This window comes from Anomalospiza imberbis, chromosome 2, assembly GCF_031753505.1.
Source record: "Anomalospiza imberbis isolate Cuckoo-Finch-1a 21T00152 chromosome 2, ASM3175350v1, whole genome shotgun sequence".
Classification (NCBI taxonomy): Eukaryota; Metazoa; Chordata; class Aves; order Passeriformes; family Viduidae; genus Anomalospiza; species Anomalospiza imberbis.
Window position 1 is genome coordinate 55,359,015 of NC_089682.1, and position 102,407 is coordinate 55,461,421.

At 44.7% G+C, this 102,407-nt stretch overlaps 3 protein-coding genes across 7 annotated transcripts; 2 read left to right on the top strand and 1 right to left on the bottom strand.

The window, feature by feature from the left end:
- The first annotated feature begins 24,327 nt into the window (after positions 1–24,327).
- On the top strand, positions 24,328–52,573 carry LOC137468912 (galactosylgalactosylxylosylprotein 3-beta-glucuronosyltransferase 1-like). Of its 3 annotated transcripts, none has more exons than XM_068181134.1 (6): positions 24,328–24,693; positions 43,124–43,272; positions 43,565–44,100; positions 45,315–45,611; positions 46,112–46,219; positions 49,235–52,573. In XM_068181134.1, the coding sequence occupies exons 2-5, from the start codon at positions 43,161–43,163 to the stop codon at positions 46,196–46,198; spliced, it is 1,032 nt and encodes a 343-aa protein (XP_068037235.1). In that variant the 5' UTR covers positions 24,328–24,693; positions 43,124–43,160; the 3' UTR covers positions 46,199–46,219; positions 49,235–52,573. The 3 variants fall into 3 exon arrangements, with proteins under 3 accessions (XP_068037235.1, XP_068037234.1, XP_068037233.1); XM_068181133.1 differs by having other exon boundaries at positions 24,333–24,693; positions 43,128–43,272; positions 43,562–44,100; XM_068181132.1 differs by having other exon boundaries at positions 24,334–24,693; positions 43,562–44,100.
- A 4,383-nt stretch (positions 52,574–56,956) lies between these two features.
- Positions 56,957–71,880, top strand: LOC137468917 (beta-1,4-galactosyltransferase 3-like). 2 transcript variants are annotated; one of them, XM_068181141.1, is made up of 6 exons: positions 56,957–57,534; positions 64,755–64,990; positions 66,589–66,779; positions 67,396–67,518; positions 70,208–70,312; positions 71,235–71,826. In XM_068181141.1, exons 1-6 carry the CDS (start codon positions 57,297–57,299, stop codon positions 71,374–71,376), a joined length of 1,035 nt encoding a protein of 344 aa, XP_068037242.1. In that variant the 5' UTR covers positions 56,957–57,296; the 3' UTR covers positions 71,377–71,826. The 2 variants fall into 2 exon arrangements, with proteins under 2 accessions (XP_068037242.1, XP_068037243.1); XM_068181142.1 differs by lacking the exon at positions 67,396–67,518 and having other exon boundaries at positions 71,235–71,880.
- Positions 71,881–72,789: 909 nt separating this feature from the next.
- B4GALT4 (beta-1,4-galactosyltransferase 4) lies at positions 72,790–99,831 on the bottom strand. 2 transcript variants are annotated; one of them, XM_068181157.1, is made up of 7 exons: positions 99,727–99,831; positions 85,863–86,343; positions 84,037–84,269; positions 81,073–81,260; positions 76,285–76,407; positions 73,860–73,964; positions 72,790–73,422 (listed from the first exon to the last, which is right to left on the bottom strand). In XM_068181157.1, the coding sequence occupies exons 2-7, from the start codon at positions 86,128–86,130 to the stop codon at positions 73,281–73,283; spliced, it is 1,059 nt and encodes a 352-aa protein (XP_068037258.1). In that variant the 5' UTR covers positions 86,131–86,343; positions 99,727–99,831; the 3' UTR covers positions 72,790–73,280. The 2 variants fall into 2 exon arrangements, with proteins under 2 accessions (XP_068037258.1, XP_068037257.1); XM_068181156.1 differs by lacking the exon at positions 99,727–99,831 and having other exon boundaries at positions 85,863–86,348.
- Between the last annotated feature and the right edge of the window lie 2,576 nt (positions 99,832–102,407).

Consider the following 102,407-nt stretch of genomic DNA (forward strand, 5'->3'; position numbering starts at 1 on the left):
CATATTCTGAATTTCAGGAATTCAGTTTGGCTATATATTTTTATGCTATCATATTTATAACTGTTATTAATGACCCATATATTTTATATTAAAAGAAGACTACTTTGTTAAAACAGTTACAGATGCCTACTGCTAAAATCCACTTACAGAAATGGTTACTGGCAAAGAATAGTCCTTTATCATTCCCCTCTTTAACATATCCCAGCCCAACAAAAGCTATTCACATTTTCAGCTAACGGAATCCCAGTTCTCAGGTACTTTGCAAATGGGCAGTAACACAATAAATACCAACTTTCTTGTAAGTCACACTGAAAGTCAAAAGTTCACCTCTCTGAAAATCCAAGATGGATATGCACTTTCTGCAACACAAAGGGTGTCAGATGTGTTATTTTTCAGGGGGAGGAAGAGATTATACTTGAGATTTTCCATTTTAGTGCATTTGAGAGACATTTTTTATCCATTTACTCCTCTAGCATCAGTAGCAAGAAAGTGTGTGTGAAAGAGATTACTGAAAATATAAAGGCATTCAATAAATCAATAGTGTGCTTTCATGTGGAATATTGTGTTCATTCCTAGTCACCAGCCTTCAAGTGGTAGCAGTAGAAATGGAAGTAGCTCAGAGATGGGAGACATGAATGATTATCTGTTAAAGAAAGATTGAGAAGGATGTGATCTCTTAGTTTAAAGAAGATATACATAAGAAGAATAAGGTTAGGGAAATATATAACAGCAAATGGAAGACCAAAAGTAGGGTTAGAATTTCTTGAGACTCTTCCCAATAACAAAAACACTGCAAAAATTCTGGGCCTGGAGCATTTTTGCATGTGTATACTATTATAATAACTAGCGTTTAATACAGCATCTTTTAAAACTGAGAGCTTTATAGACAGACTGAAAGACACAAAGCACCCACTCAGCATTCAGCCTCACCATCCTGTGGAACAGCTGTAACCACTCTTAGTCAGCACAAGCCACCACAGAATGAAAATTCTGCATTTACAAACATAAGTTTCAATAAATATTTCTACCAACACATATAGGAGTGCTGTACTGTTCTTCCTTTTCCTCCATCTGTTTGGTTTGGATTAACATTGGAATGAAGCACAAGTTTTCAATAACCTGATTGTTAGGGACAGCTAATTTGGGTTCTGTAACATTTAGGGCTCAGTTAGGTGATTTCCTTGAATGTATCAATGTTCAGCAGCTGAACTTTCTCTGCCACTATGGCAAGTATCTTCTCTTTGTTTATATGCTTCAAAGTCTTTCACAGCCCTTGGTCTTATGTGGGGTCCAAGGGAGTGAGGGGTCAAGCCATATGGGGCTACTCTTGATCAGTTTATAAGCCTTGTGGTACAGTTGCTTTTGTCAGCAGGGACTGGACTGTATCACCTTAGAAAACTCTTGCATTCAAATGTTCCCAAATCACTGCACATTGTAGCAGCAGCATAGTAGTGTGTCCCTTATAAAAGCCTGTAGGATTTTCCGTCCATTGCAAGTTAAACTTCTGGTCATACTCCTGGTTCTTCCCACTGCAGGCTCAATAAATGACCCATAGGACAGTTTGCACACATAAGTGTTATCTGCTATTTCTTTTATTTACCATGAATTTCTTATTCCTGCTAAAAGAAAGAGAGCTGCTAGTGATGGAACAAAGTAGAGCTACATGCTGGGGGAAGTGGTGAAATTTGTGAGATCTAGTTGAAGATGTAAATTTGTCATATTATCTCAGAGTCTGGTAGAATAAATCCTGACACTTCAGACTTGAAGGCATGGAGCACATTTGCACAGGAAGGCTTGGGGTGTAAATCATGCTTTGCGCAGAGCTTAGGCACTAGGAATTGTGGTGCCCATGCCTTAAGCTGGCTCCCTCCAAGAGCGCTTGTTAGGCACCATCAAGGCACGTTGCAATGCAGTGTTGTGATTTTTTTTTGTCTCTAGTCTTCACTGGGATGTTAGGGTTCCAGGAAAGGTAACAACCACCTGACACCCCTTATCATCCCAGGGTTTCAATCCAGACCCCCCTGCCAGCACAGAGAAGCCCTAAGCTGCTGTGACAAATATGCTTCTCTTCACCCACACTACTGCTAAACCTTTTCGCCTGTAGCACCGGTGACAATCCAGCCACGATTAATACAGTTCAGATGGAGCTGAGCTCCTCTCCCATTTTATCATTCAGACACAGATGAAAGGCTGAGGGAACAGCTGATTTTCCCCTTCCTGTGATGTATTCTCATCTAAACACTTGAGTCAGCAGAGAGGTGACCAAGCATCTCCTGAATTATTAGCATAGCAGCAGGCACCTGGGTTTTTCCTTAGCCCAGAGTGACACAAGTGCTGGCACTTGGTGACTTGACACTAGCAATGTATTGAATGTGGCAGGGTAAGAGATGAAGGCAGACAGAAAAAATGTTTTCTAGCTGGGTAAAAGGCATAGGATACCCATCCTGACCCATGTCCAATAGCAATGGACGCTATGGTTTGCAGAAATCTCGACAACAATACAACAATACAACTGTACAAACCCAGGTGGTTTTGTACAGAAGCTGTGTTGTGAACACACACCAGAAGCAGTCTTCAGCGTAATTGCCATTTTACATACTTCATTTTCCAGATAAGCCTCTCATTGCCCTCATGGTGTTTACTGTTTGTTTATGCTAAACAAGAGCAAGCTGAGGCATATGAGCAAATAGCATCTTTGTCTGGTGTTGCAATAAGTGATAAAACATTGTGGCTGAGAGTCTAATGATAAGTATGGACCACTAGCAAATTTCTGATAAAGGTATGTGTTTTGCTAGGGAGAGTTGTTTTTCCTTGCTTGGGTTGGTTCCCTATTAGCCATTGTTGGAGTGTAACCCAAGAGTCTTTCCCTTACACAAGAGGATGCTGGTTGAGTAGATGCTTATCTTGCTTCAGGAAGAACCAATGCTGACTCTCTCCCTTTGGCCTGCTCCTGGAGAACTCAACAAGCCTGCTATGGACTGGAAAACCACTTGTCAATTGGGTCAACTTCTCTTTCCTGGTGACCCTAAGGATTGAAACTGATGAGTGAGATCACAACACTTGTGGGATTCACCCAGAAACAAGAAAACAAGAATTTTTTCAAGGGCTTATAATGAAATTTTAATCTGTATTATCACTCTATCTATATATGTATGACTATCAGTACTTCCAGATCTCCAGTCTCACATTTATTACTGATGTTTGATGTCCTCTGCTGCAAAGACTTTCTCCCATCTGTCTGTCCCCTGTTCAGCAAACAGTCCCTGTAACCCAGGCTGCAGATGAGACATCCTGTTATGATGGAAAGTTGCTCATCTGCCTTGGAAGCTCCTGCATGCACCACTTAAAACACTGCCCTCTGAAAACCCTTGAGAAGATGGAGAGATGCCACTGATTCCCAGTCTATTGCCAAACAACTGAGCATGTGACATGGCCAGCACCACTGGCCCCATCTCAACAAATTCTGTGATAATTAGCTAGAGGGAAAGCAATGAGACGAGAAAAACATTTAGGTGAAAAGCAGAAAGAGAAATATTCTGTCTTGTCTTATGGCTACTATCTAAGGGACTTCCTCAGTTGCACAGATCCAGCTGTGTCCTGGACTCTATCTCATCTTTGGACCAAAGCACAAGAACTCCCACAAAACTCTGCTGCTGTAAACATGACAAACAAAGACATCTTTTCCTCCCTTCATTTAGTATGTCTTGGCATTAAATATGTTATCGTGAGCTTACTGAAGACAGACAGACTTGACAGGTGCCAAGTTCCAATGCAGTAATTTTTATGGTTCTTACAGGAAAAAGAGCAAGCCATCTTAAAAGTTAGCCTCTAGCACTGTTATAAAACATGAATGTTGATAAAATCCTGACACCACATCACACACTCCACGCCCTGTGAGGCAAGCCACGAGTGCAGGAGTGAAAAAGTGACATTGAACTCAGCTCATCACAGACAAACTGCTCTGAGATGGCAGCATACAGGGAAAGAAATGTTTCAGCTGGTCGTGTTGCAGTGCAAAGAGACTCTGTAACAAGCAGAAGAATTAGAAATTCTCATTGATATAATTGGCATTGCTGAAACCTGGTGGGATAATTCACACGTCTGGAATGTTAAAATCCATGGGTTTAATTGGTTTAGGAATAAGTGAGAAGAAAAAAGAAGTGGAGGTGGCAGTCTGCATTAAAGATGTCATTACTTGATTTAGAGTTATTGATAATCCAGAACCAAAGGATGTTGAATGCATATGTTACCTAATAAAACTCAGGAGGCATGCAGGTACAGGGATGTTCCAGAGTGCTAAATCAAAGCAGAAAATAAGGTGAGTTATTCTTTAAGCACCTGTCTCTTCTTCATGCCTAATGCAGAAGGAGAAAAAAATGAAAGCACTGTTTTAATGAGCTTTGATTATAAGGATATATGCTGGGGCTGACAGAGTTTAAAGGTTTCTAAAATTACAGACGATAATGACTGTGAGATGATTACATTAAATGTGGGCAAACAGAGGGCAGTTGCAAAGAGCTAATTTCTCAACAGCAGAAGAAAAATACAAGTGAAATCGATGGGGAAAAATTAGGCATGAAAGATGAATGAAAATTGGCAGGCCTTACAGAAAAGTTTGCTAGGAAAAAAGTACATCTTTTCAATCAACAAAAGGGATGCTTTGCCTTGAGAGCTCATCATCGTCATTCAGCTACAAAGTCAGAACAGCAATCAGAAACTGGGAAGACATGTATGATAAATGAGTTATACTGTATCAGAAAAGAGATGACAGTCAGTACAAATTAGAAGTCATGAATATAGTAAATTGGTAAGGGAAACTAAACATAAGTTGAAAACAAGTATGTGGTAAAGTTAAGGGCAGTAAGAAATTTAAGCGTCTAAGGGATGAAATGCATTCTATCAAGGTTCATGAATAGTGGAGATAATATTTTTCCATACACTGGAAAAAAGGAGACTGACTTAAGTACTTCTGGTCTGTATTTAAAAAAAAAAAAAAAAAAAAAAAAAAGCAACATTTTAAGAGGATGAAGAAGTTCTTTCCAGTCCACTAGTGTCTTAAGCTAATAAACATCACCAACTAAGGTTAGATATTTTTATGTTTCCAGATCTGAATTACTTTTACCCAAGAGTCCAAAGGAGTTCACTGTGTCACCTATTGATTAGAGTGAGTAATCTACAGTAAACAAATCTTGGCATGGAGGCAAAATCTCAGAAGACCAAGAGAACTCTAATGCTGTGTTAATGTAGCAAGAAAAATGCAAGCAGCTTGTTCCAATGGTAGGTCAAATGGCCAGATGTCCACTGCTGACAAAGTAACGGGCACAAATATAATTAATGACAATCAACATGTCAAACTTATTATTTTCTTGGACTTGCAAGTTTAGTTGAAGAAATTAACCACACAGATTTCTTTTCACTTAGTAGTGCATGATATTCTGATTAAAAAGCAGACCTGTGATGATTTTACAACATCCATAAAGCACATCATAAATGGGTTAAGAATAAACAGCTGTAAGGCCTTTAAAAAGAGTTGTCGGGAAGAACAACCCTTCAAATGGGGATGGTGTCTCGCACAGCTCCACAATCAGAAATGGGCCTGATGCCTAATGATCTGGAAGTAAATAAAAAATCACAGCCAGTAAAGTTTATAGAGAGATAAAGCTTGGCAGAGTAGTAAATATAAGAAAAAAGCCATCATGGACCCTGAACTATATTCAATAGCAAGTGGATGCTTACAGACAAAATGCATTTTGACGTGGTTCAATGAAAAACTAAGAAGAAAGAGCACAAGCTATTCCTACCACAAGTGTCTTGTGACACATCAGCTCTGAAGAGATCTGGTGGCAAAGCCAGACAAGCAATGACCATCTTGTACCACCATTTGACAGAGAGAGATAATAACAGCTTTCAATGCAGAAGAAAGAAGTTTTTCTTACTTCTCTGTTGTTGTAGAAGGGTTATTTTATGTTTGCATGAGAGTATTACAGAATCACAGGATATGCTAAGTTGGAAGGGACCCACAAGGCTCAGGGAGTCCAGCTCCTGGCCTTGTGAACGACCATCCCCAAGAGCCACACCATGTGCCTGAGAGCATTGTCCAAACGCTTCTTAAACTCTGTCAGGCTGGGTGCTGTGACTGCTTCCCTGGGGAGCCTGTTCCAGTGCCCAACCACCCTTCTGGGCGAAGAACCTTTTTCTAGTAACCAAACTAAACCTCCCCTGACACAGCTTCAGGCCATTACCTCAGGTCCTGGTCGCCAGTGAGAAAAGATCAGTACCTGTCCTTCTACTTCCCCTCACACAGAAGCTGTATACTGCAATGGGGTCTCCCCTCACTAATCAGGCTAAGTGGAGAATACTCTCCACTTCAGCTCTGGTGTCCATCCTTTAAAGGATGCTGAATAATCAAAGAGAAAAACAAACAGCAACTAAAATCTTTAGAGATCTGGAGAAAATGCTTTTCTATGAGAATCTCAGGATTGAGTTTGTTTAGTTTATCAAAACCAGGAAAGAGAAGTGATTTGGCTGCAACTTACAAGTACCTTCATGGGGAGAAAATGCCAGCTACTAAAGGGGTCTCTCTAATCTAGCAGAAAAGAAATAGTGCAGGAGTCACTGACTGAAAGCTGGACAAATTTGGGCTGGAGGAAAAGAATGAATTTCAACAAAGAGGAAACAGCACTGGCATAAAATGTGGACGTCATATCCCCTGCTCTCCTTGAATCAAGACTAAACGCTCATCTAAAAAAAAAAAAGATGCTTTCCTGAAACACAAGTTCTTCCTGCCATTATAGTGGCAATGGAATAAGAATATGAAAGACCCGCAGTGCACAAAAGGTCAGACTGTTTAATCAAACTGTGATTCCTTTTAGCCTGAAACGTGGCAGGCCCAGGAATTGCATTTTCGTTCAATTGGTCAAATGAGCCCCACTCAAAAATCAAATCTCCAGAAAAATGAAAAGAGGGTATTTTTCTGCCACCTGCAAATGTGTTATTCCCCTCAACTGACCACTGTGGAAGCAGATGGGGACCTTAAAGAAGGAAACCTAACATTGTGCTTCTTCTTCATCTGTCTTCTTTATTGTTGCCTTTGAGGTTTGGGTAGCAATCCCTAAAAATCAGCAAAACACAAGCACAAGATCACCTGTGGCATAGCATTGTGGAGAGTGTTGAATTCAATTCTCTCATTTGGAAGTCTGTCTTTTGCTAAAACCCTCTGCATTACTTGCTGGTATTGCATTGTGCCCGTAGTGTAGCAGGGAAAGAATTTCTACAAAGCAGGACCAACTACAGGCAGCCGCAGAGCCAGGAAAGACCTTTAATTCACAGGAGGACAAAACAGCACTGATAATACTTCCAAAGCAGTTGGGGGCTGGTTTAGGCTGGCTGCACAGCCCAGATGACAGGAGGGCAGGAATTACCCCCATTTATGAGGTATCCCCAGCAGTGATACACCATGTGCCAGTGCCTACTTGCCAGAGGCCACCACAGCACCTCACCTCCTGTTTGAGGTATGAAGGCCCAGGTATTGTTTTTCTGCTGCCAGATCAGGGGCTGGTTCCTGAGGGTCAATCTGGTGAACTTCTCCTTGCAGTCTGAGTAAAAGCAAAAGAATGGGAAAAGACAAAAGAAAAATAATTCAACTCCATCTTGCAGCTAATTATTAATCATATATGGTTTCCCAGAATTTCTGGAGTAGTTCCTTGACCCCCTCAGGACCATGTGTTAGCCTTGTGAATCAGAAACAAGCTTTTCTCTTTCATTTGCCATATAATTGCCACTTTTTTTTTCCATTCTTTTGCCTCTTTTTTCCTCCCCCTCATCAGTACACCTTCATTCCTTTCTTTGATCCTTCTTCCCCCAGCTGATACTTTCCATTTTCTGTTCCCTGTATCTCTTCTTCCATCATTTCTTTTGCTCCATACTGTTTTCTCTCATATTCCCTCTCTCGTAGCTCTATCACAGCAGTGCCCTGACACAGGAAAAGTGATCTGTTTCTATAAGAACAATACAGCTGCAGCCTCAGCCTATTTAATGAAAGCCTTGAGTTTATGGCAAGAACAGCTTCTGAGTCCTTGAGGTAGAGGCAATATTTTGTATTAATATTTGATATCTTATTTAGGATGTTAAATCAGATACATGAAATCTCCCTGGAAGATAGGAAGGGAGAGTTCTGTTAAAATTATATAGTGCTAAGCCAGGCTGATAGACCGCCCCTTCTTGTCTTCCTGCCAGACCTCTCTGAGCTGCCCTGGTTTGAGATGGAGCACAACCTGCTGTCAGTCAGAGAACGAGAGGAACAGTATTTATGAAAGCCCTATACAGCTCACATTAAGATTCCCTGCACCTGTGTCATCTTCCAACTTTTGCCTTGAGCTGCTTCTCTCTCTGGTGGAGTGCCTAACCCCAAATGCTGAGTCAGATGCCTTCCCACATACCTTAGACCAAGCAAAGAAGATGACTGTGCATTTTTTACTCCCTCATTCTCACAGATACACCCACACACATATGCAGAGGGACATTCCTCCACTGTCTGCATCCACATATGTGACTGGGGGAATTAAAAAAGACCTTACACTCATTGTTTCAAGATGGATAAAGCCAAAGTGATTTGGACCCTGTTGAAGATGAAGATTTCCCAGGTTTCCCCTTTAAGCTTCGTTCAGTTGATGCTTGTACTTTCTTTCATGTTACCCCCAAAACATGTGAATGCACCCTGGTCTTTTCTGCAGATGTTTTGGAGACCCTCCTCTCCAGAGGAACCTCATTCTTCCAGATCTGCTCTTGCAGCTCCTGGCTGAGCTCTTCTCTCTCCTTTCTGAAACTCTACATCTCCAGGTGGCATTAGCAGCAGCCTATTTCCCTTCCCAAGCCTAAAAGAGCTTGATAAAGGTAACTCAGGGCACAATTTGCTCTCATTGCATCTTTTTGTCCTTGAAGCAGGGGGTGGGAGGAAAGGTAGATGCATTCCCTATTTGTCTCTCATCTTCTTCCTGAGAGAAGATGATGGGATGCAAGGAAGTAAGAAAAGAGGGACAGAGGAAGAATATGCCTCTTTTAAGCCCTCACTGCGTTTTCTACTCCAGATGGGGAAGGTGAGACTGGGGAAGATCAGTCCTTCATGCCACAGGCCTGGCTTGTGTTCAGACAGGCATCAATGCTGCAGGACCTGTAGTCAGACAGAAATCATGAGGCTTGGAAAAAAACGATTTCTCCAGCCTGGACTTTTGGTCTGAAGAGGTCAGAGCTATAAAAAGCTGTGATCTTTGTGTACTGCTTCTTGAAGATAACATTTCCATCTACTCTGCCCCGGGGAAGCCCTGGCACAATGGCTCTTCACTGCATGTCTGCTATTCTTCACAGAAGCCCTTTTCAAAGCCTGGCTTCCTTTATTCGGGATGCAGTATCTCAGCACAAGAGACACCTCAGCAAATAGGTCAGTGGGAGAAGGCAGGTTACCTGCCCCACAAACACCCAGAAGGGCAGGAACAGGAGCAGCAAGGAGAAAAAGAAAGCCAGCTTTTTTTCCTCCCTTCTGGGCTTGGGCAGACTGACAGGCACAATAAAATGTGTGGGTGTCACTTGGCAGGTGTGAATCGTTCAGACAAGCTACAGTACACATCTCTAGTTGTTTTAAACTGTCTTCATGCATCAGACCTCACCACCCTTTACACAGATTTATTGCCACAATTGAAAGGATTAATGTCACCAAGACCTGGCTTTGAACATTTGCATCAAGGTTGCCAGCCTGGTAGTCAACATTTCCTCCATGGCAATATCTTTCCCAAGTCATTTAGGAAAGGGAAAGGGAAATTCTGGCATCCTTCAGGTGAAGCAGTGTCCTGTCAGCAAAATGACTGACCCTCTGCAGCTCCTCTCTGCTAATGCACAGTGCATTGCCTCACTGAACAGAGAAATCCCACCCAGGGCCTGGGGGCAGGTTTGGGGAGGAAGTACAGCCAGAGGTCTGGGCAAGCATATGGAAAGTCACACATTCTCTGGTTAAACTCTGAGGCTGACTCACTGCCTGACCCCCAGGCAAACCACTCCCTTTGCTGAGCTTGTTTTCCTGTGTGAGTTAGGGCTGACGGTAGGGACATAGCCCAGGGAAAGATGGGAGGGGTCTAAACTTATTAATGTGAGCAAAAAATCATTATTGGTGTTGAGCAATTAGGTGTGTGTTTGTGTGTAGTGTTTGGCAGATTCTGGTGTTAGCTCTGGCTTCATGCAATCAGAGGATTTTTTTTTTCCTGAGGAATGGTGATCAGCTTTATCTCAATAATAACAGCTTTCCAATTTTTTTTTAAATTTCCTCATGAAAGCAACACAAACATTTTCCCACCCCAGAGCTAGCACTTCCCCCTCTCTCTCACTCACTGCTGGCTACACAGGAGCCCGTGAGCAATTAAATTTCTTTTATCAGGCTGCCTGCCAGCACTATTAACCCACCAGCTCCTCAGCAGAACCATTACACTTCTGGGGAAGCAAAAGCCCATTGCCAATATGGACTGACAGTCCTGCTTCCCTTACTTTGTGCAGATGCTCCCCGTATGCAAGGGGAGGATTCCATCCTCCCCAAGACTAAGCATTTATTTCATGGCTCTTTAAGGCTTTTTTCACCTCAGGACTGTGAAACCAAGTGGCACCTCACTCTGTGTGTACCCGTGTCTCTCTGTGTATTTAAGGAAGCCGGAGGATACTGGCCTCTCACTGCAACAAGCACAGACCTGAAAGCTCTGCAGAACTGTGTTGGTTCCAGGCAGCCTCTCTACAGTACTGTACCGTGGCTCCCAAGGGCAAATTTTCTTCCTTATATAAAATACACAGTTCTTCATGTCCTTCTCTTTGCTACTGCGGCCAGTCCTATTTTGGTCATATACATTTGTGCTATAAATGGCATCCTGAAGTCAGAGCTTATCAACATTGGCTCTGGTCTCAGGGCTTCTTTTCAAAGGTGCATTGACATTCGTCCATCTAATTTACTTCTCTTATTTTTGGCTGCTTTTTTTTCAGCAAATTGGTCAGGGAACGTGGTAATAAGCAAAAATTCAAAAATAGACATCTGATAATGATCTTCTACCCCTAAAATTGTCTTGCTTTTTGAAGCTAGTAATTCAGCACTTCCCCTACAACTCTAGCTTTAGAAACTACTTCGTTTTGATTTTCCCAGCATCCTTAAGGTACTTTAAGTATTGAGTCTCTGAACCAGTCAGTGTATGTTTAGCAGTGAAGGTAGAAAAGAAAGCTGCTGATAGTTATCCCCACTTTGACTGTTTAGTTTTCAGACTAATTTCACTGAGGTTGAACATTGCTGCAGTCAGTTCTGTAAGAGATCATGTCCTTTAGGCTGCCATATCCTCCCCTTGGAGCTGCAGAAATAAATCCTTGAGATGCTGGAAGGCCACCTGTGGCCCCAAGAGCCCAGACATCAGTGTAATCTTGCAGAGGTGGCAAAGGAGATTTCCATTTACATCCCAGCTCCAGGGCAATCAGCCATACGCACTGGCAAGGTCTCATATGGCCATGTACCTGCTTCTGTTTGGCTCTTCTAGCAGACCACCTCAGTGAAGCAGAGGGTAGTGGTGCTTCAAAGGGAAGCACCAGGGAAGAACCGAGTGCTGTGAAGAGACAGCAAAGGCAGTGATTCTGTTTGCTGCAGACACCAAGAGCTGTGCTGCTTCCTTCCTTCACCCCACACTCGGAGGATTGTTTTGTGGGAAGAAGCATTTCTTTTGGATATCATGCATTGCCCTGCATTGCTGCCTTTCCTATGTACAAATGTGTTAACAAACTTGCTATAGATGTTAGCTTTTCCTGCTAGCTGTCCCTTTGGCTATATATCCCCTGTTCTCTCCACAACTGTGCATTTCTACCTACAAAAGAAATAAAAAAAAGAAGGATCTTATATTTTTCTCACATCTGAAGTGCAGTTCAGAGCTTTCTGGGATTTCTTTCAGGCCAGAGACATAGTAAATCAACTTCAAAGATTCTCCTCAGAGTGCTCCATCCCATAATCTTCACTAGCTCCTTCCCTGCTCAGCCCAAATGGCTCTTGCCATTTTGCCTGTAGTTTATCTTTAGTTGCAGGTAGTAACAATAAAGCTCTTCCTCATTGCCAGCCTGATTAGTTTTATCAGCCAGCCTGCCTTGTTTTTTTTTTTTTGTCTGGGATTTTTCCTTACGCTTCTCTCTCTTATCTCTAAACTCTGATGGAAGTGTTTGGGGTTTAGCTTTGGACTGAAGTCCAGAAGGCTTTAGGCTGTCTGCCATTCAATACATCAAACAGAGAAGGTCCTGCTGAATCATGTGCAACCTCCCACTGGGTACACAAAATGTAGGACAAAAATCACCTGAGCTCCATTCACTTGCTTACATTTCTTCTTAGGGCCTCATTCATCCTCTTGACTAATTTTTCCATCCAGTAATGACCAAAAGACCTTCAAATGGCTTTTCTTGGGGGGAGGAAAGATTGGAAGTAGTCCTCTACTCCATTAGAGTTTCTCAGCCTACTCAGAAAAGTTTAACCAAGCCTTGCACAGCTCTTTCTGCTGTAGTGCTGTGTAGTGGAACTCCCTCTGGCCATCAGGTCAGATTATCAAAGATAATCAGAGCGTATCAGTTCCACACAAAGCTCAGCCAGACAAGCAAGACAAGCCAGTCTCCAATGTGCCATGAATCTCTCACTCACATCACATATCATTTTGCTTTTAGCAAGACCACCCTGTCACAGCATATGATGTACAGTATCCATGTCCTTAGAGGACAGCAGCGAAAAACAGGTTAAAGCTGCAAAACATTTTATTCTTAAGGCCTATTTATTATTTCTATCCTCATTCTGAATCTGAACATCTCAGTATCTACCTTTCTGTGTTTGTTTTAGCTTTGTTTTGCTGTCATGCCTCAGAAAACACTTCCTTCTGCTCAGTAACACCAGGCAACAGAGTTTTCCAGGCTGCAGCAGGGGAAGAACCAGTGTGCCACAGTACTGATGACTACAGGGTAAGGGAACACAGCTGGGAAGCAGCACAGTGCAAGAGGTTTCTTACCCAGAGGGAAGTCACATGAAGGGACTGTGTGTACCTTCACCCAGCTTCCTCTCCATCTTCCAGATTGCAGTGAGCAAGGAAGGATCATGTGGGATCACAGAGGCATGGTAGGATGTTACTCATAACTGGAAGTCTTGGATGTTCTTTAGGAAAGACAGGCAGGAGCAAAGAAAGAAACATGAGGAGGTTGCATTGGGGTTCCATCACAAACCCCTTGCCCAAGAGGAGGAAGTAAATGAGGCTTTTTAAAAACAGTTAACAGAAATCTCCTTAGTGCAGGCCCTGATCCTCACAGGGAATATCAACCATCCAGACATCTGCTGGGAAGGCAAGAGGAAACCCAGGTATGTCCTAGGAATCTCAAAACACTGCAGGGATAAAGCAATGCTCTTCCTGCTCACAGACAGGGGTAATGGTGGTGAATGATGTCACAGAAAGTAGTTTGGACCACAGTGACCATACAATCTCTGAGCTTAAGATCTAGAGAATGTTTGGGAAGGTAAACAGCAGTTAATACTCTGGATTTTCCCAGAGCAAATCTGGGTTTTTTTTAGAGACTTTCCAGGAAGACTCACATGAAAAAAAAAAGCTGCTGTGAGGGGCTAAGGTACCGAGGGGGGCTGACTGATTCTTAAAACAAAATTATTGAGAGAGTTTAGGAACAAGAAATCTTGTTCAGCAGGAAGACTGGGTATTTCAGCATAGGGCCCATTTGGATAAGCAAGAAACTTCTCAACGAATTAAAATGCAAAAGGAAAGTATACAGACAGTGAGACAAGGATAGACATCAAAGGAGGACTATAGATACCTTTTGTGGTTCCTTGGGGATGAAATAATGAAGACCAAAGCAAACCAGGAACAGAGCAAGAGAGATTGGAAACCTCAGCAAGAAACATCCAGATGGGATTCATTTTAAAAAGTCAAGGCTAAAATACTGCTAGCACATACTCAGCAAATGGAAGATATGTGAAATGTTTCTAGTAACAGCATAGGTCCTAGGGAGAGGAAGCACCAACTAAACAGAAGGTTTTAATATAAAAATGTGCTGAAAATGGTCCTTGTTGCTTTGGGCATCTAAGAAAGAGGGGGGGAAATCTGACTGGCAAGAGTTTACATCAGCTGTGTACTTGTGGCACTTCTGGCAATTTCTGGAACTGGAGGTCAGAGAAAAATGATGAGACCAGTCAGTGAGCTTGAAGGTCAAATTTACAGCAAGTATTACAGAAGTTAAATCTATATTTGTGGGATAATAGATGACCAAAAGCAAACACAGCTATTCATCAATAGCTAAAGGGCAAGGTTGCTAGGGAGGCAGGAGAGAAGCTAGGAGCAAAAGAGAATATTTCCAACTCAGTATCAGGTAAGTTTTATGGCCAAAGTTGCAATGGGTTGTGGAAGAATTTCCTGATGGCAGAGATGGAAGCTTTCTCTACTCTATTTCACTTGTATAGAAGCCTCTGTCCTGAGCAGCAGAGAGCGATCTGTGCCAGCAGTGGGTGGGAGGTTTTGGAGTCAGGATGTGAGAGGGACAAGGAGAAAATGGTGTCAAGTCCTAAGAAGGGAATGGCATTACTATGTTTCATTGTCCTGGGTTTTTGCCTGCCATATGCTCTTCCACCTTCACCTGAACCAAAACACCCACCAGTGATTGCTGAAGGGAATCAGGGTTGGGCTCAGAATAAAAACCTGATTTCTTGGAACCATTATTTTTGGGTCTCACTGCTACAGAACTGACTTATCTCCACCTAGGCTGACATAGCAAGAGCTTTGAGCATATCCCACGGACTCATTCCCTCTCTCTACACAAGATTGACAGTGAAGTCTCTCAGTTCCTTTGCAGTAAAGTCCAATTCAGTCAGACAAAAGGGATACAAACAGGATTTGGATTAAGAAGGTGTTGGAAAGGAGTGGGTAAGAGTGCTGGATATATGGGAGAAGTTAATTCTTCCTTACTGGGGCCATTTGGGGAGGACAAATCAGAGACCTTATAGACATAGACCCCAGGAGCTGAGACCTGCACACCAGGTGAACTGAGTGCTGGGTAGGGTAGGGAGAGGATGCATCATGATTCCCCAATCCTGTCCCCTCTCCCCACGACATACACACTGACCACAGACTTTTTGCATCCTGTTTCCTGGCTCTTCCACACTGGGTATGCGACCACAGATTTAACTCTCAACACGCACTTCAGAGAGAAATGGCAGCTTTGGACATTTGCAGTCTGTTTAGCTGCAAAGCTGTTCTGTCCGTGCAGATGGCAAAAGGGAGGCCATTTCCCCCCTTCCCGAACCAGCTCACACCTTGCAGTGCCCCGACCGAGTGCTGAGCTGCCAAGAGAGGAATCCTTCCCTCGCCCCTGACAGCTGCTGAGCCGCTGGAGGGAAGAGCGCTCGGTAATGACATGTTACGCTTTGCTCTGTCAACACGAAGATTTGTCCCCCTGCCACCCTCCCCAGCCTCACCCTGCAGCTGGATTCCAGCCAGTGGAAGCCCTTTAGAAAATGGAAATGGATGCGTCTTTCACAGTCATTAGTGTGGATTGTGCTAATGGGACGTCACGGTAAATACTGACAGTAAGCTGAGGGCAGCGGCGCTCGCCGGGACCCCAAAGGCGAGGGCAGCAGATGCTACAGCAAGCTCCAAGTGCGGCCGTGGAGGGGGAGGATGCGCTGGGCAGGCAAAGGCAAGCGGGGCAGGCAAAGGCAAGCTGGGCAGGCAAAGCAAGCTGGGCAGGCAGGCTGCTGAGGAGATAACAGAGCTTGCTGCTTCAAGGTCACCAGCCCGAGAGCAGCCCGGGGTAGTGCTGCAAACACAGAGCACGGGGCCAAGGGATGCAGTGGCTGGGGATTTTGCTTCTTTGGAAGGTGAAGGTCTGAGGGAGCCTCGGGGGAATCCCAGCTGTTAGCATATGTGTGGGGAGCCCGGGAAGGGCAGCTCAGGGGGCTGCATGGCAGGACCAGGTCAGCGCTGCTGGGCACCACTAGCAAGGGTAGTTTCAGGGAAGAGATGAGATGCCCATGTTCAGGGGAGAGGATTACTCGACTTGCATTATCATTTGAGCTTGCACACACACGAAGAAATGAGCTTAGAGCTTCAGTACCTCAGGGAACTGACCAGCATAACTATAGTTAGATAATTATACCATTAAATCTATGCTAATACTACTAAGGCTGGTCATGAATTTTTTAACAAACCAGTGTTTCGTTGGAAAATACCAACTGATTTTATCAAAGATGAAACTTTTCTCAAGGACAAGGACAATTCAAATTAAAAAAAAAAAAAAAAAAAAAAAAAAGAAGACAATAAGAGTCAGAACACACAGTTATTACAGTGAACTTATTACAGTGAAGTGTTTTCAGGACATTTCTCTCTAAGCAGTATTTCCAAGTAAATGTCCATCCATGAATCAGAGAGTCAAAGGACCTCAAACTGTGGATCGTCCACCCACAGCAGATACTGATCAGTAGGCTGCTAAGGAGCTCTTCCTGATCTCGCTGATTTATTTTCACTGATAAAAATCTCAAAATAATCTGGTTTTTATTCTGGTGCAGATCAGAAAATAATTTTTGCATCCTAGAGTCTGGTAAGGCAGGAAAAACTAGTTCACACTCTGCTCTCAGTATAATTCACCCTCAGGGAGATGCTGTTCTAGAATAAAAGCATTTTCTTACTTTGGAGTAATTACTCTTATTCCAGAACAGATTATGTACATGAGGGAATTAAAATAACACAGCTAGAGCAATAACTGCTATTCTATTGCCACATGACTCAACTTCCCAGAGTATTCAAGTCTTAAAGGATACAAAAGTACATATGTAGTCTTTTTTCTCATTGAGAGTATCAGCTCTTCTTAGGACAATGTTTCTATAGATGCCCTATTGACAAAATCAGTCTTTTCTGATGAAATTAGACCTTCAAAGACAGGTGACAGGTGACAGGTGACTTACTCGAGGAGACATCATTGACTTTATTCCTTGTGCAGCACAGGTACAAACAGACATGCATGCACACATACATGGAGCATGTGCACATTTGTGTTCATTTCATATCCCTGACCTGATCTTTTGCTGCTTCTGAGATGGAAAGCAAAGAAAGAGCAAGGAGGCCTTTCATCACAAATGAGACTGAAATAAAGAGTGGGATACAAGGTGCATGTGGTGTCAGCACATTACATTACATCCACCCATCACTCTTCTCCCAATATTTCTCACTGGAAGTAGCTCTGAAGACATCACAATAATGACTATTGGCAGGATTTGTGTGGGCGAGGTGCTGAGAGCCAAGCAAGCCCAAAGTCTGAATTAACGTTTAAATCTCCCACACAGAGTGTCCTCTGCAGTGCTGAGATGAGGTCAACAGATGGAGGAGGATGGAGAGGAAGGGACTTCCATAGCACTGCTCATGAGCTCATCCCATTTCTTTGCTCATAGAGTCTTTCCACCTGTTTCAGGTTGGGTGGCACTGTCTCTTGTTCTTAAAGAGAGCCCATCAGCAGAAGTATAATCCATTGTCCAGAGGTCTGAAAGCTTTTTGAGCCTTCTTAATGTCATTGTCATGTCACACTGGTCTAGCACACTTTGCAATACTCTATTTCAGGACTGAAATAGAGTTTCATGTTGCAAAAATGATTTACTGGCCAAGCACTATGAGCACTCAAAACTGACAGCTTAGAGGTTGAGATGCATTTAACAAAGAGCCCAGCACAGTGGTCTTTATATTGCTGGTGTAGCACGATACAGCAATCACCAAGAGTCCTTAGTTCTTCTACAGACACATTTGCAACCTCTTGTCCTGTTCATGTCCTGGTTTTGCCTATGGACACAGACTTCTTCATTGCTGATTGACACAGAGACAGCCTGTCTTGGCATTCAGCTCCGGCTTGGGCTTTTTTTGCTGTTCCACTCAGCACAGCCGTAATCGCCTTGGTCTGAAGAGTGCTCAGGAGATTTCCAGAAAGCAAAGAATGTTAAATGGACTGAATTTGTAATGTCCGAGCTATCTCCCAAGCAGAAACCTAAGCACGATTACACTGGAGTAGCAGAGACTGTTCTTGTTGAGGGAGAGCTCACAAGCTTAGAGGAAAAGACATTGCAAAGAAAACTGGACACCATGTACTTCTCTGCCTTGACAAATTCTGCTTTCTCATCGACAGATTCAGCCCTCCTAAGAGGGAGGGCTCTGCCCAGACTTGGCTACCCAGCCTCAGAAGGCTGGCATCAATAGCTGACATAGTCAGAAGGCCCCATATGCACCAGAAGACCAGATGAACAAACATCTAAGTGTTCACCAGCAAAGACCAGCATGCATCTTTCTGTGATGCATAACTTACAGCAGGAGGCAGATTCTGTTCTAGCAGACAATGATCAAAAGTTTATGTCGCATTTATGAGATGACTTTGCATGCTCGTGTTAGAAGAGGCATGTGGCTCACTCGGAGAATCCATAGGGATTTGTGGCTGCCTCTCATTTAAAGACCAAAAATTGCGACTAGAGCCGTTACCCAGATCAGAACATCACCACATCAAGAGAAATTTCCTATCTGACCTCCACATGTAGGTTTTTCATACAGGACTTCACAGCTGTGACTATGTGGAACTGCTGGCATGCTCAGACTTGCATTCAAGCACCCAGCAAGCGGGAGACACCAAGTGCAGAAAAGCCCTCCCCAGCCACTAGATGTTGTATGGATCAGCACTGGATGTTGCAGTACTACCCTGACATTCGCCTCCTTCTGCAGCTGGATGGATGCATGGACTCTGCCCCCCCGTGTCCAGTGCCAGGAGAGAAGGCCAGCCTTGGGGGCACATACAACTGACGGTGATTGTGCGTCCCCAGGACAAGCCCATACTGTGTGAGGCAGGTCCCTGCCTGGGCAGGCAGTGCTATCTGACCCTTGCGCGGACCATTCATTCCCCTGGGACAAAAGAAAGTCTTGTTCAATTCGATGTGGATGAAAGATGTGGAGCAGAGAGAAGCTCGGAAACAGAAGCCACTTTCTCATATAGCCGAGGAGCTGGGTGACAACTGCCCTCTGTTCTCCACCCCCAGCCTCCCTCCGCCTCCCACAAGGAGCAGACAAAGGACGTGTCACGATCGGCTTTTGGAAAAAGGATTTGACATCACTGTCAGTAGAGCAGTTATGGAAAGCAGGGCCTTTCTCATCCTTCTGGATGCAAGATTAATACTGGCTGTTAGGAATGGCAGTGCAGAGAGATCTGCTGTGCTTGGGGTGTGTTGAGTGGCAACATCTCCTTGTCAAGGTCAGGGTCTCTATGACAGTGCTTTCAAAACTGCTCATGCATCGATTCACTGTAATGGGATAGAGGATCCATCCATGCTTTCAACAGATAGCTCACTTAAGATTTAGTTTCTTACAAAAGCAGTTACTTACCTTTAAGGAAAAGCCTTATGGAATTTAATGGAGACGAGACTGACAGAATGGCACAGAAATAATTCTTAAAGCTGACAGTTTAACAGAGAGCATCTTCCTTTTTTAAGCCATTCTATAGAGATCAACCCTTAGGATAAAACTCTTTGCTTGACACTAAAGAATGGGTCATAAATCTATCAAAAGGTAAATCATATCTTCCCTTTCCAAAACTTTTCCAGAGGGGTAGAATGCTGAAGTGCCATCTTTGAGCTACACACGGAGCCCCTGTCAAAACAGCTCAATGGTTCAGGGTTTCTTTAAACTTCTCCATCAGTACAACCCTCCTTCTCACCTCTCTGCTCCCATCTTGTTCTCTCCCTATCACATGGGAACACTTTAGTTCTGCATTTCTTTAGCTGGTGGGCAGGAGGATCTGAGGGAAGGCAGTCAGCCAGGCTCTCTCCAGCCTTTCATGGACAGACCCCATCCTTAGGGTGCAAGGTACACGCAGAAGCAGGCAATTGCTCCCCCCATACAGAAGGTGTGTGAGGGCTCTGGCCTGCATGCAGCAACTCTTACACATCCTGTGCAACTGGAAGCTGATTCCTGGGGGGTTGCAGGCTCTAAGCCCCTCTACACCACCTGCTGCCTTGCAGGTGGCCAAGGAAGGAGCAGAGAGCACTGGAAGCACCAAGCCAAAGCCTTGTCAGAGGCTGTGAGCAGAGCCCTCACAGCGGCTCCTTGCTGCACCTTTGGAGTGGCGCTGTCGAAAGAGCTGCCTCCCAATTGCAGAATAGCAGATGTGTTTACCACACATCAATCTGTCTCTGTCTGGGTCCTTACTCGGCCCCCATCATCATCCTATTCAAGAGTCTGCAAAGTATTTAAAAATAGCATTAACACTAACAATCTCTCTTTCTTTCCTCCCAAGCTTGTAGCAGAAATAGCTTGATTAGTGTACAGCTCTGGTGCTTCAAGGAGGAGAGAAATGAAACTGCAGAGCTTTGCAGAGTGGCTTTTCAGCCTTCTTCAGGCAGCAACTGCTGGCTGCTTTGCTGAAGCACAGGTTCTTCAAAGGATGGCAGATTTTAGATCAAGGACTGCTTGTTCTGCCACACATATTCTTAGGCAGATTTACAATGAGGAGAGAGAAAAGCCCTGCTGCAGCTTTGGACCTTGGAAGAGATGCACTTGACACCCCTCCTCATCCCCTGCCGTTACTCTTTAACCACATCCAGAAGGTTGGGAAGGAAAAGAGTTGGGAAGGGAGCCTGTCCTAGGGCAGAGGTGTGGACTAGGCAGAAGATAGCACAGCAATCTCTCTGAAAATATCATCGGGCTGTATGTAGCCTGACCAGGGAGGGGCTTGGCAAGCAAAACCTTTGGTGTCTCATTGCATCCCTCAGATATGGATTTCAGGGGTGACTTTGAGGGAATAACTTGTCTTCTCCATGCCTTATCCTCCCACTCAGCAGAAAGGGTGCCACCTTCCCAGCTCACAGGGAAGGTTTTACTCACTTTAGTATGTGTCTGCAATGTTTTGAGATTTGAGACATTTTGATGCCATTTTGAAGCATTTGCAATGCTTCACAGGCCATGTCAGGTGCGGGCATGATTCTTGACTGACCTTTTCAGTAGGTTTCCCTCCCAAATCCACATCCCCTGTTGCATCCTCCAGGGCTGCTGCCAGCTCTTCCTCACCTTTTGTTTGTGAAATACACCACGCCAGCAGGGAATCAGCAATGGCTCTCTTTGCTTCTCCCCTGCCTTGAGGACGCTGAAGAAGCAAGTTCTCAGCACAGCTGCGAACAGATGGTCCCAACAGCACAGCACCACACACATTCCCACAGCAGAGGACACCAGCAAGGTCCCTGCTGCCCTGTAGCCAAATCCCCTATCAAAAGGAACGGTGGGAAGTGTGAACAACTTGCTCCCCCAATCCTGTAAGGTGCCTCAGACATACACTGTACCATGCATTGCTTCTAAGAGCTGCAACAGGAGAGGTGAATCGGGAGAGTGGGGAGCAGCTGCAGCCACTCAGCCCAGATGAAGTAAGACCTCAGGAGGCTCACAGCGCTGCGGCACAGCTTCCTCCTTTGCAGCACGAGTCAGTGAACGTTTCCCTCAGTGTTTCCTCTCCTGTGACTTACTGCTGCAAGAGTCAGGGATGTGGTCTGTGGGTCTGCCTCAAGGCTGACACAGCATAAGGCCCCTTAGAGCATGGCAGTGAAAAAAGTAAGAAAAGCAAATTGCAGGAATAAATTGCACACATTGCACCTGTAAGCCACCTCTCCAACAGCATCCCTCCCAGGATCTCGAAGCACTTATCACTTGGGTAGGAGCTTAGTTTAGTGGCAGCTTCAGGATGGAGGTTTTGTGGAGTTTCATGTTGTACTTCCAGTGGAGGAAGTGTGGGCAGAGACAGGGGCAGATGGCCTAGGAAAGTACAGCATGCCAGGTAAGAGCTGCTGCCCAGAGCACTGCAGTGTGGATTGCTGCATGTCTGTGCTGGACAGAGCTGTGATGGCAGTGGAAGGAGGAAAGTCTTACCAGGGCGGCAACTCCACTGCCATGTGGCTAGGAACACAGGCTGCCCCAGCCACTGCCTTCAAGAGGGATAAAGAGGGCTGTAGCACACTGGATACTCCACTGTCCCCTCCAATAAATCTACTACAGATGCTTTATCCAAGAAAAATATCTCTGCACAGATCCACTTGTCCCAGAACTGAGTCTCATCGCAGAAGTGTGCAGCTTTTGCCAGAAGCCAGATCTGACTGTGGCATGAGGGGAAGCATCTTCCTGCACTGCCCACTCTCAGCACCCCCTGTCCAACCATAGGACAGACTGACTAAACTGTGGCTCTGTGTGTAGCAGTGAAACAGCCACGTCAAAGGTTGTGGACATAAAAAGGGAGAGCCTAGAGCATGAGTAAGCAAAGCCTGAGTGGTTTGGGTTTCCAGCAGCCTTGGACCTGATCTCTTACTCATGCTTTTCCACTCCAGAGAGAACCCCAGAAGTCAAAGTCCTTAACCAACTCCTAGAGAGGTCCCAGGGTTAGGGTGTTCACCCAAGGATTGCCTGCAGCTCACTAACCACCTCGTTAGTGGTTAATTATCAGTCAATTAACTCCTCCTCAAGTTCTTCCCCCAGCCACAGGAGGATAAAGTCTCTGCCTTATCCCAGGGAATTCTGAAGAATTCAACGCCTTGCAGGTGTAGGCAATCAATTTCTTTGGTGCAGATTTTCCTAAAATCAAGGTGCTGCAGAGCTGGAACAACCCAGCTAACTCGTTCTGGGAGCAGGGTAATGCTTCTGCCAGTAGTGCAAGAGGAATTCAGGCTTCTGCTGAGCCATCTGTGGGGAAGCATGTCACCATTTCCTGACACCCACACGCTGGCTTTCATCCACAAGCACACAGAACCCTTCTGGGCTGACCATGCAACCTGGGGACTTCATGCCTCCAACACTGAGGGTGGATGGATGGATGGATGGGTGGATGGGTGGATGGGTGGATGGATGGAAGGATGGCTTCCTACCATTAAGGGCAGCCTAGGATGCCAGGGCAGAATAAGAGCAGCCCTCAATACACTTGGTGAAGAGCAGCACTTCATGCCCTGCTCTGGCTGGGGGAGAGGTGCACAAGGACATAGCCAGTGGTCTGAACAGCCATAAGCACAGTAGTGGTGAGCATGGCCATAGTCCTTCTGGGCACTGAACTCAACTGCTTGGAATGTCCCCTTGGCAAAGGGAGAAGCAGGTGAGCAAAGGCACTGGCACTGGCCTGCTGCTTTGCCTGTGTTGAGTTCACCTCTGTGTTGCACTTTGTAAATGTCATTTGGGCTGTAAAATGTCACTTGATGTCTTTCTTTCCATGATGTTTTCAGAAATGCCTGCTCTAGAAAGAAACGTGGCCAAGACATGCCAGCTACCCTGAGAAGACAGATTTCTCTTGTTCTCCAAGAGCACTTGCCAGCCAAGGATCTCAAAACATTTTGCCCTGCTTACTGCGTCCCATGGCAGGAGCTTTGCTGCCTGACCAAACAAGTCCCCACCTGAGCCTGGGACTATGCTACTTTGTGTGCCTCATGGTCTGCTGAGAACTGAAACCTCTTCAGGAGAAACTCCTGGAATATGACAGTCACAACCGTGGGAAGGGTAAGGGAGGAACAGATGTGTGCTGTGCAGCCCAGTGCAAGGAGAAGTCTCCTACAGCAGGACTGAGGTGTGACAGCCCTCACTTCTGCCCTCTGTGCATCCAGCCCCAGCTGGGAGGCTGAAGGAAGAGCTGCTTGTCACACTCCCCTTCAAGTAGCATGGTGACTTTATTATGGCCGACAGACAGCTCCTAAGGGAGGTAGGTAGAGGAAAACTGAAGAGGGCTGGTCTGCTCCCACTCAACCTGCTCCGAGGCAGAGGCCACCAGACAACGCATTGGCTGTGGCTGTTCAAGTGGCCAGAGCAAGGAATGGCCCAGCGGCTGCCGCAGTGGGAAGTGGTTGCACCGACATCACCATCATCCCACATCAGGGAAACTGAGGCACGCAGTGGCGATGCGCGCACCAAGTAGCAACTGGGGGACCAAATTTCAGAAGCACTGTGGCCGCTGGGTTCGGGCTGTGACTCCCAGGTTGCCTAATAGATAGCCAGCCCGCACAGGTTGTAGCCATGGCAGGTGGCTCTTTCATGAAGCAGCCGGAGCGGGAAATCACCCCAGCACCGGTCAGCGGCAAAGAGAGATCCTCGGCACGGGCAAAAAAATCCCGCCCCTCGCCTTCGGCGGGAAGAGCAGCGGCCGGACCGGGGCAGGGAACCCTCCCTCTTCGAGGGCGCCCGGCCCCGCTGCGGGCGGCGGGGGCAGCGCTGCGGCCGTGCCCGGCCCCGCTCGCCTTTCCCCCTTCTCCCGGCCCGGGTCGCCTCCTGGCCGCTCCTTCCCCCGTCGCTGGCTCCGCGCTCGCCCCTTCCCCGCTTAAGGTGGCCCCGCGGGATGCGTGGCGCGCAGGAGCCGCTGCGGGCGGCCCTCGGCGCTCCCCCCACCCCCGGCACGGGGTGGCCTTAAATCGGCTCCGCGCCGCGCGTAGCCGCATCGCCGGCGCCGTCTGAAGGCGGGCGCCGCCATCCGCCGGCAGCGCCGACGGGCCGGTCCCGGTGCCGGTCCCAGGGCGCAGGGAGGACACGCCTCCACCCGGCGGCGGGCGATGCTCCCCCGGCAGCCCCCGGCCCGGTGCCGCCCCGCGCCCGGCGCCCCGGCGTCTCCGCCGTGACCGGCCCATCTCGCCAGGTAAGCGGGAGACCCCGCGCTCGGGCACCGGGGCTCTGGGGGTGGGAGCAGCGCCGGGGATACAGCGGTGACCTTGCGGTCCCCCGGAGCTTGGCGCTGGAGGGGTGCCCTGCCCCGCGACCGGCAGCTGTATTCCCGAACTTCATCCCCGGTTCCGCGCTTGAAGAGGACCCCGACCTTGTATCCCCCCACACCTTGGTCCGGACACCTCCCAGGGGAGCGACATCCCAATCCCAGGCTGGAATTTTCCACCTGTGGGGAGATGCCCTCATTCCTGGTGTGTGTCTACCCGGGAATCTCGCCGCCGGGATCTCGGAGCAAGGATACCCAAACGCCGGTCCCGGGCACGCCGCTGCTCCCGGAGAGGTTTTATTGCGCCTCTTGGTGACAAATAACGGAGAAGCCAAACTACAGAAGGGCGACAAGGGGGTTTGTGTGCCGGCGCAGGTAGCCTCGCTGGGAACCGACCCCAGGTGGGCGTCCCAATGAGGGGCCCTGGAGAGGTGGATTGGGAGAGGGCAAGAGTAGGAGGTCTGGGGAAGGGTTCTGCCCGGTTCTACCCCTGCCTCGCACACGGGCGTCTACCGAAGGATGCAGTTGCTGATTTTCTGGAGCAGTTTGGGGTAAATCTTGCTAGGCGAGTTGGAAAGTACTTTTTTTGGCCTCCCGCTCCAGCCACTGAGCCATCCAGCCTCGGGCTAGGGGGCAAGAGGGAGAGGCTCAGCAGCTAATGCGTGACGGAGAGAAACCCCTCAAGGTGCTGCAAATCTGGAGAGAAGCAGCAAGTTCCTCAGTAACTCCTTAGGGAAAGCTGCCAAGGGGCAATTTCTTTGCAGCTGGAGAGAAGGGGCGTTGGAATCAGCACGGCAGCACAAAGCATCACCATAGCAGAGCAATAATGACAAGCTATAAATACCTGTCCGATAACTTGAAGTCCACACAGCTCAGCAAGTGAGTGGGGGAGAGTGAGCAATGCAGCCACTGCAGGTGCTTTCAGCTCATTTTTTGGACACAGAGGAGGCTTCCTTGTGCAAAGCACATATGCAGAGAGTGTAGCAAGGTACAGCAGCTTCACACATGAGTCTGATCACCCACTTCTGCTTGGGCTTAAATCTGATCAGGTGCAAAAAGGGAGAAATGGGTGGGGAGGTTCACACCTTGTACCTCTGGACAGCCAGAAGTGCAAGGCATTGACCTCACTAGCCTCAGACAGACTAGGAACAGGGGCCATATAGCACTTCCACAGCTGGGAGATAGGTGCACAGAGACAGCAGGATAGGAACCTCACAGAAGGGAGGCCATCATTATTCCAAAATGTAATTCCTCAGTAGGAGATTATGGGGACCTCAGTCTCAGGCAATAGAGAGGGTTACAGGGCAGGAGGAGGCCACTGGCAGAGCTGTATGTGACAGCCTGTGTCACATCTGTTTGCAGCCATGCATGCTGCCAATGCCCTTTTCTCCATGCCCTGGAACAGGATGTGGGGGCTCCATCACCTTTGCTTGGTGCCTGCTCCATGGTTTCCTGGAATCTCTCTGTTGGCAGGCACACCAGGGATACAGTGCCAGTAGCTGAGCCCACGCTGTGCCTGCCCAGTGTGAGGCCAGGAGCTCCATGACTGTGATTCCAGCCCTCCCTCCCCGTGTCCCTCCCAGGAGTGACTTTGGTGTTGCTTTCAGGGCACTTCAGTCTGCATTGAATTAAGGCTCTGCAGAGCAGTTAACATACAGAGGTAGATGTGCAGCTAACACATCATATCGAATGTTTCAGGAATCTGGTGAGATCAAGTTAAAGCTCTTCTTTGGCATTTTGAGTGCAGTAACAATAATAGTAGTAATAATAATAATACTAATAATAATGATAATAATAGCGAAATCATCTAGGCAACCTTGCAATCCCAAAGCAATTCAACCAGCTGACACAGAGCGCAGCTGAGATGCAGCCACCTTTACAACAAAGGGCTTCAGCCTGGCTTGCCAGACACTTGAACAGCCACGGGATAGAAAACAAAGCAGTTGGGCTGAGGACACTTGCTCCCACGACAAGGGTTTTAATGAGGGAAGCTCCCGCACCTTTGGGCTTTGTTACAGTGTCATCTGGGAAGACTGTTGCCTAGGGAGCTGTACAGAGCTATACAGCAGCTAAATGTATGCAAGAGAGAAAACACTTCCACAATGTACAGCCCTTAAATTCATATTCTTTCCATGGTTTGGGAGTATTTTGGTGCCTAGTGCCTGTGTTCTCTAGTGACATCTTCCCTGCAGTGTCCAAGGTTGTACTGGACAGCTCAAGGCTGTGTTTCCTGTGTACCCAGCATCCTTTCTTGTTGCCTGTGAAGCACTGGTAAAGGTGCTTTTTGGCAGGGAACTTTCCTCTGCTTCAGCAGCAGGCCAGGAGATGTCTTTAGTGTCCGAGACCAAAGTTGTACCTAGCAGGCAGCTTGCTGGCAGGAGCCTGCATTGGATTGTTTCCAGCTGTACCCCAGATGGCTTTCCTCCCCTCTTCACCACAGTAATGACCTGCCACTGACAGTGCTCTACACATCCCTGTGTTTCTCAGTGCCTTCATAACTCCAGCCTCGGCTGCCCCTCTCTCCCAGGGTGCTGGTGCTGCAGGCACAGTCACCTCCTGCTTTCCTCCAGTGTCTCAGGAGGCAATGTTGCTGTTCCAATCATAAGAAGCCACCCCATAACTCCATCCACTTCCTGGAACTACTTCCAAGGCCTCTTCTTCCTCGCCTTGAGCACTTTTGATGGTCTTTCCTGTTCACAATACTTGGGAGCAATAAAGACATGTGCTGCAAGCCTTCATATGTATGCCTACAAGGGATGAGATATTTGATAGGCTTCAAAGATGCCCTTTACTGAGCATGCAAAATTGCTCTGAGAAAGCTCTGCAATTATTCTGCAGGATGTACACAGGAAAGATGATATCTGTCCCCTTCCTCCTTGTCTCTAATTGTTCCTAATAAAAGAAGAAGCCTAAAAAGGAGGTAATAAGCCAGACTGGAATCTGGGTCCCACACACCTCCAGGGCCCTGGGAGAGTCTAAAATCACTCTGCCATTTTTGCTCCTGGCCTTTCTACCTAATAATAAGCATTACGCTTCCCATCCCAAGATCTTCAAGCACTCTGCATGTGTGATTAAGAGCACTCCCTGCCCACATACAGAGCTGTTTGTCAGGATGACTACCCCCTCTTTACAAGGGAGACACGGCAGCTCATCGCGTCAGAGCTGAGACAGCCCCAGATCATTTGTCTCACAGGCAAGAGGCCCCTGCATCTCTGGGAAGCACTTGCTGGGAAGCAGCTCAGCCTAACAGGACTGTGATTTAAAACCTACCAGTACCACAAAAGGCTAACAAATACAAGGCATGGATGAGACCTGGGGCTGTCAGCACCCTCATCTCGGGTGCACACATGACTGCCTAAGACCAGTTCTTCGAAAGGGACACTGGTCAGACCCCACTGATTCCTCCAGGTTGGGGTATGTCTCCAAAACGCACCTCAACCTGTGGTTAGCACACTTATAAAAACTTGGTCCTTTAATCCTTCCTGCTGTTTTAGGCTGTGCAGGCTTATAATTAAGAGCTTGAAGTCTCTTCTACCTTGCTCTCATGTGACATTAGTGCTCCCAAAGGCCTTTCCTTAAAACTTGATTTTATCTACTTTGCTAATGTTCCCAAGTGTTCAGTCAGCTACCTTGTTGCCTTCCTCCACCACACAGTGTGGGGGACTGTCTGACATCTTTCTGCCTGAGATGAAAACATTGCACTCTGCAAATTCCTGGGATTTATAAAACGCGTTCTAAGTTTCCTCATGAGACATAGCTTCCCAAGTCTGAGACACAGAAATGGGATCCACAGCTCCAGCAAAGGGACCTTCAGATTTTGTTTGCTGTTCATCCCTACTCTGATCAGGCAATCCCACTAATGCCTGGCACACGTAGAGAGATTCCTTAAGATGGGGTTAGTTAGCTCGGGAAGACACATGAGGAGGGACATTGGGGTGAAAAACAAAGCAATCGACAACACAGAAGAGGGAGAATGAATGCTTCTCTACAGGGCTTTTCTCAGTAGAGGAGTTGGACTGCATTCAGAAAAACATGAAAGATAGCAATTTGATGATAAAAGTAAGTATTTTCCCATGCTGTGCATTGTGACATAAGAGCTCTGTGCTACAAGATGCTGCTGGTGCTGAGTGTAGGATTCAGGAACAGGAGAAATTGTGATGGATAGTAGGTTGTTCATCACTGGACAGCAGAGTCCACGTGAAAGATATCTAAATCTTCAGGGTTGTACCTTTCACATCCTCTAGCAAAGGATTTTTTATACCTTCCAAAAACTCCTAACACTGATTAATGTAAGACGAAGGACAAAAGGACATAGACATGTTTAAGTGAAGATCACTAGGGCATATTTTAATTTCCAGGCAAAAGCAAAAAAATGTATTTTCCAGCCTGTGTGCTGACACTTAGCTCTTGTAGGCTTGGGTTTTGTCAGCTGGAGCAGGTTCAGGTTAACTTCTGCTGAGATTTGAGCTGGTCCGGTGGTGCTTACGCTGCCACTTCCCCTGCCCGTGTTGTGGATTTTAGCACACTGCCAGCGTCCTGGCAACTTTACGTGGTGCTGGTCTATGAATAATGCTGCATTGCAAAAGAGGATGGTTTTCTTTGGATGTTACCTCTTGTCAATGAGAGCAAGGGCATTTATTCCCAGTATGCCAACCTCTAGCCAAGCAAAGTGCTGGGATTACTTGGAGCTGAACAGGGTTAGCAGTCGGGCAATCTCAGCTCTGGATAAAAGATTTTAGAGCAGCAGTGTTGTCTCATTCTGTAAGTTCACGGTGGGTCTGTGTGTGGGAGTACAGGGCACATGGGAACTGTGATTTGCTAAGCAAAGCAGGATTGCTCCTCAGCAATCCTTGTGTGGGAGAACTTGGAGGAAAAGCCAAGGGCCAGGCAGGCAGCAGTAACTTGCAGACCCTGCCTCCCCTGAGGTGATGCTCCCCTGGGGTGTTGCAGGGCAGTCTGGCTTCTAAAACACTGCCCTTAAAGGCAGGGTTTTAGCAAGGTCCTCTGCTCCCAATAAAAATCTCCCAGTGCCTCTTGATAGAAACAGCACAGTTGATCCTTGCCTGGCAGGAGTAAAGGTTGCAGGCTCCTCTCCCCCTTCATGCCCTGGCTGTTAAAATAGGATAGTTAACATTCATCTTGCCCTGACCCTCCCTCATTCTGAAAGCTAAAAACATCTGTAAAGGGGTGTTTTTCCTATGACTGGCAGGTTTCATTTATTTTTATGGTTATGTCCATAGCTGTGAGTTAGGCAACAGTGCTAGGCTTCATGAAAGCCCTGACTGTGACCACAGCAATGGGACTGACATTCATTGGGGTAATACTGCACAAAGTGCCACTTCGGAGATCAGTGCTGGGTTAGCCTGGGTGTCAGCAAGGGATCTTGTCCTCTCTGCTATGCTGGGCTACCTTCCTCACTGGTCCAGCCATTGTGTTCTTTGTGTCTCCCCTCCACTTTCTCCAGCACAAATGCCAGGGTGATCTTAACTTTCTCCCTGCTGATACTTCATCCCCTGGATCCTTCTATTCCGAGGCCCTTCCCCCAGCCCAGATCCACACAAAGGTGAAAAGGAAGGAGGAGACGATGACTTTCCTCTATCTGCCAGCTTCTCTCTCCACCTCTGACGTGAATGAGGCCCTTCATGGTTTTCTCTTGAGCAAACACAGATGCTTTTGTTTTATGGGCTTGTGGGACGGGATGGAATTAATAAATCAGAGCGCCAGTGCTGTGCCGCCACATTCCTGCAATTTTAAGGCAAGATCACACACAAAAAAAGGGCAGAAACAAAATAGGCAATCTCTTCAGAGAGCACTCAGATGATTTGACTGTGCCTCCTGCTTGCTGTCTCACTTGGTCTCCTGCTTCCTCACCCTTGTTCATTCCTCCTCCTCCTTTCTCCAACTTTCGCATTCCCATTACCCTCATTTCTTCTGTTCCCTTTCCCTTCCTCAGGAATCACTTTCAGTCACTCCTAAGTTTCTCACCTAAACCTATTTTTCTTCTCTTGTCTTCCTTTCATTTATGTTTCTTTTACCCTTACCCCACACTAAGGTGTGACCACAGCTTGTGCATCCAGGTATGAAGTTCAATGTCCTGCATGTAAGCCGAAGAATCAGGAATGCCTCAGGTTTTCACTGTGGACTGAAATGTCTGCTCTTACACCTGCTTCCTCCACCCCACTTCTGTTTTTCCTTCTAAGAATGTTGCTGCTTGAGAGATTCAGTGAATGACTCTGGGAATAAAACACAAAGTATTACTGTTCTCCTCTCAGACCTGGTATTTAACAGTGTTCCTTCGAGCAAAATTAGATCCTGCCCCAGAACTGGCAGACCCTTTCCTTCCTCAAAGGACAACCAGAAATGCTTTGCCTAAAATTAATTCATTTGAACCAAATGACGAGTTTTAACATCTGTGCTTGGCTACCACCAGGTGGTAAGGAGCTAGGAGAAGATCTTTTTTCTCCCCTGTAATTAGCTAACTGTATGTGGGGCTTCAGGAGGACAAAGTGAACTGTGTGGTTAGTACAAACCACCAGCAAGGGGCTGAGACAGTTTTTTTCACTGTGCTGGTTGTTTTTTCTCTAATGAGCTTAGGCACTTGAAAGTCATTTCCCCAGAGTGCTTATACATTGTTGTGCTTATCTCACCTGTGGGGGAACTGAGGCACTGAAGCAGGTGAAATGATTTGCCCAGATTCACATACTGACGCATAGTTGAAGCCAGAAAAAGAACCAAGAAATCTTGTTTCACAGTTGACTGCTTTATCCTCTGGCCTCAGAGGAGGCCAGCAAAGACCTTTATCTTGTTTAGATGAGTGGATAGTCATTCCAAGAGGGCGCTGGGGCAAGGATATCTTTCTGTACTAATACACGTCTTAATGAGTCCTGTTGCTAAGCGGCTTCTATGATAGATCATGCATCTTCTTCACTAGGCATTGAAACAATTTTTTAATCATTAAAGCTAATACAGAATCCTCAGAAACATCCAAATCTCACAGCAGGGGCTGAAATTAGCAAGCAAACAGAAACCAAATCCTGATTATCCCTGTGCACCTCTACAAAGCCCACAAGCAGCGTCTGCTGAAGTCAAACACAAGCCCAGCTGAGCTGTATCTCAGGGCTGGGCTGGGTAGTCAGAGGCAAGCTGGCAAATCCTGCTGCTCCACGGTCCACAGCAAGTTTTTTCCTCCCTCAGACATGTGTGCCAGCTCCTCGTCTCCATGGAGCAATAGAAAAGGAGGTAGGAGTGTTAATCATTGACCCCAGATAGCTGAGGCATCCCCTGGCAGATCTTTAGGAAGGAGAAATTATGTGCATTTTGTCAAGTGTTATTAAATGGCAGATCTCAGCCTGGCCAACATTATTCCCCCAGCCTATTTTTGTTTTCTTTTTGCCCTTGGAACCACCTCCTCCATCCTACTCCCACCAACCTCTTACATTTTCTGTTTTGTGAACAATTAGTTATTTCAGGTGTTCTCTCCAGTCAAGTCCCCTGCTCTGCCTTAATTCAAATGTCTGCCCTCTAACGTGGAATACCAGCACCTCTTGAACTGTAGAAGCCCACAGGCTTCTCCATAACTCCTCCAGTAACCCCAGTGTGTTTCCCATTCTGGTTAGCAACTGTCACACTGTTTCCTGTTTTCCTCAAACCTACAGTGCTCAGCAGCATGTCATCCAATTATAACAGGAGGTTTTTTTACAGCCAAAGTGAGGTTTCTAACTTCTGTGCTAGAATAGGACTCTTGGAGCATTAGAGAAAATACAATAAATCTCTTATTATTCGATATGCATCAGCAGCTCCATTACAAGGGAACCGGACCATTACAAAGTCACAGGACACCCGTAAGCATTTTTCTGAGATCATCACTGCTGGCCTCTGTGCGGACTTTTAGGGGTGAATATAGTTTACCCCAAAGGATTCTTTGGGAAAGGATAATTTAAAATGGCTCTGAGCACCTCAAAGAGCCTCTCTTGTCACTCTCTTGAGAATAAATCCAAGACTGTTCCTGTATCATGGTCAGTCTCACCACTTGTGCTCCTAGGCCTGTCAGTCTGCTAGACAAAGCCTGTACACGTCTTCCCACCTAGCAGCCTCTTCAGGAGGTGCTGCAGAGGATGCTTGTGGCTCTTTTGTCAACACCAGCTCCTGTTCAGTGGTAGATAAGCTGCCATCTCAGCAAGTTTTATTCATAGTCCATCAAGCCATGCCAAGCCAAGCCACACTTGGATTGTAGCTCTCTTGAAGTCAAACCAAGTCCTGAAAGGGGTGCAAAGTAGTCAGTAGACAAGATTTCTGCTCTTGTATACTTCCTTCTGCACTGCACTTACCAGACTGATAAAATCTGATACCGAGTATTTCTTTCCTAACCCAAACATGGGTCCTAACCTGAGCGCCAGACCAAATACATATGGCCTAGAAATTAGTTACAGCAGCAGAAGCAAGATCCGGTTTCTTTCTTCTTCCTTCCCAAGCAATTTTTGGATGTTTCCTCTGCCTAGAAGCTGTTGCTGACCCTTCAGGGATATTTTTTTGCAGAACTGGTAATGGATGGAGGTAGTTCACATGTGCCTGTGTGAAGCTAGAAATACCTAACCTGGCTTGTTGACTTCCACAAACATTCTCATAACCAGAGAGAACTTTCCTTTCCTGAGCACAAGGAGGGAGCCAGATTCATCCCCAGAATCAGGAGAGATTCATATCTGCCTCTCAGATTTACAGCAGCAGCCTATTTCTGGTTTTAACAAGAAACCATTCTTTATCTGACCCGATCTTCCAGGCCAACTTGGTCTGCCCTGGAAGCTCCAAGGGCTCTCAAACTGCAGAGAAGGGTTCAAAAAAAAGCCTAGTTCATCTTTCCTCTCCAGCCAGAGGTATCTATTCATCAGTTATTCAGTCCAAGGCCAACTGGCAGCCCAAGAATGTGGAAGTAAGGTAGGAAGCCCATGAATGTGGAAGGTAGGAAGGACAGCACTGCCCAGCACACCCTGAGTGCAGAGGTGTAAGAGCTGGGGAGACACGTCTCCCAGGGTTTTCATGGTTGTATTTGTGCAAAGATGATACTCTAATCTCAGGAAACAGATCGAGCAGCCAACTCCCCAGCTGGGGGAGTACCAACCCCCTTTTGCGTCCAGGCCTAGGGCAGCCTGAAGCACACAATTTCACAGATAGGCCCACAAGTACAATACTGCACAGGCTGACCTCCCTCCCAAGAGGGAGCTTTATCCAAGCTTTATAAACACTACATGCAAAGACACTTTCAGACCAGGCTGCTTTCACATGCAATTAAAGAGCATGGCAGAGAGCAATCCCCATACAAGCAAGCCCCATGGCAAGCCCCATGCACTCTAAGAGAGAGAGCAGTTTGTTTCTCATGCTGTGAGCTCGTCTGCCCTCAATTCCCTCACAGCCTTCCTTGCCTTCCCAAGAGACTCTTCCATTTTAACTGTGCAAGACACGGAAAAACAGAAACCAAAACCCACATACTTTTTTTCTGGTAGGCTTGGATTGTTGTTAGAAAAGGGCATGTGACTTTTGCTACTCCTCAGCTCCATCTGTTCACCCAAATGCATCCACCGCTTACTTTTTCTACAAAATAAAACTTACTCTGATCATGATGCAGGGATATGTGCTAGCAGCTGCTGCCAGTGCCCAAGTTAGATATTGCTCCCCTGGCATTTCCAGAAGGTGGGAATTGCATATGGGTCTCTTGATCTCAAACACTTTGGCACATTATTTGAATGTGGCCTACCTGTAGTCCAGAGTCAACAGCTTCCCTGTTAGAACAGGGAAGGACAGCAGGACAGTCCTAGCAGGACACTGACCATCAGCTTCCTACCCCTTCTTTCTTTTGCTCTCCCCTTTTTATTTCACATGCAGAAGGCAGAAAAATAAACACTGTCTGCTGACTCTAATTTTCATTCTAGTGCTTCTTTTAATCAAGCCCAAGCTATACAGATCAGCTGTGGCATTTAAGGTACAAATCAAGCAGCGGACCATAATGTATATCAATTGCAAAAGACAATTCTCTAGGTGCCAATTTATCCATTCTGCATTTGTTTCTAAAAGTGTCTGCATGACACTTGGATGCTGCACAGCAAGTGGCAAATATAATGAGTGCTGATGATTTATTTGGAGGAAGAAATCAGAATTACCATTTTGGACCATCTCAGTCAGTTACAAAGCAAGCGTATTTCACACAGCTCAGAGAGCTGCAACAGCAGAAATGTATATCAAAATACCAAAGTGGTGTTTCTCCTCTCTGTCATCTCACACAACTAACACCTGCATGATGTGGTATCAGTGCTGTCCAGTGTCCTCTCTGTCTTAATCTATACGGAGCAGCCAACCACCAGAACATTCCACACAAAGTTGCTGTTTGCACTATGCTTTTATTGATCACATAATTCAGCCAGCATTCCCAAATAAAAACTCAGGGGGATTCTTGCCTTTACACTGCATTCATTCTCTGCCCACAGTTCTTTTCATACAATAACAGATCAGGGCTCTGATTCTTCAGGGGGCCAACACACAAATGTAACCCTTAAAATGCCAGTGTTTTCACAGATTTGTGGAAGACAGTAAACATATTTAACTACACTGGTGTTTTAAATGACATAACTGCTGCCCCACTCATTTGCACTGTGATTTCAGCCAGAGCAGTTTCTCCTTTGCTTTCTTTTGCCCTCCCTAGGAGTAATGGGGCAGTCCAGCAGGGAAGAGCATTTCAACATCGCCTTTGAAAGCAGAAGGAAAACAAGCTGTCTAAATCAATCAAGAGTCTGCATTAGTGATAGCTTGTTCCTCTGGAGGTCTGCATTTGATGTCATATTGACACACAGCTGAGATCAAAGCCTGTCTCTGTATCCTGGCTGCTATCAGAGAAGCAGCATTGGCCTTTGGGCCCCATATCTTTATAAGGAGCTCGTGATCAATGTGATTTTTCCCCCCATAACAAGCACCTGTGAAATGTAGTTATCCATCAAATAATGCCTAATGTCTTTTTCTCTGAAAAAGTAATTCCTCTCCATCTTTGAAAATGTTCTGGAAGGCAATACTATGGGTTTTTCCTTTCTGCTTTTGTAAAAAAGCTGTAAAATGACAGCTCCCACTCCTGCTGAACAGGCATCAGCTGTTAACTCAGTAGGGAAAGCTCTGAATGAGATATACAGAAACTTTGGAACAATCCACAATTGTTTTTGCTTCCTTAGAATTATTTTGCCTCCTTGGAAAAGAAAAAAAGCTTCTTTTTTTTTTTTTGGCTAATGAAGATATTGGGCTGATTCATGCTGATACGTTTGGAATTATTATTCTGTAAAATTATTATTCTGTAATAGTCATCAGCATCTAAAAAGGACCTCAGTTCTGCCAGAGCTCAGCAGCAGGGAAGAGAATCTGATGTCTGAATAAGCCCCTGAGTTCCCTTTCAAGACAGGACAACTCCAAGCTTAGAGGTCTTTGAGGAGAGAGCAAGCTTTCTCAGGAGACATCTGGTACCCCCTGCTTCTCTTCGGGCCTGAGCTGCTAATCTTTCTCTGGGTATTTCTGGCACCCCTGGATTATGGCTCTGCAGTGCAGGGAAATTGTGATGGGGCAGAGGGCTGTGTCCCTCTGAGTCACAGCCCACCCTTGCCTATGCTCAGGTGGCAGGAATGTGGTGAAAAGTTGTATGGATCAATCGTGAAGGACATTTGGGTCTGGGCTGATTAAAAATAGCCTGGCTTAGACCTCCTTTTTCAGGCTCCGGAAAGCTCCCTGCAAGGACGGGCTTTGCAGCCAAGTTCAAGGTCCAGTCTGCATTCAAACTGGGTTATCTCCATTCCTGCTGATAGCCCAGATAGGGCCTGAATACCCTTGATCTACCTGGGGATAGCAGGCTGTCTCTAAAGTATTGGCTCCTGTGGGACCTAGCCAGCAGATTTAATTAGCTCCATCAAAGTTTCTTTTTTGTTTTCTGTTGGGGTTTGTTTTTTGGGGTTTTTTTTGGCTTGGAAGAAATCCCTGTATGAAGCATCACCCTCCTTCAGTCCATGCTCCCACACACAAGCCACATGTTTAGGACAAGGATGCTCTTCAGAAAGGTTCCATGTCAAGCTGTTCACAGACCAAGCTTTGAGGAATGCTCAAGTTGGCTTCATGTGGGCAGTGGAGGGATGGGGGTTGTTCACGGTGTATTCCCGAGGGACAAGCCTGGTTTCTGGGCTGAAGTAACTCTGCTCTCATATGGTGAAGGGATCAGAGCTGGCAGGAGAGGATGAAGCCTTTCTTTGCATCTGAGGAAAAGGTGCAGGGGCTTGGGAAGGGTAGCTGTTTCATTGGGAGTGACTCACTTCCTGGGGAAGTTGTCCCCACAGGAGCCTGCGCACCAAGGGACAGTGTTGATGGGGCTGAGCCTTGAAACTACACAGCTGCTGGTAGTTCTGCTCTTCCTGCTATGGGGAAGGACCTGGCCATCCTTCCCTGTATTGTTTTATTATTTGTAGTTCCCTGGGTTTTGTCTCTCCAGGGGACTCAGTTAATTTTCCTTTGCCCTCTCTCCCCATGAGCAGTAGGGGAGTGCTCACCTCATTCAGATTGCAGGTGTCACTTGCCTGCAGCCCTTCACCAGGTCTGCAGCAGAGGGATGATTAAAACCCCCAGCAGAAGAGCATTCTTACACCTTGGGACAGAACTGCAGTCTCCTACTGTTGCCTAGCTACTGGGAGGTCAAGATCCCAGTTGTGGGATCAGAGCCTTTCTCTTCCCTGTTCCATCCACCTCTCCTATGAAGACAGGCTGAAAGAGCTGGGGCTGTTCAGCCTGGAGAAGAGAACATTCTGGGGAGATCTCAGAGCACCTTCAAATACCTAAAAGGGGCTACAATAGAGATGGAGAGGCACTCTTTACAAAGGCATGTAGTGAAAGGATAAGGGGGAATGGGTTCAGTCTGAAAAAGGGTAGGCTTAGGTTAAATATTAGGAAGATGTTCTTTACTTTGAGGGTGGAGGGGTGCTGGCCCAGGTTGCCTAGAGTTGTTGTGGATAGGCCATCCCTGGAAGTGTTCAAGGCCAGGTTGGATGGGGCTTTGAGAAACCTGATCTAGTGGAAGGTGTCCCTGCCCACGGCAGAGGTGTTGGAACTAGATGGATCTTTAAGGTCTCCCACTTCAAAACAATCCATGATTGTATGATCAATATTTAACTTCCTAGAAAAACTGCTTCTTTTCTTTTTTCCCCCATTTGTTTTTCAGCCACCCAGTTTCAGCAGAGTTTAGGGGAGAAATTGCTACTTTCTGAGCAGAAAACCAAATCTGCCTTTTCCCTTCACTTTCCACCCCCACAAGAAATACAATTGAATGTGAACCCTGAGGCACTGTCCTTTAGATCTAGCCTACCTTTTCTGTCCTACAACGATGCTATTGCTGAAGAGCTGTCTGGGGGTCAGAGGAGTCTCGCTACTGAGAAATGCCCTGTTTTGTCTGTGTTTACACAGTAATTACCCGTGCTTACCCCAAAGCAATAACCCATTCCACCCACTTCTGTGCTTCCTTGAATCCGTCCTCCCACTTTATCGCGCACATCTCGAACAGGGAGGCAGCTGCCTGGTGAGGGGAAGCACTGCAGCATCTCGGCCTGTCTCAATTTTTAGCACTATTGTAGTTTTGACTGAAGGCTCTGATGGGCCCAAGGGAATGGGAGGAGAGGGGATAGCAGCTTCCTGTGCATTTCAGCAAGGCAGGGACTGAGCCGGTGCTGCTCACCACAAATACCGGCGCTGCCATGAATTATGCATTCCTTGTTTAAAGAGAGGTCGCTCTCATCAATAATTGAAAGCTCCCTGCTCTGCCTTCAGCATCACATCTCCCACACCGGGAGTTAGGGAACTCATGAAATCTGCATGGACTTCCTCAAGGTGGCTAGGGGCTGGTGGAGAAAGGCAGCAAAACGCAGGCAAAACAAACCAAAAACCTTGCTGACAGCTTTGGTGTGTGAAATTAAGAGTCATCTGCAGCTACCTGCAGCTCTGCTCCAGCCCTGCCTCTCACACCCCTGACTCCTCCCCTCTCCACACCTGTCTCCTCCCAGAGTACACACAGAACGGTAGGCTTGCAAACATGGCTTAAACCAAGACTAGGGAATGTGTCTTGAAACGTTTGGCTCCATTACCTGAGAGTTGTTTGATTTGGGCGCTTGCCTAGAAAATCGTTACATTGGATGGCGGGATGTTCCCAAGGGACAGTTTGAACTGTGAAATATGTTCCTCTGGGAAGGTAAGGATCTTTAGAGCCTGTGTCTCTAACTAGAGCTGTACAGTCCTGGGCCTGGGGTTGATCCAGCATTGAGAGTCTTGTAAGTCTGGCTCAAACAGGCTGGCTGGCCTGAACCACAGGCTGGAAAATCAGCTCTTGCAGAGCAAACTTCTCGAAAAGTGTGGTTCTCATTCTGGATCAGGCAGGCAGAGGGCAAAACCAAAACCTCAGAGAGCTACCAGAGCCCATGTGATCCTAACCATTTCTGAGTTATCAAAAAGGATGTAAATTGAGCAGCTTCTCAACAGGGCTGTAGGAAAATCAGAGGCACTGAAACGTGTCAGCCTTATAATCCCCAGTCAGCTGCATCTCTCCTTAACTTTCACCCTTCTCCCATTCACCCAGCATGTCCTTCCAAACACTCTGCAGCTCAGGGAGAAAGTCACTCCCTGGGTCATTTTGCAGCCTGGAATCCTTATCCCTCTCTCAATTTCTGTGTTGTCCTGCCTGTAACAAATTGTACCCTGTTGGTAATTAGTCAATAACAGATGAAGAGATTGGTCACATGTGATGGTCTGTGCCTCAGCCAGATCTGTTTCTCTTCAGCATCATTCCAGGGAATCCAGCTCTTCCCCCTGTGTGCTTCTCTCATTGTCTTCTCCTGAATCCTTTCATAATAATGCCCCCTGTGTCAGAACAGGAGCTTAAATGGAGACTGAATGGTGTTGCATCCCAGGAGCTGAGAAGTCTGACAAAGCACATGAAGCCAGAGTAGTACGAGAAACATTTTGTCCCTATCATACTCAGCTTTGTGCTCTGTGTGTTTGTTTATTTTTTAATGGAGAACAAAAGATTGATGGATGAAATTAAGAAGAGGGATGTGTAATTGGAAAACAGCTCAGGAAGGCTACAGGCAGCATATTGAAGGCATCCATCAAACATTCAGCTAATGTTGTTAAGGGTGTGTAACACAAACAAGGGCTGCAGGAGACACTAGGGAAAAAAAAAAAGAAAAGTAAAGAGAACGTGGAATAGGCAGGACAGGAGAAATAGCAAGAGAGGAGAAGAGCCAGCAAGAGAGTGCAATCAATAATATTTGTATTGCAATCACATCCAAAGGCTCCCGTTGGGATCAGTGCTGGACTGTACAAACACATAAAGAGATGGTCCCTGCCCTCTACAGCTTAAACCCAGGAATTACCAGATGAACGCAGGAGATGGGTTTAGATGATCACAAAATTTTCTTCTGATCTTGAATCTCATTTAACAGGATCTATTCTGAGAGGGGTTAAAGGCAGAAGGAAGGTAGCTGGTTGTGCCAAGAATACACACTGCAATGTTTGCCAGCAGGCATGCAATTAATCCGAGCCACTTAGGAGACTTTGGTTTTAATTATAAAAAGTAGGTAAAAATATGTGCAGTAAACCTCTGTAAGCCCCACTGGGGCCATCAGCAAGCTACCCAGAGGCATCGATATGTGACTGGATTTTGATGCTGTGTTTTCAAAAGGATGGACTGATGCTTTAATGGACCACTTTGTGGGAAATATTCCATGAGGGGTGGACATTAAGAGAATGCAAAGGGCCTTTGTGTGGGTAAGGACAGAAGACAAAGGCTAAAATTATTAGTAAGCCAGGGGATTTCTGTAGTCCTGGAAACAGGGAAGAAAAGAGACTCTGAAGGACTGAGAAAAGGCAGGTGAAAGATATAAAGCAACAGAGAAGAGTACACATGATGGATGCAGGGGGAGACAGTGGGGGAGACAAAGTAACATTTTAAAGAGAAAGTAAAATATTCCAATAGAGATTTTTTTAAATGGGGTTGAAGTCAGCTCCTCTGTGAGGTTCACAAGTTACCTGGGCCTTTATGCAGGGTTTAACTTGTTCAGCCTTGCTTGCTTTGGGAAAGCAATAGAGAGAAGCTGCATGCAGAAATAAATGAGAACAGAGCACCAGGGAAGTTGCACACACAGGCAGCATCTCCACTTGTTTGCAGTGCTCGGGAAACATGAAAAGGGCTGGCTGGAAGAGGGAGGAGGAGAAAGAACTAGAAAAGGAATTAATTAAAAATTCTTCCAACTCTGATCTACTCTCCTCTGTGCTCTATTGGTAACACAGCTGCCATGGCTGCCTCCTCCTGTCTTTCCCTCCAGAAGCAACCTGAGTTTGCAGCAGTAGCAGGGATGCTGCACAGAAACTTAATTGCAGGGACGTTTGTAATTGCAAGCATACTAGAGGAAGTGAGGAGCTGTGATGACCCTGAGCGAGGACCTGGATGGGCCTAGGTATCTGCAGTTTTTAATAGCAATCCTTGGATTTCTTTTGTGGCTCTCTGTTCTCACAGCCATGAGTGATGGGAAGCTTTACTCTGCGCTGCTACGCTGGTAAGAGAAAAGATTTCCTCTAGAGAAAGCAGTCTCTGGTGTGACTAACCTCATCCTGCCCTGTGTCTGGCCTGGATCTGTAGCTTACCAAATACCTATGCCTTTGGCACTGAAGCTTGAAGGACACTCTTGTACCTGCCCCAGACCCAGTCATCAAAAAGCAATGAAGTTAAGCAGAGCCAGCATGTTTGCTGCACAAGGCTTCTGCTCACATCACCAAAATGGTCCTGTGTGCCCCTGGACATGCAGCTTCCTTAGTCCACTTCTTCATCAGCTTTTTGTAGCTTGAAAGTAGTGGAATGGGCACCGTGGTGTTTCCTGAGTGAGGAGGTAAGAAACATTAGATATTTACATCACTAATGGTTGGCTTGGTGAGCAGTCAATGGGAATATGTTTCCCTAAGGGACTGCTCCATCACTGGTACCATTGGTGTCTAATAGGGAATGAGCTTGTGTTGCAGTAATTTCCTTAATAGGGCTTATGAACATCCACTTGCCCACCAGAGGACTTGCTGAGACATGCTAGTTTTCTGTCAGATGTGGCTGAAGTAGGATTGACAGTTATTGGTGGTAGGGCACTGATAAGCCCTGCAATTGCATATTCCTTGGTTTTTTCAGGACACTGAGGTAAAATGTCAGAGAAACAATTAAAGACAGATTCTAAGAGGTCCCAGAGGATGAATTTAGATTAGCATCTCCTAATATCTTTCAGGAGTACCCTGTGGCTGCTGTTACAGCAGAGGCCTTTTAGACCAGTTGTCATATTTCTTCTCACACAACTCTCTAAGGCTGAAGCAAGACAGTCCTTCCACTCTGGACAGATGAGGAGCTGCTGGACCCAAATCCTGGCAAAGAGTTGCTTTTGAACAAAATGTGCCTGTGTCCCTTTGAGGAGCTTGGTTTTAGCTGACTGGCCTTTAGTACACTTAAAAATCCCTGGCAGAGCAGGAATTTAGAGCCAACCAGTTTGAACCTCCTTTCAATCTTTTGTATCAGCATGATGCCATCACTCTCTTCCCTCAAAATGCCTTCAGCCAAGGAGTGCAGGAGGACCTGGTAGGGCCTGGTGGGTACTCCAAAGTCTGTGATTTCAGCGAAATGCTGCAATGGCCAAACACTGCAAACCAGAAGCAGAAAGGGATGTGGGATAATTAAACATTCAGCAGGCATCACCAGCACTGTGGAATGACCAAGGCAGGGATTTCATGGAACACTTAGTAGGTGATAGCATGCATGCCTGATTGCCTCAATGCATCTGCCTAAGGAGGATGAATTAACACTGCAGAAGTGTTAAGAGGCTCTGGCTATCTAGAGGATGCCTGACATCTGACTATTTTGTCCCGTTGCATATTCAGGCACACAAATTTTCCACACAGTTCTAAAAAATTGTACAAGAGAAGCAAATTAAATGGTCACAACAAAGCTCAGGAACGAGCACAAGTCTTAAAGAGGGGGCAAGTAGTAGTCCTCTCTGGGTTCAGAATCAGCAACATGAACAACCCTAACTCAAGTACAGTGGTTTCATCATGGGATAGTGGGAGCTTCTTTAGAGCAACAGAAATAGCTAAAAGCTTCTATTCAGTTGCACCAGAGATGGCCAAGTTGGATAATGGTTTGGATCTGAAGTGTTAATGGAGCTCCTTGTAAACTTAAACAACACTTTGCTGGACCAGGGCCAAACATTTGTCATGCCTCCCTGTATTTTTGGTGACTGGTATTTTGGAGGCCTTACTCTTTTTTCTTTTCTGAAAGGTAGAGAGATGCCTGGGCATTGGAAGCTCCCTGCAGCATGCTGAGGAGACGTAACCTTCTTACCACGCTCCTGATTGCCTTGCCATGGGCTCTTCTCCTAACCTTGTGGCACCAGTACCCAACCACCCACTACCTCAGCCTGCTGAGAAGTAAGTACAAAAGTTCTCCTATCAGTGTGCTGGTGGCTGTGATGACTTCTGCTGCAAACCCTCAGCAGGGATGCTCTCTCATGGGCAGGGTTAAACAAAGACCTGCCTGCAGGCCCCCTCGGAGTTTTCAGGAACATAAACTGTTGTTAAGAGCATGTTAGACATGCACCTTAGGCTGACTTTGGAGAGAGGATGCAGCACTAACTCCATACAGAGGCAGGAGGCAGCCTGATAGTTATTAGTCCTCTGACATGTTTTTTTTCCTCTTTCTTCCTTTGTTTTGTTCCAGAAGAGACAGATGAGAATGTGACCTCTAAAGCTCTCCTTAATGGTACATCTGCACTGAGAGAAGAAGTCTTCCCATCATGCACTCGGCAGCAGCAAAGCATAGGGGCAACACCTAAAATCATCCAGAATTATGTGTACTCCAGGCCTCCCCCATGGTCAGACACCCTGCCAACCATCTTTATTATCACCCCTACCTACACCCGGCCAGTGCAAAAAGCTGAGCTGACCCGTCTGGCCAACACCTTCCTCCACGTGCAGAACCTGCACTGGGTGGTGGTGGAGGACTCTCCGCGGAGGACCAACCTTGTATCCAACCTGCTGGAGAAGGCTGGGCTCAACTTCACTCACCTCAATGTGGAGACACCCAAGAGCCTGAAGCTGGGTCTGTCCTGGATCCCATCCCACACCCCAAGGGGGACACTGCAGAGGAACCTGGGGCTGCACTGGCTGAGGGACCGCTTCAGCAACACCGCACCACCAGAAGGCGTAGTCTATTTTGCTGATGATGATAACACCTACAGCCTGGAGCTCTTTGAGGAGGTAAGAGACACAAAATTACATGGGCTAGAAAAGCAGGATAGAGCTGCAGAGACTCTTAAGCCCAGTTGCACATGCAAAGACCTCACCCATTCTGCATGCAGTGGCAGCTGGGTATAGGGCAGATGAAAGCTGAAAGGGCAAAGAACATATTTGCCATGCTATAGGCTGCGGATGTGGACAGCCACTCACATATCAATGCCTCAGCTAGAGTTCTTCTTGCCAGGGACCACAGGATGCATACCTCAGAATTTATACCTCTCCTCAGGGAGAGCTGTTTAAATAAGCACCAAAGACAAACTTCTGGCAAGGTGTAAATCTGCACTGTTGTAGGGGTGTGATGGTTAGGGGATGATGGAAGAGCTGTCTGACTTTCTATCCACCTTTACTCTTTGGCTGCCCTTCAGTTCTCCAAGTTCCAGCCACCCCAACAGGGCTATGCCTCTGGGATCACTGAAGCTTGCCCAGACTTCTGCTGGAGACCTGGCTTTTGTGAGATGCCAAGCCTTTTGAAAATTTGCAAAAATCCAGTCAACTCTCTTGTCACCAATTTAAGCCAAACTGTACTAAGCCACTTGAAGAGCAGAATTGTGCATCACAACATATTCCCAGTTTTCAGAGTTGTTAGGTCTCTGTTAAGCTCATTCTTTTTTACTTACTTCCAGGTCCTTTCTGACAATTTCAATAAACCCCCACACTCCTAGGCAGTAGCCATGGATGGAAAAACAAGGCAGGAGGTAGGGGGAGAAATTGGAATAGATGAGGACAAAGATGAATCAGTCAGGGAGATTACTTGCATGAGTGTGAAGCTGGAGTGCATGGAGTTGGTAATACAGAGCTAGAGGCTTGGTAAAAGTAGTATTTGGCATTTACAAAATTGATAAAATTCTACCATAACAAAAAGGTAAGAGTTCAAATGAGATGAGAAAACCAGAGGTTTTCATTCTTCTGTGAGAGTGAATGTGGGCACAGAAAAGCAGTGAGTTTGTTGTTCAGAGAATAACGTGCTAAGAATTTGCCTTGTGCCTGTGGAAGCTGTAGCTCTTCAAGCAGCAGCTCAGGTGAACTAGAGCTTGTGCTGCCGAGAGCAATGCGATTGCGTAGGAAGTCCGTGGGGGAGGACAGGTGCCAATGAAAGCAGAGGATGGTGCACTGACGGGTTGGGACAAACGTGGTGGGGTTGAATTCTCACAGCACTGTCTCTTTCTGGCACACAGATGCGCTACACGAGGCGGGTCTCGGTCTGGCCAGTGGCTTTCGTTGGGGGGCTGCGATATGAATCCCCAAAAGTGAGCCCAGCAGGGAAGGTGGTGGGCTGGAAAACCGTCTTTGACCCTAATCGTCCCTTTGCTATTGACATGGCCGGATTTGCTATCAGCATCAAGTTGATTTTGGAGAAGCCTCACGCCAGTTTCAAGCTGGAGGGAGTTAAAGGAGGGTACCAGGAAACAAGTCTGCTGAAGGATTTAGTGACTATGGACGGGCTGGAGCCCAAAGCAGCTAACTGCACAAAGGTGAGTACTACAAGAAATCTCAAAGATACAGTCTCCTTGCAGGGTCCTAACTGCTTTCACAGCCTCCTGCCACACTCTTCCACCTTCCATTGTGCCTGCCCTGTGCTGGCACATGTCACTGCCAAATGATGCTGGGACAGACAGATGGACAAAGCCTGCTAAATTATTCACAGATGTGAAGCTCAGAGAGAGTGAAGGAGCAGTGCTAGGCATTCTGTGTTAATAAAGAAGCTCAGATGTACAATTTGTGCCCAGATTGCTTCTCCAAAATCCAGGAGCATTGGCAGAGGGTTGAGTCTGGAATTTTGCCCTAGAATGATCCCTCCTCCTTGTCACTTTTCCATGTGCCTGTAAATTGTCTCCCAGGATGAACCCCTTTCAATCACATGGTTCAAACAGCTGTGAGCCTCGCTTTTCTGAGGATCCCACCAAATGGGTGAAGTACTCTCATAGTTTCCATGCTATTCAGAACACCCTGAACTCTTTGTGCTTCCCTCTAGGTGTTGGTCTGGCACACAAGAACTGAGAGGCCCACTCTGGTTAATGAAGGCAAGCGTGGGTTTACAGACCCCAGAGTAGAAGTGTAAGCAGAGAGCCAGCTCCAGGGTGTGAGTATCTTTGTCTTTATTGTTTTTAGCAAGGCAAATAATCTGTACCTGATTCCTTATTTCTGCTATTTCCTCAAAAACTGCATACGTGACTGCTCTGGTAATTCACCATGCCACCCTTTGGACAAGAAGTAGATTCTCATCTTTATCCACGTATGCTCTGTATTTCTTGCTCATTCAAGCCTCCTTGCAGACCATATGGGAGTTTTGCCTGACAGAAGAGTGACAGCAGAATCTCCCAGTTTCACTCAGTATTAATGACAAGCCAAATTCCTTGCCCCTGGACTCTTTCATCCAGCTGCAAACTCCCTTTGGTGTGGGTGTTGTCCTACAGCATGGAAGGAGATCACACTCCTGCAGGCAACCTTTTGTCCCGGCAGCCCTGCCACCTGTGCAGTGTTTCATGCATCCCCCTTCAGCATTTATCCTGCATGAACAGCTGTGGTGTGGGTGCAGCAGGGAAAGGCTGATGGAATGCTCAGAGCACCTCAGAACAGGAACCAGCAAAGCACAATCTACACAGACTCTCTCAGTTTGAGGTGCTGGGTAACAATGCTCCTAGAGCTAGGAGAACATCTGCTGCTAAGGAGAGATAGTGAATGCACTAGGAAGTGCCTTTGCAGTTCACAGAGCCAGGTTCAGCAGCAGGATGGGGGATTGTGGCAACCACCATGGGTGAGGCAGGAATGTATCAGAGATCATTAATATGTTCTTAAAAAGAGAATGATGATGAAGAAGTGTCCAGATGCCATGCCCTCTGATCTCAATTGCAGATTCCTGACCCAAAAGTCCCAAAAGAATAAAAAGTATCCCAGTTTCGGAGTACCCAGCTCTTTCTGAAATCAGTCATAATCGTGTCAGGACACTTGATGCTGAATGATTTAGTCCTGCTTTGGAAGACATTCCAGGAGTGCTTTTAGTTTTGACCCCAATATACACCTCAGCTCAGTTCTACCAGTGGAAATAAAACTGACAGCTTTTATACAGGCAGTCATGAGTATTTCAACTCCTGCACTGATCTCCTGTGTGCATCACTAGAAGCTGCACTCAGCATTGCCACAGCACCTCATCATCTCTGAGTGACAACCACACAAATAGCACAAAGCAATCCCAGTGCCTGCACACCCAGCAGCAGATGGAAGGGACTGAAGTCAGTTATCTAAACACAGACACATGGTGCCACCATAGGGACCCTGGGGTGGCCTACCTTTACCTCCTACAGGGCACAAACCCTGTACCAGTTCTGACAGCTTTCAATTAATATTACAGATGTCCTAGAAACCTATAAATTATGCAAGATACCTGTGCTTAGGCAGCAGCTCCTCTTTTCACCAGTGCTTTTGTGAGATCCACTAGCAACAACAGGCTCATTTTGCACACTCACCCATGCTGAGTCTGCAGTTGCCTAAAGCTATGATTGCCCAAACTCAGCTCATAAGGACTCACAGTCCACTTAACTGCTCTGGAGGAATCACTTACTTGGTACAGGATGAGCAGACCTATAAAAACTCAGAGAGATTAGACCCTCCTTGCCTATTTGCTGGAGGAGGGGCTGACTGCTCCATTGGAGATGCACAGTGCAGACGTAATGTTTTCACAAATGTGCCATTTATGGATGGGCTCTTTTGTCCTCACCTCTCTCCCTGGCCAAACACTCAGCCATCCTCCATAAAAAATTTAATGAACCAGCTATGGAGTCTCGTGAGAATGGCTTCCCATGAGTGATTTGTTGTGGGAAAGGAAAGCAACCAGCCTAAAAGATCAAGACACTGCCACTGACTCACCAGCAGGACTTGCACCTTAATCCAAGCCATTCAATCAGATTATTGGCTAGATCAGCCCTGCAGATTTTTAAGGATCTTTGCACTTGCATTAGCAGTCAGTTTGACCACAATCCCTTCTGCACCACTGTCTGTCATGTGGGGCAGCTGCTCTGACACATCAAGGTAGCCGGTGGCATCTACTCCAGGAGACATATGCAAGGTAAATTGCTTGACAATCAATGGCAATCAAGCAAAATTGTTAGATTGCATCTCTTAAAATTTTAAATTGAGATCTCTGCTGAAGGCTTCAGTGTATTGGAAGTTCATACTATCAAGGCTGCTGAGCTTCAGAACATTGATAGACATGATCTAGATAAGCCAGTGCTGAGAAAAAAAAAGAGGTAAAATTGCTCCCCTGAGGATCTTTTGTTCTTAGACACAATAGGAAGAATGTTTCCACCTTTCCCTCCTGGCAATTAGTCCTCCTTGAGGATGAGATCAAGCCAGTTAAGTCCAAGACCTCCCAGAGCCCTCCTTCCCTTTAAATCCTGCAGATATGAGTCAGGCAGAAATTGCTTGGTGTGGGATTTGGTACTCCCCTAATCTCTAATTGGACCACTTGCATGGCTGCTTGCCACAGCACAGCCCAAAGCTATCACAGCATACATCCCTGCCAATGGTATTGAAACACCTTTGAAACACAGGCTTTGCCTTCTGAGAAGAGGAGATGGAGATTAATTTCACTTCCTATTTTTCTTTCTTAAAGTCCTGAAAACTATCATGGAAGACTGGTGTTATAAAAACTACCTATTCTTATTGCTAATTTTTATTTACAGGCATCCAAAAGGGAAGAGCGTGCTTAGGTTAGCATAGGACTCCTGCTTTTGTGAAATTTGGAAACAGAGAAGGTTCATCTGCATTTCACAGCTTCCAGACAGACTGAATAGAGATCCTCAGATCTCATCCTCCTACTCTTTCTTTTAAAAAATTATCAAAGAAGTTAAAATAATGACTTTAAGTGCAGACAAAAAAAAAATGTCAGAAACGTTCTCTAATTCGTAAATAAAATCTCCCAGCTAAGACTCTAGGGCAGATAGAACAAGCAGCTTTTCAGCCATATCCCAGCCCAAAGCCATGCACAATGTGGTTGAGGAACCTGTTCACTGATGCCTGCAAGGTGTTTGCCTGAGCCAGGGGGGATAGCCATTTTGTATTTACACCTTCTTACCTCATCTTGTGTTTGTTTTGACAGAGGCAAAGGGCTGTGATTGTTCCTGAAGTTCATCAACAGCCATAGCAACTGTGCACCCTGCCTGTCCTGCCCAGCGCTCTGCTCCACTGCTGGAGGATGATAAACACCCCCAAATGTCACCACTCCAAACAGCTCCATTGCCCAAAGAGGTGGTAATAAGGAGGGACAGAGCTCAGGTGATGCCCTGAGATCCTCCCCACCTAGGAGAGGAGTGCTTCCCTTCCCCTCTGGGCCCTGTACTTTTACCATTTGTTAAAACTTACTGGATGTGATCTTCGTTCTCTGCTGTGCCAGCACAGAGGCTGAAATCCAGGATGGGTGCAGGTGCCTCCAAAGGTCTCTCCTGGCATCTTGCAAAACCTGAGCTTCAGTACAGCAACTGTGAACTGCAGTAATTCAAGGACAGGAGTTGTCACTAAAGCACAAACATGGACTTGTTGGCCTGAGGCTGGTGTGCTCTCAAAACAGCTTTAAAGCAAAGCTGGCATGAGAGTCTCTCCCTCTGAGGGATGCACTCTGATATGTACACAGATCAGCCTTCAGTGTTGGAGAGGAAGCTGTGCTGACAAACCTCATTTGGGGTTTGGGAGTTCAGAAGGGATGTGGTGCCTATCCCTCAGCTCAGATCTTGAACTGTCCCTGCTTAAGGTTGTTTTGGAAAATGCCATCTGAGACCCCCCAGGCACAGACCCCTCTGGATGAAGTTCCTCTCCTGCTTTGGGAGACGTGCAGGTACTGTACCTCAGAGGCCATGCCTCCGTGTCTTGCTTCAGAGAGCAGAAAGCAGGGGCAAAGATGGGTGGACTTGAACATGTTCAAGGCCTGGAAGCCTGCTACAGCACCATCAGGTGCTTCAGGAGCCTCAAATCATCTGCATGGACTTGCTTCCTAGACCTCCAGAGAGGAAGACAACTCTCTGAGAGGGAGGTGGGCGAGAAGTGCTCAGAGAAGAGGAACCCTCAGCCTGCACTCATCTGCTGTGAGAACATCAAGGAATGTGGAGACATAATCAGAAAACCTATCTTGAGCACATACATGACAACAGAAATAACAAATGTGGCAAGGTTTTCCAGCTGAACTTTGAAAGGAGTGTGTGGTGCTGTGAAGAGAGAGGAGTCAGTGTCATGTGGAAGGGTTTCCCTTTCCCTCAATAAAACAGGAAGACAGCCAAGTGGGAGGCAGCCTACAAAACAAGAGGTGCAAATGAGGACCGAAAGAAGGATGCACTGGATTAAAAGCACAAGTGTTGGTACCATATGTGTGCGTGGGGAGTGGTGTCGCTGTGACTTTTCCAGGAAGATTCCTTGAATGACCCAGAAACCCCTCTGAGCAGATCTTAAAAACCTTCTTCACTCAGGCTATGAGAAACAAGGCTTAAGGCATTCAAAACACATCAAGGATTTCACAGCTGGGAGAAAGTTATAAGCAACTGAGTCATCCCCTGCCCAAGGAATTCAGGGCTAGCAGGAAACTTATTTATTTGTTGATTTATTTATACTAGAATTCTTCTCTGCCTATTCCTTGTTTAGTTTTGGTTTTTAGCTTAGGTCACATGACATATTCACGAAGAAAGAATATTTTCCTCCTTGCCTCAGAACAGTAGAGCTTGGTGTTCACCGATGAATGTCATATGTTCTGCGCTCCCTGGGGTTTCTTTACAATGGTATCTTAAACTGGCAAAATAATCAGAAACACAGCAAGGGGGGCAGTACAGTGAAGGAAATTACAGTTCTTTTATGCAACAAACGTGGGTGGCACTAAGTTTCTGGCTCCCAAGCAATCACACTGAGGTAAAAACATGAGCAAAGGACTGCCTCACTCAGCAGACAGTCCCCATGGGCTCTCAGGAAGCCTCCATGAAGTGGGCTCTGAAGGGTATCTGAGAGAGGGAGTTGGTCCATATTCCCTCAGTGGAGAAGAAGCAGCCATGCATCCTGCTATAGGAGGGGACCAAAGTATGGGAGAGGCACAGAGGATGAGATGCCTCCTTTCAGAGGGAGAGACAAGAGAAATCAAAGAACAGGCAACAACTAGAGAAATGGAGACTGCATTTAGTGAGGCTAAGGCCAGGGCCTGTCTGGATGAGCACACCAGCAGTACAAGGCCACCCTGCCAGCTGTCTCAGCATGAAGAAAATACTGAATGTGGTGAGAAAGCAATGTATTCTTTGGACTGTAGAGAGGTCCTTACAGAGCTTTCTGGCACCAGATAGCATGAAGGAAGTCCAGCATCCACAGAATGCTTTTCACTCTGCATTTGTCAGAACTTTTTGTCCTGCCCTCTGCAGAAAGTAGCAGGGCTTGCACTCCAATGGGCTTTGCCAGCCCATCCTGCCACCAGGCAGGTGGGCTCCAGTGCTTCTACCCTGCATTAACCCAAGATTAAGTCCCCTTCTTTGTGGTGTCAGTGAATGAGTAAGAGCAAGGGAATAAAGGAGTTGATTTATGATCCTCCATTTTCTCCTCTGAGATGGGCAAAGTTTCTGCCCATATGAACAGGAGGAGATGTGGTGATTAATTCTCTGGCCTTTAACCTCACACAGGTCCTACGTAGGGTTTAGGCACTGACAGTGAGTGTTTGTAGCAAGGATCTATTCCCATTGCAACAGATCCCACTAGACACATATTTTTAGAGTTGTTCTCTCTACATCCTCACAACAAAGCAAAATTACTCTTTCTTTCTTTCAGTGTATGTACTACACTGTCAGTTCAGTCTTGGTCAGAGTAGGCTCTCGAGACCAGCACCATCTCCATTCTTGCCCCAACCTGACCCTGTACAGCAGACCTTCTGTGAATCAAAAAGTTCTGTCAGTCACTACATTGTGCAGAACTGAGACCTTGTCTGGACAGCTGACATTCCAGGTTGCAGACAGATGGACCTGTTCAACACAAATACTCTTTTCTCTGTAGAGCAGCCTGAGGACAGCAAGGACTGCTGCTGGCCAAGGCGTATCAGATAAGGGTGGGTGAGTAACAGGCACCACAAGTTAAGATGGCTGTTTGCCCACAGAGCAGGGTGGGAGAGCCCAGGACAGAAGCAGTTTTCAGGGTTACAGGCTTCAGGGGAAGGGAGTGCAGTAAGGAGGGAAGCCACAGATCAAGCCTGGAGTGTTTAAACAAGAGAAGGCATCCCAGCACCTGGTTTTTACTAGCATATTAGTACCTGATATTCATGTTCTCTGAGATTCATCCAACTCACCAACCAATGAATATTACTAACCTTTCCTGTTGCAGAAAATACTATTGATGAACAAAAAAGAATGTCAAGAAAGTACTTTTTAATGGTTATTTATTTATATTGAATGGTACTAGAGCATTATTAAATATTATGTGAATAGTATGATATTGCATTGTCTTGTCTGCAGCCTAAGTCCTTACTCCTTTTCCAGGAAAACACAGTGGATCTATAATGGGAAAAGTATCTATTTTAAGTGTTCTCATTTCAAGGCTACTCATTTCACTCTTCCTCTGACCTAAATGTTACAAGTGAAAGTCAAGCAAAAACATTTCAGGTCCCTGAGACCGCTGCCTGCATTATGGAGATAAAGGAAATAGGAGACAGGAGAATTTAGTCTAAACTCCATAGTCTCGTGGCATCTCTAGCAGTCATTTTGGGCATGGTGCCCATCCCTACTGAGATTGCTCTGTAAAGGCACTGACCAGGACTCAGATGTGAGTAGTGGTCAAAACATAGGGCAAGCAGTCAGTTCTCCATCCCAAGGAGAAGGGTGCCACAAGCTGTATTAGTGAAATGTCTGTGTGACGGGAGCCCACTGTTGGCTCTTCCACAAGCCTGGGAGAAGTTTGGATATCCAGAAACTGTTTTTAAAGCTCTCACTAATTTATTCTCTCCCTGGTCCAAGGTACATGACATCAGCTATCCAGGTTTTTTAATAGCAGGGCATTCACCTCTCAGAAACATGGAAGCAGTTTTAAAACTCTTCTGAGGAAGCCTTGCTGAAAATTTAGCATACTAGAGAACAAGCCAAATTCTTACCTGTGTAATAAAAAATCACATTCACAAAGGTGTTGCTAGAAGAACAATGTGAAGTTTACAAGCCAAGATTCTGCAAAAGGCTGAGAAAGAACTGGTGTGGCCAAAGTACTTGAAACATGCACCTCACTAGAAAACACAGTGTCACGGTTTAAAACCACCTCACTTCCCAAAAATGAGAGACAGCTCTGCTTGGCTGAAGGCATCCACCTGTAGAAGGACTAATGCTACCTTCCTCTTGCCTTAATGGAAACCCTGGGGACTGAGAGATCACTGGATAAAGCACAATGACCAGCACAGTATGAGCACCCAGCCTGCTATAAACCACTGTTACACCAGCTGCTCCTCCTCTCCTCGGGCCCTGCATTTTCAAGGCAAAGCTTCCCAAAGCCACTTTGCTGCACTTTCAGTAGGGATCTAGTGCAGCCCCCAGGAGACAGGGCAGGGAGGAGAAAGGGAGAGAAAATGAGCAAGCAAGGATGAATCTTATTAAACAGAGTGAGGCACTCAGTCTCTCATCATGTTCAGGCCTGATTGGAGGTGAAACTGCACTTGGAGGGAGGGAAAGCCCCCTCCCTTGGGACAATCCAGAGGCCGTCACACAAACTTAATTTCAAGCTCTGTTGAAGATGGGGTTTGGTTTGATTTGGGTGTTTTTTGTTTGTTTGTTTGTTTGTTTGTTGGTTTTTTTTGTTTGTTGGGTTTTTTTTGTTGGTTGTTTTTTTTTTTTTTTGTGGTTGGGTTTTGTTTGTTTGTTTGTGGGGTTTTTTTGGGTTTTGGGTGGTTTTTTTGGTTTTTTGGGTTTGTTTTTTTTTTATGCATTCAATTTAATTTCCCAGGGAGCTGTGTGAAAATGAGAAAGGCAGACCTTTGACTGTGAAGCCAGCCTGGTGCCTGGTTCTTACAGATCCAGTCTCACATTGTTTTCCTCCATTACTGCCCTCAATAAATCTCTGTGCAAAGGTTGCTAAAATTCCCCCCTGCCTCCCTTCCACACTTCAGTGGAGACAGTTACATTTTTTTTTGTATTTAAGCAATACAGTTCATTTTTAATTCAGAACACACCCTAGTTTCCACAGCTCTGTTTAAAACAGGAGCACTATGACCTTGAAAAGGCTCAGACCTACTGGCACCATGAAGTTCTGACCTGTACTTTGCTCTTCCTGGCTTGCTTGCTTGCTTTCTGGTGAGGAAAAGGCTCGTGATTGGGTTTATGATCCACTCATTTCTGTGCTGATGGTTGAAGGGGAAGGAGAGGAGCTGCAGTTGGTTTGGAAGGTTCCTGAGGGAGACACACCTGGAGATTCAGCTCTCCGAGCCTGCACAGAAACACATGCTGGCTGGCTTCTCTGCAGACAGCTGATCTGCCTAGCTGTATTTAGTTTTCCAGTCTGGAAAACAAATATACACACAGGTGAAAATACAGATTAGGCTAGGCTGTTTCCATCTGATCTGCTTCTTCTGCCCAAGAACTGGCATAGGGTGGCAATTTTTACAATTGAGCTCTGACTGCAAGGAAGTTAGCACTCACTCATGTGGGGCAGCTCTAATGGTCCAGCTGCTCCCTTCTCCAAGGCAGAGGGAGGCAGACATGCTTTGTCCAAATTCTTCCTACATTGAGACCTTCCTACTGTGACCCAAGGAGGGATTGCAAGAGAAACACAAAGCACTACTGGCCCTGAAACAATTGCCATCTGCAGCCCCAGGTCATACCATGAAAATCTTGATTCCTTTCTTTGTTTCACAGCTGATGCAGAGATTAATTCTTTCCTGTCCTTGGCATTGTACTTGCTGTAGCTATCAGCAGAACGGCGAGTGTTGCTTTGTTTTATGGAGGGGAAGGCAAGCAGGGTGGGTTTGCTGTGATTATAGAGGGAATGGCACAACGAGAATGTAAACAGTAGAGGTTCATTGTGGGGTACAAAAAAAAGCAACATTCGTGGCAGCAGCATTGCATGGATTTCAGTACAGCAAGACTTTGCCCAGGGAAAAGAAATGTTCTCTACATTTTTTATTTAAAAACCCAATTAAGTTAAAATTAAATGTGAAATGATGACAATTTGCATCTAGGCCTTAAGCAATCCGCTTTAATTGAATAATGGGTTGTTCTGCACAGGAGAATGACTGAGATCAAGTTTCCCATAAATGTGTCCCATACATCTCAGTCCAACTCTGAAGCAAGAGTACTCCCAACTCCCCATAACAGTGATATCACTCTCTCCCCCCATCTTCTTGCCATGCCAGTCCATTTGGAAGCCAAACAGCAGCACATGCTCCATGAATCACAGAACAGGTAAGACTGGAAGGGACCACTGGCAATCATCTGATCCAACCCTGTGGGAGGATGGATTGTGAGAGAATAGAGATAGTGCTGAAGGCAGTCTCGCCCCTGAGGAGCTGCAGCTGTGCTAATTACCAAAGAGTAGGAACAGCCCTGCCCTTAACAGGGCACAGCTGTGTCCAGTAGGGATGCTCCAATAAGGATGGGTGTTATAAGAGAGTGCCTTAGCTGGTTGGGGAAGAGTTGGTGTCTGTTAGCTGTGCTGAGCAAGGGTCAGGTGGTTGTGCTAGGGACAGTCAGGGTTGGTATGTGCTCCTAGGGACAGAAAGGATTAGGTGGTTGTGATGGGGACAGGAAGAAGTCAGCCAGCTGTGCAGAAGAAAGAGAAAAGGATTAAGTGTTGTGAGGAGCTGCCCATGAGAACTCACAGAGAGAAGGTATGAAAGTCTTACAGTAGGATAACAAACTGGTGGTGAGAGTTCCCATCCACTGTCAGTTGGTGCCAAGCACCGATGTCAACAAGTGGTGGCCTGTACGGGGATGAGTTCCAATGCAGCCCTCCCACTCAAGCAGGGTCCCCTAGGGCATGTTCCTCAGGACTGTATCCTGACAGCTTTTGAATGTCTCCAGGGAGAGAGACTGGCAGTCTCTGGGCAGGCTGTCCAGTGCTCAGTGCTGTGCCTGGTCTGGGCTGGCTGCCGGGCCAGTGGCTCTGCCTTGGAGCGTGATGCTTAGCTCAAGGAGCCTGCTCCCCCTCACAGATTTCCTTTTAATCCTCTCCCCAGTGCAAACGTGGCCAACACTGACTCTTCTTTGTAGCTGTGTAAGCATTTGATGTCTGTAAAATGTCTTTTCCTCACCTGCATTTAAGCAAAAGCAGGCACATGAGAGCAGATAAATGACTGACAGCACAATCTAAGCTGCATCTCTTTACAAAATCAGCCAGAGAGGCATAAAAGCTGGAATTTTTCAGGGCAGCATGGCTGTGGCAGGAGGCCTCTCACAGTGGCCAGGCTGCTGTGGTCCCTTTAGGCACTGGCTGAGGTACATCTCTTCCACAGAATCACTTTGGAAAAGACCTCTGAGATCATTGAGTCCGACCTATGACCAAACACCACCACGGCAAATAGCCCGTGGCACTGAGTGCCACGCCCAGTCTTTCCCTACACACCTCCAGAGACGGAGACTCCACCACCTTCCTGGGCAGTCCATTGCCATGTCTAAATTTCCATTCGTCTCTCCCTGACCAGTTTAATAACCAATTTAAAGCGGAGACAGCAGTCGGGTGTTCACCGAGGAGACGACACGGGCTGCAGTTTAGCAGCCACCCCATGCTTCTCCCTCCTCGCCCACAGCGGCGGCCCCGGGGGATGAGGACTACATCTCCCAGCATACCGCGCGGCAGCACGGTTCGGCCGGGGCCCGCCCTGCCTTCTGGGAGCTGTAGTCTCGCCGGAAGGCGGGCGGGGGAGGGCGGGCGCTGCGCCTGTGCCACAGCGAGCCCGTGCCGCTGCCCCGGGGCTCCGAGCGGGGTGCCTCTGGCCAGCTCGTTCCTTCCTCCGGCCCGCCTGGCACAGCTCGCACCGGGAAGGGGAGGTCTGGCTCTCGGCGTCCTGATGAAGCCCAGCTAGGTGAGCACGCTGCCGCCTCAGAAAGTTGGAGGAGAAGGAGGGGTAGGAGGAGAAGGAGAAGGTCTGCACAGCGATGTAGCCCTGAGCGTGGAACGGCGGCCCGTGGAAGGCAGTTCAGCTCCTCACCGCCCTGATCCTGGAGCATGGGCTAAAAACTATGTTCCTCTCCCGTATGGAAAATCATTGTTTCCTGCTGTTTGTGTTTGTCTTCCAAGTAATATTTATCCTGATCCTCTACCGAGGCGGACCTTCGCATGTGTTCCGCGGGTTTTTAGAGTCGCCTCAGGTGGTGGATTACTCGAAGCCCCACGATGTGTACACAAACCTCAGCTTGTTCACCCGGGCTCCCAATGAGGACGCGATGCCCTACTGCTCAGCGCAGTCCCCAGTCCTGGGTAGGTATGAACCTTCAAACACCTGGAGAGGTGGTTTGAAAGAACCTCTTTCATAACCCTGAACGTCTCATAAATGTAAGTTGTGGCCTCTTCAAAACTTTGAGACAGGTGTGCTCATGTGCTTACATTGACAAGTTTTCTCGTGTTGTTTTTATTGCTTGTGTGAGGAAATGTATTTTACTGGCCTACAAATTTCCAATATTGAGAGTTTGGTTACACAGATGTCAAGATTGTAGAGCAAGAGTGAAAACAGCATGGTAATATATCAAGTTAGTCATGCTTTTTTTTTTTTTTTTTGGCAGTCCTGTGTAAAATGACCCAACGATTCAGAAACTGATAATATTGACCTCCGACTTTGACTATAACTCCTGAGTTCTTTGTCTTAGCCTTATATCAAGCCTGTAGTTCAATATAAATTAAGTCAATTTGAAATCAGCTTAAGGAGGATGTATGAGGATGGCACCTTGCTCTTCATGGTGATCTTCTAGTCTATGGTTGTTACACATCCTTTGGGCTTAGAAACTTCTCTGTTAGACTTGAAAGTCTGGTCACAAGTTAATTCGTATTCACAGTAGGACCAAACCAGAGCTGATCTTAGGAGCAGCGTTCATCCAGCTGTTGCAGTACTAAAACACTTGATAAATTTTAAGTCAGTACAAAGTCAATCCTATAAAGTAGGTGTGTTGCTAGTAAAGTGATGGTGCTGCTCAGGTAATAGCAAATCCCTTTGACTCAGCCAGCCATGAATGGATTGAGTTCCATCAGCATGCACTTATATCTGGTTTGGGGCCATCACCTTCTTAGAGTACTGTGTAGTAAGTTACTCTTGTCAGCTTTTCCCATATTGCACAGGTTTCTGCGTGTCTAAATGTTGTATACACCTAGCCTTGGACTGCTGTTCTAGGAAAGCTGATCACTGCACATGGAGTGCATTAGGAGCAAATGGTTGAGCTTGGTTCACGTGGAGGTTCTGTGGGAATCCAGTGCTCTTGTGTCAAGTTGCTTACTTAGGTTGGAGAACTCTGCTGGGACCCTTTGGATGAGCCTGCTCAGACTGCAATCTTTGTAATGATGCTTGTTCTTTTGAGATGTTTTCTTCCTTCCCCTGTTGCTTTGAATTAAGTTAAATACACACAATATGTGTGATGAAATTGTAAGATAGCTTTAGGTGTGTGTCTCAGCATTTCCCTCAGAAATTGCTCTACTAAATCTTGAAATCCTGATTGCACAGAGCCTTTTTGCACAGGTGCTGCATGTCATGGCCTCAGTGCACTGCAGCCCATTCAGTTCTGGGAAGCTACAACTTGCTTCAGGCTGAATTGTTTTATTTGAAAAAGCACAGCAGAAACGTGACTACACATAATTTGTCTCCACTACTGATGAAAATCCTCTCTCCTAAAGAGTCAAAGGAGACAGCTTTAGTGTCAAAAAGAAAGAACCAAACAATTCTGCACCTTGCCTGCAAACCATCAGATAAGTAAAAGCAGTGACATATATGGAGGAGGCAAATGCAGAGTAAAATTACACTAATCTGTGCTCTTAGAGCTGGGAAATCTTTTTAAGAACTCTTCTTCTGCCCATCACTGAGAGTGCTGAGGGCAGGGTACTGCAGGTGGTACTTCGGAGCTAAAATGGAAACATGATGTTAGTCATAGACAGAAACAAACAGTAAGCTGGCTGGGAGAAAAAAAAGCCAGCCATGAGGCAAAGTAACTGTGTAAGCTTTACTGTATGAAAATACTGAGTTGAGCATATGAACCATTGTTGAAGTGAAACACAAGTCATTTGGAGCACTGATACAAATTCAGCTTAAGAAAAATGAGGTCTCTTCTTCACCTTAACTTTTACTCAGTGGTATTTCCCTGTAAATATAGGATGTAAATTATTCCTTCTATCACTGCATGCCAACCTCTTCTGAGTGTTTTGCTTTTTTCTTAACTGAGAAGCATGCTGTATTCTGAGGGAGTTGTCCCTTGTTTTGTATGTGATGGGCGCATATGAATTGAGATATAAATACTTTATAAATGTCTTGAATAGTTGTTGCCATCATCTCTCATGAGACTGATGTTTCTTGGAAGCATTATATTGCAGAGAGCAATGCCTTTTAATATTAATTTCATAAACTCTATTAAATGAGATTTCAAATCAATTCTTGAGGACTCAGCCTCCTGTTCAGAGCTGGTAATAAGTCACTGTGCCCACTCTAAAGTGTGTTAAAGTACCTGGAAGGATGCCAAATGGCTTAAATGGTTTCTGCATCAGGGCTTTTATGAAGTGCAGCACTTTTTCCATTTATATATGTAGTAGATCATTTTGATAACTGTTTGAATGTTAATCAGCTTGCAGCTCATCTGTCTATTTCCTGTCTCATGAATCTGCAGCGACTTGATTCTTCCAGGACTGTGAAGTTAGAATTAAAATATAACTGCTAATCATCTCTGCCTTAGAGGAACTAAACTTCTGCTGACTAGTGGTACTTTTAAACACCTAGTGGTGTCCACTGAATGTTTTGTGACCAGCAACTTGCAAAGCATTGCAGGTATTCAGTGTCTTCACTAATATTGTGAATAAATTACTCAAGTTCCCTCAAAGGTTAAAGTTTCTACACAAATAACCCATTGCCTGTTTCTTCCTCCTCTGTTTTTAGAAAAAGTGAAGTGTTTATATGCCAGGGTTATACTTCATTAAACATAACTAAGTAGCTTTTAGCTTCAAAATCTGACTTGCTCATATTTCATGCAAGATGTGTTTTTTCAGTTCATCTTCTCACAAGGAAAAAGTTTGGTGCTAGAAGATTTGGCTTTATTATTTCTGGTTTGGCTTAAAGGGGTACCTTCCTTCATGCATGACATGCGCTAAACAAGTTGGTTTGGCCCTCGAGGACTTTAATAGCTGAAAAGTTCTGTCTGTAACTCTGCTGTTTATAATTTGCTCATGCTATGGAAGGATTTCTTCCAAGCCCTTCTTATAAGTAGTTACTGCCTTTCACTCCCATCTGTCATAACCTTTTCATGAGCAGGACCATCTGTTGTATTAAGTAGCTCCTGCTATATTTTCTAATGCTGCCAGAGTTTTTTCTCTTGGATTGAAAGAGAAATAAAAAGATTTCAGTGCTGAATGCTGAGATTTATTTTCAGGTGCCATTGAGGCAGCCTTGTATTCTGTCGTTATAAACTGATGCTTAAATGAAAGTTGTTGGTCTGATTTTTTTTTTTTCCCCAAGCCCTGGTAGAATTACATGAATATGACTGTTAATGTAGTGTGTGGTGCTGCACACTGTATCTGAGTGCAGCATTCACCCATGCTACTGTTCCTGTTTGTTCATCTTGTGTGAGTTCTGATTATTCTGATTGGGCTTGGTAATTACGGCTGCAAACTCTAAATGCATAGCAGGAAGTTCAGAAGTCCTGGAGTTACTTTCGTAAGGTGGGATAGATATGGTCAAAGTCAGTAGGTCCCCTGACAGGCAAATATGTTGCCTAGGAAGTGAAGCAAGCAGGGAGTGTGCTGTCACTGGCACCAGCTAACAACAGAGACAGGGAATTGTGAGACCTAACTCTATACACTGAAGTTTCATATTCATTAAACACCCTCTGTGTGATGGTACAGGCACAGAAACATCTTTGGAACCAAGTCATGGAAAAATTGTTTGAATACTTAAGGGTGTTAATTCTGTACCCTGCCTCAACAGGGATCCTGTGCTTCCTAGTATGTGTAAGATGGTTTTTTCCTCCTTTTCCAAGGCTGTGCTCTGGCAGTTTTATTTATCCCTCTTTGGTCCAGCCTGCAAGTGCTCTGTTCACATTTGGGATTTAATTGGATTAGATTGCATTAGCCTTTTGTTAGTTGGACAGCAGGGAGACATGAGAGCCAGAATGTAGCTTGTAGCCAAGGAGTGTAGGGCAGCCAGAGGTTTTGGGGATGTAAGTCACACTGATTTTTTTTTTTTTTTTTTCCTCCCTTCCCTTGGCATATTCCAGATTGAGTTTCTGAGCTGATTTGTTTGAGGTGTAGAGCCAGGCAGCATGGGAGAACACTATATCTTGAAAAACCTGGAAAATGCAAATGTTAACACTCCTGAATGGTATGCTTGGGTATGGAAGGAGAGGACGGGAGTGAAGCTATTCACATTCTCTTACTCATACCCTTACGTTCAAATTAAGATCTTATTTTTTCTGGAATTTAAGGATTGCTGCTGCAGAATCTTACTCTGCAATACAGCGTCCCAATTGTTTTACAGAAAACAAAACCCTGCCTTTGTGGGAAAATAAAAGGGATTAATTCCCTTTCTTATTTTTTCTGTAGAGCAATGATCTGTAGTTGAAATCCCTGAATATAGTACTTCTTTAGCAAGCTCCAATTGTCATCAAATCAGTGGTTAATGGTGCTTTAGGTTGAAAGATCTGATAATCAGCAAGTCCATGAATCTAAACCGCAACATAAACTACAGGCTGATAACATTGTTGGACTGAAATGCGGGACTCTTAAAGGTGGAAAGGGAAACTGCATGCACAGAGGTAGGAAATCTCATCATGAAATGTTCACTGTTAATGTGACCTAGGTTCATAGCCCACACAATGATTCTCTGAAGAAGCACTCTTCTGTTTCAGGTACAAACATATGGTGATGTACTCTCTTTTCTTGCTGCAGGTAATGCAGTGAAATTCAAATTCTCCTGTATTTTAAATAGTTGGAGAAGGACTGAAAAGTGATTATTTAAGAGTCAGCTATTGCAAAATCTTGCTGACAAGCAAAAGTCAGGCTTTCTTTTTAAAAACAAACTAACAAACAGAAACCAATGAACAAAACCCATGCAGTGGGATTCAGACCAGACGTTTCTGGCAGCATGAGAAATGGGATCAGTGGCTCTTCAGACTGACCTTCAGGAAATGCCATTTGTGTGTTCCTTGAGGAAGGAAAGGCGACACTTATCAACTACAGGTTTGCCCATCAGAAATGTGTGTTGTACCAACTTCCTCATAGTAGCAAAATGTTCCCTGGTTCAGAATGGACACTTAGAATTTTATTGCAAATTTAGTCCTTAAGCCTTGTTACTGCTCTAAAAAACCTGCAAGCAACCCAAAACCAACCAACCAACCAACCAACCCCCGAAAACCCAAACCTTCAAAACCAGTGGAGGGATGTTGATTCCTTCTGTGTCAGTTAAACAGGATGTGGGTGTGGGCAGGCTCAATTTTTTTTTGTTTGTTTTTGTTAGAATTGTAGCAAAGATTGACTATAGGATGAACTGAAAGAAGCATATTCTGGATTCACTCATTTAGTCTTAAAACACACCTGTGTCTTCTCCTGCTCAAATGAAAGCTCCTAAACACCAGGCCTAAATATCTGCTCTCTCTCATGCTTCATTATCAGAAGGTTTTTGAGAGAATAATTTATTTCAGTGGTTTAAGAGGGAGTCTCACTTACAAGATACTGAAAACCTGATTTAGGACAGCCATAGTGTTAATTATCAGCTTGGAAAGAAAAGAAAATCTTGTTTATAACTATTTAAAAAAAAACCCATCACCAACTACAAACTTGCCTTGCAGACTTCTGGTGCAAAAAAACATTTTGCCCTTGGTAGCATGGCCTGCAAAGAATTTTTGAACAGACCTGTTGTTTGAAATTGACAGCTTCTAATTATGATTTGGGTGAAAATTTTTCCCTAGTTCATTTAAGCATGGCATGTTAATCTTGTTCTGCATCTGTGTTTTATTTTCTTAAAAGTTCACAGTTGTAGAAAACCATTAAGACACACTGATTTGTGTATAAATAGAAGACTTCTGCTACTTCTGGAAGCTTTTCTCACTATCCAGGAGGACAGGCATTTAGATAATTGTAGAATTTGTTTATTTATATTGTAACAATGAGGTTTGTGTTAAAATGGGTATTGACACTTTATATGGATTCTTTTTCACTTATGACTTGTCAGTATTTGTCCATCTGAAGAATGGAAGAATTAATGTAAAAATGCAGGGTTTTTTTAATTAGGCAGAAGCTCTTGAACATACCCAGTATATTTTGTATTTAAAAACAAAGTGCTGAGTAGAAGAATGGTCATATATAGTTTCTTTTGCTATCCTGTGCCTGTTCCTGAAAATATTACCTCTTTCCTCTTTCATTGTTCTGTCATCTGCTTCTCTCAACATTTTGAAGTACTGCCTGCTTATCACAGTGTATTAAATGAAATAATATAGCAAATTCAGCCATTGTGGCATGTGATGATAACATCAAATTGAACTTGAAATGCTTTTAAAGGTAGAGCTGACATTTTCTAAAGCATTTCTATTCATCCAGGCTTTAAACTGTTTCTCCCCTGACCTGCTGAATATCCACTTGCACTTCTTTGTCCTTGAATCTCTTCTGAAAGAGGCTTAGAGAAATTTTCTAAATGGGTAGCAAAAGCAGATGTGTCTGTTCATCTTGAATAATTTTCAACGCTGTTTCTTTCAGCGAATCCATTTATTCAAGGATCTCATCTAAGCAACACAAGACTGCAGTAGGCAGCCAGGCCCAGGGAGAAGCAGCTGTGCAGCAGCCCAGTGAGACTTGCTGGCCCTGCCAGGACTCGGGATGCCTGGCAGGTAGTGTGTCCTCCTGGTGCTGAGCTGGCCACCTCTCCCTGCTCCACTTGCTGTGGAGCAGGGACAGGTGGCCAGCAGGCAGCAGTGAAATTTATCATGGAGCCACATCTGCGTGGGTGTTGTTAACTCTTCTCTGGTGATATAGTGAAAACACAGAACCCCGACAGGGAAGAAATGATGATGTCTGACTCAGAAGGCTGAAGGATAACTTTATTAAAACTATATTATATTACATTAATATACTATTTAAAGAGATACTATCCTATTCTACATACTTACTTCTTACCTAACTAACAAACTCGTGACTCTGCTGAGAGTCTGAGACACAGCTGGATCCAATTGGTCATTGAACCCAAACAACCTTCACGAGAATCCAATCAAGCAATCTCTTCAGGTAAACAATCTCCATACCACATTCCACATGGGGAAAACAAAGGAGTAGAGATAAAGATTGTTTTCTCCTCTTCTCTCTGTGCTTCTCCTGAGAGACAGAATTATGTCTCTGTCCAGAGAATGTGAATGTCACATGATGGGACTGCTGTCAGAGCAAACATGGGTAGCTGATCTTGTAGGTTTGAAAAAAGGTGGAGAAACATCACTGATGTTACTTATTCTTCTTTCTGTCTCTCCTTACAGTTGGTCCATTAACCATCACCTTCAGGGTGCTCCCTAGTGAAAGGATGATCATGAAAAGAAATCCATTTGTTCAGTCTGGTGGCCACTACAAGCCACCTCACTGCTTTCCCCGCTACAAATCCGCCATCCTTGTGCCCTACAGGAACCAGGAGAAGTACCTTCGCCATCTTCTCTACTACATCCATCCCTTCCTGCAGCGCCAGCAGCTCAGTTACACTGTCTACCTGATTCAGCAGGTAAATCCAAGTCAAATGTGCCTGCTGGGAAGCTCAGCTACACCACTTAAGGGTTGGGTTCTGAAGAAGAAATGTGACTCTTCTGATGTGGAAGTACTGTTTTATGCATGGGCTGAGAGGAGGTCAGATAGCTGTCCCGCCTCCATGACTGCTAATGATTGAAATACCATACCACTTGTCAAGATCATCATTCTGCTATTAATTGGTTCTGTTGTGGGTTTTTTTTTAATTTGTCACTAAGTGGTTGTGCTGGTTTGAAAGTAAAACAGCGGGAGAAATGAAACCCCACAAAATCACCTTGAGAAAGATTTCAGGTCAGAATTACAACTTAATAGAAAAATTACAATAAATGCATTAGTACAAAAACACTGGCTTAAAGTGACAAAGTCAGAGTATAGCCTGTCCCCCTGTTGGTGGTCACAGTCTGATTAAGTGATGACTGCAGTGTTAAAAACGGTGGTCTTGTAGAAGGTCTGGTCCTCCTCTGGGTCCCTCGAGCAGTGGTGGTGTCCCACGTCCCCAGACCAAGATTATATTCGGGTCAGGTTCAGGTGGTAACTCCCCCAGGGCAGGGAGTCTCACAATGGAGTGTTGCAGTCCTATGAGGGACAGAGTATTTTTGGAGTCCTTGGTGGTTGTTGCTGCCAGGTGTTATGCTGGTGCCATTGAGTCTGTGATGGCCTGTTAGCGGAGACCCTTCATGATGGGTGGGATGCTGCTTCACAGGAGGGAGGTACCACAGCTGAGTCACTGGTTTGAAGAAGAAACATTATCCTGCCTGGCAGGGCTGCCTCTTTTTTCCTTATGTAGCACCCACCTGGAGCCTGAGGGGTGGCTGTGCACTGGGCAGCTGCTGCAAACGAGCCTTCATTAAGAGTTTGTCCAAAAATTATGTAGAAATAGAATACAGGAAAGTAGAATACAGAGTTTGGTTACACCCCACAGTAGCACTTTCATTTTGTAACCCAGGACAATGGTAACTTGTATTTTCCTCTTTTTGAGATTTGCATGTGGTTTGTCTGTAGCCTGTTAGTGTGACTGCTGAGCAAAACCTGGAGACTAAATGCTGAAGTGAAGCTGTGTGTTTTTAGTCTGTATCAAATACAAACATGTGCCTTGGTCCTGCTGTGGGGCAGCCTGTGCAGGTCAAGCAGCCTTTTGTACCTGACATGGACTGGAGTTGCAAAAGATCAGTGGCAAGGGATCAAGTTTTGGATGCATCAATTAAAACCAGTATTGGGAGGGCAAAGAAGCTTTTTCGTTTTGACAAAGATCTTTCTCTCATTTGTAATATTTAGTAAACAATAGGGCAAAAGTGTTGCTGTGCAGATGTGCACCTGAGGATTGGCTTATGGATCTCTTGAAAGTCCTCCTTCTTCAGGTGCCAACAGTGCATAGCCCCTGACACAGCAAAGCTGACAACTGTTGAGAATGTTGTGAAGAGGATGGGTGACATTTTCAAAGCTGGGAGCATGGAATTTGCAGCCAGTATTGATTCATTCATTTGAATAAGGCTTTTGGACTAAAACAAATTTTAACTGAGTTGTCTACGAACATCTTTGTTGTTTTGGTGAAGAAACATAGGTTTTCTTTTCCAGGTAGGGACCGGTTCATTTAACCGAGCAAAGCTGCTTAATGTTGGTGTCCGGGAAGCCATGAAGGATGAAGAGTGGGACTGCCTTGTCCTGCATGATATTGACCTGGTGCCTGAGAATGATTATAACCTGTACATTTGTGATGAATATTATCCCAAGCACATGGCCAGTGCCATGGATAAGTTTCAGTACACGTAAGTGTCTCCGTTTGCTTTCTCTGGATATATTCCAGTTAGTTGACTTTCTGTTAGAAAGTATGGGTGGGAACAGTGAAAGACACAACCTTTATGAGGTTTTCTGTGTGTTAGTTTAGCAGTAGTTACTTCCTAGAAAAGGATATTTTTGACCCAAGCATGCACTCTTGAATGCTTCCTTGCCTGTTAGTTCCCTGTTCCACACTTAGCTCTGCTTGGTAAAAATGACTGGCAGGTTTCTGTTTGACTTTCCTTCAAGAAAAAAAGTATAAGGGGGAATACTGGATCATGTGGAATATAATGTGGTAGGATACAGGTACTTTAAACTGATCAAAGATATGAATTTTGAAACCAGCTTTACCTTGGTCAGTTTTGGGGGAAGGTGGTGGGAAACAATGAGGAGGATGGAACATGACAGGAATTACACTGTATTTACTGTTTTGGGTTTGGCATTGTCACGAGAGTGCCTGCAAGTATGCAATTAATGTATGTGTGACTTGGATCACACTGTTAGTTGTGGAGGACAGGCATTAGCCTTCAATAGCAAACTCTGGTTTTTGTTGGTTGGGTTTTTTTGGAGGGTGGCATTTGTTTGCCTGTTTGTTTTCTCTTTTAGTCTGCCATACAAGTCCTTTTTTGGGGGCGTGTCTGCTGTGACTCCAGAACATTACATGAAGATGAATGGGTTTCCCAACACGTACTGGGGCGATGGTGGTGAAAATGATGACATTGCTACAAGGTACCAATGCCCAGGACAGACTTGAAATGGATCTAAGCTGGCAAGTGAAGTATAGCAGCACCCTAGGAAAGGAACCAATGACATTGTTCCTTAATGTGCTTGCAGTACCATTATAGCGCCGAATGCTGTTGGTATTGGGAATGCTTAATGTCAGAAGATGCTCAGAACCTATGAATCCAATCACTGTGTGCTGGGAAAATGAAGCGTTCTCGTTTCTGGGGAGCAGAATGTTATTTCACATCCTTGTGCCTTCAGTGCAAGGGGTTATAAGCACTTGTAGTTGACAAGTGCCTCCACTGATGTTTACAGCCCCAAGGGAGGGAAGGAATCTGCAAGCTTAAGGAATAAGAAGGTACTTAACTAATTCTCAGACAGCTGGGAATTTAAGTTAAGTGCATTTAGGTTGCTCCAAGTGTTACCTAATCACTGATACTTGGGATTAAGGAGCGCAAGGAATTCTGTCTTTTGTCTGCAGTGCTGGGTGATGGAGGAGCCTGTGTACCAGGGTGAGTCAGTGACAGCAAGAGTTGATGGCTTTTCTTGTACTTTGGTTGCCATGGCAGCAGCATTCTATAGATGACTTTAGTTCCAGGTGCTCTGCCTAATGTGAATTCTTCAAGTACAGAATCATGGCTGCAGCTTCTTTATTCATCTTTGGAATTGCACTGTGCACCTTTATGATCCAGCACTGAGGCAGGCTCATGGGGAGTTTATAAAACTAAACTAACCATGGAAGCCTTTGTTATTTTTGTCTTGCATAATGTGACAAGTTACAGGGATTTTTTTTAAGCAGTATTCATCTGGGAATTGAAAGCCAGATTTTCTAATATAGAATTCCTGCTTTGCCTTTCAGAGAAAGCCAACTAAAAGGTTGTATGGTTGTTTAGAGAGTCAGCATTTATGAAAGTAATAGAATGCCAAGAAAATAGATCTTTACATCAAGTACTACAATGCTGGGTCTATTCAGCTGTTCTTAGTATAGCTTAGGCATCTAATTTGGTTTTTGGTACCCGGGGTAGAGTCATGCCAGTTATGCATAGGAGTGCATCTCTTTGAAGAGAATCCTGGAAGGCAAGTGAATTATATACTCCCAGAATAGCCCTTTCTGGAAGGGAATTAGGGCCTATGTTTTCAGAGAAAACTTACACTAATGATTAGCAATGTTTTGGCCCAGAGATACGTGGAGGCTGTGGACAATGCCTGTTAATGATTTATTCACATTCTGAAGTCTCAGCCTGCAGAAGTTAGGAGTGAACTGGCTGTTCTTCAATGACCAACTGGGATGTGGATTTTAGGAGGTGCTCAAGCACTTCTTACCATGTAGCAAAAAAATTAATGATTTTTTTTTTTTTTTTTACATTTTAATGTCCAGTTTAAAAAAATTCTGTGCAAAGATGATTTTTTTCTGGGATACTGCTTATTAAAAGCAGAGTTAATGAAAAAAAACTGCCAGCTGCTACTTATAGTCACCAGACTGCAGTACTCTCTAACACAAGTTGTAGCAAATATCAGGATCTGCATTTTATTAGAAGAAAACACTGTTCTAATTGGAGCCACTCATGTGTTAACAATTTCAACTACAGGAAAGTCTCTTGGACTCTTCTTAACAGTAAATTAATGTATTAACAATTCAGTTTTAGTCTCATTTGCAATGCAAAAAACTGTAACAGCAAAGCTAGTTTAGTGTTCTTGCTTTTTTGTCTCTTTATGTTTAAATGTGCCATAAGCTTATGTTCAGAAAACAAGAAACTGTCTAAAATTCCATGTGAAATAATGGAACTATAACACTGTCAGTGAAGTGTTACAATCATCTGATGGCTCTAGCCTAACAAATATTTTCAATTATGTAGCCTTTCAGCTTTATAACATTCCTGCTGTATCAGATCCCGATGGAACGCAGTCAAATGCTGCAAACATGCCAGTTAGATAACCTCAATTGAGCAAACATTCATTCTTACATTCACAGGAATTTTCTCTGCCTAAGGGCTGTCCTGTGATAACAGAGGTTTGGTAGCCCTAGCACTACTGAAGGCACTTTTATTGGCAAAGTAACATAGGTGCTATCAGCAGTGGGCTGTGAGTTGCTTGAAAGTCACCCAAAATGCTGGGCTTAGAAGCTCTGTTCTGGAATTCTGAGCCTTCAGTTCCTCTTCTCTTATCTAACTGCACTGCAGCCGAGTTTACATATGTTTGTCTGGTGCCTGTATTTATCCCTAATCTTTTATGAACCAGTCTAATCAGGCCATCTGAATGAATGGCACTTCTCAAAGAACAGAGAGGCTTAATCTTGTTTTGAAACTCAGAACTGGCTTCCTTTCAGAAACTGCAAGTTTGAGATTTTTTTCCCCCTTAAAGTTTAGGTGATGGACCTCTAGGTGGCAAAAGCTCTGCTTTTAGGAGGAAGTGGAATAATGCTCATTTGTCAGATCCAGGGGAACTGCTCTTGAATGCTCTGTATGTTGTAGTTCACTCCCTGCTTGCTCTAATCCCCTTGTGCCCTGTCAAAGTGCACTGCAGCTGGGAGCTTTCTAGCCCAAGCCTGGCATAGAGCCTGCTAGAGAAGATCATGTGGCCCTGTGCTGCTTCTGCACTCTGTTTTATTGCATTAGCACTGAAAATCATCTCTGACCATAAGCCTGGAAGTGGCATCTCTATGCCCAAGCAAACAGTTCTGTATGTTGTTTTTAAGGATTCACTTGGCAGGAATGAAAATAGTCCAGACATCACCTCACCTTGGACGCTACCGAGTGATGGACTACAATGAAGAGACAGAGAGCCAAGAGCCTTGGAGGAGGTACCTGGTGGGGCTGGGGGCCACTCTGGGCCTTGTGGCAGGTTGGCTGTTGCTGTCATCTTCCCCAGCACAGGCTACATATGCCTCATGTCACTGCTGCTTTTTCTGCTTTAGGAAGGCTATTTAAAAGCAGCCCCCAGTCAGTTTCAACTGAATCATTCGGCTCCTGTCTTCACATCTGAAGGGTTTCTCCTAGTTTCCTGCCTTTTCTTCCTATTGTGAACGGCACATGCCAGCTAGGAAGCTAACACATCAGATTTAAACATGAAATTATACAAGAAGTAAAACTTAAAGAAAAAAATACTGCTTGCCTTAAGAATAGGGAGATTTCAGTTTGAAGAGGCACTGTGTTACAGGTTCCCAATATTAAAACCTTGCGATTCAGTCTGTGTGGAGTTACAAGGTGCCATTAAAATAGTGGAAAGCAATATTCTAGTTTGAAGACATGAGAAAGGTGCTATGAGAGACTTTATCAAAGACTGTTTTATATAGAAGAGCTGGAGGAGGGTGTTGGGTCAAGTGTGGTGGAGGCTTCTCATAGCGGCAGTGCAGATTTCTCTTTATCATCTCAAAACTCAGGTTTCCATAACAACCCTGTGAAAAACCTACCTACAGCAGCCTATGTACACCGTGGCTGCAAACTTCTGCCTTGCACTCCCAGATCTCTCTAAGCTGCTGACAGTGTCTTGGTTTTTGGAGACTCTAGCTGCCACCTCGTTGTCTCCCTCTCTAATCAGGGTCCAGTCCAAATTGTCCTCCTCGTTTGGAATACTCAGTGTGAACTCACTCTAATCTGTTCAGTCTGTATCGTGGGAAGAATTGTCTCAGGGCTTTTCTGCCCTCTGGAAGACACTTTCTTCTGCAGCTTCAGCTGCAAATGTTACCTTCTTTCTTCTAACTGCATGTATTCTTCTTCCCTCAGGCCCCCTTCCCAACACAACACCAGAAAAACATGGAAAGCTGATGGAATGAATACATTACAGTTCAGGCTCCTTTCCAGGACTAAGCATCCTCTTTATACCAAGATCACTGTGGACATTGGATATGTTCCCCCATTTTCTTAAGAGACTGAAAACAAAAGCAGAGGCTGCATGCCACATGAGCATTCAGCCAATCCTTCCCATTTTCCTGTGGTGTCTGCCCCACCTGAGATAAATCCTTTTGCCTTTCACTTTTCTTCAAACTGTTCCAGATTTAGAAGAGGCTCTAGGAACAGGGTATGACAGCTACTAAACAGTTTGTGGCTTACTGTAAAAATTGTCCAAGTCACTGTAAAATGGATTCCTGAGCCAGGTCTCTGTGACAGTAAGGCAATCCAAGATTTCTGGAACCTTTGTTCAGTAGCTGGATAGCTCTGTTCTGTTTTGTACTTAAGTGTTAATTGGGATGCAAGCCATTCTGTCAGAGTGGCCTCTGACATGTTGTATTTTGAAAAGGTGTTAAAGCCATTTACAGTTCTATAAATATCTTTTGTGGATTTGAGTAAAATAAATGGAGTTATGTGTTTGGCTTAAGAGTTTTATAGAATACTGAATAAGAGTGTAATAAAAGAGGAAGTTACCCTGAAACCAGACAAACAAGAGTTTAAATCTCTGATTTTTTTTTTCTGACCCAAACCACCACTGTTGAAATGATTTTATTGTAGCTGCAAGTAATGCAGACTGAATGGGACCAGAGACTGTCACCTAGTCTACCTACAGCTGTTGCTCTGACATTAAGTATCATTCAAGGCTGAGCTGCCTTCAATATAAAATACTTCTGAGAAATTAAATGCTAGTTTTTCCTTTAAGTCAAAACATGTCAACAGTGGAGCTGTGACCCTGGCAGGAAAGCACTTGTACTTACCTGACTATGAGACTGACACAGTCAGCCCCAACCCTTGCTGTAAACGTATTTTCTCTGCCAACTCAGTCTATAGCACTGCCTGCCAGGTGCAGTTATTTTGAGAGTTTGACACAGGGTATTTTGGCTTGTTACTTGAAGACAGAAAAACTCCATCATTTAAAAGCTGCATCTATGCCACTATACTTACAAAGGTTTAGTTTCGGTCTTCTCCACAATTGGAATAATGTCCTAAAAGAAACTCTGCCAAGCCTGGCTTCACATCAACATGTAAATACAGTTAAATACAATGCAGTAAGTCCAGTGCTCTAAGCAAGACTTCTGCACAAATGCAGCAGCACAGTGGAACAGCTGGTTATCCACAGCCTTTCACCTGTTTCTTAAGCAAGACTCACAGATGATAATGGGCTGGGTATGTATACAAATACACACTCTGCTAACAGTGTGGCCCAAAGCATTAAAGTATATGGAGTGGAATTTCTCCCCCTCCAACACAGCTGGCCACTGCCTTTCCTTCCCAGTCCCTGGAGAGTAACAGGCATCCTGCTGCAGAATGAGACTGATCACTGCCATGGGACAGGGCAGCAGTCCCGCAGCAGGAGACACTGTGGTGTGAAGAATGAGACACACTGGAGTTCAGTGGACTGCATTTATTGAGAAATTTGTAACATCTCCTTACCCATTACCATTACTGCCCTTCCATCACACATAAGCAGTTTTTCCTTAGGCCAGAAAAAGTAACTTTTCTCATCGAGTTTGTAGTTCTTGAAGAATTATTGTGCTTTTAATGAGACCACAAATAACTTTAGAAACAGTTGCAAAACAAAATATTTTTTCAGGGACTTGGTTCAAGTCCTTGGACCAGCCCAAACAAGGACACATTATAAAAATGTCCCAGCAAAAAGTGCATAGAAGAACATGAGGACCTGTCCCTTGGGTAAGTCCATAACTCCAGTCCTCACCAAAGGAAACTCTCAACCATCCAATGAGATGCTGTGAAGGAACACTTTACTTGCTCCTGTGCTACTGAAGGACTCTTCCAAGCAGGTGCTGGAAGTTATCTGCTCTAACAGCAGCCACAAAGGAGATCTGTTGCCATTTCCTGTAACTTGGGAGGTGCTGGCCCCTATGAGACCTTGGGCTGCACACTGAAGTCCACCGTGATGTTGATGTACAATGGGTTGTGTTCCACAGAGAGCAGTTTATAGGAACAGGAATTCAGCCCGTCTGTCTTCCATGTTCTAGAGACCTGACGGAGAAGCTTCATCCTGAGGACAGAGAGGAGAAAAATCATCACTGACGTGCACGGGAGTTTTGAGCTCTTTCCCAATGGTAGTAAATGTGGAAGCAAAGCTACTGCTATTTTTTATCTACTGGAAATACAAAGTCCTGTTGTTCCTGTTTTCAGCACAATCACATATGGGGAGAAAAATCCTTTGGCTCAATCTCTGAAATCATGCTTTAGTCATACCTATGTAAGTGTAATTTTGGAAGTTTGTAGGGAACACCACCCAGTCAGTTCTAGGAAGATCTCATGTAGAGAAAACAGCTGCCAGCTGTGAACTGTGTTGTCACAGTGGTGTCCCCTAGAGTCTCTGGGTACCACAAAAAGCTTCTTTGGCCTGGAGCAAAGACCTTGTCCCCCAGGTGCCTGGCTCAGCCACAGACCATGACAGTGCAAGGTAGAAACCTGTTCTTGACTCACCTCTCTCGATTCTCCTCATTACCATGGTCACGGTTGTGGAAGATCATTGTGTACCTGGCCACATCAGCAGGTGGCCTCACCACTTTCATCTTCTGCATCTCAACCCTACAAGAAGAAGTATTGTGAGGAAGACAACACCAGCTGTTAATGAAAAAAACCCAGTAGTTGGAGGCTTCATCTCTTGTAGATGCTGTGGAAGTAAATACAGAGAGTTGTAAAAACTCATCTGCATCTCTTCCACAACCCATTTTGCCAGAGAAATGAGGCTCAGAGTTGCATTCCTGGAGAACAGGCTGGGGGGGGTGACAGATACACCTATCTTTTGAACAGAAGCAGGTAACTACTTAGAGTAGAGATGTAGAGTTTTAAGCACTCATTATACAGCGGAGCAAATTTATATCAGTATTGACTAGACTACTCTGTACTGCCTGTAGCAAGTCTCCACATGTTCTGCAACAAGTTCGTCTCAACCCTTGCAATAAAACCCCTATACTTGATAGTTCTTCAAAAATAAATTAAAAGCTTATTTTCTTTTTTAGTAGCTGGCAGACAGCTGCAAAACTTTTATTTGTTCACATTAAGAAAATTTTCTGAGAACAATGCCAGAAGCACTGAGCCCTATGCATGGACTTAAATGTCTGAAATGAGGCACTTAGTTGGAGCTTTTGACCTTACATATATCTGTGGAGCACAGCTTTGCCCTGACAGCAGAAAGAAAGAAACTTTATGACAAGGGAATTAAGGAATAGTCCACCTCTTTGCTAGTCACTCATCAGCTGAAAGAAAAATAGGAAACCAAGTTTTGAAAAAACAGCCCCTTACAGACTTCCATTACTTTATAGCAGTAAATTATCAAACAACTACAACCAATGATCTAAAGAATCTCTCTGTGATACACGCCTCAGGAGGGGGCCCAAACGAGACCATCACCTTTGTTCCAGAGGCGGATCAGCAGAATGTGAGAGTCCCCGGCCCCGAATTCTGAGAGCACCGAAGAAATGCTGCCATCTACTGACTTCCCTCGGGAAGGCTCCAAGGATCTCTGCACAGCAACCCACCAGACAGCAAGCTTGCCATCACCTACCCCTGCAAACTCGGTCACCAGCCCAGCCCAGCTGCAGAGCACACGCTGGGTCAGGACTGGGTTTCCCCACCAAGACCGCAAGAGCTGCAAAGTTACAAAGGTGCCACACAAAAACATCACTTGTTTCCAACCCTTTGCAAACATCACAGAGACTCTAAGTAAATCTTGCTGTCCTGCTGCCCATGGGAACATCTGAAACAACTATCACCCATGGGAAGCCAGGGAATAAAATAGCACCAAGCCACCCCCTAAACTATAAAAGTCAGCTCCCAGGAGGTCATAGAGAATTTGGTGTGTCTAGGCAGGAGTAAGAAGGAAAAAATAGTTGTAGTTAGGTGACAGAAACCCATACCTGCAGCAGACCTTTCAGATTTCTTCAGACAGAGCTGAGCAATCTGCTGAACTGACACCGAGAAACACTTTTCATTTGTAAGTTCCTAACTTCTAACACACTTTATCCCCTGTGTATTTACATAACATCACCAGAGATATAAATTTTATGTCCCCAAAATGTTTGTTTGCATATTTAAGCAACCGAAAAGGATAACAAGTTAAAAATGACGGAGTATAAACCAAGTTACAAACTGACAGGCTCTGCCAGCAGAGCTTGTGGAGTTGTGGGTTCTTATCTACTGTTTGCTTGTGGTTTTTTCTCCATTTACTAATAGCAATGCAGGATTAGAGGTTTATTCCTAAGCAAAGGGCAAAAGATCAACATAAAAGTTTGGCTGACTTCTTTGTCCCACTAAACCTCTCCAGCCAACAGGTTTCTCCTACTTTGAGAGGTACATCTGCAAAATGAGTTTTCACAAGAGCAAAGGGCATATACATATATGTGTAGCCTTTCTAAAATTCAAGTTATTTGCTATCTTCACTATAATCAACACTACACAAATACAAACTAAGCCCTTCTTGGAGTAAATCCAGTAGTCAATGAATGCAAAACACCCAGTCCCACCAAAACACTCCCATATTCTAGCCAAGCACTGGAACTCCATACATTTGTGCATCTCTGGCAAACCACACTCCAGACTTCAATTATAACCGATTTCCAAGCAAGAATACAAATGCTGTGTGTCTGAGACAAAACCAAACCAAACCAAATAACTTAACCCACACCCAGCCAAAAGTGCTGTGAGGAAGAGGATTAGGCATCAGACATACCTAACCCTTGCAAAGAGAAAACTGCTCACAGAACTGCATCTTGGACTTCACATCTCCACTGCAGTACTGTTCAGTGCTGTTCTGAATGAAGGCCCCTGGGGTGTTTTGCTCTTGGAGGCTCAGTGAGAAATTGGGTCAATTTTCAAAATTTCTTAAAACTAGTTCCTCATTGTTTACCTGATTCGAAGGTCATCATCTTCTCCACCCCAACCCCAGTAGTTGTTAGAAAATCCATTCACTTTGGAAAACTGATCTCTTGTAAGAGCAGTTACACCTCCAAAATATCCCCGGTACCGTAACCTAGAGGTACAAGAAGAGAGAATGAAAAATTAAAAGTCAGATTCTATCAACAATGAAAACATCACCCTGATACTCCAGATCTAGACTTGTCTTTCACAGAGTTAAGGGTGCACAGATCCTTAAAAGCTGGTCCTGTTCTCTTTTCACAAAAAGATGGTGATTTGCTTTAGGCCAGAAAAAATTACCTCTCCAACTGAGAGAACAGAGTCTTATTCAGAAGCTTCTCTCTCTTTACACAATTCCCCTACCAGCCAAGCAGATATGTCATTTCAGGGACTCTCAGGTATAGAAAGCTATGCACTAATGTAGTGGAAGCTCTGCAATAACAACAGCGAGCCATTGATTATCTTAGAGCTGAATCTGAAAAACTTGGAAAGAAATCAGCTCACAGGCAAGGGCACGTATGCTACTGGATATTGCAATAGCAATTCCAAGGTAAAGTACAGTGCAAGTTACTTAGTAACCCAATGTAACAGAGCTCAGCTCTAAAGGAGATTAATTTATAACTTTTACCTTCCTCATTCTGAAAAATGCATCTACTTTAAAAAGATGTTTACATGTCATGCTTATCTGTCCTCTTAGCCATTCTGCTAATTGCTTCCTATGATGCTCTCTGTATCTGCCCTTAAGCTAACATTACAACACAGCCTCTACTATCTTGCCCCAGCCCATTCAGAGATGATGGGCACATGGCTGCAGATTACATTTTTACATGTATGTGAATCTAAACAGATTAACAAATTACCAGGGCTAGAAAGTAGTCATTGTGGCATTGGACATGCCAGACAGTGCTTATTGTTATTTTTGGCTTACCATGCACGTAATTTTAAAAACACCAAAAGAGAAAATAAACCAGCGCAAGACCCTCAACACCACCTCCCTCAAAACTATTTTTCCTGGCTGATTTTTGCTCACAGCATCACAGAGGACTTGTGAATGTCAAAGGGACCCCTGGAGATCACATAACCCAACCCCTGTCCTCAGAGCAGGGTCTGCTAGAGCAACTTGCTGAGGAACATGTTCTGTCAGATTCTGAGCATCTCCAAGGATGGAGACTCCACAATCTCTCTGGGAAGCATGTTCCAGTATTTGACCATCCTCACAGGAAAAAATAACTTTTTCATATATTTAAGTGGAATTTCCTGTATTTCAGTTTGTGCCCATTACCACTTGCCTTTCACTGAGAAGGGTCTGGCTCCAGAGTCTCTACTCCCTTCCGTCAGGTATGCATACACATTTCCAAGATCTCCCTCTGCCTTCTCTCTGCTAAACAGTCCTAGCACACCCAGCCTCCCTCACATGTCAGATGCTACATTCCCTTAATCATGTTCTCAGGCTCTCCTCAGACTTGCTCCAGTGTGTCCCAGAACTGGATGCAGTATTCCAGGTATCATGTCCGTGGTTGCTGAGTAGAAGGGAACAATCGCTTCCCCCAACCTGCTGATAACTTCCCCCTCAAGATGCCTCTGGCCTTTGTCACAAGGGCACACAGCTGGCCCAAGGTCCTTTCTGGTAAAGCTGCTTTCCAGACAGTTGGCCTCCAGCAGCTACTGGTGTACAGAGTTATTTCTCTCCAGGTGCAGGACACTGCATTTCCCTTTTTCAACTTCTCTGTTCAGATTCCTGCTGGCCACATTCTCCAGCCTGACAAAGGCCCTGCTACATAAACCTACATAAACCAACCGTGTGAGATTTCTGTCCTCTGAAAACCTGCTGAAGGTGCCATCTGCTGCATCTTCCAGGTTACTGATGAAGACTAACTAGTACCAGCCTCAGTATCAAACTCTGGTGTAAACCACTAGTGACTGGCCTCCAGCTGGACTTTGTTCTACTGAATAAGAACCCTTTGAGCCCAGCAGTTCCGGCAGTTTTAGCCCAATTAACTGTCCACACCTCATCAATTTGTCAGTGGGGCCATTATGGGAGACAGAGTTGAAAGCCTTCCTAAGATAAACATTATCCACTACTACACCCTCATCCAAGCTAGTCAAATCAGAGAAGGCTATCAGGTTGGTCAGGCCTGACTTATGAACAGATTTGTTCTCTCTCCTTTACCTCCCCCCCGGCGGAGACAAGCCACAAGGTAGAGGAAGTTCCATCAGGTTTTAATTACACATTACTACCTTGAGACTTCTGCTATGGATACTCCAGAGGAATACAGTAAACAAATTGAATGGACAGCAAGGAGGTCCCATAAACAGGAACAGCAGGACAGAGCCCTCCCCAGCCCTGCTGACTGACTTCCCATGCTCACACCCCACTGCTCACTTAATCACCCCGTAATTCCCCTACGCCACTGCAGAGGCAGACACCAAAGGATCCAGAGCTGGGGTGCACTGGGAGAAGTGGGGCCAGCAGGACGAGGGGAGGATTCTCCTCCCCTACTCAGCCCTAGAGAGGCCATATCTGGAGTGCTGTGTTCAGTTCTGGTCTCCACAATTCAAGAAAGACAAGGAACTACTGGAGAGGGTCCAGCAGAGGCCACAAGGATGATGAGGGGTCTGGAGAATCTCTCTTATGAGAAGAGGCTGCAGGAACTGGGCCTGTTTAATCTGGAGAAGACTGAGAGGGGATTTTATCAATGCAAATAAATATTGGCAAGGTGGGTGCCAAGGGGATGGTGCCAGACCCTTGAATGGTTTCTACTGACAGGATGAAGAGCAATGGCCATAAACTAAAATACAAAAAGTTCCACCTCACCATGAGGAAGAACTTCTTTCCATGGAGGGTGGAAGAGCACTAGTACAGGCTGCTTAGGGAGGTTGTGGACTCTCCCTCTCTGGAGACATTCCAAACCTGCTTGAGTTCCTGTGTCACCTGCTTTAGGTGACCCTGCCTTGGCAGAGGGGTTGGACTGGATGATTCCCAGAGGTCCCTTCCAACCCCATCCATTCTGTGATCCTGTAACCAGGACAGTGCTGCCCACTCAACCCTTCTCAGGCAGCACAGAACTGGCAGGGCCCAGGCATAACTTGCTCCCAGCTGACATCACCTGCAAAAATGCATCTCTGTAAGAACCCATGTAACCACCCCTTCCCTGAGGACAAGAGAACATCAGCTCTTTTGGAATGCTTAAAATTGGACTGAAGAATACATACAATAGGAATGGTCAGGAGGAAAAAATGTTTTGCTAGTGTCAAACAAAAACCTTAATTAAAAGAGAAGAGTTTTCCCAACCTTATCTTCAAAGTTTAATATATAAGTCTTCTATCTAAAAGAATCCAAAGCTGAGCTGTAGTTTATGTAGCTAAAGATAAGGTACTGGATCTCCAAAGGCACACAGCTACTGAGATTACTGCACACTGCATCACAATAGAATATAGCCCCCGGAAGAAAAATAATTCCCCCCACCCTACACCAGGAAACTAATAAAACCCCAAAACCAAAAAACAGACAAACAAAAAAACACCTCCCCCAAAAAACAGCCCAAAACCAAACCAAAACATAATAATATCCCACAAAATACAAACCAACCCACATTTCTGCCCATTTTGTGTTAATACAGAACATGGATGGGTTCCGTTTTCCCTGCCTCATCTGAGCAACATGTCCCAGTATGCTCACCTCAGCTGTAGCAAAACACTGAGGTCACCCAACCAGGATTTCAACCTGTGGTATCAGCTCAGTTCAAGTATCATTCTTGAGCTCAGAATCTGAATTCCTTCAGACATGCCTTGGAAGCAGAGCATTATTAACCCCACTTCATGGATGTGTAAACACAGGCAGTGACACAGATAAAGTATTAATTATCAATTCAAGTGGAATTATCAAATTCAAGCCACCAGCATTCCAGTGGAATACTCTGCAAGGCTCTGCAAGTGCTCCAAAATTCTGTCAGAAGCCTAGTACGTATGTACTTGTTCCAGTTTTCACTAAATGACTGGAAAGTGAATATTATTCTGTGTCCGTATTGGCACATCCCACCTCTTTCTCATATATTTAACAAAGGAAATGCAGAAGCAAACCAGAGCTTTACTTCAAAGTACTTTGAGATCAGCTTTTGAAAAGCTCACTTCTAATCAATATTTAGAGTGACGTGACATGAACTGAAACTTGAAAGAAACAAGTTCAATGAAAACTCTTTTAGTGATTAAATTCACCAAGCTCAGGAGCCTTTTCTCTCTGAGGTGGACTGAACTGGACTTTGAACTATTTATATCACATGAGCACTTAGGGCACTCATTTAAAAATCAGAATGATCCTGTGTTATACACTGTTCAGTCAAATAATTAAAGGACAGTCCTATGCCTTGGCAAATTCCCACGCTTGAGCTCTCAATATCAGACATTACCTCTTCAATAGCAGAAGTAAGTTACAGTAAGATCACATCCTCCCATCACAGGATCAGGAAAACTTGCAAATGTGTATCTAGCTCTGCCAGAAGGTCTCTGCACAACCTCTGGCACATTGCTTTCCTCTCGAAACACCCCTTAATTCAACTCCAGAAATCAGAGCAATGACAATGATCATTTGTGCAGGTGACCACAGGGCTGACTGCAGAGGTGTCTGTCCAGTTCTGTACTCCAGAGAGGTGAAGTATTACCATCAGAAACCTTGTGTCATGAGGAAGGGTAGATACCAGCACACAGCTCCATCAGAAGGGGAACATTATCAGTAAGACGGCATTTCCCTGTTGGTATTCTTTCCATATTCCTGGTTTCCTACCTGTATCCAGTATTGTTCCTGCCAACTACAAGGTGCTTTGGTTGTATGTCACACATGTAAATGTTAAAGTCATTTTCTGGCACCAGATCCACATCATGGAAAATGAAACAGTCCCAGTTTGCTTCTTTTAGGGCCTCTAGGTATCCTACATTCAGCAGTTTGGCTCGGTTAAATTTGGTGTTGCCAGCCTGTGGAAAAGAATGGGAAAAAACAACTCTGAAGAAAGTGCCACAGCTTTTGAACCAGAGCTGCTCCCGGGCATTTGTTCTGATTGCATGGTTTGCAACCATGCTCATGTGGCTTTTCCAGCACCTTGGGAGCAGTAACTGCACAGAGTGCCCCATCACACTGGGCACAGCATCCGAGTGGCCAACAGTGCAAAGTGTTTCTCCAGCCTCTATTCATCACAAACACTCCCAGCCAGGGCCAGGAAAGCCTGTACTTAGCTGGGTACCCCAAGTGTGACTGCTCCATGACTTAACTGCCCTTCTGTCCCAGTCCTGGAGTTACCATCAGGCTCCACAGCAGAAGAGGTACCAGTACAGTCTAGAAACTGGTGTTCTATACAACTGTGTCAGTAAGGCTCATGGAAGTTCTTTTTAAAAAAGCAAAACCAAACCAAACCCCCATGTTAATCCCATGCTAATTAGTCTCTAGATATCAGAGCCCTTGCCATGAATGATTTATGCCTGTCCCCTCAGCTTGGAAGACAGCAATGCTGAGAGTTCCCTGTATTTCCTCAGCTCACACATAAGTGACAGTGGGAGTGAAAAGCAGGTCTCTTCATTTGTACCTCCTACCTATAACCTGACGATGCTGTTACAGGGGACATGCTCCTAGCACAGAGCTTCACTTTTTTACTAGTCTTCATTGTTTGCTTTTGCTGTAAGTTACTTAGTATTTGCTTTTCAAAAATCTCATTTTTCACCTCTGAGATGCAAGTATATCCACACACACCATGCATGTTTTTAAGCTTATCAAGTCAACATTCAGTTTGGAGCAAGACATGTGCTTATCTTGCTATTTCCATTTTTTACCTGGCTGCACACTGTACCAGTTTGCAGAAGGCTTTCTGCTCTTGAGGACAAAGCGAGGATTTGCCTCAAGTTCCCACTTGGGAACCAGAGGGCCAACCCCAGCCCTCCCAGACACAGACAGGACAGTCATTTTCCAGAGCAAGGAACCTGTGTACTTGAAAGAATAATTTTTAAGATAATGTTTTCAAAATAAACTGCTTGGAATTCTAGCAAATTTTCTAGAAGGTGCCTGGACAGAAAGAGGGTCCATGGAAAAAGAGATAGAAGCTGGCCTCCCCAGGCTGAGAGAAGGTGAGCTGTAGGGAAAAGCTGTTGGATACAAAGCATGTTTTAGTGCTCTAAAAAGTAACACTTTGCTCTAAAGTAGGATTTGTTCACTAAAACAGCCATCTGCTCCAGAATGAAGATTTACGGGATTTATGACTCCATACCTGCAGTCTGAAAAATACAATACGGTGCCTATTCTGAGAAATTATGAGATGGATAATCAATTGCATCCATCCTTTGGAGAGAAATTTTCCAGTACAAAATTTAGATACAATTCACCCAAAATCAGGATGTCAAATTTCTGAATGTTTTTTTTTTTTTTTTGTGTGTGTGTGTTTTGTTTTTCTTAAAATGTCCCATATATAAAAATACCCATGAGACAGTCTCCTCCTGGGGATAAAAACATAGGTTATTGAGTGAACAGAACAAATCAGATGTCTGGTAAGGTACAGTTGGAAAACATCACTTGCGCCGAGTATCAAACCCAGCTAAGTTCAGGACAGCCTCTTTCATCTGCTTAAGTTCTGTTTTCCTCATCAGTGCAAGCCTCCACAACAGCCAAATGCCAGCTGACACGGCTTTCCATGTAAGAGAACATACTGAACAAACAGCAAAATTTATTCATCTTTTATCGAGGACAGAACTGTCTCCCTTTGTTTCTATGGAAGAAAAACACTGACCACAAGACAAACTTAGGTCGGGAAAGAAATTTAGGGATTACAAACTCACATTGTTTTGAGTGCAGCACTCATGTATGCACACATTTAGAGAAGCAGGACTTTAGAGATGTTAAAAGCAGCCCATAAAGAAGAAATCTGGAGTAAGCCCTCCAGTGGCTCACAGAAGAAATTACAAACAGCCCATTTAATCTATCTCCAAAGCAGACTGTGTATTTTAACAGTTAAATCCTGTTTGTCTTCCCTCAAAAGAGACCTAGAACAACCAACGGCATCACAAATCAAGAGAAAAAATGGATTTGTCCCAGAAGAGTTTTGTTAGACCCACTTTCCAGTCTTTGGGCATGCCTATCTACATGGAAAAGCAATGTGAAAGCTTCCACCCTTCCAAGCACAATCTCAGAGAGAACAAGTTCAGTCTTGACACTGCTGCACTCAGACAAAACTTCCATACTTCTGTATTACTTTTTGCTAACATGACAACAGCAGTTCTCCACTTCACATATTTCAATAAATTAAAAAGATATGCCCATTCTGCCAATAATTTATTCCTAACCACTGCTTCCTGCTAGAATGAGCCAGTAAATGTAAGATTATACTACATATTAATGCAGAAAAAAAGCCCTCATTTTTCCACTCTAGAGGCCACATGATGACTCTAAACAATGAAAGAACAATTAATTCCAAGTAAAAATATTGTGCCATGACTTTTATTGCTGTTCTGCTGAGACATTCAGGTGAGCAGAAGTTACTTAGACAGAGAAATTAACACCAGTGAAAGACACTGCCAATACTCCCCAGCTCTGAGATCCAGGAATGCCACCAGCAGTGGCTGCAGGCACTGTTGCATCCCTCAGCAAGCTGAATTGTTGGAAGCAGGCTTGGAGGACTGATGTCAGACAGCAGAGGCAGCAGAAGCCCCTCCCCAGGCTGCAGGGCACAGCCATCACCCTCACCCAAACAGCTCTGCACAGCTGCCTCACCTGGTGAATGACATAGATGCCATAATCCAGTTGCTGCCTTTGCAGGAAGGGGTGGAGGTGCTGCAGGAGGTACAGCAGATGCTTCTCCCGGTTGCGGTGTGGGATAAGGATGGCCACGTGCTGCAGGGCTGAGCACTCCACAGGGTGGTACCGGCCCTTGGCTACCTGAGGGTTCTCTTTTTGCACCTCTTCCAGTGTAACAGATGGTTTGAAGGAGAGTTTGCTGGCACCTCCTGTAAGAGAAGCACAAGAAACTTTCCTGAGTCATTTCAGGTTGTGGCTGGTCCAGTCACGTAATGAGGCACTATGTAATCAGTGTAAGAAACCCAGGTTCAAGCCCCAGCTAGCTTCCCTGCGCTTCCAAGAGAAAAGCAGTACTACAAGGATTCTATGCAGGCAGTGGAAGGAGAGGATGGTAAAGCATGTTAGTTGCTTAAACTGACTGTGAAGTAGTGGCAATAAAATAAAAATATTTTTTAAAAACCCTAGAGAAGTTCTAAGCTACTGCAGAAGGACTGTCCAGGAATGACTGCCAGGGCAAAGCAAAGGAGAAGAAAGTGGAAAGTGACACAGCACTGTGGTTATAAGAAGTCATCAGTACCTAAAGCACAAAAAAAAAAACCATGACAGGATTAAGGCTATAAATTAGTTAAGATAAAACATAGCAAGGCTTTCTGTAGCCAAATGAAATTTTCATCCCTTCTCTTGCACTAAGCTATAATCCCAGCTCCTCTAGACTCAGCAAGCCCATGAAAAAGTACAATACAGGCAACTGTGAAGGCTACAGACATTGCTGCATTTACTTAATCAAATGTGTCTTGGGGTCAGGGCAAGGGTGTGCAGGGAGACCGAAGGTTTTTGTACTACATCAGGGAACAAGGAATAATCTAGCTTCCCAAACAAATCCCTAATCAGGTTCACAATAAGGAAGAGAAAGAAGATAATTACATGATACTGATAATGAAGATAATGATATGATAATGATGCAAAGCAGGAGCCTGGTGCTGCTAGCAGTACCAAGCCAAGAAAAAAGTAGAATAATAAAAATGCCCAAACCAAGAAAACAGTCACCTATTTGAACCTTCATCATAATTAGTGCTAACTCCAGAAGTTAGCACTAGTTGCGAAGTCCTTCAATTGTCAATACAGAGACACAAAAGTATATTTAATAATAAAAAAGCAAAAAACTGAGGAAAGATGAAAACACTTGTGGTTAAGACAAAAATAATTTGATTTCTTAGAAAAGAAAAAGATGCACATGTTAGCAAGGGAAAAAGAAAAATTCCTTCATTAATCCCTGTTGGCAGGCAGGTGTCTGGCCACATCCAGGGAAGGGCTTCAGAACATACAGCAGTTGTTGGGAAGACAAATGCTGCCACCATGAACATCCCTCCTTCCTCCTTTCCCTGAGCTTTTACTGCTGACCATGATGAATGGCACAGACAAAGGGTGTGGAATACCCCTGCAGTCAGCTGGGGTCAGCAGTCCAGGCTGTGTCCACTCCCAGCCTCCTGCTCACCCCTCTGGATTTCAGGGGGCCAGGACAGACAGAGACAAAGCCTCATCAGAGTGCAAACACTGTTCAGAGTAGCCAAGTTACTGGGGTATTACCAAAGCTGTTTTATCAACAAATGCAGAGTGCAGCACCAGCTGCTGTCCCAGCCAGACCCAGCACAGGCACTGGGTGCCACAAGACGCTCCCTCACCCAGGAGTGCTGCCTGTATTGGTTTCACAGGAAAGGTATCCAACTGGAATATGGCTAGGAAGTCAGCAGCACTACAGTGGATTAACCTGTCAGAGAGGAGAGGAAAACACCATCACTTACGCAGGTATGGTGACAGAGCTGGGCAGGGACTCTGAAATGACTTCACCATGGGAACATCTGCAGTGGATTCAATCTTCTCTTCCTCTTGACTGTGCTGCAGGCTAGTTACCTTCCTGAAAAACTCCACCATGCTCTTAGCTTTAGGAATTTCCTGTCTGGTGTCCACTAAGTAACCGAATGTGGTCCATAGCACCATCACAAATAAAGTGACAAGCACCAACACTTTGAACTTATAGAAGAGGTTAAAAACATTCAAGCCCAAGGCCATGGCTTTCCCTGATGCACAAACAGCTTCCTCTGCTCTGATGCCGAGGCAGGTCACTGCATATCCAGTGGGGATGAAACCACAGCTCCCAATAAAAATGTCACAGTAGGGAAGTAAAGCTGGAGGTAGGGAGGGTTGCCACACTTCCTGCAGTTTTGAAATTCATGGAGCCATTGTATTGTTTGCTCTTCAAATGTCACAAAATATGACTTTAACCTGGACCACAAAAAAAGAAAAAAGGAAGGAGAAAATTAGTTTCTACCACCTCCACTGCTACACCTTCACAGATTCCATGAAAACAGGTAATGACAATACACAAATGGAACAGAAAGTATTAACAACTGGTCATAAACCAAGACACTGATCTTAGTTCAGCCACAAATCAGCTGCATGATTTTATGCAAATTACTTTCCTATTTTGTTCTTCCGTCTCAATCTTTCTTTTTTTTTAGATCAGAAAGTGCAACCACTACCCCCTGTTATGTCTGTGGACAGTGCCTGGCAATACACAGGTTTTATTACTTCTGTTCCTACCAAAATTAACAACAGCTGCAAAGCAAGAGATTCTGCTGGCTATGAGTAAAGCCCATCCAAAATGAAAACCACGTGAATCTCTGCAGAAATAAACTCTTTTCTTCTGAAAGACAGTATTATTGATGCTACATTGCTCTGCACAATGCAGTGTGAAACCCGTAACACCTGACTGGTATCAGAAATCATTATTCTTTATTTGCTCCCTGTCAGTACCACCTTTTGGGTCTTTGTCCAGTATTCTCCCTCTCACACACACTTGAAGGAGGAAAATCTTCCTGCTTTTTAAGGGAAAGGTTCAGTTTTTCAAAAGTGTTATGTATGTAAGGAGCCAATGCTTTATTCCACTTCCTGCCCTCTTTCAAGGGCTCCTCTTTCACTGCCATCATACTACAGTTACCACTCTACTTCTTTTGGCTGTTATTATCATCTCATAGCAAAGAAATAAAGAAATGTTAATAAAAGAGAGCTCTGATATAGAAAACACACAAGAAAATTGCAGCTTCTGAGAAGAACAAGGACTGATGCTAAATGAAGCAAAGGCAGTGATTAAAGACAATGCACATGAAACAGGCTAGATCAAAGAGAAGAAACATAAAAACATGGAAAAGGTTATTTTATACCAGCCTCTAAAGTACATGAGACCCTGGAGAGATATCACGGGCACAAGGAGTACAGTAACTCCACATTTCCACTAGCTTAGGCCTGGTGTCTTCTGAAGAATTTTGCTGAATTCCCATGGGAATGTGTACGGGAGCCTGACCCAGGACTACCAAGATGAACTCCCAAGCTTTCAGGGTTCACTGGGAATTACCAGCTGCTGTCCCTCCTGGCAGGCACTTCATGGAAAAGCCAACCTGCTCTTTCCATTCATATGCAACACACAGCAATGCTCTAAGTAAAGGGACTCAAAAAAAGGACAAAATTTCCTCCCTCTCCCACCCGTTTACACCCTGCAATAGCTGCACACAGGAAATTTGTGATAAGCTCTATGAATCCTCTGGGAGCAATGTGGGCACCATGGGTAATATTAGCTTGTAATTATTAAATCAAAGACCTTGGAATTTGCTTATCTAAACTCTACCTACAAGTTTCTATGGAATTATCTACATTGCTGCCTTTCATGGCCTCTCAGCTACTATGCAGCATTCATCAGGTGAAGCACTTTCCCCAAAGAGTGTAATTTTCTCCAAAACAAACCAAAGGTGTGACTGCACAAATGCATGCATGGGGAGGGAATTTCCTTCTCCATCACCCAATCCAAGTGCATCTCAGATTAACCTGGACTGAAAAGGACAACATAAAAGTTAAGATACTGAACGTGCAGCAAATTACTATCAAAAGTTGTTTACTATGTTCACAGCTTCCCACTTTCCCAGAAATGGACTACAATCTTTAAAAAGAGTTAAAACAGTTGCGCACCGCTGGTACTCAAATTAATGCAAATGGGCTCTCCCCCGTAAGAAATTATTTTGTCCATGATTAAAGTTAAAAATTAACTATCTGTTAACTAGTTAAAATTAACTATCCTGGAAAAGACATAAGGAAACACCAGGAGGCAGTCAGCAGGATTAGTCAGAAGAAGAAGCTTCTGAAATATTTTGTTGTTTTTGTTAAAATATCAGGAAGAGCATGCAGGTGTAAAATTGCTAAGGTACTAGGATATTAAAATTATGGACATAATTATGAATTTACTGCACCAACCTTATTTCTACTTTCTTCCACTCCTATTCCAAATCTCACACATATGAATTTCCTTTGTCAGTTTTGCAAGATAATAAAAGTAGTTGCTACTAAAAGTTCACGTTACTTGTCTCTGACAAATCTTCACATTATACTACTGTCAGTGTGAATAATTTCCCATAATAACTAAACTCACATCTCCTCTGGCTTCTATGGCAGCAACACAATGCTGTTCCTGCTTAAAATACACTTGAGCAGGACAGCATATGCACATAAGATCACAACCATTAGTCACCTTCAGCTCATCACAGAGCTCATGCAGAAGGGCAATAATTCACATTTCAGAAACCTGCAGTTTGATTTTTTGGTGTTATCTACAGAGAATACAGCACGTATTTCAAAATGCAGACACACAAAGGTGTTTTGGTATTTTAAATGGAAGAACACAGATGAATTAATTTACACAGTAATTTACCTTACATTATTACTTCAGAGGTTAAAAGGTTGTTTGCCTGGCTTTTTTCCCCTGAAACATGAGAATGGCATGTGCACAGAAAGGGAAACCTGATTCTACCAACAGAGAAGGAAAAACTGTGGAAGAACTGTACCCTTATGAATGAAGATGAAAGTAAAGAGCTGTCACTTTTATGACTCCTGCCAAAGACAGAACTTGGGAACTTAAGAGGACAATAACTGAGAATAAAAGGACAAGCAAGAAGTTAAGCCTCAATAAGAACCTGCCTGTCAGAGAAACAAAAAAATCCTTGGCCATTGCCCCTCTGGAGGGTGTTGTGTTACCATTTCACACTAAGGACTCTTCAGTTAAAAAAGTCATCTTTCACCAGCAAGCCTAAAGTACCTTGGTTGCCAAGTCGGGCAGCTAACCTAGAGTCAAGAAGACCAGAGCTTGGCTCTTGTTAAAGAAAAAAAAAAGTTAGGCTCAGGGCCTGCTGCTATAAAGCCATACTTGGAGAAGTAGTATAAAAGCCAGAGTTATAATACATAACATAAAATCATTATTAAGGGAATAGTCTTAATCAAATACTGATTAGAATAGTCATGCAAAACCTACCCCAGCCTTAATAGTCTTGACAGTAACAACTGAGGCAGAAGAGACATTCAGTAGCTGAGTCCTTTCCACATCCTGAGCAACCAAAGTCCCCCGTCCCATCTTTCTTTTGTTCCTTATGTAGTTAATGAAGCACATCTTTTCTTATTTGATATCCCTGGATTATGGCTGATATATTGGTTGGGAGTGGTGGTGAAAAAAGGCCACCTAGTCATACATTATACCATGTGCAAACAAAAATTTGATACTGAACAAAACTTGCTAGAAACAATAGTATCTCAGAAGCTGGAAACATGGTTCTTTTTTTCCTGTACTTCATAACTCAGGGTGACCAACCCTCAACCATGGGTGGAAGAACACTTGTGGTGCAACTAAACTCTTCCCATAGCTCTAAAACCTGACTCTAGTTGTGTGTGACCTTCATAAAACAGACCAAAGAAACTTTCATAGGAAACAAAGCGCAACTTTCTTGTGAAAAAAAATCTCAGCGAAGCATAACCAAACCTAGTTTAGAAAGTTACAGCTGGCTAGAAGGGTATGGCCCTTCAGACCACAGGTCAAAACCACCACAGTACCCATTTCAAAATGCATAACAGAAAAAAATTAAACAGAAAAAGCCACACTTATGCAAATATGGCCTAAATCAGAATTCTGAAATTGATGGAAAAGGTGAAAGGTCTCCATCTACATGCAGATATACTCGTACCTAGACAGATGCTGTAACACAATTGTAAATAGCTCCCTGATCATGTTGAGGCACAAAAATAGTGCATGTTCTGCCTTCCCCAATATCACATCTGTACCAACAACTGTCCCTGTGCTCTGCAGCTTGTCTGACAATGCAAGTTCTATAGCCTGCTATGTGTTTTGAATCACATGCCAAACGCTGCTTCCTTGTTGGAAGGTTCCTGGCAATGCTCGTAAGATATTTTATCTGCAGGAACCCATCCAGGACACAGAGCTGTATGACTCTTTCAGGAACAGTGGCGGTCAGTTGTCATCCTTGAGCCTGATGGCACAAACATGAAGCCCTAACTTGCCCTTTTCCATCCAGGCAATCCAAAATAGTAAGCAAGGTTCCAGCATGGACAAGACTTCTTCTGAAGCAAACTAGGAAGATCAGAACCCCGTCCACACCCATCTGGTGTTTTCCCAGCAGAAACACACACGCATTGGAGTCCGACACATTGTGCAAGCACAGAATGAGCAAGCAACACACGTACAAGCTGGTTTTCCATGTAAAGGCTGCAGGGTCAGCCTGTGCATTTGGCTCCTCATTGAAGCCAGTAGCACTACCAAGCTCAGAAATGCTCAGGAATACTGGACTAAAGGCTGCTCTTTTTCATCAATGCAGACTTCCTAGACAAAGTCTGCATCAGCCAGAAGACTGAGAACTGATAGCCCTGATCTAGATATCAGTGAAGGAAAGTAACCTTATGAACAAAATTTGGTAAGTAACTGGAGTTGATAAAAACTCATTATGTTCCAAACACTGATTTTTCCCTGATAAATTTTTAGATAAAAACTGTCATTATGATAATTATGCTAAAGTCTAGATTACTTATAAAAAAAAAGTTATGCTTAACAGTATAAATAATCAGTGAGAACATGGTGCCTAAATTTTACTTTTCATATGCTCACATTTACAACTATTCACCCTGTAGGGGTGAAAGATATTTTCATCTGATGAAAGGAAAATTAATTTTTAATTTACACAAACCAACTTTCTGACTACCTGTTTCACATGGTCGAGTAAGGACAGATTTCCCATGCAGGATTTTCCAGAAGCCCCTGCAAGCTCCTCAAGCTCATGAACAAATTCCAAAGGCAGCAGAACAGGTTCAGCAGCAACAAGCATTCACTTCAACCTAACTCTAAAAAGTGTAATAAGTTCAAGCAGGAAATGAAGCATGAAAGTTCCCTGGGACTGCATTTAATCAGCTCTGTACTAAACAGACAATTATTTGTTATTTATCTAGGCCAAAATCAAAAGCAGCAATGGGTTAGCTCCGGGTGCATCAGGACGCGTAGCAGTCTTCTTCATGAAATCCACCAAGAAGGAATTAAAATTCCCGACAACTGGCAAGGCAGAAAGATCACTGTACAGCATGAGCTTTTCTATGCAGGATAGTTAAAGTCTTCAAGTTTTACAAGAGTCTATACCTGCTCCTTTCACCGGCATTTCCTTCTTTTCAACAGATTCTTTGTTGTAGGGCGTTAAGCCAATAGCTTTTAACACTTCTTTTACGTGACACTTTCATAATCCTATTACCTCTTCCTATTTAAAACCCACCAACTGCAGAGAAATGGTGCTATTTCAAAAGAAAAGCAATCAACAAAAAAGATAAATCCAATCCCCAAACAAACTCCCTTTCCACTTCTCAGAATTTCAAGCCGAATAAAGAAAGCACATTAAACAACTCACTGCTGCTGCCACATCCCTTCTTCCTGTCAAACACTCCCTCCAAGAACTTACCAAGAGCATTTCACAAGCAGCAGACACTTTTCATCTAGGAAACCCCACACCATAAAGAGACCTCTGTTACCTCTCACAGGCTGCAGGAAAGAATCAGCTCAGTATCACAGGATGGGAAAAAAAAATAAAAAGGAAAAAGAAACAAATAAAAGACCCAACACATCCCACTTTTCCTCAGGCCAAAGAGGCTCTGTGGTGCTGTCCCACATGCCCCTCCCTCAGCTCATGAACGAGCCCGGGATGGCAGCCAGCCTCCCTCCTTTCCTCCTAGCACAGCAGAACCAGCACACAGGCACTCAGGCATACGGGAAAGAAGCAATACTGCTCAGAAATAATTCCCACAAAGGCTCAAGCCTTTGCCCCTAAAAGAAAACCACAATCTATTAGTGCCCTTTTGGCATCTTCTCCATTTGGAGATTTAAACATTAGAGATGTCATTCTTCTTACACACATCAAGCTGCCCACTCTCTTGTCCATATCTGTGGAGAAGTCCTAGTACTCCCACTACGCTCCTCTCTGTTATCACCTAGACATACCCACTGATGACAGTCCCTACTGTCTACTTTATGCAAACAGCCTGGCTCACTGACCCTTTTCATGAAAAGCAATTTCCTATTACTAGGTTGTCCCTCCCTGGTGCTTTTTCTACCACTCTGACCTGTAAAACTCCTCTAGCAACCCCACGGGATCAGCTGGATTGAAACAGAGGTGTCACTTTGTCATGTCACCCACCTGGGGCTCCCTCAGACTACCAGGGATGCAGCATTGCAACAGGGTACATGCGTAAGGTGGATTGCAATAAAGAATGGGAGAGAAAGTACAGGTACAGCCTCATGACAAAGTGTTAAATCTCTTGTAACTCCAACCTGTTTGAACCCTTTGGGCAATACATGCATTCCAAGCAGGTAGGTATTTCAAGGTTCCCCCAGTCAGTGGCACCTCCTCTGTGCCACAAAGGTCTTATCTATTTTCAGGACTGCACAAGAATTTCAGGGGAAAGCTTCCTCATTTCAGACACTCAGTAGTGCAGAAAAAACCTTTAGCACTACTGCATGTTTCAACCGGTCAGTCACAAAGCCAGACCAGTCTGGGTCTCAACTGTCACTATCTCATCTTTCTCTCTGGTCCAGTCCCCAAACTATAATTTCTCTGCACCAGCACAAGCTCTCATGAAAACATGGAGCTAGCTAGATTAGGAAGCAAGCAGAATTTCTAGCAACCTTCTGTAATCCTTTGTCTACACTTCCCACTGAAAAATGTCAGAAAACCTGATAAGACAACCAGCAGAAAAACAGTAGTTCTGCTTACAGTTGACTGGGAATGGTTATTTTAGGAGAACGATAACAGATATTTCCAGGCAACGACAGGTAACATTCTACAAACTGCCTGGAACAAGGCAATTTTAAAGAGGAAATGTATGAGTTAAAAAGAAACAGACCAAGGTGCACCTGTGGGGCCTGATTACAGTAACAGCCACTGCCAGCTAAAATACTCCAGTTATGTCAAGAATACAAGGAGATACACAGATGTGCTGGCTCCACACTCTTTATTCTTTGATAACTGCTTGCTACTCAATATAAAAGAACAAAGGTACTGGCAGCTCCAACTCCCTGAATTACAAACCAAAAAAAAAAAAAAAAAGAAAAAAAAAAGATAAAAGAATACCTAACACACCAGGAAATAACTGCTGTGGTTTAACCCCAGCTGGCAACTCAACACCACACAGCCACTCCCTCAACTCTGCACCAACAGTGGGATGGGGGAGAGAATCAGAAAAGTGGAAGTGAGAAAACTCACAGGCTGAGATAAAAAACATTTCATAGGACATAAATGGAAGAAAATAATAATTGGAATAACTGTGGCAATAATGATAATTAGACTATACAACAGACATGATGCAGTTGCTCATCAATGCCCAGCCAGACCCTGAGCAGCTGCCCCTGGCCAGCAGCTGCCCCTCAGCTGATACACTGAGCATGATGCCCTTCAGTATGGAATACTCCTTCAGCCATTTTGAGTCAGCTCTTCTGGCTGTGCCCCCTCACAAATTCTTGTGCCACTCCAGCATTTTCACTGGCAGAACATGGGAAACTGAGAAGTCTATGACTCGGGGTAAACACTACTCAGCAACAACCAAAACATTCCTGTGTTATCAACTTAATTCTCATACTAAATAAAAAACACACCACTGTTCCAGCTACCAGGAAGAAAATTAACCCTATCCCTGCTGAAACCAGGGCAATAGCCTGGGTATTTTAGCTTACACAGCTTACTGTCTCCAGAAGCGTGGGCATCACAGAAGAAGCAATTGCAACGATGTAAATGAGGAAAGGCTTGACAGATAAATACAATAAATCCATTACATAAAAAGAGAACATCACAGCAGAAAAGCACTGAAAAAGAACTTCCCATACATCTTTAACTCTGGCATGCAGGACAGAGAAGAAAATAGGAGTGTCTCATTATCTTGCATATCCCTAACAGGGACACCATTGTTCTTCCACTCCACGTTACCCTGAACAAGGAGTGCTATTCCCGTGTTCCAGCCTGCTCGGGTTTATGATCAATGAGCTGAGCAACTGTCTCTACAGGGAATGCATTAGACAAATGCAGCAGTCCCTAAGCACTGGTATATGTGAAATCCATTGTCCTTTGAGCGTGTGTTCCTGATTTTCTGGCTGCTAGACTCTCACTTTACCACTCTGGAACAGAAGAGAGGAAGGTAAAGACTCAGAGGTCAATTACCAACTGACAAGGCAGATTCAACCTGGGGAAAATTAATTTGTTGTCAATTAAAAATTGAGTAGGATGGTGAGAGACAAAAAGTACACTTCCCCTCCACTTCCTTCTTCCCAGGCTCAACTTCAATCATTCATTCCCACCTTATCCACTTCCCAAGCCACAACAGTGCAGGGGGACAAGGAATGCAGGTCACAGAATTATAGAATCATCTAGGTTGGAAAAAACTTCTATGATCATTGAGTCCACCTGCTAACCCAGCATTGCCAAGCCCACCACTAAACCATGTCCCTAAGCACCAAATCTACAAGACTTGGGAATACTTCCAGAAACAGCAACTCAACCACTTCAAAGGGCAGCCTGCTCCAGGACTTGACAATCCTTTCCATAAGGAAATGTTTCCCAATATCCAATGTGAACCTTCCCTGGTGCAGCTTGAGGCTATTTCCTCTTGTCCTGTTGATTGTTACTTGGGAGAAGAGAATGACCCTTTCAGGTAGTTCTAAAGAGAGGTCAGGTCTCTCCCAAGTCTTCTTTTCTCCAGGCTAAACAACCCCAGCTCCCTCAGCTGCTCCTCACAGGACTTTTGCTCCAGACCTTTCACCAGTTCTGCTACCCTTGTCCAGACTTGTTTCAGCACCTCAACGTCCTTCTTGTAGTGAAGGACCCAGAAATGGACACCGGATTCAAGGTGTGGCCTCACCAGTGCTGAGTACAGGGGGACAATCACTATCCTAATCCTGGTGGGCACCCTGCTGCTGATCCAGGCCAGGATGTCAGAGGCTGCAGCTTCTTTCAAGGCATCTCCTCCTGCTACAACATGAGACTGACTACTGCACACTCTGGTGAGAGAGTTCTCCCCAGCCATAGCAAATGAGCGGGTGCTACTCCAATCCTGCAGTACAGTTTTCACTTTCCTGAGGCCCAGTGAACTCTGGTGCTACGCTAGGAAATGCAGTCTAGCGTCTCTAGGCCAAGAAACACATTTATGAATGGCCCCTCTTGTTACACAACTACAGCTGAGCCACTGACCTCACTGTAAGACACGGCACTGTCAGCCCAAGCCCAGCCAAAGCGACGGAGTGAGGGATACAGCAAACAGTTCTGGCACAGCCCATTGCTCCCTCATGCTTACCACAGAAATATTTGTTAAGCAATACAGCACTTTTTAAAAACACCTTCCTGTCCAAGATGAGTGGAATATCCTGAAAAAAACACATGATAAAACACATCTCTGTGAACACAGGAACCTCATGTGTAATGGAATGCTCAGGTCACCTCAACTCAGCAATACCCTGTCTTCTTCTGGCAGCTGTGGCCTTGCTGGAGGGGCATCAGTCAGTATAGACGACAGAGGCCAGAGGCCTTGACACTTTACAAAAACACTTCAACACATTCCTGGTCAAATTCCTCACTCAACTCTCTCCTGCACAGTATAATAACATCTGAGAAAACCACTACATTACAGTATCACATATTCTTATTTCAGCTTCACAATATATTTTTTTAAATGAAAGTGTCAACCACAGATAGCTAAAGCAATACAGAAGTAGTGTAGACCTGTGGCTACTTAATACATGTATAATTTTCAGTTTACAAGTATCTATGAAAAAAGTTGAAAAAAAAAGAAAATTAATAGAGTTGAACACGTATTATGAAAGCATAACTAAGAACAGTTGTTTCTCATGAAGGTGCTTCAGCACAAGAACTGCACCAAAGACATTCCAGCTAAAGCTTCCTTAGGCATGAACAGATTTACTTTTTTACTACTTTTGCAGTCTTATCCCAGTAAGGATTACAAATTCTCAGCAAAGACATCCAACAAAAAGCTGCACAGATGGCATGACTTTGTTAAGCTATTAAATGTATGGTACCTTCCCCATGTTAAAACACAATTTACACCTATGCCTGCTTTCAACCAATCTGCAGATGGATTTTTATGCAATAGAAAAGTTTCAAACATATAACTTAAGAGCTCTAACTCAAAGTCCTTGGAAGTGATATGGCCTAGAACAACATTTTGGAGCTCAAAACGAGTACAACACTGCAGCAAGAAATTTTATCAAATGTTTGCAGAAGAAATTTGAAAAAAATATACTCCTGAGAGTCAGGATATTATTAAACCTTTTGGACAAGCAGCTCAGTAAAACTTCAGGCAGAGGAAGACCACTTATCACTCTTACACCCAGTTACTAATTTCCAACCAGATCCTGCTTGGGAGTTGTGATTGGGCTCCTCCTCTCCTACCCTCTCAGGACTAAAGAGCTCCTGTCTCCCCAACTCTCCTCACCAGAGCAGCAGACGGGCTCTCTCTCTTTCCAGGAAGAAGAGAGGTCAAGAGGGATGATACTTAACTCAGAAGCAGAGCAGGGGGAAGTGGCTCCTTTCCAACCCTTCACTTCTCATTACTGTGCAGGTCTTATCCCTTCCCATCTCACTGATGAAAAAAATTAGATGCAAGAGTTCAGAAGTCAACTACAGGACTGAAGACTGAGGGTAAGCATAAGATCAGTGCTGATGATACCCCACCAACACCAGATCCAAATACATTGCTATTACTTGTAACTGTACACATTTACAATCACCACTGTATCCGTTTAAAAGGATTAGCTGAATTATAATGCGTGACAACTTTATCCCACAATTCACTGCCTGATAAATAAATATTTACTCAGCTCTCAGGACACCAAGATGACCCAATTGTAGCTGTAAGGCATGTTACTTGTAGGCGTGCCAAAGCACTTCAAACAGAAGACAAAACACTTATAAAACACTCTAAATATGTTGCAACCTATAAAGAAAAAAAGTGAAGGAAGCACTCTCCCATAATTTTAAAATATTTTCAAGCTCCCATTTGTATGCAGGGCAAAACCTTTAGTCTCTGAAGCAAAAAAAAAAAAACAGCTATCCCAGCAGCAGACCTGCTGGGTGTGACTTTTGAACTACATATTTGCAAAAAAAAAAAAAAAAAAAAAAAAGGTTTTTAACCAAATTCTTGCATCATTCAACCAGGCTACAGAATCTCAAGGCACACCTCCTTCAAACTAACAAAAGTCATGTTCACCGAACTCATAAAGCTAACTTAGACCTAAGATCATACAATAGAAAACCAGCAATCAAGCACCCCCCAATTTCTAATTTTCTCCTACATATTATTTAAAAGAGAAGGATTTGCCAACTCAAACCAAAGAGAAAAACAAAACCCCAAGCTTTCCAAAGTTGAAGTAGCAAATATCTTACTTCTAACTGAAACATATTTGTGAAAATGAAACACAGCTTTTACAAAAATGACAAGGAAATACCCACAGAAATAAAAAACAAGATCAATCATACCTAAAGGAAGTGTTTATCAAGAAAATTCATTACATTATCACAGTAGCATTATCTTGGATGAAAGGTGATACTTCACACTGTTAAAAAACGGTTCATGAAACATTATCCAAGCTGAGCAGTGAGAGAGAATAATACAAAACCCCAAAGTTGTGCTTCTATGTATTCTAAATTTAATCAGTGTTTGTAATTAACATCAGAAGACCTACAGAATCATCACTGAGTTGGCAAAGAAAAAAAATACTTAGAGAAAGAGCATCTCATGTAGCTACCAACTTCACTGACAAAAGCTGTAAATATTTAAGTTGAGGACTGTGAACTGATCCTAAAGTTTATTTCTTCTGGTTCTTTTAATAGTAACTATCTCAAAGACATCAAACTTTCACCTTCCTTTTCTCTAAACCTCTCTGTTGAAAACTGTCTTGTAAACCACCTCAGCTGTCTCTTGGGAACTTCCACAGCTGTTAAATGAAGGGGTAGAAAAAATGTTAAATCCACAAAAGATACTCATTGTTAACTCTTTGAGATAAGCAAGCGTTAGTAACAAATTGAATATACATATTCTCCTTTTTGACTATTACTATCAAAATGCTGTGAAAGTCTTAAAGTCTGCAAGGTTTCAAATCTTATCAGAGTTCTACTTTTAAAGTATTTATATTATGATTCAGAAATATAACCTTCTGGAATACTTGTGCTAGTAGCCCCACTTCTGCTCCCCCTCAACATCTGGAAACACATTTTACAGAATCACAGATTTAGCTTTGAGATCATCAAGTCCAACCTATGACCTAACACAACCTTATCAACTAAACCATGGCACTAAGTGCCACTTCCAATCTGTTTTTAAACACCTCCAGGGACAGCAACTCCACCACCTCCCCGGCAGCTCGTTCCAATGCCCAATCACTCTTTTTACGAAGGATTTATTCATCATGTCTAGCCTAAACTTCCCCTGGCACAGCTTAAGACTGTGTCCTCTTGTCCTGTCACTGGTTTCCTGGGAGAAGAGACCAACCCCTACCTAGCTACAACCTCCTTTCAGGTAGTTGTTTCCATCATCATCTGGAGTATTTTTGTCAAATGACAGTTTCTGTGAACCTGTGCAAGTGTCCTCTCAAGCCGAATGTCACCATTCTGGCTCTTCCAAATTAACATCTGGAGCGGCAAGTGAAATAATTTATGTCCTGTCAGCGAGAAAATGTTTGGTGAAGAGCATCACTTGCCTTCGCTCCGGTTTCCACGTGTGAAATGGAGAAAATAACATCCGGTACTGCACTTACTTTAACACAAAATCATCCAAAGGCGTACTTAAAATGCAAAAACCAGTGCACTGCAGACGTCCTCCTGACTTACAATCCCGGAGCCCGAGTACAGTAACTACTTCCACCGGCTACGCAATTTTTACACATGTAACTATTGCCAATTATTTCAGTAAAGCTATGCTACGATGAACATTGCGTCCCGGCACACTTACTTGCACGATCACACCCTCAAGTCCTGCCTGTGATGCTCCATGAGGGGTTCCCACACGCACTTCCCTGGAAGTCCTGAGCTGCACAAGACGACCCAGTTTCGGCCACGGACCAGATGCTCCAAGTCCGAGGAGGCGCGATGAAACCAACACCCTTCGCCCTTTCGCTAACGAGCCCAAACCGAAGCAGCGGCCGGGCATTCGCTACCCCCCAGCCGCCCGCGCAGCCCCACCGCTCGCCCTCAGGACGGGCAGCCCCTCACCGCGCTGCCCGGCTCTGCACACGGAGCTCGTACTTACGGGGCCCGCGCCTCCCACCGCCCCCGGGGCCGCAGGGACAAGGACACGCTCCCGGCGCCACAGCCACACCGCCACGCTCCCGCCGCGGCCCCCGGCCCGCCGCCCACCCGCTCGCTCGCGCAGGCGCCCTGGCGCCGCGCCGCCCCTCCCCGCGCTCCCCTCAGCGCCCCTCCCGCCGCTGCCGCTGCCGCTGCCGGGCCATCCCGGGAATAGCGGGCCAGCGGACCATCCTGGGAATAGCGGGCCGGCCGGCCGCAGCCGCTTGTTTGCTTTGCGCTTCCCGAGCAAACGCGGCAGGCACGGCTCTGTCAGCGCGGCTCGGGCGGTGCCAGCGGCTCGGCACGCCCGGGGTGTTAGTGGCGGTGACAGAACTGTGCCAGCTCTTGCTATTTACGGGAATGCTGAACCGCCCGGGTTTGGGTTGTTTCGGAGCTGCGGGGGAGCTCCGAGCGTTTGGCATCCCAGCATTTGCATGGCTGCTGCTCCTCAGCAGCTGAGTCTCACTTCCTCTCAAGACGTGTCTCTTGGAAGATGTCCCTGCCCGTGGCAGGGGGTGGAGCCAGCGAATCTTTAAGGTCCTCTCCGACCCGAACCATTCTGTCATTCTGCGGCTCTGTGATATTTAGCACTTCCTTACAGTGAAAAATTGAGTGGGGCTCCGCAGGAATTCTTAGCGATAAGAACTTAAAATGCCTGCTTCCAAAACCTAGTTGCTCAGGAACGGGAATGTTGTTCCCCTCCCTTAAGTGAAATCACAACAGGGTTTTGGTGTCGAACTCTAAGAGTGCAGAAAACCCCTTCAAGTTTGGTGCCCACCTGCACATGGCTGAAGGTGCTGTTACTCGGAAGTTAATCTTTGAAAAAAGCCTCAAAATCAAAGGTGTTTTTACCTGTAGTACACATTAGATCACCGTATGGATTAACCAAAGTTCATATTGCTGTAACTTAGCATCACTTGTTTAATCATGCAAACTTTTTCAACCTAACCGCCCTTACCTGCCAAAAAGGCCAATTATTTTCTATTATGTGATCAAAGAACAAAGCGGTTTCACTGACTATAGCAAGGAAAGCAAAATGGGAGCAGATGTTGCTGCCCTGCTCTAGAGCAAGCCTGCATATGTGCCTGCCAGGAGCTGGAATACACCACCCACACCTCATACAGCTGCACCCACGGGGCATCTGCTGTGAAGCACTACAAAAGTCCTTCAAAAATAGGGGAAATTCATTTTCTTTTGTGGAGAAAAATTACTTCTGTTGAAAGAACCAGAGAGTAGAAAGTTTCTGCTTAAAAGTGTAGGGAAATCAAATAAAGGCAAAACAATAAAATTGTCAAAAATTAGATCTGAGGGAGAATGAAGGATAGTATTACATTCCTTCTGTTTGTAAATAGTAAAGAATGTTGATAATCCAAAATTAAAAGGGATGGGAGTAGTTGTGCAGTAATAGCTGTATAAGTGGCCCCTTTCCTAGTGGCATCAGTCACACCTTTTGATAGTTTTAGTCAAGTTCAGTGATGTTATGTAATTGTCAGGTTCAGATGCTACTTCCTGATGGTAAACAAGTCTGCCAGAATGCATCAGTCTCAAATATAGTATGTTTTTGTTAGTGCTGTGTCAGAACTGTAGATACGGAAGACACTCTGCTAAGAGAGTGACCCACAGTGTTAGTCATTATTTGACCCATCAAGAGTGCATTGGCATTATCACTTTGTCAGCCCACCGTCACACCACAGATTTAGCTAGCATGTATCTTAAATCCCAGTGCACACAGCAAATCACTCATCCTACAGACCAACAAAGAGAAGGAAGCAAATAATGAGACCTGAAATTACTGTGGTGGTGGTCTCATAGGATAGGGAAGGGAGAGATGAAATGGCCAAAGGTATGTGTGAAGATGCTAGAAACTAACTGCGTTACGCAGAGGATCTGAAAGCCTTGTGTGGACTTGCAGTCATCAGGAATACTGTGCTGCAGGGGTCTAAAGGATGTATGGGAAACTTGACCTATGCCACTGACACAGGGAATGTGGGAAACATTCTGAGAACAGCAATTAACTCTGTTTATGACCCACAGAACACTGCATTTCTATAAAAGTATCTCTGTGTGTTTTCATCCACAAACATTTTTATCTTGCAAATTTAACATTTGTCTAACTTTGTTTAACCAGGTTTCTTTTCTCTGGACTAAATGTTGTGCTTGTTCCAAAAAATAAAACCTTGTGGATCTCATGGGAACAGTCTTGAGAAAGGCCCTGAGTCTCGGGTCTCCTTCAGTGATCTATCTTTATTCTTTTATTAAGCAAAGCTTACATTTTCCCCTACCTCAAATATTCACATTGTCCTAGGTGGGCTCTTTATCTGCTGATTTTAATCTCACTTGTAGAATATGACAAGGACTGAACATAACCTACCCAGAATATCAATCATTGTTGAGCTCTACACCACTTGCAAATGTAGTACAAGAAGGGTTTTCCCCAAATGTCCCATTGATTCAAGATTTTCAGTGGGTAAAATGATAGTTTTTATATGTTTGAAAAGGAGCAAAGATCATTAGTTGTGGATATAATGCCATCCAATGAATAATTATCTGTAAATTTAGCAGTAGGTATTTCAGTGGAACACTACATCGCCAGTTTGGAGAAGGTTACACAGTACATGGCATGCTGAGCAACATTACTACATT

Bases quoted from the DNA above. Each gene is read 5' to 3' on its own strand.
- LOC137468912 (XM_068181133.1), top strand. From the start codon at position 43,161: ATGCTGAGGAGACGTAACCTTCTTACCACGCTCCTGATTGCCTTGCCA. The intron at 43,273-43,561 runs GTAAGTACAAAA...GTTTTGTTCCAG, and splicing joins CTACCTCAGCCTGCTGAGAA to AAGAGACAGATGAGAATGTG. The intron at 45,612-46,111 runs GTGAGTACTACA...GCTTCCCTCTAG, and splicing joins AAGCAGCTAACTGCACAAAG to GTGTTGGTCTGGCACACAAG.
- LOC137468917 (XM_068181141.1), top strand. From the start codon at position 57,297: ATGTTCCTCTCCCGTATGGAAAATCATTGTTTCCTGCTGTTTGTGTTT. The intron at 66,780-67,395 runs GTAAGTGTCTCC...TTTCTCTTTTAG, and splicing joins ATGGATAAGTTTCAGTACAC to TCTGCCATACAAGTCCTTTT. The intron at 70,313-71,234 runs GTACCTGGTGGG...TTCTTCCCTCAG, and splicing joins AGCCAAGAGCCTTGGAGGAG to GCCCCCTTCCCAACACAACA.
- B4GALT4 (XM_068181157.1), bottom strand. From the start codon at position 86,130: ATGGCCTTGGGCTTGAATGTTTTTAACCTCTTCTATAAGTTCAAAGTG. The intron at 84,270-85,862 runs GTAAGTGATGGT...CTTCTCTTACAG, and splicing joins AGCTCTGTCACCATACCTGC to GAGGTGCCAGCAAACTCTCC. The intron at 73,965-76,284 runs GTAAACAATGAG...TTCTTCTTGTAG, and splicing joins GATGATGACCTTCGAATCAG to GGTTGAGATGCAGAAGATGA.